General features: G+C 49.3%; 1 protein-coding gene across 4 annotated transcripts; it reads right to left on the bottom strand.

Moving 5' to 3' along the window:
* Positions 1-26709: 26709 nt before the first annotated feature.
* On the bottom strand, positions 26710-132057 carry SRL (sarcalumenin). 4 transcript variants are annotated; one of them, XM_054042062.1, is made up of 10 exons: positions 131944-132057; positions 131065-131175; positions 69048-71279; positions 65330-65428; positions 63651-63746; positions 55998-56033; positions 53413-53511; positions 34273-34389; positions 32704-32937; positions 26710-31218 (listed from the first exon to the last, which is right to left on the bottom strand). In XM_054042062.1, the coding sequence occupies exons 2-10, from the start codon at positions 131123-131125 to the stop codon at positions 30407-30409; spliced, it is 3786 nt and encodes a 1261-aa protein (XP_053898037.1). In that variant the 5' UTR covers positions 131126-131175; positions 131944-132057; the 3' UTR covers positions 26710-30406. The 4 variants fall into 4 exon arrangements, with proteins under 4 accessions (XP_053898037.1, XP_053898036.1, XP_053898038.1 ...); XM_054042061.1 differs by lacking the exon at positions 131944-132057 and having other exon boundaries at positions 131065-131203; XM_054042063.1 differs by lacking the exons at positions 53413-53511; positions 131944-132057 and having other exon boundaries at positions 131065-131203.
* Positions 132058-144179: the final 12122 nt, after the last annotated feature.

Raw genomic sequence — 144179 nt, 5'->3', positions numbered from 1 at the left:
TGACTCTTATATTCTTGAATGGGTGGGAAAATAGCTTCAGTGTGAAGTTCCTCTGCCAACTTCTGTGCACTCTTTAGAATGTTTTGAAATCTCTCTTCTGACCGGTAAGACTGTAGGTATGATTTTGCTTTGTCCAGTTGTTCCATTGCTCCAGATATATCAAGATCAACACCTTGAAATTTCTTGCTTACAACATTTATTTCAAACAGTATGTCATGCCACAACACTAAACCACACTGAAGTTTGAAGTTATGTATGTTTCTGGTGATTCCATTTCCCTCTGCCACTGTTCTCCCACGAACAGTTCTGTCATGTCATAATTGCCATTATGGAGGATAATGCTATCATCTATCTTCCCAATTTGGTGTTTGATAGGCTTTATCGCCTCCAGTCAACTTTCCCATTGTGTGGCACTCAGTGGTTTCAGTGTCAGAGAGGATGTTCCCAGATGTTGCTTCAAAACTTGCCATCGATGAGTTGATGCAGAGAAAAATACATAGATGCTTTGAATTACATTAAAAAAATTCAGCAGCCTCACTAGAAGCTGATGCTGCATCACTGACCACCAAGTTCAATGAATGAGAACTGCATGGGACAAAAAAGCTTGAGGTTTTAACTCTCAGATCAGTGTCTGCACTCCTCTGTTCTTTCCTCTCATGTTGGCACAATTATTGTAGCCCTGACCTCTCATGTCAGCTAGCGCAATTCCCGTATCTTCCAGCTTTTTAAAAAGCACGTTTGTCATACCAGCTCCTGTAGTATCGATGTCAATAAATTCTAGAAAATGCTCTGACAGTCACCATTGCAGGGACATTTTCACTAGGTTCTGTTGTTACAAAATGCACCATTAAAGACATTTGTTCCGTATGGCTGATGTCAGGTGAATAACAGAGTAATATCTTGCTGACTTCAGATCTGCCACAATCTTCTGTTTGACTTTTGTTGCCAGTAACTGTGTTTTTGAATAGTTTTTCAAAGGTAGTGGTGTGTGTACATTTCTTGGGTGGTGACTCTTATTTGATGCTGTACTCCAGGAGCATCTAACTCAGCCATCAGCTCCACAATTTTAAGGAACATATAGCTGATCTGATGTGGCACGCAGTGCTAGATTTTGGGTAGTAAGCATTCTCACAATGGCAATGAGCCTTTTCAGAACATTTTGCCAGTAAAGAGACTCTGATGCAATCTTCTCTTGATGCTGATCATCTATGGTGGCCTTTAACCTTAATCTCATCTCAAGCTCTACGGAATGCTCTCTGGTGATTTGCTGCCTTCTCATGATATGCCAGATTTCTAGCCAGATTTTTCCAGTCCTTCGTTCCTGTAGAACCCAATGTGACTGGAACATTAGATGGAAGAGTTTGCAACAAAAACAGTACACAGCATTCTCGGTTTTTGAGTACATAAGCCATGGCCTCTCCACTTTGTCACCATTGGGGATTTCACACCAGTAATGTGTGGGATGGAAACTTCTATTTTCATTGTCTTTGGGGAACATGAAGTTTTTCACCTGCTGTGGCCCATGCAGTACAAGGAAGTCCCTCAGGCTACTGCTCAAGTGGGTCCACAGTCCTGGATTATCTAGATTTAAAGGAACTAAACTCAGCAGCAGCTGTTTCTTGCGCCTCCACCACACTCTTCTCTGATCTACACTTTTCTTCAGGAATGTGCATGGTTACATCCATTTGAGATGGAGATATGGATACTGCAGTAGCTGCCAGGTCACCTGCACTCCTCACTGGGGCTGGAAGGCTCACCATGAACATTTGTGTCTGTATCTCAGGAGAGCTCCTTCCTGCTTAGATACAAAAGCTTCTTTTGCTTTCTTTCTTTTTCTGAATGCTGCCCCAGAGGGGCATTTTCTTCTTTCACTAGGACTGCTGTTCTGTGCCAGCTATAGTGGCTCTCAACACTCAATTGAAGGGGACAAATAAGCAGGCTGGTAGCAGGGCCTGAGTGAGGGAAGATATCAGCATCTTAAGGGCCTAACTGGCTCCTACTACTTCAGTTGACTCAAGTGGGTTCAGGGAAGCAGCAGGAAACAGGAAGGTCTCTGAGAAGCTGGTGTTAATCAATCCAGTCTCCTGGGGGTGCTAGAGAGGTACATAAGAGGCTCCTCTTCCTCTCTCCCTGCAGCTTTCTGTTATTCCCTCTCACCTTTTCTCCTGCCTGCCATGTCTCTTGTGCCCTCCTTCCTCCAGCACAGCACACCACCCTCTCTGTGCATCTAGAGACGAGAGAATACATATGCACTAACAGCAGACACAATTTTCAACACTCTGGGTCCTAGTGGCGCACCCCCACAGTCTGGAACCTGAGGCAGCTGCCTCAGTTCGCCTCATGGTAAGGCCAGCCCTTGCTGGGACACTCGGAGTACCTTTCCCAGACCTGAGGAAGAGCTCCAAGTAGCTCAAAAGCTTGTTTCTCTCACTAACAGAAATTGGTCCAATAGAAGATATTACCTTACCCAACTTCTCTCTCTAGTGAGTATAGCCAGTTGTGGCCTTTCATGAAAATACAGTACATATTCAACTCATTTTTAGATGTGTAATAAAAACTTTCCTTCCCCAAATTTAGCACTAACAGGCAGTCATCTAGACCTGGGCTCATCCAGTCTGGGCCACCCCTCAATGAGCTGGGATATCAAATGGTTTTTCAGTGTGGTAGCGGTCTGTAACAAAATGGCCAATGTTGGTACAGTGAGTCCTGCACATTTCTTGGCAGCGGGGGGCAGGGGGGCTAGGACACCACCCCTTGCCCCTGCTTTTGGAGCACAGAGGGCCCTGCAAGTGGCCCAGGAAGATGATAGAAGAGAGCTAGGTCTGAGCCACAGCCCCTTTCAACCAGGGCCAGCGCAACCCATTAGGTGACCTAGGCGGTCACCTAGGGCACTGCAATTTGGGGGTTGGCAACCGTGGCAGTATTTCACCGGCAGTACCTTCCACCGCCTCTGTGGGGGGCGGCATTTCGGGGCAGAACCTTCCACCGCCTAGGGCAGCAGAAAAGCTGGCAGCGCTCCTGCTCTCAACCCCTGCAGGTTTCCTACCCTCTTCCCCCTTGGGTAGGATTACCCTCTGTCCTTGACACTGGGAGAGGGTCTTCCTTCCTCCAGTTCTCTGGTCTTTCAATTCAATTCAATTTTCATCTCTCCTTCCACACTCTACCCTGTCTGCATGAAGCAGGGGGTTTTCATTAGGTTCCTGACAGGGCCTTAATTGGCTACAGGTGCTCCAATTCACCTGTAGTAACCATCCCTAGTCTACAGGGAACCATGCCTTAATTAGCCTAAGGTTTATATATTTCCCCTCTTGGACTACTCCTGGGCCTTACTGCATCACATATTCCCCAACTGCTGCAGGGCTGGCTTACCTGCCTTCTTGGGCAGGTGTGGAGTTGCTGTGAGCAGGATGCCAGCTTGGTGCTGCTAAGATGGATCCAGCTTCCCTCTGGGCCAGACCCCCCTCTTGCTGGCCGGTTGTACTCCTCCCCCACCACTTGCTGCTGTTGGTGCCCCTTGGGGGGCCCTGCTGGCCTGCTCCTCGGAGCGGGAGTGAGAGACCTCACCTCTGCTGCTGTAACTACCACCTGTGGAGTCCCTCCTGCCTGCTGGTTCTGCTGTTACAACTACCTGGAAGCCTGCTGCTGCCTCCAGGAGGAAGAGGCAGACTTTTGTTGTTGCTAGAAACAGGGCCGGCTCCCAGTACCAGATGAGAAAGCACGTGCCTGGGGTGGCACATTGTAAGGGGCGGCATTCCGGACAATCTTGGGGCGACACATTCCCGCCGCCCTGCCGTGGTTCTTTTTTTTTCTTTTTTCTGCACTTTGGCAACCCCCCTGGCCGGCTCCCCGCACTCCGCCAGTCCCAGCCAAGCCCTGCAGGGGCACGGACCCTGGCCGGGGGGACAGGAACTAGCGATCCCCGCTACTCACCGTGCTGCCGGGCTCCCCGGACGTGCCACTCCCCCGCCGCTCTGAGCCCAGCCCGGCCCAGCTGCCTTTAAAGGAGCGACTGACCCAGCACCTCCTGCAGCCCCCGGGGGCTCCGCCTGCCCGCCAGAGAGAGGCACCTCAAGGCCGGAGGGGGAGCCCCTCTCGCCCGGCTGCAAGTGGGCTGCAGTGCCTGGCTGCCCACGGGCGGAGCAGGCAGGCGCTGCCCTTCACCCCCCTGCGAGCTGCCTTGACCGCCCTCAACGCGCTCCCTGTGGCTGCCATTTTTTTTGTTGGTTTGTTTTGCTTCGGCAGTCTGGTGGCCCCCCCCATGTCTATCTGTCCCCCTCCCCCCTCCATCAGTGATGCCCCCTCCAACCTACCATCTGCCTCTGCTCCTGGACTCAGCTGCTTGCTGTGCCATCACCTGGGACTATTACAGCAGCCAGCATAAAGCTGAGTGTGTAAGCACATGTGGGTGCACATGCCTTCCCCTTGGACTGCCCCCTCCCCCTGCTGTTTTTTGGCTAGTTGATTTCCCCACTCTCTGTTTTACCCACCAGGCTTCCTGCAGCAGTTTTGTGCCCTCTCCCTTTACCCTTTTTGTCTGTCCCACCCTGGCTTCTGGGTGTTTGCTGGTCTTCCTACCCTGCCCCGACCCTTGTAGTTAGTCTCCCTAGCTTTACTGCCTTAGCCCTGGCCCATTTTTCCAGCCTGCCTTCCACTGATCCCTACCTTTTGTCCAGCCCCCTTGTTCCATGTGCCCATGTCCCCCTCCACCGTATGCTTGAGCTCTTTCCCCCTTTGTTAATCTCCCTTTATTCACTGCACCCCTTATGCTATTGTAGCCCTCCCCTTCCCAATGCAGCTGGAGGAGCTGGTTTTCCCAACCTGTCAGGTGTTGCACCCCCTGATTAAGGCATCCTGGTGCCCACTCCTCTCCTGCCTGCAGCCTAGCCTCTGTGGTAGGGGCTGTCACGTCTGCTGTGGCCCCGCCATTGGCCGTGCCTCCCCACCCCTTCCCTTCCACCAGCTCGGGAGAATCCCTCCCTCGACCTCCAGAGCGTACACCCAGGTGGCTGCAACCCCTCCACCTGCCACCTTGTCATCTCTCCTGGCCGCCGCTGCCTCCGGTTCCATCATGGTGACTGGGGCCCCTTTCCCACTCTATCCAGGAAGCCTGGAGTCCTCTGTCTCCTGGTGCCTGCCTCACCCCATGCGGAGACCTAGGTGCGGGTGTTGGTGAGAGGGGTGTGGCCCACGACCGTGGTGGTGGCCTCTCCCATGTACCAGAAGGTGGTCTTCTTCCTGGAATCACAGGCTGCTGCCCAGGAGGCAGTGGAGAAAGGCCTGGTGGTGGGGGGGGCATGTATGTCCCCCTCATGTCCCTGGAGGACCTGCGTGTATGGGTGGTTTTCACCTCCGTCCCACCTTTCCTTCACAATGCTGCCCTCCTGCCTTTCCTTCCCACCCTGGGGAAACCCCTGTTGGTGATAAGCCCTCTCCCATTAGGCACGGCTGGAGGGACTGCCCGCTGGCCTGGCAAGGAGGGACGCCTGGGACCTCTGAGACCTGGAAAGGTGCTGGCCCTGTTGCTGGTGACCCTGGTTGCCCGGCCCCTGCGGTCACAGGTCCTCCTCCCCAGTCTGCCATCGCCTCCGCTTGGGCCCTGGGGGCAGCCCCCTCACGTGCCTAGGTGAGCAAGCAGTCCCCGCAACCATAGTGTGTGGTTTGGCAAAGCCCATGGAGGAGAGAGCGGTGGAGTCTTTGCTGAGTGAGGGAGAAGGCCTGTCCCAGGGGTATTTTTCCCTTCCCCTCGCTGCCCCTCCACTGCCTCCCTGACCCTCGATACCATTGCCTTTGTGTTCATGTGTCCCTTGAGGACTCTGTGTTTCAAAAACAGATCGCTAGATCCTACGCTAAGGACACTCCAGTGAAGCAGTATAATGGTTTTAGGAGACAGAGACACTTCCCTAGAGAGAGAGATGGCTCTAGGATACCGGGATAAAGCGGGAAAGTGGGGGTTGAGCTGATGCCAGCGAGGAACAGCTTTACCGGGCTAAGTGGCCTTTTCCTGTCTAGCAATTTCTCTCCCTTATATTATTTGCAGTTCTTCCTTTCTAGGTTTTGGGCTCTATGGACAAGTATTGAACATGTTCTATACCTCTCGGCTGCCAGGTGAAATTGACACATATTGCTTTTATTAAGCCCCAAACACACAAGGACTAGGATATATAGTTTTTCAATGTAACCATTCTTTTGTTGGACACACACTGGGCATACAACAGTCTGCACTGAACTGACCACTGGGAAGAAGAGGAGGTTGGAAGGATTAGGAAGCAATTGTGCTTCCACTTATACCCCAGTCCATAGAACTAAAAATCCTTTGCATATTTGCCACTGTGAATCCTATGGTGCCTGCCAGTTTTTCAGGGATTCTGTCTCTGAAACACTCTCAACAGGCTCCAGAGGGATGCAGTCCAGCAGTGACCTATGCCTGGAGTTCAGGGAGATCTGGGACTGGGCACAAGGCTATTCCCTGGGGAGTACCTCAAGCCCTCCCCCCCCGCCTCAGGTCATCACCCCCTCCAGTTTTTGGTTTTAATCTTTTTATATTGCATGTTTATGAAGTAATAAGAAATTCCAAGACAGCACAGATGACTATGGCTGGAGAATACATGTGAGAAACATACCAGCAGTGCAGCATAAACAGGAAGGCCAGAGGCCATCTAACATCATAGCCTGAACCAGTTTATATTCTGTATCGCAATCAAGGATTTGTACTTATTGATTCTCTTCCTTTATTTTGATGTATCGTTCTTCTCAAACCCTGGGAACTTGCAATATGACTTAAAGTTTGCTCCATCTGGTTTTTTATTTGTTTTTCCAAATGACCCCTCAGGCTTCATACTATCACATGTCCCGTCTCTTACAGGACCAGGCTGGTCGTTCCTTTCTGTTTGTATAGAGAGAAAGCACCTAGGTGCAAAAAACAGGTGCAACCTCAGTGTGTTATTTTTCAGTGGGTAGATCTGTTGAATGCATAATAAAAACATTCATCCCTTGTGTGTAAACGCAAACAGAATCTTTATTCGAAGCAAGAAATCTTGGCAGGGCCCTGGCAGAGACTAGCAGCTTCCTGATTATAGCCTGAACACTCACCTCTGAAAACTCCCATGACCAACCTCTCCCCTCCTCCTACTTAAAAGGGAGAAAGCATCATTAATCGCACATAAACTGTCAGACACAGCCTCTAGTGAAACAACGGATGGACCTCCCGATAGCTCTATGCCAGTGATTTTCTCATACATGGCAACATAGAATAGCAATAATTAATCATCAGTAATGAATGAATAGCCTTTCCTCTGACAGAGTGGGGCTTCATGTTGCTTCTGCTCCATCCATCAGAGGATATATATTTATATTATATATTTATTTTATATGTATATATTGTATATGATTTATATATTTATATTATATTACAGGTTTCAAAGTGACTATCTGTTAAAAAAAAAAAAAAGCAGAACTTTTTTTCAGTGAGAAGAGTGTATTTTTTGTTAGCCTGACATAATTCAAAAACAGTTGGAGGGATTTTGCTTAAACTTCCAGCAAAAAAACATCACCTTTGGCTGAAACAAAAACATGAAGAATTTCAAACCCAAAGGAGAGTTTTTGCAGAAAGTTAGGAACTAGTGAAAACAGGGGATTATAATTTAAATTGTTTTGCAATCTTTGGCCCTACTCCTCCAAACACTTTCACACATACTGAATTGAATGGGATTATCCACACATGTAAAATTAAGTACAGGCCTAAGTGCTTACAGGAATGGTGCTTTCACCATAGCATTTGCTACCAAGAAAATGCTCTTGTGCCAAGCTCTCTATAAATGGAAAATTAATTCTGAGATTCTTTAAGTCCAGAACAAACCAAGAAATTAAGAAATAAAGATTCCTAAAACAATCTTAATCTACCCTCATGTGTGAATAGGATCTTTTGTTACGTGATCCCAGGCTTTGTGCAAGAGAACATACTTATTCAGCCGATATTAAAAACCACCTTAAAACTTGAAACTATTTTATTGGAAGACGCTTTCAGGGTTTCTTTCCATTCTGAAGTCTGGTGTCCAGCATGAGCCTTTAATACAAACAGACTGATTCAAGCTGAGAAATTTTGTTCGCTGGTAGAAAGCAACTGTTCCTGACCATTATGTCACAGGAAAACATTCTAACTGCCATGAAACAACACGCAGGGAGATTTTGAAACTGTAATAAATCAACTCTCATTTTAACAAACATTTATCAGCTTGTTTTTATGTATTAGCTACACTGCCATTAAGATGACTCATATCTTGGCATTTCATGTTTATATACAAAGTGAGGTTTGCTAGCAATTGGGGGAGGGAGGGAAAGCTCAGCTCTCTTTAGATTCTTCATTACTTTTGGGTGAAACTAGTGACTGTCTCCTGCAGCACAGGCTTACTGTACCGGCCTGCAAATCTGCAGCTATCTGTGGCCCATGTTTGCAGATCACGGATCGGATTCGGGTACAAATATTGTATCTGCACAGGGCTCTATATATTGGCTAGAATCCAGGCATAATGCAGGCAGAAACGATTGTGATATACCTAGGCTGACCTACTGCCCTCTTGTAATTCTGTGTGTTTGCACTCACACAGCTCTGCCCATGCCCCTCAATCCTGACCTGCAACCCCCGCCCCCCCACCGCTACTGGAGTTCTGAGACATACACCCCTCCCAACTCAGTGCACTTGTCAGAGGACCTGCATCATCACAAGGCCAGTGTTTTAAGCGCAGAAATCTTGGAACCAGAATCTTATTTGCTCTAATGTTAATTTTATTTTTTTTCCTCCCCTTCCCTTCTGTCTCTTCCTCCTAAGTCCTTTTTCTCCCTGTATTGCTTTTCCCACTGTCATGTGACAAGAGTAACTCTCTCTGATTTGTTACCATCTTCTAAAACTGAACCAGGAACTCTATTAAAATAAGGTAACTGGTATAATTCTAAGTCACTCTCTCTGCCAAGAACCTACCCTAGCCCCCATCCTGCTGGGCTGCCGGCTCTAATTTAAAGAGCGGTGTACACTTCCTCACACTTATCCTGCTGTTTTTCTATGTGACATACATATCCTGGGTGAATCACTCATGAGACCTTGTATCTTGTACAGGCTCTTCTTTCAGATAGTGCACTCATGAAAGCGTCTCTGCTAGATTCTGCATCACTATATCACATCACGTGTGACATCAGCCAGCAGAGTTGAAGGATACTGACCCCTGCCATGTCAAAGGGGTGTAAACTTTTGTAACCCTGATTTGTGTCATGTGACCGGGGCTATGCAAGAAGACCAATCACATACCAGCATTCCGATGTGTCGCATCGTTATCACAACAGGCAGAGTTTTGAAAGGACTTTGGAGTGCAGCTCATCAGAGTCTCTAATGAAGGTAATGGGAGTTGGAGTGTGGGAATGAAAATTATTTGTGGGACCTTTCATCTCCCTCCATTTGGCATTCATGTTCCTGTCCTTCCTTTGCCTCTCCTTTCCTCTCCTGTCTTTTATTGTCTCCTTGCCCTCTCTACCCTTTCCTCGCTCCCTGTTCTCCTTATCCTTCACACTGTTCTACTCTTCCCTATCAGAAGCAGCAAGGAGAGCCCAAATTAAAACCAGTCCATAGAGAAAGGACTGTCCAACCTAGGATCACCATCAATCCAGGATTTTGTAGCTAAGTCTTGATTTCCTTGGGGCAACCTTGTGTCTTACCACTTGCTGGAAATTCAAATGAATTAATCTTTGACATGTTGTGTTGCCTTATGATGGTGTTTTGACATACCATGATGATGTTGATGCAAGGCCATTATGTTATGTCATTGTGGGATGTTTTGGTGGGATGTGGTATTGTTACCATCTGGTATCCCCCCCTACAGTTCCTCATATCTCCTCGTCAATTGCCGGAAATGGGCCATTTTCATTACCACTACAAACAGTTCTTTTTCAATCTTGCTGATAAAAGCTCACCTTAACTGATTACTCTCCTTATAGTGTGTATGGTAACACCCATTGTTTCATGTTCTCTGTGTGTATATATATAGCCTCCTACTGTATTTTCCACTACATCCATCTGATGAAGTGGGCCGTAGCCCACGAAAGCTTATACTCAAATACATTTGTTAGTCTCTAAGGTGCCACAAGTACTCCTGTTCTTTATACTGGAAGGTGACAATGGTAATTCAACTTCCTCTTCTTTTCTTTATAGATTACACCAACATAGGGCAAACCTGGTCTCCTAGGCCTGGGTTTATAAACTGGATTATGTCTCCCTTGATGCACCACGGTCTCTGCACTGGTTGAACTGCTGCAGTGCATCCTGGGAGATGTAGTACAGCCAGGGAGCCTGACCCATAGAGGAGAATGGGGGCATGAGGCACCCAAATTACAACTCCCATAAAGCACTACAGCAGCTCAAGCGGATGCAGAGATTAAAGGTGAGCCAACCCAAAAGCAACTATATTGACATTTCGGAATCATAATGTTTCAGAATTTATATTAAAAAAATTTACATATCTTCCCAATTGGGGACAAAAATAAGCATCAAAATATCAGAATTTCCCATAGGATGTAAAGTCCAATTTTTGACCAGCTATGCAGGGACATCATATAGAAAACGGCAGGTGTGGTCTTTTTAACTCAACCATATTAGGATATTAGAACCTGGGTTTTCGTTCTGTCTTGTAAGAAGCAAATCCAGGCATACAGATGTGTGAAAAGGCAGAACACTGTTTTATTGGCAGAGCTGAAATAACAGCTTGTACAGTGTCTGATTCTACTAGCAGGTTACAACTGTACAGTGGTTTTAAAGATCATGCCAGTTTAGTCTCTAGAGGATAGAGGACAGTACAGTATATTAACTCAGCATCACCAAGCTCCTGCAAAATATCTTGTATCTTATCCTGTGTGGAGTACCCTAAATAGAACTGTAATTGGGTTGCTGCCTCCTGGGCACCCCCTCATGGTCTGGGATGGCTCTAAGGCTCCCTGCCTCAGTTTCCCTTTCTCAGGGCTTCTACAGCCTGGTTTGGCTGCTTCAGTGACTTGGTCCTCCAGCTAAGTCATTTAACAAAAGTCCACCCCTTCCAGGGTATACCAATCCCAACCAGACAAATTAAAACCCAAAGTCTTCATACCTGGCTCAAACTGGGCCCAGCCCTTCCATACAGAGGTTTGTCTGTTTCACGCAGTCTTCATAAAGTCTAGCCCTTCCCACATTCTTTTCAGTCTCTCCCCTACTGGGCTCCTTTGAAACACTCCCTGCTTTTTTGCTGAGCAGCGACTCCCAGCAAGCAAGAGAGAGAGAGAACACTTCTAGGATCTCTTATCTTTCCCTAAGAGACCTAGGACCTTGCTACTTCTCACCACCTAGAAAGATAAGCTAATTGTGTCCCAGGTGAGGCTGGGCCTGTCTCCCATAAAGAGGATAGCTACCCTGTGACAGTAACTACACCTCTACCTAGATATAACGCTGTCCCCGGGAGCCAAAAAATCTTACCGTGTTATAGGTGAAACTGCGTTATATCGAACTTGCTTTGATTCACCGAGTGCGCAGCCCCGCCCCCACAGAGCACTGCTTTACTGCGTTATATCAGAATTCGTGTTATATCGGGTCACGTTATATCAGGGTAGAAGCGTATATAAATCTGCAGTCAATAGGCTGCAGGCAGCTTCTTCAGTGCCTGAAAGTGAAATGAGCACAATGTGATGGTGTGACCTCTTCTTGGCCAAACTAAGGGTTTCTTCTCCAGCCCCTGCTTTCCACTGTGTGGGCAGTCCATTCTGTTCAGAGAAGCAGGTCTGAATCACCTTTGCTGTCTAAACAGTAACAAGCAAGTGCACCTAACCAGTGCTGAGACATCTCCAGCCACACCCACATGTGTTTGAGAGCAGGTGTGTTTGTAATAGGGAGGGCAATGGGTGTCAGTCAGCCTTCTCTTAACAAGCAGCCGAAAACCAATCCCAAGCCCTCAGCAGTCCCAAGATCCCAATGTGCTTTGCAGAGAAGCTGGCCAAGATCAAAGTCTTCCTGCAGCTTTCGCCAGGAGGATGGATGCTGACTCTGCTGAGATCAAGGTGGAGGTTGTGAAATTCTAGGTGTGCTGTAGCAGGTGTGTGTGCAGAGCTGCCTGCCGAGGCAGGAGAGGAGCTGGAGTAAGGGAGAGCATGCTCAGAGAGTTGTCAGCAGTCTGTGCCTTCAGGCCTCTGCTGCAAAAGGGCCCGCCTCAGCCACATGTGCACGGAATGTTCCAAATTGCTCATAATTAGAAGAGAATCTGAACAGCAGCTTGCTGCTAAATCCCGGGATCTATCTGTGTTAAACTTAACTTCCTGTCTATGGAGCCTTGTAAGCACATTTATGGCACATCATTGATCACATCCCCTTATGCACATTAATGGTCCTATTTCAATAGGTGAGATTACTCAGTGTGGATAACTGTTTGCAGGATTGGGGCCTAAACATGCAGATAAAACAGACAGGGCTGACTATGCAAAAATGTCTGCAACATGTCCTAATAGCTACAAAAGAAAATAAGTAAAACAAGGCGATTATTTCATCTAGTTTTCTCATGTGGCTTATCCTCAGGTTGGAATTTTCTCAAAGACATTTATCTAAACTATTAGCTGCCTAAATTCTGCAGATCATTCTTACTCCCAAGTGTGTTCCTGAGCTGTTTGAGGAAATAATATTTTGCTTGGACACATCAGTTACATGCATGGTTCTGTCCCAATCAGAAGAGTGTACCTCTTCGGAGTCAGGTTCACAATGTGCACACGTGATTATAATCTAAAAATTCACTTTCTGAGAATATTTGGCAATATTTGCCACTGCTGCTGAGAACATTCCTGCTACTAAACTGGTGGCCAATTCAGTCACTGGTCTATTCCTGGAAAGCAAACAGTCCAAGCAAAGGTGTTTAGAAACCTCTAATATTTGTGGGAATGTTTTAATTCATATGCCCACTAATAAATAACCAAATCTGAAGGACGCCCTAGGGTAAAACAAAGCCATAAAGGAGTTTGTGTGGTGTGGGTTTTCTGACAGCTCCTCTGATTCTAATCAATAGACAGTTGTAATTTTCATGTAACTTCAGCGAGCTCTGAAGAAGACAGCCAGAGTTCTTGCTGCTTTTGAACATTCTCCCTTACTCTATGGCACTGTATACACTAAGGAAACTAATATCTGAGATCACCCCGGTGCAGGCCCTACGGGATGGTGAAAGCGATGGTATAGACAGAGCTCAGGGGTAGAATCCCAGCTCCACAGAAGTCAATGACAAGGGCAAAACCCCACGGGGCCGGGATGTCACTTCAAGAATTTAACCCTGTCATTGGGGCTTAGTTGAAAAAATATTAAGGCCACCCATGTTGGAGCAGCCCCGAGAGATTAATTGTGGCCTAGAACTGCCAGAACCAGTGTGTTTGATTCCTGCAATTTCCTTCTGTCCTTGATGTCAAGGCAACGGCTTGTTGTGGGGGTGTGCATGGAGGTGGATTTTGCTGGGTGTTTCAAGGAATCATTTACAGGCATCCTTCCTCAGGCAGTCTCCCAGCAGCAATCCCTTTCTTCTCCTGCCCCAGGGGAGGCCAGCTGGCAAGACTACTCAGAAAGGTGATTCCCCTCCCCCCCCCTTGTGACAAGTCTATTGCCCAGCCGCCTGCTGCATTCGGGGTCTTCCTCTTCAGCTAGTTTGGGTGAACAAAAAAGAGTCACAGGTCTCAGTCACCCCTTCTGCCCCTGACCAAAGCACTCTGCCTGCAGTGCTGTGTCTTACTTGCCCTTTACTCTGCGGCCCTGCAGAGGCCAAAGAGAGCAGAAGGACATCCGAACCTACAGTCCTAAGCTTTCTGCCTTCCGTGCCCACCTCCACAGGAGACTGAGGAGGTACACACTGGTAGGTCCATTGGCTACATCCTCACTCTACTCCCACCCTTCTTGTAGGCTCCCCAAATTCTGCCTGCCACCATGTGCACTCATGCTGTGAGCAGTGCAGCTGTCCTGATCTGTCGAATATGAGACAATGGCTGTGAAAATCTATTGCCGCAGATTTAGAAAGTGATTCTGGATGAGAGGTGCTTCCTGTCCACAGCTGGGGAACAGGAAGCACCATCACTGAGGGCAAGTCTACACTACAAAATTAAGTTGACTTAAGTTACATCATCATACAAGCCACGTCCTTGCATCAGCGGTGCACGTCCTCACCAGGAGTGCTTGCACCGATTTAACAGCCGGTGTGGAGCATTGTGGGACAGTGTCTGAAAAGCAGCAATGGTCGAGGTGAGCAGTGCAGTGTCTACACTGACAGTGCGTTGACCTCACTACATCGACCTAAGTACTACGCCTCTCACGGAGGTGGAGTTATTAAGTAGTGAGTTACAGGGGTGGGAGCTACATTTTAGTGTAGATACTTCCAGAATTAGGTAAAGGTAAATTGCCTTATGTCGATCTAACTCTGTAGTGTAAACCGGGTCTGAGACAAAGAAGTCACATGGGTGGAACATGCACAAATGCACTTTGACTTCTAATAAAAATTGTGTGTGTGTCTGTGATCTGAAACCCAATAGCTGAGGGTATCATACGGTGAGTGTCAGCAACTCAGTGTGGAAGCCTGCATGGGTCTAACTCCCATACATTAGTCACGATGACCCTTGCAGTCTGTGGTCATTTTCACATTATTGGCTTTGCTCTTGGAGTGCAGGATCTACCGGTAACACTGCAGAATGCTGCTGTGCAGCAGAGACTTTTGGGACAGAGGTGTGCTTCCCCCATCAGAGAGAGGGTGGATTATCCCTGGCTGCATGGGGAGAGCTGGTATGATCCAGTAGTCAATGTGCATAGAGGGTACTATCCTGCAAGAAGTTGAACACTTACTTCTGTGTGGTGCTGAGCACCTCAACTCCCACTGACTGACTTCAGTGGGAAGTAAGGGCACTTAGCACGAGAGAGTTCACAGTTAAGAGCTGATGTAAAGAGCAGCCAGAGGAAGTCATTTGCAGTGCACAACATTGAGTCATCAGGAGCAGGGATTGAACCTCTAGATCCTAAAGCATGAGCCTCTACAGTCTTGAGCAGAAAGGCTGTAACAGGCTCATCCAGCACTGTGTCTTAGAGGGGGACAGAGCACTGAGTGGGTGCCATTTACATCAACATCTATTGGTCCTGAAAACCCCCAGGAATTCTGCTGCATGTTCTTGACTGCTCCTGCTGGCACCTCGTTTATTAACTAACAAGGTGCAGAGATGCACAGAGCAAGCGCTCTAATATTCAGCACATTGCAGGATTGAACCTAGCCTGCCTGATAAGTGTACAGTGCTAGGTATCATTGTTAAGTGTTTTTATTTATTATCTACTGGGTTATTGAATACGGCGCTAACAAATAATAAACCAAATGACATTACAATCAGAAACAGTGAGGCTATAATGTTTGCGTCCAGAGTATGTTATAAAAAAGCCTCCATGAGGGGAGCCCTGCCTGCCCCTGCCATTCCAGGTTTCAGGCCTCCTCTGCCTCCCACTTCCTCTCCTCTGCTAGCTCCACTCTGCTCAAGGCTTTCCATCCTTCCCTACCAGGTTTCCCTCTGCCCCCATCCACCTCCATATTTAAGGAGTGCCACTCCGTAACTGGGCAACACGATGCCTTCTCTCCCCTACTGCACCAACACATGCTCTGGCCCAGGCTGCGAACAAGTGACCAGCCAACAGTAGGAACCAACCTAACTCTAGGAACCAAACCCAGGTTTTCCTGCTTGGCAGCAAAGTGTGCTACAACTCGGTCTCATGTAGGTTGATTGGGAGGTAATCAAAGAGTCACAGCAAGGGCTGCAGCTCACGTGACACAATTCTGTCACTTTCCCTTTTCGACTCACATTTGGGGATTGTAGTGTTGGGATTATGTGAAAACAACACGCCTTGGAGAGTGTTATGTAAGGGATAACGCGCAACAGGGTGTGTGGTGGTTGTGAGATGTAACTACATGTCCCTGGTCTATAGTGATGGCACATGGCCAAAGCCTCCAGTGCCTGAAACCTGCTGTTATCCTGTGGCAATTGCTCTACCTCCTGTGAGTTATTCCAGAAAGGAAAATAGCTTTATTGTTTTAAACTAGAGTAAGGTAATATGGGCAACTGAAAACGATTTTAAAATACCCAATGGGCCAAATCAAGCCCTGGTGTAAGTGGGGTAACTCTGCAGTCCTCCCTGGAGATAAATTAAAAAATTAATTTTTTTTTAAGTTAATGGAGATATCCTATCTCCTAGAATGGACCTTGAAAGGTAATTGAGTCCAGCCCCCTCCCTTCACTAGCAGGACCAAGTACTGATTTTGCCCCAGATCCCTAAGTGGCCCCCTCAAGGAGGGAACTCACAACCTTGGGTTTAGCAGGCCAGTGCTCAAACCACTGAGCTATCCCCCCCAGGACTGGAGCTAGGCTTATATGTTTTGGATTTTTATTTTGTATACCCAGTTGTGTACAGAGCGTAAGTGAAAGGCCAATGGATTGCATTACATTGCAGCATCGGCTCCATGCATGAAATAAAGGCAGCAGGACCTGATTGGTCCAGAATGGAATGAAGAGCATGCGGGGTGTTAGCATGGTTAGTTCTCCCTGGGGGTACTTAGTTGGGGGGGTCTCATTCTGACCTCTCTGGAACTTCCCTATGTCCCTCCCACTTTCTCCATATCTCTCCCTCTTGCTTGCCCTGCAAAATAGTTCTAGGAAGTGCCGGAGACTCTAGGGTGTAGCCTGGAAAATGAATGGCAAATTTATGTTTCAGGCTCATTTCTTTGCTAATCTGCTTCTCTACATTTCCCCTGTTTCAACTGGCTCTGGGATTCTCCCTCGCTGCCTGTCCTGACTTGGGGCTTGCTGCTGTCAGTCATTGCTCATGTAAATGAACCCTTTCGGGGGGAGGGATAGCTCAGTGGCTTGAGCATTGGCCTGCTAAACCCAGGGTTGTGAGTTCAATCCTTGAGGGGGCCACTTAGGGATCTGGGGCAAAATCAGTACTTGGTCCTGCTAGTGAAGGCAGGGGGCTGGACTTGATGACCTTTCAAGGTCCCTTCCAGTTCTAGGAGATAGGATAATTTAACAAGCAGTCCTCATTAGCACAGTTCCACTGACTTCCCTAGGATCTATTGCTTGGGGAAGAGCTTGCAAGATCAGGTCTCTGTTGTTTAGTGTGGCTGTGCATTGACATTGGCTTCTGTGGCTGACCCCCCAAAAAGCTGTGATTTTGCTGTGAATGAAGTGACTCTAGTGTTCAGTTTATTGTAGGCACTTTTGCAATGGAAGACATGAATACGTTATTCACCTGCTAATGAAAGCACATGGTTTTTATACGGTATAACTTGAGGTGGAGCATGTATCTTTCATCAGGAAGCATTGACCTGATGTTTCCAGTGAGAAAAAAAATCAAGAATCCACTCCCACATTTTCCCTCCTCGTCCTGCTCCCTGCAGCACCTTCCTCTGCAGCCCTTAGCAGATTTGGAATTCTATCTACAGCTTCAAAACGAGCTGCTGGAGTATTTGTGCCCCTAGAAATTAGAGACATTGACAAGAACTGTAAGGCTACATACGTGACCTATTTTAACAGGTGTAATAAAAACAGCTTGACTTTAACTGGGTGAAACCCTAACTCCTAATTATCCCAGTTTCACAAGAGAATCTAACCTCATTGCATATTGGAATCAGGGCTCAGCAGAGCTGTTCAACACAAGGCCCATAGCACAGGACGTATTCCATAAAGGGGCATTTCCTGCAATCCACAGACTTCTCCCCACTTAGGACTGCAAACTCTTTGGGGCAAGGACCCTGGCTGCTATTATGCTTGAAAGTGCCTGCTGCAGTGAAGGTGCTGCTAGAAACAAAGTGCTGACCATCAGCCAGAACTGTCTGTTCCGTGCCCAGCAGGATTACTAGCATTTGTAACCCCTTTGCTCTGGGTGGAAGAAAGCTGAGACTTTCCAGTGTCGAACAACATAAGGATAAAACCTAATGTGGAATTATTCCTCTGCTCTAGTCCTCAGCCATATAATATTTCAGGGTGAGATCTCACTCCATTTCAAGGTTGTAACCAGTTAGAACCTGGCCAAGACGCAAGCATTATTAACCTCCAATGAAAAGTGCCAGGGCATCTTTACTGACCACAAGGGGTCAGTCCATCAGTGTCACGTCTCTTCTGAAATATGGCACTCTCAGCTGCACAGCACCATTGTCACCAGGTGGGGGCACTCGTTCAATAATGACTCAGAGGAACGGATGCCACCTATTGAATTATCAGCTTCATTGCTTGTACCACCCAGGTCTTCCTTGGCGTTTTCCCATCTAAGGAATGACCAGGTCTGCTGCTGCTGAGCTTGGGGTATGATGAGCTCTCAGCATAGATTGGGGGGGAGGCTGCCAGGACCGTTATCACACAAACAGAGCTGAGCAGTCAACACTTCTGCCCTGAACAGTTCACGGTTTTCTTGAATTTATTTCATATTTGAAATCATTCACCCAGTGAGGTCAGTACTAACTCTTGGCCTGTGAGTTGCTCACCAGAAGTTCTGGTGAAGGCCCAAACTGTAGCTTTCCCGCTAGGTGTGCTCAGTTATATCCCCAGAGGCCCAGCCCTGCCTTGGAGGTAGTGTGGAGCTGCACAAACCTTCCAGAGCTTTCAGATGCTCAGGACAATGGCACCCAGAGTGACCAGATATCCTGATTTTACAGAGACAGTCCCGATTTTTGGGTCTTTTTCTTATATAGGCTCCTATTACCCCCCACCCCCACCCCCGTCCCGATTTTTCACATTTGCTGTCTGGTCACCCTAATGGCACCTGTTGGCCTCTCCCTTAGAGTAGTGCTGCACTAAAATTGCCATCTTTCTAATGACTGGTAACCAGACCCCTGAGGCCCCGCCACCTGCCCTACCTCTTCTCCCTAAGGCCCTGCCCCCTGCTCCACCTCTTCCCCCAAGATCTCATCTCTGCTCCACCTCTTCCTGCTCAGATTAAAAAAAAACAGACATCAGGGCTTGTCAAATGGCATCTAAGCACATAAGCTGAAACCTGGACTGGCTGGATGAAAACCGGCCAGGTGGCACCCTAGTGGTGCTACATGTCCTCTCTCTGTGCAAAGCCAATGCACAGGGGAGGGGCTGTTGGCCTACCCTGCGCATGTCCCCTCTGGTGTGTCTTGCGCTCTCAGAGGCACTAATGGTCTTGTTTTTCAGAAGCACTCATCTTCATCAGGCTGTCTGAACACACTGTCGCTGCACTCGGGAGATGTCCGAGACCATGCCCAGCTGCTATGGGAGGCATGCACGGGCTAGAATGCTCACATCCACTGCCCTCTTAGGCACCAGTGCAGGGCCAGGTACAATCTGGTTCGAAGCCACTTGCACGAGATCACATAGCAGAGTGCATGGCATGGGGTAAACTGGCTGAATGGCCACTGAGGCCACCAGGTCTGATTAGGAGGTGGGAGAAACTGAGATTTAAAAAGAGGGGGGAGGGAAGGAGCAAATCTCTCAGCCCCACTGTGAGTAACCAAAGCGAAATCCCATTCTGCACACGGGCGAGCTGCTGTTGATTGATCTAACCAGCCCCCCAACTCTCTGCAGGGACTCTGAGTCATGACGGGCTGTCGTGCTTCCTGCCGAAGAATCTGCGGGCCTCTAGCGACGACTCAGCTTGAGTGAGATCACTGGGGTTACCAACCACCTGTGCTTTTCCCTGGAGTCTATTACCAGACCCTCAGTGGGGGGAGCTGAACCGTCTGTGGTAGGGCCCTGGCTCGTGCTGGAACCCCAGGGGGAGAGCGAGAGAGTCTTCATCTTTCTTTCTCCATAGTCAGTGTCTTGGGAAGATCTGTCCAATGGGATAGAGAAGGGGAATCATCTCTGTATCCTAACTAATGCACCAGACGGGCTTAAAGTAAATAGTGAAAACAGCGACTCACTGCCCTAGAGACTTGGGTACACCTGAGAGGGAAGTCGCTGGGCAGCTCCTGGAGGATTTTTCTTCCCAAGCATTTTTTCCTAATAGTAAGTACTGTACATAGAAGTGCTGCCCTCTGCTGGGCGAAGGCCTGAATTGTGTAACTCTGCAGAATGGATTCCCATTTTTAATTTTATTCTTATTTTTATTTCATTGTTTTATGGTAGTGCTTTGGAGCCCTTGTTATGGGCCCGGACCTCATTGCTCCAGGTGCAGTACAAACACAGGCCAGAAAGGCAGGCCTTGCCCCAAAGAGCTAACACACCCTCTGGGTAGAGGTAGAGGCTGCGGAAGGAAAGGAGCCCAGAGGCCATTTGATTAGAAATGAATCCAAGAAACCTTGCACTCCTTGTTTGCCATTAAGGAAGCCCCCAGCTTTATTTCCTATGGCCTGTCTTTAGCATCTGGACCGGCTTTGTGATCAACAGCCCCAACTGAGGCTGTGATTCTCAGGGAACTAGCTAATATTGGTCACTATTACCACATATTGTGGTTCTGCTGGGCTTCCAGGGAATTACTGAGGCGTGTGTGTTCATACAGCTACCTGTGCTAAGTGGGCAGCCGATGTAGCAGTGAGCGAGTCCCAGTCTGCCTGGGCTATCCTATCCTGCACCAGAAGGAGGGCTTTGGGCAGTCCGTACCACTCCGCTCTCCACGGGTAAGGGTGAGACTGCGCCCTAAGCAAGGTCTTGCCCAGTCCGTAATGGATAGGAGAAAACCCAGCTGGTGAAGGAAATGGTGCTAGCATCTCTGTAGGTGGTACTTTTCCTGCTGAGTCAGTACTGAAGTAATGAAGATGAGGTCTTTCAGAAGAGATGTAAAACTGAGGTACTGGTGGCTAGGGGCACTTTAGGTCTCAGGGCACTTTTAGCAGGAGTCAGAAGTTAACCCGCATGTCCTGGCCAAACTCCAGCATTGGTAATTACATTCTGCCTCCTTAAAATTTCCCCTGTAGCTTCTATTGGTTTCTGTATCCTTCATTTCCTGTCCTAAACGGTTCTGTACTGTTCCCATGCACTGTTAAAGAGTTGTTGCCTTCCATCCCAGAGCTGGCTGCATTTTGGTGGGAGGGGCATGTGAAGTGGTCTATTCCTGTCACAACGTGCTGGCATGCTGCCGGATAACTGAATTCTAATGTGCGTGCATTGTTCCTTGTGTTACTGAACTAATGATGCCGTTGTTCTAAGGATCCAGGCACAACTGCAGGGCTGACCTGCTTCCACCAGGCCAGCAAAAAGCCCAAGGAAAATTTGCATTACATTTATATAAGCAAATTTCATACAAAATTTACAGTGAACTCCACACCATGCAACCATCATTTCTCCCCAGATCCATTAATTATTCCTACACAAACACATCAGTTCCCTCACCTCTACCCTCCCTCAATTCTCCCCCTCTCCTCCCCTCCCCTTGCCTCCCCTCCATTTTCCACCTCCCCTGCTGGTTGTCTCTTTGGCGGAGAGGGAAGGAATTGGGGGCAGGGAGGCAGCATGATTGGCTAGCAGAGAAGGAGGTGGGGGTAATAATGTGAGCAACCTGCCTCGCTCCCTTTGGCAGCTGGCCAAACATCAAAGTCTCTGCAGGGATGGCTGGGAAGCTAGAGAAGGGGCCTGGAAGCTGGTGGCACCGGACAAAAGCTGCAGAAGTGTGGATGACTGGCTGCTTTCCTCAGACATCTACTGTATTGAATGACATAGACAGCACCTGGGCGTGTGTAGCGTTTCTGTCAAGAAAAATTGCTTCTGAGCTCGGAGAGAAAAGTTCCCCATGATGCTGGACTTAAGTGCTACCGTAGGGACCTACATCAAGGTTGCCCTTCGGGCTGAAAGGTGCTACGGGAACCTACATTCCCATTGTGACTTCTGACAGCACTGGTGGGGGTGGCCCTTGCAGAAGCCGTGTGCCGCGGCAGCAGTGAGCCAGCCTTGCCATCCACAGAATGGCTCTGCCATCCATGAACAGAATAGTGCAAATCCACTCACACATGGAAATGGAGACGATGAAGGAACAACGTCCAGAAAGCCCTGGGCTCTGGGCAGTTGTGGGGCATTTGTCTTTGAGATTCCCCACCCTCATCATGATAGGGATTCCTGCTCTAAGGGAGGGGAAAATCCCCAGGAGCCTTGACAATCTGCCCCGGGGGGGAGGGGGAATCCTTCCTGCTCCTAATCTGGTGACCAGTTTAATCCTGTGCATGTGACTAAAAGTCAAAGCCGTGATGCATCTAATCCTGCGTAAATCCAGAGATACTACTAGGCTCACAGCAATTGCTCACCGCCTTACGTCAGGTCTTTGGTTGCAACTCTGGGCCCCGTGTCCCTGCACCCTCTGGTCTCAGGGCTTTCAGTCACCTTTATCCCTTTCTCAGGGCCTCACGCCCTCTTCCCCCATGGCTGGTAAGGACCCCAGGCCCTCCCTCTCCACCAGGCTCCAGGCCAGGGACTCTACAGCCAGCAGCCACGGTCTGCTCTGTGAGACACCTTGCTGCTACCTGCCTGGACTGCTTCCTACCACAGCCTTTTTTTCAGGCCTTCCCCCCACAGTTTTTCTACGTTCACCCTTCCTTCAGGGCCAAGACATGACGCCCTCCCGGTGTTCCCCAACACAATCCCAAATCGAAAGTACAAACTGTCCCCCTCTGCTGTCCTCCTTAGACCTGAACTTCCATCCTCTGAGGTGGGCCTCGCTCGGTTCCTCAGTGGAGCCCCCTCCCCGCCAGGCTCTCTCTCACTGGAAGTCCAGATCCTGCCCTTTTATCAAGGCTCCTCACCACCTGAGCTTGCTCCAGCCCAGGAGCAGCTCCGTGTCTCTCCTGGCCTCCTCCCAGACTCATCTACCCAGGTGAGGATCCCAGGGCCAACTCTGGCTTCCTCCCTCACACTTCATCCTCTAGTACCAAGAGCAGAGTCCTTCCCTCTCCCTGCCACTTCCTTCTGCTCCAGACTCCTATAGAACCACCTCTCTCCTCCTCCACCAGGCCTGGGTGTAACCAGGGGGTTTAATTGGCCTCTGAGGCCTCCCTTAATCTTTCCCCACCTGTGTGACCATCGCAGCCCCTTTCTAGGATTACCGCCTGACATTTCTCACGAGGCAGACTGTAGTAACGAGACTCACGCTCCAGCCGAAGGGCCATTCACCTACACGTCAGCTGGACGTCAAAGGGGGCAGGGGCCAGTCTCACCCTGTCAGGCAGAACTGGTGCCTCTGATAGACGCACCCTGTGTCACATTTAGTCCTTGTGACAAAGGGGCTTGCTGGGTCACCACAGTGTGCCTGTGATTACCTTAGTGTGCTCTTTTGGGACCAGATGGATGGGGGACCAGCCCGTCTGTTTTGCAAAGGCAGATTTCTGTGTCTGCAGCAGCCCATACTCTGCCTGTGATGAGCACCTGAACCTGCTCAGTATCATGGTGATGGGTAGAGAACAACTGCAGTGTGGCCTGCTTTTTGTGTGCTAACCACAGCCTCAAGAATAGTCAGACCTCTTCCTGCCCCCCCCCCCCCCGACCCCCAAGAGAGCTCAGAGGCACCGGTGAGTCTTATTCGAGGCACAGATGTGTTCACAGACTAAGTGCCTCTGCTTTTCATGCAGGGCGTGATCCTCCTCTTACACAGTGGGTATGTCTGCGCTTGCAGATGGGGCGGGGGCGAGTCCCAGCTCATGAAGACATACTCACGCTAGTTCTCATGGAGCTAACGTGCTAAAAATGCTAGTGTAGCCACAGTGCACAGGCAGCAGTGGTATGGGCTAGCAGCTGCTTCGAGTACAAACCTATCTGAACCCTGTGATTTGAGGCATCAGGCAACAGTCAGTTAGCGGTCTATCCCTCTGGCGGGCAGAGCAGGGAGCAGACTTTTAGCCTAAGCCTCCTGGCTAAGGCAGCCCACAAACACACAGTCTGGGCCCACAGTCTCCTGGCTGGCACAAGCCACAAACAAAGCACAGACCTTTTGGCTTAGGGGTGATAGGCCGCCACCCCAGGGATGGGATTGGTGGCAGGGGGTAGGGTCCCAGCCCAGGGCCCTAACAGTGGCAGATGATTTCACCACTGGGTCAGTGGAGATCCCTCCAAAACATGCTGACTTGGGCTCTAGTAACAAAACCGGACTAAAGTCTGGTTTGCCTAGGGTTACCATACGTCCGGATTTTCCCGGACATGTCCGGCTTTTTGGTCCTCAAATCCCCGTCCAGGAGGAAATCCCAAAAAGCTGGACATGTCCGGGAAAATAGGGAGGGAGGGGTCGTGAGGCTTGGGTCCGGGCTGGGGCCGGCGGTGCTCGGCCGGTGCCGGGCTGGAGCCGCTCGGCCGGAGCCGGGGCCCGAGCTGAGCTGGGCCGGAGCCGCTGGGACCAGGGCCGGGGATGCCCGAGCCGCTAGGGCCAGCGGTGCTCGGCCAGAGTTGCTTGGCCAGAACCGGAACCGAAGCCAATGGTGCCCGGGCCGCTGGGGCCAGCGGTGCTCGGCCAGGGCCGGTGCCGGAGTTGGGGCGGGGGCGGGGCCCCATGAAGTATCCTCCTTTTTTTAAATTAAAATATGGTAACCCTAGGTTTGCCTGGGCTACTTCCTACCACAGTCCAGGTTGAGGGTTCCGTAGTCCAAGAGTCCTCCATCTTCTTGGGGTACACTGTGGATGGCAGTCCCAGCAGCTCCTCTCCTGGGTTGCTCTCCTCTGGGGGCAGGGCGCTGCAGAGTTCTGCAGCAGTGGAAACATCTGTCTCCTTCCCTGGCTCCCGCTCAACTGAGTTGCAGGGCCCTCCTTTTTTTACTTCCTGCCCTGCCCCATATTCCTGGCATGGGGGGCAGGGCTTGCCCAGCTCCACCCACCAGGAGAGTGTAATGGTCCCTCGAGCTCAGGCTCAGAGGGAGGCACTCTGCCTGACTACAGTACATACCCGGACAGCTAGCCTGTACCACCACTCACTACTGCCTATGCAACTGCAACTACACTGACTATTTTTAGCACCCTAGTTTGATGTGAGCTAGCGTGAGTATGTCTACACAAGCTGGGAATCACACCCCTTGCTCCTTGTAGATGTAGCCAGATGTAGTAGATTAGGAAGAATCCACGTAAAATTGGGATAAGCGAGAGGACAACTAGGCCCCCAGTTTGGCGGCTAAATCTTTAGAACAATGTAGGACCAGCCAGGCTGGATCAGACCCGAGGGTCATCCACACCAGGAGCCTCTCTCCTACCACGGCCAGCATCAGAAGGTGCAAGAGCCCCGCAGTAGCAGATGTGAAATAATCTGTGACCCACCCCAGCTGTGTCTCAACATGGTCTCTGCTAGTTAGCGATTGACGTAAACCCTGCAGTGTGAGGCTTAATACCCCTTCCAGCATTTGTCATAATTAATTACAATAACTGGATATTCATGGCCTGCATATAAATATCCAGTCCCCTTTACAATCTTGTTAAATTCTTGGTCTGAGTGACTTCCTGCGGCAGTGAGTACTACAGTGTAATCACATGTTGTGTGGGAAAAGTATTTCCTTTTCTGGAGTTTGAATTTCTCACCTTTTAATCTCCTGACTGTCCCCTTGCTCTTGCATTAGAGGACAGGGAGAACAGAAGTTCCTCATCTCCCTTGTCTAGCCCATTCATTATTTCACAGATTTTTATGATGATTTGTCCCTTTTCTAAGGTAACAATCCCAGCCTTTCCAATCTCTCTTCATGAGAGGTTTTCCAGGCCCCTGGTCATTCTCATCGCCCTGCTCTGAACCCCTCTAGTTCTGCCCTGTCATGTGAGAGATGGGGTGACCAGTGCTGCACGAAGCCACAGCACTGATTGAAGGCATTTTCCATCCCGTTCCTTATGCATCCTGATACTGTTAGCTGCTTTGATCGCAGCTGCACTCTGAGCAGAAGTTTCATTGAACTGCCTCCAGTGATGCCCATGGCCCTTCCTCTGCAGACTCTACAGCTCCCAGCAGTGTCCAGAGCAAACCTTAACGGGAAAAGTGTGGGTTGAATTTGTCCTTAAAGAATGCCTCTTATTCCTAACCGATAGGCCTGTATTGGAGTGGTACCAGGTGAGCCATGTCCTGCATGAGCCATTTTTTCTGTGAGGCCCCAAAAGGGAGAGGAGGCCTGGCAGTGGGTTCTTGGGTGAGGGAGAGTGAGAAGATGACGGGGGAGCTCTCCCCTGGTGAGCGTGGGGCACTGTGCAGGCTGGATTGTGTTTAGGTGATATGCCCTTTTTAGCACATCCTGAGACGGTTGCAGGAGAGGTGATGCAGTAGAAGCTGAGTTTGGAGGAGTGCCTCACCCCTAATGCCAAGATGCTCCACTATGCCATGTGTGGGGAACTATGAAGAGAGCTCTCCCCTTCTCTATGGCTCGCTGGGAGGGCGTGGGTCCCCAAACGTTCTTCTTTTGTAACGTGGGACATGGTATGGGAAAGGCTGAAAGCTGGGTATTGTGATGCTTCACTATTCCACCATCATTTCTCCATCCAGCTTGGGCGCTGCTCCATGCTTTCTGCTAGCAGCATGGACATCAACCAGAGCCACCTGTGTGCATCTGAGGGCAACGTTTCACTTCCCTTTGGAACTCAGGGGCGCAATCTGGGATTTTCTCCTTCCCTCCCCAGGTTTTGTATAAGCACTGCTCTCCTGCATGGGGCTCAATCCTGCTCCCTTTGAAGCCAATTACAAAACTCCCATTGACTTCAATAGAAGCAAGCCCATGGTTTCAGCATCTCTGTGGACAGGCAAACAAAGTAAATGTAGCCGTGGAATGTGTTTGAAAAATACTGATTTTATTAGACGGGTTGATGTACAGGACCAACAATTTTATCCAAATGCACATTATCATGAACACCTAATTGGGAATATATTACAGCATGTAATTCTTTATAATCTGTCTGTTCAGATTCCTGTTAAAAAAGAAGCACACAACAGTGGGTTTAGGGATGTTGGGTTTTTTAGCAAAATTAAAAGATCTTCAGGCTCCCTATTTTCATTCCTGATGCATTTCCTGTAACTCAGAGACACATCGCTTATGTCACGCTTTATATTTTGTTTCTAATCAAGTTCATTTTGTTTCATAAAACAGAGACAGTCAGATTGATGGTAGGAGCCTGCTGTGTCATCAGACTGTGTCAGATGAGATGGGCTTTGAACTACAGTCCTTCTTAGACTAACAATCATTTGCTGTGGCCATGCAAGTAATTTCAAGTGTCAAGGGGTTTGGGAAGAAAGGCCATCAGAAATGTGTCCGATTCCCAACAAGGGCTGTGGTAGCCAACCAGAGCTAAGAGTGGGCCCAGCTTGATGTGCAGTTAACAAACAAATGCACTTCTTAGGTCCACTGTTTCTTAAGGGTCACCTGATGTCAGGCCACAGGGGGGTTAAACTTGGAGCGCCAGGAGTGCTTTTAAGAAGAGAATCCTAGTGTAAATTTTCAGATGGGAAGATGGTTATGATCAATGCATGAGCCTCTATGCTGGGCTTTTGAGCCAGTACTATGCTTTTGTCAGTCACATGTTAAAAGGTGAACTCATCTGATTACAGGAGATTTTCTTGAGTATATGCAGAGAACTTCATTGTCAATGAATGCTTACCCAACAGGACGTCAACCAACAGGCCCAGTACTTGTAGACAACCGTGCTTTACAACCTCCATCCTCCTCAATGCTGCCAACGTTCTTCGGTCTATATTGTGTTGGTAACACCAGCCACACCACAATCATAAACTACACCAACACCCAAAAGGAGAGCAGTAGCTTTATGACCAGCAGGATGCTAGTGAGCTAGAGGGAACTAGGAAGGAAGGACCTGGGTATAGTGAAAAGAGGATGACAAGAAACGGAGGAAAGAAAAGGTAGGAGAAAGATTGAAGAAAAGGGGAAGAGAACATGAACAGGAGAAAGACAAAAAGAAGATGGCAGCACAGCGAAGAGAAATAAAAAGGCAAAGAACGAGCAGGAAGAATAAGGCACAGAGAATTAGAAAAGTTTAACAGACTTATTTGCTTATGGTGACAATAAAACATAATGTGATGGCAGAAGCAGTGGCAAAATTAGCACAGTTCTGACAGTGTTTCTTTTCCATTTGCTCCTAAGAAAACCATGCAAACTAGGCCAAGTGACAGGAGCAGCAGGTAAGCTTAATGGAGGACAATGAGAAGTGAGAAAGAGTGGGTGACCAAGACAAAGAAGGATGAGGAGAAGGAATGGGGCAATGTAAAAGAAAGAGAGGAGAAGAAGAACAGAAGTGAATGGAGGAAGCAGCTCCAAAGCAGTCTGAGACCTCACTCAGTATTGACTCACCAACATGTCACTTCTCTTTGTGCTATTTCAGATGCCAGTTTCTCTGACACCTCTTCTTGCCTTAATTAGCTGCCCCTGTTCCTTTCAGTGCTGTGCACAAAATCCCTCGGCATGTAACCTGCCTTCTTGCAGTACTCATCGATGTACTTGTTTCTTCTCCGGCACCCAGCCTTTGGGGACTCATTACCCATCAGATGTATCCTCCAGGGTGACACATTTGGATCAAGTCAAGCACCCATGAAAATGGCCACTAGAACTCACCTGGATTGCTTTAAAAGATCGTTTCTTTTAAACTCAAGGTTTCGGCACCAAGGAAGCTGAATCCCAGACCAATGCTAGATATGTTTGGTTCTCCTGTAGCCACAGCTCCATCTCTATTCACACGTGGATCAGAGATGTGCTGCCTTTCAGACCCCATGCCATGCTCCCAACAGGCTCTGGTCAACACCTTCCACTTTCTCATCTGCTCAAGTTTCTTCTTTAAAAAGCCAACATATGGCTTTCTTATTTCCTTTTGTCTTTCTATCTTTGCCTTGCTTTGCTTGGCATTTCATTGAATTCTTGACCCCGTGCAGATAAGGCCCACAGGTATGTTACAGTGAGTACTTCTACTCAGAAGGTTCTCTGAAGACCGGCCACAGCTCTGGTCCATTTGACAGGGAGAATAATGAAGAAAGGCTATTTAGCAGGTCTCGTACACCATTCAGGGCAACATCCACCTTCTTCTTCAGTTAGTGCTTAGCTCAACCACCAGCCATGCTGGGTCATTGCAACCAAACAATGCCTGCTTAGTGAAGAGGGCTCCCATACTTCCCCCGTGCTTTAGTTGCCATCTACAATGAACTATGTCCACTGAGAGGCTGGCACTGGTTCCAATGGCATCATTTCCTGCAACTCACAATTTTGGGTGTTGGTGTGTTGGGGCAGGTGAACAACATGGCAATGCCAACAAATAAATATGACTGCTTGGCTCAGCCCAAATAAGATAGGGCCCAGACACCTTCGACTTCCTAACCTACAGCTAAAAGATTGGAAGAGAAAACAGGCAACGGCTGTGAAATGGAGGGTGTTCCTGTCTTCCTCCAAACCGCACAACAACGCAGGGATTTGACTTGGAGAAAACATGCAACACTGGCATAAACAAGGTCAAAATGCAAATTGATTAACCCTCTGAGCCTACCAAGGTTTGTGCTTGACTTGCCAACAACTGCATGACGCTAACAGCAAATGCATACACTAAGCTCCCTGCCGCTTCTCAGGCACAGGGACAGACCGATGCGTTTAAAGGCTTTCTTCTGAACTTTCTTGAGTTACAGCCACTGTCTCTCAAATGTAACTTAAGTGCCATTGCTCTTTCAGCTCCAGTCCATTTCTCCTTATGAGCCAGACTTCCAAATCCCACCTGGGACATGCATTTGATGCTAACAATGCCATATGTTCCCAGAGATTGGACTGAATCCAGTCTAAACACAGACATGGGGTCTTTCTTTCCCTACCCCTGGGGATAGGAGAGGGCTAATACCTGGGTGAATGCTAAAGATTCTGAGTTACAGCTCAACTGTCATCCAAATGGAGTTCACAAAGAACTGAACCTGATGGCCTACGAGTCTTGGAAAGAAAAAAAAACAGATTATTATTTATTTATAGGCATTTCTGTGGTCCTCGTGCCTATATACAGCCACCAAAAGCTGACATTTACTCTGCTGGATCTCTCTCTCCCCAGGGGTGCTCCTCTCCGGTTCTCCAGGTCAAGGCGTCGCAGCCTTCCTCCAGGTTATCTTTCCAGAGTCTGCATTTCCTACTCCCTGTCTGCTTAGTGTATGCAAAGGTTGAACTTCTTGTTCCACACTCATGAACTTCAGTACCAGTGAAAAAGCAGCTAAAGCTTTAGTTCACCATTTGTTGCTTTTACTTACAGTTTAAACATTGCTTTCTATTTGAAATAACAAAGATAAAATGTCAGGAATTCACAGTTCTTTATTCTCTTTTCTATGCCCACCCCACTTCCCCTGCCATTAATGTCAATGACTCAAAGTCCTTGTTGGACAGTAGCTCTTGCCAGTGTGGCACTCAAAGGGTTAATAAACCATGGCTTCTTGGACAGATAAGACATAAGCTCATTCACCAATAGGAACACATGAATGGTTATGTTAGTACATAGCATGTTATGGTTTCCTATAGCGGTTCCTTGGGGTTTCACCACAGCCAGTTGTGTCACAGGAGAGAACACTGGGCTTCTTCCCCAAGCCAATACTCCCCAAGAGATCAGGAAGCTCATGAGTAATGGCCCTTTCGATCTTCTCCAGGTAACATCCTCCCATGTAGGAGCACTGCTGAGCTAGCAGCTTGAAGCTGCTGATGGGATTGATGCCGAAGAAGTCCTTATAAGCCTCGCGGTTGGGGAGATCAAACTTGCTGACATTGGTCTTTGCCAGGATGGACTTGAAGATGTAGAACTTGTCAGGGTCTTCCACAATGTCCTTGAATACCAGCTCCCCGTCACTGAAGAAGGTCATTTTGTCCTTGTAGGTTTGCAGATAGCGGTCGACCAGGAGAGCGTGGATGCGAACCCGGATGGCATGTTGGCGGATGAAGGCAATCTTATTCTCCAGCCTGTTTTCAATCACCTGGTTAAGGTCTTCCAGGAGCGAGATCTCTTCTTTAAGGAATAGATCCTTGTGGGTTTCAGGGTGATATTCTGGAGGCCAGAAGGAACTGACATAGACCCTGGGAGGTTCAGTGACATTGATCAGAGGAGCCAAGCTCCAGAACAAGGCGCCATAGACTCTCATAAGCTCCTGGGTGGCGAGACTGTCCGCTTTGTTCAAGATTATTCTTATCTGAGACTCCCGGCCCTTCAGCTGGCGAAACAGCATCTCCAGCTCCAGCCCCACATCCAGCTTTGTAGGGTCAAAGACGACAAAGATGAGGTCAGCTCTGTCGATGAACCACTGGCACACGTCATTGAATGGGTAACCTTTGGGAGAGGAGAGAGAAAAATCAAACAGAAATGTCCAGCTCCCCACATCTAACACAGGACTGATCCATTCAATCACCAGCATAGATACGACACAAGCCCACCATATCTCAGACCCCTTCAGACTTAGACTCATGCAGTGGGAAATCTCGTTTCTCAGCTACTAAAGCCATCGCAGAACATCTTGGCACCAATATCCACAATTGGTCTATATTCAGTTGGCACTAGTGCCTTAGCTGGCGTTCTCTGATAAAATCCTGGCCCCAGTAAAGTCAACGGGGATTTTGCCATTGGGCCAGGATTTCCCCCTGGATTGAAGGTAGATATTGGGAGAGCAGAGGTGGGGATGCTGTGTAATTAATGCACTGATGAGCATATAGGTAAATAACAGATTTTAGTAGACAATTCAAACATTTTATTAATATGATGGTACTGCCTTCTGCCTCTAGGCCCACTCTGACGTACACTCTGCTGCCTCCTAGTGGTTGGGGGTGTGTTTTGCTTCTTCTGGAATTAAATTCCTTCCAAGTCACTTCCAAATTTTCCTTTTCTCTGTAGCCTGCTGTTGATTATCTGTGCTCTGATTGTTTTCTAAGGCCATGTTTTGGTCACTCCAATGCTGTCTAATGTATCTAGTATATGGGTTGACAAACCCCAGCAGTGCTACCCCAGTTGTGAGATACGTTATCCTGGAAATGCTGGTGTTCCAGCATTCCATCGTGTCCTGGTCTAGCACAGAGACTTGGGCAGGGGCCTGCATCAAAGAACATGATAGAAACATGATAGAAAATGATGGGCAAAGTGCAGCCCATAGGCTAAATACAGCCCAAAGGCCACAAACACCCCCATCTTGCTTAAGTCTCTGAACATTGCCCCTCCATATGAAAGAAGAAGTGTGCTGTATCTGCTCTATTTTATGAATATTGTGTGTGTCCCTGAGGTCCCTGCCAGGTGGCCATTACAAACACAGGTGGGCAAAATTTTGGTGCTTCTGCAATATAAAAATAAACACCCTGCAACACCTCCTCACTGGCCCTTTGTTGTGTGTGACCTAATGAATACAGCGCTCAACTGGGCCTCAGGAGATCTTGGTTCTCTTCCTGGATCAGCCACTGTCGCTTTTTTTCCCATCTGTAAACAGGGCCGGCTCCAGCATTTCTGCCGCCCCAAGCGCAAAAAAAAAAAAAAAAAAGCCGCGATCAGCAGCGGCAGTTCAGCGGCAGGTCCTTTGCTCCTAGAGGGAGTGAGGGACCCGCTGCCCCCGAATTGCCGCAGGTGCTGCCCCTCTCCCTTGGCCGCCCCAAGTACCTGCTTGTTAAGCTGGTGCCTGGAGCCGGCCCTGTCTGTAAAACAGGGAAAATGCTACAGCGCTTTGAGATCTACTGATGAACAGCGTTGTAGAAGAGCAAGGGACTGTTATTATCTCACATTTATAATGCTCCTTCTTTTCTGGTCTCTCTTAAAATGAACAAAGCTGGTTACTACCTCGTTCCTGTTGCTTGCGGTTTTCAATGATGCCCGGTGTGTCTACAAAGGTGACCCGCTCTAAAAGCTTATGAGGCACCTCTATCCCGATCAGCTTCTCCAGGAAGTTCTGCCCAAACTTTTCGAGGGGTGAAAAGGAGCGTGCGCTGTCAGCAGCCATCACGATGCCCTCAATGGTCTTCAGCTTTGGGCCGTGCATGATGACCGTGAACTCAGAGGTGGTGGGTTCAGCCCCTGTCCAGTAACAAGAGAAGCAGAGCAGGTGAGCTGTAAAGTCTAAGCTGTCCTGCTGGAAATGAGTCAGACTCTGTGTCTGAGACTATCTGCAGAGGATACTGCTTACTCATGAATATACAGAGGGTGATCCAAAGCAACAGGTATGGTCAGAGAGCATCTTGCAATATCATGTACCTTATGCCTTGTAGAATGTCTTGAGGAAACGTAGGGCAAGTCTACATTACAAAATTAAGTCAACCTAAGTTAGTTCGATGTACAGCCACCATAGTAATTAAATTGCTTTGCATGTCCACACTACACTCCTTGTGTCAGCGGAGCGCATCTTCACCAGGACTGTCAGTGTGGGGCATTGTGGGACGGCATCTGAAAGGCAGCAAGTGTTGATGTAAGTGACGTAGTGTCTACAGTGACACTGCATCGACCTAACTACATCAACCTATGGGCTATGCCTCTCACGGAGGTGGAGTTATTAAGTTGGTGTAGTGGGCAGATTACACGGGTGGCAGCTACATTTTAGTGTAGACACTTACAGAGTTAGGTTGATATAGGCTGCCTTATGTCGACCTAACTCTGTAGTGTAGACCAGGTTGTAGCTATTCCATGGATGCACGAGTGCAGTTTTTCCTGCAGTGGTTAATCTACACTGAGATATCACGAATATGCAAAGCACTATAAAGGCCCAACTCCTGCTCTGCTTTCTAGTGCCTTGATTCTCCCTATGCCAGAGCTCAGTACAGTTTTTAATTCAGCAGTGCTACGCTCAGCTGTGTTCAGGGATAAAAGAGAGTGGGAGCTGAGAAGAGGAGATGGGAAATGTCACGCCTGTTGTTAAAGTAAATTAATTGGCTCCATGCATGGTGGGGAAGGATAGAAGAAAAGGGCAAGTTCCCCTTGTTAGAGGATTGTTACTCTGCTGGCCTGGAAGGTGACCTACAGTGCGATGCCCTATCGGGTTGGAAGATCTCAGTCCTGAGTCTCTGGACTGCAGGAAGTGGGAATGCTGCGGAGGCAGATGCACAGCTTGATCCTGGGGGGTGAAGAGGGGAAGAGGAATCTCATCTGTCTCTCTCTGCACCAACTCCTCTGACTCTTACAGGTGCAGGGTTGCAAGGATTCAAGCCCTCCCTAACCAGAGAGATGGCTGTCACCTAACAGCCTGGGGGGTTGCAATGAATAAAAAGAGAGGTTCAAAGAGCAGCTGGGGACAATGTTTACCAGCCAAGCTCTGGCTGGAATTGACTCGAGAAGTGAATGTACGAGTGACAATGCCTGCTTGTACCCTTTGCACAGCACATTAAGCAGAAACAATGGGCAAGCCGGAGCGCACGTTACCTGTGTACAGCTGGTAGGGCGTGTCGTCCAGCCCTAGGAGGTAGTTTATCATGGTGGATTTGCCAACGCTCCATGGTCCCAAGAACAGCACCATTGGCTTGGACGTAATCTCCCCGTCTGCAAAGAGGAAATAACAAAAGGAAGTGAACAAGCACTAGAATTTGAGCTCCCCGCCGTAACGAATGTCCCAGCTGAAGAGTGAGCAAGAGCCGCCCTGTCCCACACCATTAGCTAAATGTTCCGAGTTCAGGGAAATTTTCTAAAGTTCCTTCAGCCGTTTGCAAGAGCAGGGCATAGCGACTGACTTGTGCGGGGCCAGGGTCATGGATACGTGTGTGCACACATGCTACTTATGCTGCTAGGTTTGTGCTTAGCCTTCAGAACCCCTGGTACTGGGACTGAATATGTGGAACAAAACAGTCGGGTCTGTGACTGACCCAGGTGCCCAATGTTAGCTAAGTCTGTGCTGGTGCTAGACAGTCAGGAGACTCCCTCAGTCTGATCATTCGTCTGTGAGATGGAAGAAATGATATGAACTTGATTGCTGCCCTCCTGACTATATCCAGAGTGGAACGAGCCTCACCCTTTGGCTGCCTGATGATGTACAGCCTTACGGCTGGACCTCTGTCCACATGGTGCAGTGGGCGACTCCACCAAATGTGCACTGCTTGTGGCGCACAGTAGGGTTAAAGTCCTGATCCAACTTCCACTGAAGTCAATGGAAAGACGCCCATTGACTACAGTAGGAGCTGGGACAGACCTCACTCAAAAGTGGTTCTGTAGGAGCTTCACATCCGGATGACCACACATGTCCCAATGGTTACTGTGCTTTAGAATTCTATTAAGTGGAGATGGACAAATTTGGGGTAATTCCAGGATCTCCTAGTACCTCAAATTCAAAGCACCACCCAGCCGTAGGTATTTAACCAATTCCACCCCTCCTGGCCATCTTGGATTATTGCATAAAAGTCCCCTCAGGCTGATCCTACCCAAATTATGAAAAGTCTTGAAAGGAATGTTTTTCTACTCTGTTTTGAAGACGTATTTGCTTAGTGAATTTTGAGTTAGTTTTTGCAGGCATCTTTTTACAGGCAGCAATGCATTCCCAAACATGTGCATGCCCCCGCAAAAACCTGCCCTCGTGCATGCCAAGCAGGCCATTGTGACTGGAATTATTTCTTTTATGGAAGCAAATTGGCAATTTGTGTGGACATGGGCAAGTTTTTGCACATGGAACAGACGTGCATGCATTTTTGCAGGTGCCCCTTTTACAGCTTCTTTTAGAACACAAATCAATTGGAGATTTTGCCATGATCCCCATGATACGCATGGGCAAGCCGAGAGGTGCAAGGCCAGGCTCAGAGCTGGGCAGGCTGACACAATGGGGCTGGCAGCCGGGGAACATTACATGCCCCAGCTGGTAGGGGCCAGTAGGAAACTCATCAAGGGCCTGATCGTGCACCATTACAATCAATGGGAGTTTTGCTGTGGACTTTCATGGGATCAGGGCATAAGGGCCTGATCCTGCAGCCCCTTACTCAAGTGAGGAGTACTTCAAGTGAGGCTACTCATGTAACTAGCCCTACTGAAGTCAATGGCAAGGATTACTGAGGTGAGGTTCTGCAGGATCAAACCTGGAGCCATCTGCTGAGAACCATGGACAACTAACATCACCAAGGGGCCACAGGGAGTTGCTGTGTTCAGCACATCCCAGGATTCAGACCTGATCCATCTGGCACTTAGAAAGAGACAAGCAAAGGAGGACTGCAGAGTATGCTGCAGAGGACGCTGCGCAAAGAGCCCATGAAGAGACCCCTGGAGAGTGACAACCACAGGACAACCACAGTGAGCGAAAGAGATGTGTGGGAGACTTCTCCGCACCAGCGATCAGGCACACTGCCAGCGTAACCCACTCAGTGCAGTACTCTGTCACCCTCCAGTGGTGGTTGGGCCACAGACACACAAAGATTGATGAGCCTACCACAGTTTGGTCCCTCATTGCTGTGTCTCGACTGCCAGAAGCTGGGACTCAACAACAGGAGATGGATCACTTGATGATTGCCCTGTTCTGTTCATTCTCTCAGGCATCTGGCACCGCCACTGTCAGAAAACGGGAGACTGGGCTAGATGGACCATTGGCCTGACCCAGTCTGGCTGTTCTTATGTTAGCTCGGGCATGTTTTGAGAGCTACCCGTCCCAAGTTCAGTCGTGGCTCCTGATGAGCTGCTCGGGGGCGCAGTGTAACACTAACATTTAAAGAATTGTTTCCATGTTCTAAAACTGAAACCATTGCATAGGACGGGAAAGGGAGGGAATATGCTGAAAACAACCATGTATTTTATCGCATTTACTCTGCATAATAATTTATTATACCTATCGCTTTACACTGAGTAACTTAAATCCTATATTATACACTGTATAATAAATTATAGAAACAAAGTAAAACGTATAATTGATACAATCATTTAATACAGGCAGTACGTTCATATGGAAATAATATATTATTGTATCTACAAATAATGTATTATCCATATATAAAGCAAAACATATCGCCAGCAATATGGGTTATACTTTTGCACTAGGGTTACAAATAAGAATGAATTAATCCCTGCAATCTCTCTGGCTCCGATTTAGGGCAACACTTACACGTCTGCTTAAAATCAGTGGGGCTTAGAGCTGGGTAGGAAGTGATTTTCCCATTCTAGGAAGATATCTGAGATTTTTTAAAAAATGGTTTGGATCAACTGAAACATTTTGCTTCAATTTCAACTATTTTTTAATTTTAAAAGTTGGGGTTTTGTTTTTTTACTATAATGAGCTCAAATTTTGAAACTAACATTTGTTTCAAACTGGGAAACCAGAATTTTTGGTTTCAAAAATGTCAAAATGGGACATTTTGACAATTTCAAAACTTGTTTTTCAACATTTCTTCGAGTCGAGAATTTTGACCAAACTGACCCTTTCCTGTTTTGATTTTGATTAATCAACATTTTCAACAAGAAAACAGTTACCAAGAAATTCCTGACCAGCTCGAGTGGGATTTAAGCAGGTGCTTCAGTACTTTCCTGGGTAGGACCCTTGTGAGGTAGGGAAATATTCTTATAGATGGGGAAACTGAGGCACGGGGAAGATACGAGAATGGCACAAGGTTACGTAGAGACTCTGAAGCAGATTCAGGAAGGTAATCCAGATCAACCAGCTCCCAACCCATGGCCTTACCCCCACTATGAGCTGAGAATTCCTATGGCTTCAGTCTGTACAAGACAGCTGAATATTGTATAAAATGGTGCCAACGGGATAATATTTCAAACATACTTTGCATGGGGAAATGGTGTTTGACAGAAATGGGGGGGGGGGTCTGGGTGGGCTTTGTGTGTGCTGCCAAGAGCCACAGGGATTTCTGCCATGGTGGGAGAGGCAACTTTACATCACAGCCCCGTCAGGAATCACGTTTTCTCTTTGGCACCACCCCTGAATTGCCTCAGAGGTCCTTTCCCCTGATATTTCCTCTTTTGGCCCCATCCCCCTTTCCAGCTGCTCACCCCTTTCTGAACTCTAGAGGTGAAATCATGCCCCATTGAACTCAATGGGAGCTTTGCCCTTGACTTCAGTGGGGCCATGATTTCACTTAGGTGATTTCACCCCCTTTTGCACAACCTGTGAACTCAATATTGGTGCAATTTCAGGCCCTTAGCCATGGAGCTCTGATTCCTAGCATCCCATGTGCAGCATTCACCGAGGCCTGTGATGTTGAGTCTACGGTGTTCCTTGAAGTCAGTTGGAAGGGATGCTGGTGAGCAAAATGAGGAGCTTCTTTCTCTCCCTCCAGCCCTGATGCTGAGCTCTCTGCCTGCACAGTGGTCCCAGCTCAGGGAGTGAGAGGTCAGAAATGGCATATGGTCACCAATCACCAGGGGAAAGTTGTCAGTCCTCAGCATTGTCCCTGTGCTTCCCTCTCCCCCTCTCTGCCCTCAAACCCTCACCTCTCCCTGCATGGGAGCTCAGACAAGAGCTTTAATCTGGAGTGGAGCTTTTCTCTCCTGGGGTTGTCAAAGAGGAAAGAAAACAGCTCTGATGACAGTGAACATAAGAACAGCCATAATGAGTCAGACAGTATCATCGAAAAGCCATCGAGTCCAGTATCCTGTCTTCCGACAGTGGTCAATGCCAAGTGCCCCAGAGGAATGAACAGAACAGGTAATCACCCATTTATCCATCCCCTGTCTCCCATTCCCAGCTTCTGACAAACAGATGCTAGGGCAGTGGTCACCAACCCGTCAATCATGATTGACTGGTTGATCCTGGAGCCTCTGCCAGTCGATTGCGATCTCCGGGCCACTAAAAGTCCGGTGGTACAGCGGGGCTCAGGCAGGTTGCCTGCATACCCTGGCCCCACGCTGCTCCCGGAAACGGCTGGCTGCTGGCACGTCTCTGCAGCCCCAGGGGTGGGTGGGTGAGGTGTCTCCGCGTGCTGCCCCCGTCCCCAGCACCGTCCCCACAAATCAGCTGCGGGGGCAGTGTTTGTGGGCAGCACATGGAGACCAGCTGCCCCCCTTCTCCGCAAGGGCTGCAGAAACATGCCAGCAGATAGCCGCTTCCGGGAATGGCATGGGGCCAGGACAGGCAGGCAGCCTACCTGAGCCCTGCTGTGCCGCCGACAGGGAGCTGCCTGTGGTAAGCGCCTCCGGTCGGAGCCTGCGCCTTGCCCTCCCTCCCGCACGTCAACCCCCTACCCCAGTCCAGAGCCACCTCCTGCATCCAAACTTCCTCCCAGACCCTTCACCTCCACCTGCACCCCAATCCGCTGCACCAGCCTGGAGCCACCTCCTGCACCAAACTCCCTCCCAGAGCCCGCACACCTCACCCCCTCCTCCAGTACCGGGTTTACAATGGCACCAGTGGCACCATGGAGCCAGGCCCATGCTCAGAAGGGGCCACGGCCTGCTCTGCTTGCACTGCGCCCCAAGATTTTGCCAGCCCACTGGCTCCTCCCTCCCATCACTTGCTCCTCTCGGCCCCTGGGCCCCACCTGCCGTCTCCTCTCTGCCCCCTGGCCGGACCCCAGTGTACCTCCAGCTCCAGACAGTCTCTGCTTCCCACCACCTGTGGGGCCCCACCTGTCTCCCTGGAGTTGAGCTGCCTGGGACTGGTGCAGAAGCCTGGCCAGTCTTGGCCAGCTGGGGCGGGAGACAGTATGGGGGGCTAGGCTGGGTCCCTCCAGGCAAGTGGGTTTTGAGGGAGCCCGAGGGGGCAGGGTGTGGCCTGGCTGATCACGCCACTCCCAAGGGGCCCTGCTGGCTCAGCCCGGCAGACACAGTCTAGGGTTACCATACGTCCGGATTTTCCCGGACATGTCCGGATTTTGGGGGCTCAAATCCCCGTCCGGGGGGAAATCCCCAAAAGCCGGGCATGTCTGGGAAAATCAGGAGGCTCGGCCGGGGCCTCTTTGTCCGGGGCCGGGAGCCGGGCCGGGGTCGGGGCGCTGGGGGGTGCGGAGCCGGGCTGGGCCCGCGGTGCCGGGAGCCGGTCCGGGAGCCGGGGGCGCGGTGCCGGTCCGGGCCCGCGGAGCCGGGTCGGGGCGCCGGGCCGGGCCCGCGGGGCCGGGAGCCGGGCCGGGGTCGGGGCGCCGGGCCGGGCCCGCGGGGCCGGGAGCCGGGCCGGGGTCGGGGCGCCGGGCCGGGCCCGCGGGGCCGCGAGCCGGGCCGGGGTCGGGGAGCCGGGCCCGCGGGGCCGGGAGCCGGGCCGGGGTCGGGGAGCCGGGCCCGCGGGGCTGGGAGCCGGGGGGTGCACCGGACCCGCGGGGCTGGGAGCCGGGGGTTGCGCCGGGCCCGCGGGGCTGGGAGCCGGGGGGTGCGCCGGGCCGCCGGGGGCCGGCAGTGCTGGGCGGTCCGGGGGTGGTCGGTCGGGGCCGGCACCCCAGGGCCCGAGCCGACCCAGGCTGGAGCCGCCGGGGGGGCCAGCCTGGACCGCGCCTCCTCCCTCCCTCCCCCCTTACCTGCTTCAGGCTTCCCGCGAATTAAATGTTCGCGGGAAGCAGGGGAGGGGGCGGAGACTTTGGGAGGGGGCGGAGTTGGGGCGGGTGCGTGGGCGGGGCTGGGGGCGGGGCCAGGGCCGCGGGGAGTGTCCTCCATTTGGAGGCACAAAATATGGTAACCCTAACACAGTCACCTCCCAGCAGGGCCGGTGAGTGTGGCCAGGAGACAGGGCATGGGGGAATGGGTCTCTGGGAGGTCGGAGGGGGGGTGCTGGGCTGTGAGGGGGCAGGGAAGATCTGTGTGTTTTGGGGCACTAGGGAGTGGGGGTTCTGTGTGGGGTGCTGGGCAGTTGTTGTGGGTCTGTGGGCAGGGGATACTGGGCAGGGGTGGTGTTGTGCAGGACACTGTGCATTTGTGGGAGTTCTGGGGGGGCGATAGGCATAGCAGGTCTGTGCGGGGGGGCACTGGGCATCGGGATTCGGGGTGGTATTGCAGAGATGCTGACTTTCTGATTTCCCGGGGGTGCTTGACCCTGCTCTGCCCCATGCCCCACCCCCACTCCACCCTTTCCCCCAAGGGCCCATCCTCACGTCACCTCTTCCTGCCCCCGCTCCACCCCTGCCCTACCTCTTCCTGCCCCATTCCACACTCTCCTCCGAGTGCCCCCAGGCCTCCCTCTAGGGACTGACCTCCCTGTGCCATGCTCCATTGCCTCAATGGGGGCCCACAAATATGTTTGGCCCCAGACCCACAAAAGATTACTCTGGCCCTGCCTCCTGTACCCCAATCCCCTGCCAGAGCCCGCACCTGCACCCAAACTTCCTCCCAAAGCCCACACCCCCTCCTGCACCCCAACCCCCTGTCCCAGCTGGGAGCCCCCTCCTGCACCAAACTCTCTCCCAGAGCTTGCACCCCTCACTCCTGGACCCCAACCCCCTGCCCCAGGCTCAGCCAATGCACACCCCACAGTTGAGAATGTTACACTCATTTGTGACAATCCCTGAAGGATTTTGGATCTATAAACCACAAATGACACTAATAAAAAGTAAAACTCATGAACTGTCCAGTGGATTCTATGAGGTTAGGTGCAGTGTGACCATATGACCCCTACACCCAAACTCCCTCCCAGAGCTTGCATCCCTGACTCCTGCCCCTCAACCCCCTGCCCCAGGCTCAGCCCAGAGCCCCCTCCTACACTCCAAACCCTGCAGCCCCAGCCCAAAGCCTGCACCCTCTCCTGTACCCCAACTGCCTGCCCCAGCCCGGTGAAAGTGAGTGAGAGTGGAGGAGAGCAAGCGATGGAGAGAGGGGAGATGGAGTGAGTGGGGAGGGGCCTCAGGGAAGGGGCAAGGTAGATCTTGGATTGATCTTAAATTCAAAAAGCGATCTTGTGCATAAAAAGGTTGGAGACCACTGGGCTAGGGACACCATCCCTGCCCATCCTGGCTAATAGCCATTGATGGACCTATCCTCCATGAACTTACCTAGTTCTTTTTGAACCCTGTTATAGTCTTGGCCTTCACAACATCCTCTCGCAAGGAGTTCCACAGGTTGACTGTGCGTTGTGTGAAAAAATACTTCCTTTTGCTTGTTTTAAACTTGCTGCCTATTAATTTCATTTGGTGACTGCTAGTTCTTGTGTTATGAGAAGGAATAAATAAAACTTCCTTATTTACTTTCTCCACACCAGTCATGATTTTGTAGACCTATCATATCTCCCCTTAGTCATCTCTTTTCCAAGCTGAAAAGTCCCAGTTTTATTAATCTCTCCTCATATGGCAGCCATTCCCTACATCTAATCATTTTTGTTGCCCATTTCTGAATCTGTTCCAATTCCAATATTTCTTTTTTGAGATGGGGCAACCACATCTGCACACAGTATTCAAGATGTGGGTGTACCATGGATTTATATAGAGGCAATGTGATATTTTCTGTTTTTATTATCTATCCCTTTCTTAATGATTCCCAACATTCTGTTCACTTTTTTGACTGCTGCTGCACATTGAGTGGATGTTTTCAGAGAACTATCCCCAATGACGCCTAGATTTCTTTCTTGAGTGGGAACAGCTAATTTAGACTCCATCACTTTGTATGTATAGTTTGGATTATGTTTTCCCAATGTGCATTACTTTGCATTTATCAACATTGAATTTCATCTGCCATTTTGTTGTCCAGTCACCCAGTTTTGAGAGATCCTTTTATAGCTCTTCGGAGTCTGCCTGGGACTTAACTATCTTGAGCAATTTTGTATCATCTGCAAATTTTGCCACCTCACTGTTTGCCCCTTTTTCCAGATCATTTATGAATATATTGAATAGGACTGGGTCCAGTACAGACCCTTAAGGGACACCACTATTTACCTCTCTCCTTCTGAAAACTGACCATTTATTCCTATCATTTGTTTCTTATTTTTTAACCAGTTACCAATCCATGAGAGGACCTGCCCTCTTATCCCATGACAGCTTACTTTGCTTAAGAACCTTTGGTGAGGGGCCTTGTCAAAGGTTTTCCGAACACTATATCCACTGGATTCCCCTTGTCCACATGCTTGTTGACCCGCTCGAAGAATTCTAGTAGATTGGTGAGGCATGATTTCCCTTTACAAAAACCATGTTGACTCTTCCCCAACAAATCGTGTTCATCTAGACTTCTGACAATTTTGTTTCAACCAGTTTACCCGGTCCTGAAGTCAGGCTTACTGGCCTGTAATTGCTAGGATCACCTCTGGAACCCTTTTTAAAAATTGGCATCACATTAGCTATCCTCCAGTCATTTGGTGACTGGTGTGCGGACAATGCACACGTGACATTGAGGAACCTTTAAATAGCAGATCTGCGGCTCCAGCACCAAGGGAGGGATCTTGTCCTTAACCCATTGCCACTAGGTTACAGGGAAACAACATTTCTCACGTCAAGGTGCCCACCAGGACACCTGTGGGAGTGCTCTGCTGGCGCTCCAGACCTGCTACTGCCCACCTGCAATTAGCACAGCAGGTGCACCCTGGGCCATCCGTGGCACCACGGGATTGCAGCTGGACAGACATTTTAGGCTTGGTTTTCAGAAGTGCGAGTACCTGCAGCTCCATCTGAAGGCACGGGCGCCTCAGAACATCGGGCATTAAAACTCTCCTGCTTCCCAGTCTTACCTTTCTGCATTCCCTTCTCCATCTCCTAGCTCAGCACCTTCCCCCCCGCCTCTCTCTCACTGATCTCTTTCCCTTTCCCCTTCCTTAGGGGATGTCTACACTGCCTCCCGGGGTGTGATTTGCAGTTTGTATAGTATCAGAGGGGTAGCCGTGTTAGTCTGAATCTGTAAAAAGCAACAGAGGGTCCTGTGGCACTTTATATCGAAAACCCACCGACTGCTACACCTACCTTCATGCCTCCAGCTTCCACCCCGGACACACCACATGATCCATCATCTACAGCCAAGCGCTGAGGTACAACCGCATCTGCTCCAACCCCTCAGACAGAGACCAACACCTACAAGATCTTCACCAAGCATTCTCAAAACTACGATACCCACACAAGGAAATAAAGAAACAAATCAACAGAGCCAGACGTGTACCCAGAAGCCTCCTGCTACAAGACAGGCTCCAAAAAGAAACCAACAGAACTCCACTGGCCATCGCCTACAGTCCTCAGCTTAAACCTCTCCAACGCATCATCAGTGATCTACACCCCATCCTGGACAATGATCCCTCACTTTCAAAGACCTTGGGAGGCAGGCCAGTCCTTGCCCACAGACAACCCGCCAACCTTAAGCATATTCTCACCAGCAACCACGCACCACACCATAACAACTCTAACTCAGGAACCAACCCAAGCAACAAACCTCGATGCCAACTCTGCCCACATATCTACATAAGCAACACCATCACAGGACCTAACCAGCTCAGCTACAACATCACCGGCTCATTCACCTGCACGTCCACCAATGTTATATATGCCATCGTGTGCCAGCAATGCCCCTCTGCTATGTACATTGGCCAAACTGGACAGTCACTACGCAAGAGGATAAATGGACACAAGTCAGATATCAGGAATGGCAATATACAAAAACCTGTAGGAGAACACTTCAACCTCCCTGGCCACACAATAGCAGATGTAAAGGTAGCCATCTTACAGCAAAAAAACTTCAGGACCAGAATCCAAAGAGAAACTGCTGAGCTCCAGTTCATTTGCAAATTTGACACCATCAGATCAGGATTAAACAAAGACTGTGAATGGCTATCCAACTACGGAAGCAGTTTCTCTTCCCTTGGTGTTCACACCTCAACTGCTAGCAGAGCACCTCACCCTCCCTGATTGAACTAACCTCAGTATCTCCATACTGATTTATACCTGCCTCTGGAAATTTCCATTACTTGCATCTGAAGAAGTGAGGTTCTTACCCACGAAAGCTTATGCTCCAATACTTCTGTTAGTCTTAAAGTTGCCACAGGACCGTCTGTTGCTTTTTACAGTTCGTATAGACATTCCTGCACTCCAGCTAGCTCATTACAAAGAGCAGTGAGGACACTGCACTGCTGGTGTCAGCATTGGCTGTAGAACGTACCGGGGGGTCAGGTGGGCTTGTGAAACCCATGCTGAAGCCCGCACGGCTGCCTTGTCACTGCTAGGTTTAGTGCAGGTACGTCTGCACCAGCGGCCAGTCACACCCTGCCCGCAGTGGAGACATGAGGAAGTGAGAAAAACAGCCAGTGTCACTCAAATATTTGGTGTCCTCTACTTGAGTAGCTGTGAATTCCTAGAAGACACCAGCCACACGTGGGGATTTTTACTCTTCACTAAACACAGCTGGTTAAACAAATTTTAGCAAACAAAGAGAACATTTGCAGTTTACAAGCCCCTGGAGCTGGTTCTCTGCTGATCACCATGTAGAGTTCAGGGTAACTTGTTTGGGGTCTGGCATTTCCTCTCTCTATTGCCATGTTTTTGTGCTGTGGGCCTACCAAAGTTAGAGGTTTTCACAAGATGAACAGGTCACTAGAGCGTTGCTATTTTCTCTTCTCTTGCCAAGATTTAACATAGCTAAACCTAAAGAATACAACAGTGGGATTCAGAGCCTTTCCAGTTACAGGTCTGATGTCAGCGAGCAAGAGAAATGAACCCTATCCAGCCAGAAGCAGGAACAGCAGGGGAGCAGACAGACCAATGGGTGCTCATAAGCAAAAATTACCCCCTTTTCCCCAGCAGAGCAATAAGACTTTTCAATTCAACCAAAAACCCTTTTCAAAAGTGCAGCATCACCAATCAGGAGTCCCCTGGTGTTTCATTTAGTTCAGTGCTGTAAATGTGCGACACTCCAGCTAGTCTCTGTGCTGGCTTGTGCCATCGGAGCTTCAGCTGAAAGGCTTAGACATTGGAGCATTATGGTTCCCAGTGAATAACAATTTATGGGAAGGGGCAGGGCTGGCTGGCCACAGATGACCTATACTGCGTGCATGTGAGAGAAATCTTTTAGCCCTGGGTGACTCTGATTGGTGGACACTGAACTTTGGAGGCTGAGCCCTTGCCAACAAGAGGGATGTTGCATCTTATGAGAGAAAAGGTTCGTTCCAGACTGAAGCGGCATTCATGAGCAACTGCACAGCGCAGGCCCTGAGACCTGTTCACTGCCCTCACACCTCGCCAGAGGGCAGGGCGGACCCGAGGCTTAAAGGGACCAGCAGGTGCAGGGTGTGATGTATGTTGTTTTAGTAATTGTCGTGTTTGCATGGAGGAGGAGTGAAACGAGAGTGCTCATCTCCAGAACAGAAGGAAGAGGGTGACTGAAGTGAGAACTTTGCTGGAGAAGGGAGAATGGGATTTTCTATGGTCATACCTTCTCATATGCAAAGGGGCAGCATTTCTCCCCCACCCTGTGGAGAGACCATAAGTGCTGCAGAAGCGTCTCCCACATCAGCATTCTTTGCGATGTTCTAGGACGTGGGAAGGCGAGATCATACAAATGGAGGGTAACATGATTGTGTGATGGCAGCCAGATAGTCCTGCTCACTGCTTTCCTCACAGCCTCCCTAGCTTGGTGTCTTTCCTTACTTAAGAGATCCAGGTTAACAGTCAGGGTCTCAGGCCACGTCTCCCAGTCCAGCTGAGATATAAGTGTTTAAACACACAGGTGTTGGTGTCACTAGGCATCACCCTAGGTAACTCGAAGGGTTGAAAGACCCGAGAGTCGATAAAGCCCCCCCCGGTCTAGGCCAAAGTGAATCAAAGCCCCTGCATGTTAAACTTTACTAACCTCACAGGCCAGCAGCTGGGAAGCAGTAGTGATAAGGGAAACCTCTTAAAAACAAATACGTATGAGGCCCTGAAGGTTTGCTTTGCCCAAAAGTTTAACCTCTCTAACTGCTGGGTATGCTCTCAAATCCCGCACCACGCGGCAGGGTTACCTTGGAGGGTAGTCCCCCAAAATTGGTCAAATATCTGTTGGAAATGGTTCAGTAGGGGAAAAAATATCTCGGGTACCCCCTTGTCACAAAACTGCACCATAAAAGCTCCCTTTAGCCTGCTAGAAAATAACACCTGGAGGCCATTTAATAATGCTACCACCATTCCACAAGCACATCCTGTCCTCTAAACAGGCCTTCAATCAGTGGAAGGCCCAGGAACAGAAACCCACTCTATTTAATACCCTCTGGAGCTGGCTCCCTAGCCTAGGGGGCTTGGGAGGTGGTATTGTCCGCCTCCTGCTTACTGGTCTCATACTTTGTTTCCACACCCTAGCTCTCTTCTCATGCCTAAAATGTTTAATGGTTAAAGTATGTACCACTTCTAGAAGTCAAGACACCTCCTTTTTCCCTTTAATCAATAATCCTAAAACCATGGCCTTAAATCATATCTTGTCCACAAAATATAAGAAAATTCAGCCAAAAACTTGTTGAGTATTCTCAAAGGAGGGAGTTGTTGGTGTCACTAGGCATCACCCTAGGTAACTCGAAGGGTTGAAAGACCCGAGAGTCGATAAAGCCCCTCCGCTCTAGGCCAAAGTGAATCAAAGCTCCTGCATGTTAAACTTTTTACTAACCTCACAGGCCAGCAGCTAGAAAGCAGTAGTAATAAAAAAAAACCTACATGCTTCCAGCTAAAAAACAAAATTGCAAAAACAGTAAAAACAAGCTGCACAGCCAAGGTCGTGTAATGTAGCCAAAGGAAAAAAGGGGAAAAGGTGGGAATAAAGAAGAGGGGATAAAAAAGGACGGGGGAAAAAAAAGGCTTAGTTACAAACTATATAAAAAACAAAAGCTGCTTATGTTGGTGTGCTTAATTTAAAACGTGCCTGTCTCTTTGCACCACTTTAAAATCTCAAATAAACTTTGTTTGCTTCTCCACCCTGGTGTGTTCATTGGCGCGAAGCACACCAGGCAACGGACCCCGCTATTGCTGTCCTCGGGCACTCTGTGCCGGCAACACAGGCCAAGTTCTAGGATCCCACCACATGCTCATCTGAGGTCAGAATTTGGCCCTTGGATTAGAGCCTTGAAATGGGAATTTTAAAGAAGGGGGCACATAAGAAGATAAGAACGGCTGTAGTAGGCCAGATCAATGGTTTATCTAGCCCAGTATCTTGTCTTCTGACAGTGGCCAGTGACTGAAACTTCAGGTGGAGTGTAGAGAACAGGGCAATTTTGAGTGATTGTCCATAGTTGTCTACTCCCAGCTTCTGGCAGTTGGAGGTTTAGGGACACCCAAGCATGGGGTTGCATCCTGGACCATCTGGGCTAATAGCCATTGATGGATCTATCCATCAATAACTTAGTTAATTCTTTTTTGAACCCAATTATACTTTTGGCCTTCACAACATCCCCTGCCAATGAGTTCCACAGGTTGACGGTGTGTTGTGTAAACAAATACTTCCTTTTGTTTGTTTTAAACCTGCCGCCTATAAAGTTAATTGGGTGACCTATAGTTCTTGTATTATGTGAAGGGTAAATAACACTTCCCTATTCACTTTCTCCAGACCATTCATGATTTCATAGACCTCTGTCATAACCTGCCCCCACTCTTAGTCATCTCGTTTCAAAATTGAACAGTCCCAGTCTTTTTAATCTCTCCTCAGATGGAGAGATGTTCCATCCCCCTAATCATTTTTGTACCCCTTCTCTGTACTTTTTCCAATTCTCATATATTTTTTTGAGATAGGGTGACCAGAACTACACGCAATATTCAAGGTGTGGGCATGCCATGGGTTTATATAGAGGCGTTATGATATTTTCTGTTTTATTATCTGTCCCTTTCCTAATGCTTGCTAACATTCTTAGCCTTTTTTTTTTTTTTTTTTTTTTGACTGCTGCTGCACGTTGAGTGGACGTTTTCAGAGAACTATCTATGATGACTCCACACAAATGAAGTAGGTTCACTATCTGTCACTAGCAGCTCCCTTCCACAGACAGAAACAAACACCCACAATAACCCACACCAAAGGTAACTCAGCTCTGTAGGTAGTTCATCCCTGGAGCTTGGGTGAGACCCAAATTCATGTCCTGTAAGTGTCTCCTCACCCACACAGATCACGTGGCAAGAGTCTGGCCATCTCCAGGGTAACCTCTCCACCCTTAGCATCTCAGGATGGGTCTCCTGGGGATTTAAGGCATGTGGTTATGATCTGAAAAGTGGCAAGAAGATACTGTGCCTGCTGCTGTTTCTCTCAGCCCATGAGATGTATTCACTGAGCTTACTGGTAAAATACAATTTTATTCCTGCCAGCCCTGCAGTGCCAATAAAGCTGTGGGAGAGCAAAGTGTGTTCCATTCTGCTCTGTCCCATGCATCATCAGCAGAACCAAAAGCTCAGTCCCAAAAATTTCGGCTGAGAATTTAGCTTTGAACAGGCATTTGGTGCTGAACTACAGCCACAAGTCTCATACTTGGGTTTGTCCAAATAGTTGTTTAAGTTGCTGCTTGAAGCTAAATAGCTCAAAGGAGACTGCAGCTCCCACATGATGGTGCCTGCAGCATGGCTAGTTTGCAGCCTTCTCATCCTCAAGGCCTGTGCTGATCATGGCTCACAATGGACCAGCAGACAGGAGAGAAGTGGAGGGTTTGAAGAGGTTCCATTGTATTCTGGTGGCTTCCTACAGCACTGGCTGCTTCTTGTCCTCTTATTATATCAGATCCTGTCTCTGCTGATCTTTCCATCCCCTCCTGCTTGGGCATGAATTCAAAAACCTGTCAGGATGCTGGTTTGAGGGCTGGGGAGAAGGGCTATAGAGCTGGTAAAAAAAAAAAAAAAATCCCCCCGCACAGATGCCTTTTGGATGGAAATTCAAAATCCAAAAATTTTTGGCCAAAACTGACACAAAGAAAAAAAAAAGTTTGGAAATGCTGCAGCGCTTCATGGGAGTTGCAGTATGGGTGCCTCATGCTCCCATTCTCCTCTATAGGCTATGTTCCCTGGTCTGATTATATCCTCCATGATGCACCACACTCTTCCTGCTTGGTGAGGGGAGGTGGTGCATTGTGGGAGTATCTTGCTGTGGTGGATCAAGGGAGGTGTAGTCTGGGCATGGAGACTGGCCCATAAAGGAGAATGGGGACTTGACGTAACTGAACTACAAATCCCAGGAGCCACCACAGGAGCATTTCCAAATTGAAATATTTTGATTTTCAAGTGTTTGGTTTTTTCAATGAAAAATTTAAATTTTCCATGGAAAGCAGACACTTCTCATAAAAGAATCCATTGAGTCAAAATACATTTCCATCAAAAAGCAATTTCTGTGAGAAATTTTTGTGCAGTGCTAGTTTATATTGTGTAGGGAAGCATTTGTCTCATTTCTCACTTATGAAATCTCAGCCAAATCCTCTGCTGGTATAACTCTACAGCCCTCTTGACTTAAACTGAGCTTAGCCAATTTACACTAGTCATAGATCTGACCCCATATTTTTAAAACAACCATTTTGTCACTATTATCTGCCTCCTAAGCAAAGATTGCTATTACTTTGAACTCTCTACCTAGTCAATAATATAAGCAAGAAGCATTCACAGTAAGGTCTTTAACTGTTCACGAGTGTATCAGTCCCATTTATTTATTTATTTGAAACAAATTAATAAATCTCTTTTGAAAATAAGTTAAAACAATTGTTTCCAGGATAGATTATTGCTAAAATGTCTTCCTAGAAAAAGAGACATCTCCACCTTTAAAAATGATCAGCACTGGAATTCCTGTATAGTAACTTTACAAGGGGTTATGGTGACAATAGCAAGTTATTAAAACATATAATCTGAAGAGTGTTCTATTCTAATGTGTTCTGGTTTTGTGGGGCTAAGTGTTTGATTAGCCAATGGTATTGGTTCTTATTCATAGCAATAAATGCTCACATATAATACATGCAAATAGAGTGGGTTGGAAAATTTCAAACAAAACATTTTCCCATTGGAAAATATGATTTTGTGTCAATTTCCTAGGAGAAAATATGGATTTTGGTGTATTTTCCATAAAGAAAATAAAAATGAAATGTTTCATTTTGAATGGGGTTGACATTGCTCTCTGCATCTGCCTGAGCCACCATGATGTCTCATGGGCATTGTAGTTCCGGCTTCTCCACAACCCCATTCTCTCCTATGGGCCCTAAACTGCATCTAACAGTCTCTCTATGTGGCTGACCTGCCACAGTGCCTCATAGAAGCTGTAGCCCGGCCAGTTTTGTTCCATAAAAAGTTTTGATATTTTGATTTTTTATCTCAAGTTGGGATAAAAACAAATATTGAAATATTGGTATTTCCTGCAGGACAGAAGTTCTGGTTTTTGATCAGCTCTGCATACAACTGCTTCATCTAGTGATCTATTCACTTTCAATCTGATTTTGTATTAATATTATTTCTAATTATTTAGTATTTGACTGAATCTACATATTAGATACTCAATAGTTTTGAGACCAGAATATTGATGAGGATGGCGAAAGAATAAGCAGCTTGACTCTCAGATCCCACTTGCAGAGCTGGCAACTGGGAAAAAAAATCTGTACACTGAGTGCATTAGAGCTAGACATTAGAGAGGGACAATGAACACGGAAGGGTAGAGAATCTCTTTTCTAACCATAACTGCTTTCTGAGCTAGAAAATAAGGCCTGAGTTTCTAGCAGTCAGAAGTCTCATTAGGTGGAAGGTGAGAACAGGGTTGCCACCCAACCCAAATTTTCCAGGCTTGCTTCTGGCTTTGTGAGTCCTTCTTCTGGCTTGCAAAACCAGTTAACAAATAGCCTGAATGTCCAGGCATAATCATGACCCCACCTGACAAGGTCACCAAGTTGCCATGCAATGAAGACTGACTCTCTTTTGTCCATTAGGAGCCTTTCCCAAAGATGACAGCCCTAGCCATCCGAGTAACTTCATCCTTCCTACATAAATTCTCCCTGGGGTTTCAATAGGGTATAATTTACTTCTTCACTTCCTGTCCTAAACTACTGAGTAGTGTTACTGCGCATTAATACACTGACATGTTCCACTCCAGAAGTGGCCATTTAATAGCAGGGCCCAAAATGATCCCTGTAGCTCTAGAGTTCATAAAGCACTTTGGGATTTTGTCAGGATGACAAGGGCCATATTTACTTCCAGTTACAGTCTCTGATTGTGTCATGTGACAGTGGGGAGCATTCGCATTTCCTTGCTCCCAGCTTCAGGGTCTCTGCAGACACAGTTACCGCCCACGGCTCTCAAGGGGAGCCCTGCTCTTTGGCTCCAGAGTGTGTTCTGCTACACCAGTCTCTCTCTGCTATCTAGCTCTTCCCTCGCTCTGGGGAGCAGCGGGACTGGCACCTCGGGGCCAGGACAGAACACCCAGGGCAGCAGGACCCTCATTGGTTCTTCATTAAGCAGGCTATTTTGCTTCTCTTGGGTGTTTCAGGAGGCCCATCTCACAGATTATGACTCTATCCAGGAGGCCCCATGCACACAGTCCTTACATCTGTAGCCAGTGCAAGCTATGCATTCACCAGGTAATCTACCTGACCCTGCAGGTATACTGAGCGCTATCCTGGGCTTCTCTAGCTTCGGGTGGGGGCCTGTCTCCTTAAAAGCCTCTTTGCAAACTGCAGTCACCTCTGCCCGCTGTCTGAATCTGACCCTATTGCCAATGCTGAGATCAGCACTCCCCAGTTGTGGCTAACACTGCTTGGCTCTTGCTTGAGCCCTGGGGCTATCACAGACTTGCCCCCAACATCCTTCCTCCTTACATTTCCTGCATGGGCTTCCAGACCCAGCAGACCTCAGCGGCTCAGTGTTCTCCTATGCCGCATCTGTAGAGCCCTACCAAATTTACAGCCATGAAAAAAACGCATCATGGACCATGAAGTCTGGTCTCCTCCCATGAAATCAGGTCTTTTGTGGGCTATTACCCTATACTATACAGATTTCACAGGGAGGACCAGCATTTCTCAAATTGGAGGTCCTGACCAAAAGGGAGTTGCAGGGGGGCTACAAGGTTATTTTAGGGGGGGTTGCAGTATTGCCACCCTTACTTCTGTGCTGCCTTCAGAGCTGGGTGGCTGGAGAGTGGTGGCTGCTGACTGAGGGCCCAGCTCTGCAAGCAGCAGCGCAGAAGTAAGGGTGGCAATACCATACCATGCCATCTTTACTTCTGCGCTGCTGCTGGCGGGGGCTCTGCTTCAGAGCTGGGATCCCGGCCAGCAGCCCCGGCTCTCTGGCTGCCCAGCTCTGTTTGCATTGTGTTGCATGGTGGGACTTATACATACACCCATCAAAACGGGCAGCAAGCTGAAAAATATCTTATGCTGTCATGCTGTGGAGCACAGTTAGGCTGTAGTTTGGCAACAAGGTCTGAGCCTGCAACAGGGCCGTTGCCATGTGGCAGGATTCTAAGGATATATTAATGGGCATGCTCACCCAGAGAGGTGCCCTTGTTGCGGTGGGTTAACATGGGCGGTGCCATTTTGCTTCTAACGTCAAAGCTCTCCTCAGAGGTTGCTTATTTCCGGAGTTCACTCTAGCCGTTGGGCAGAGATGTTTGTGGTTAGGTCCATGGTGTGTATGGTACATGCCAGGCCTGCCCCACAGCCGTTTGGTCTCCATTAATTTGAGACAAAAATTGCTTTGTTCAGTATTTGAGTTCAAAAAGTGACTGTCTCCAAAACATACATCACAGCCCGAGGAGTGGGAGTAACAGCACAGCAAAGAACACAGACTGACTGTAATGGGGTGCACTCACCTCTTGCAAGTGACCCCTGTCTCAGTGCATGTGCCTGTTCTCTCTCTCTCTCGGTTTGTGGTGGGGCCTGATGACTCAGCCCTCTGGTTGAGTCACACACTGTCAGTATGTGAAATAAAAACAAAGCAAACACTTTAGGGTACAAATCCAACAAGAGCCTCTCTCAAGGCCCTATGTATCCTTTCTCTTAAGCTGGCCCTGCTCTGGTATAGAGCGGTGCCCTAGGGGCAATGTCTGCCCTCTCAGGGCCTTTCTGGCTACAGCTCTCCAGCTATCTATCTAAAGCTATATGCACTATATAGGCATACATACACGCATTTGTGTTATATATATATAATTTATACAGATGGTGTATCTATCTATCTATATAGACACACCATCTGTATAAATGTGTGTGTTTACAGATCTAGGGACTCTGTACTATATATAGAGGGGCTGTGTTTATAGATAAATACATGTAGCTATAGGTAACTCTATCTATCTGCATATGTATACAGCTATCTCCCCAGTCTCCAGAGGGTTAAATAAAATTCAGTTGGAAAGCCAGAGTGTGTCTGGCAGGTATGTTAGTGTAAGTGGGGGGTTGAGGTGCACAGCGCACTGGTGCTATGATGTCCTTGTGACTCTGGAAGGACGGCTGCTCTTCCAGCAGCAGCCCCCTGTGCTTTGGGTGTGTTGCGAGGGACAGGCTTAAAGGAACGGCGGCAATTTTTTAGCATTTTGCTGGCTGATCATGTGGCTGTGACCTTGCCAATGGCACCAACCCATCCACCACTGCTGCTACCTGTATGGCTCTCTCACCCGTATCTGTATGGCTGACCGGCTGGGAGAGACTCAGGAACCTTCAAGCACCAGGATTTCCTGCCAACCCAACTGGGAGCATGCTGTACTGGGTAGCCACGCCCTTTACCTTTCTCCGGGGCACCATCCTGGAGGGGCCCTATTTCAATTTAATTCCCATCACCCAAATATGGTCCTCATGGGAGCGACACAGGTACCCTGGCAACACCATTCTAAGTAGAATACATTAGGGCTAGAGCCGGTTCTGCCTCCTGAAGGGGCCGAGGGCACGCTATGTTCCTGGGAAGGTGATGCTGGGCACTGGAGGGGACAATATCCACCCGTCCCCATCAAAGGGGGTGGAATTGTAGCCTCCGTCACTCACACTGCTGCACCCTCAGATTTCATCCAAACGGGCAGCCTTGCAATGTTCACTCTGCAGGCCTGGGCAAGGTGGGGGACTACCGACATCTGTGACTGACCGGGACTGATTCTCTTGTCACACAGGCTATGCCTTTGCTGCAAAGCGGTGCTGTGATTGTAGCATAGGCACCGACTCCATGAGTGCTCCAGGCAGGGGTGGAGTCAGGGCGGGGCCGGGGGCAGAGGGGGGTCGAGCACCCACCGGCACGAGCAGAAGTCGGCGCCCATGTATGTAGTGTGGGTATGCTAGCGTTAACCTAGCACAGGTACCAACAGCAGTGATGACGTGGTGGCCCAGGCTAGTCATTGGGCTAGCGCCTGAGTACAAGCCAACTGTGGACCTTGGGTATGGAGTGGTAGTTGTTACCCATTCTAGTTATATTGACCCCAGCGCAGAAATGCCTACCCATGCTGCAATCGAGCCTTCACTTGCAGTGACGATGTACCCGGAGACTACAGTGTCCATTTTATGAAGATGTTTATTTGAGGATGCCATGAATGTGTGGCCTGCTGCACAAAGCCAGCCACTGCAAAATAATAAAGACAACTGTGTATATAACTAGCACTGGCTAGTGCACAGGGACACTGGGTGAAAGGCTGTGGCTAGTGAACAGTGGGACTCAGCGTATTTCTCTTGGTAGTGCACAGGGGCCCTCGGGGTATGGCTGTGGCTAGTGCAGGGGGGCACTGGGCGTGTAGCTGTGGCTAGTGCAGGGGGGCACTGGGCGTGTGGCTATGGCTAGTGCAGGGGGGCACTGGGAGTATGGCTGTGGCTAATGCACAGAGGGCCCTGGGAGTATGGCTGTGGCTAGTGCCCAGGGGGCCCTGGGCATGTGGATCTGGCTAGTGCCAGGGGCACTAGGTGTGTGGCTGTGGCTAGTGCAGGGGGGCACTGGGCATGTGGCTGTGGCTAGTGCACAGGAGCACTGGGCGTGTGGCTGTGGCTAGTGCACGGAGGGCACTGGGTGTGTGGCCGTGGCTAGTGCACAGGGGGCACTGGGTGTGTGGCTGTGGCTAGTGCACGGAGGGCACTAGGTGTGTGGCTGTGGCTAGTGCACGGAGGGCACTGGGCGTGTGGCTCTGGCTAGTGCACGGGGGGCACTGGGTGTGTGGCTGTGGCTAGTGCACAGGGGCACTGGGAGTATTGCTGTGACTAGTGCACAGGGGCACTGGGAGTATTGCTGTGACTAGTGCACAGGGGCACTGGGAGTATTGCTGTGACTAGTGCCCAGCAGGCACTGGGAGTACTGTTCTGGCTAGTTGCTGTCTGGAAAGAGGAAAAATGCTGGGATTTTCAGTGCCTTTGACCAATGACAGTTGAGAGGCAGTGAAGAGGTTATCTGGCTGCTAGTAGCATGCAAATGGCAGGCAGCAATACCAACCTGTGGCTGAGGAGCCCAGGGTACGTCCGTGGTAAGCTGTTAGCAGGGAGAGGGCAGGGGGAGAGAGAAAAGGCAACATGAGTAGAAGGAAGGAAAGGAGGTGATTGGTCTGGTAGGACCCACAGAGAGAGCGAGAGAGCTGATGGTCAGTTCAGCCTTCTCTGAGACAGAGAGCAGAACCAATGAGCAATGCAAACACTCCAGGAAGAATGACACAATGAATGACCTGCAGGAATAGAGGGCGCATGCACTAAGAGATTTATAATGACTGGTCTTAGATTAAAATCCCATTCGCTGGTCTCCAAGACTGTGGACCTGGATTGGACGCAAGGACCAGTCTTTTGGGAGTGGCCCAAGGACAGGTTTCCTCCTTCACTGACATCCTTCTGAGATACCTTCTGTGCCCCCAGGATACCGGAATTCGGCTCCAGCAGCAGGTCCAGTGAGGGCCAGCTGGGAGCCCCATTGAATAATAACAACTTCACACTAAGGAATTGCTTTCTCCTACAGAGCGAATGAGTTGGCTGAATTGTCTGTAACAAGCCATAACTAGGGTCTGTTCAGTTGAACTGCAGGAACAGTCATAAACGCAATGTCCCATACCCCTTCCATTGGGCTATGGTTACTTGTTTCCCCTCCTATAATGCCAGATTGTGGAAGATACTTTGGTTAGGAGCAAGGCAGTCCCTGATGCAGGCATGTTAGTCTGCATGTACACATACATGGTTTAGGGTTGCCAGCATGTACCGCAATTTGGTGTGACATCTCTTCAGACCCTGTCGTTGGACCAGGACATTCCCCAACCGGGCAGAAGTTCTTCTGAGGATGGAACCAGGAGAACAATCCCAGCATGCTAGAGAGAAAACTGGCACCCCTAACTTAGAGAGAGTGCACACGTATACCATGGACATATACACACCCACATGCATGGAGACATCGATTGGTCTGCAGCCTGCATGCCTCCATATGGGATGTGTAAACACAGTGTCTTTGTGTACACACCGGAGAGGTGTCCAGCATGGAGGTGGCACAGCTCATACTGAAACATGGGCACATTTTAAAGAGAGGGTTTCTATCTGCAAACACATTCCAGAGAAGTTGAACACACCGCAGATAAAGAGCCTCCAGACATTTTAGAAAGAGACTCCAGGCCGGCCAGTTGTAAATAAAATCTGCTATGTGCCAGGAGTTGCTGAGTGACCTAGGATCCTGGTGAGCTACAGCAGAGAGCGCTAATAATACTACAGTACCCAAATGACTCTAGCATTGATACTAGGCAAGCTGCAGCCATGTAACCGAGGGCAGAACTGGTCCCATGGATACAAAACCCCCGGAGGGCTGCTGTATAATGGAGAGGGAAAGAAGCGGATTGCTAGGAACAGAAAGAGAACTTACCATTGCATATTGGTTTGACCCTTGGAACATAACCCCTGTTTCTTGATACTCCTGTTCCACATTTTCCCTAACTTGTATGATCCATCACGAGTCCTGTCAGACTGGGGCCCTGCCTGGGCCTGCTATTGAGCTAACGACCACCAGGGGGGTCAGAGACAACTCCATATATCCTCCCCACCCCTTTCTAGAGAAGAGCCATTTTGGCATTCAGGACACACCGGGGACGCATTCAGACCTTCCCTGCTCAGCGAAGTCACCATCAGGTTATTAATGTGGCAGAGGGAAAGGGAACCAGCCGATGCAGCCTGTACTGTCCACAGCCGCGGCAGCAGCAGCTTCCCATGCAGAGAGACTCTGGCAGTGAAGCCAAAGGAAGTCGAAGGCAGTTGTGAGCACTCACTCAACACTGCAGTGTGCTCACCTGGGCTGCTGAGTTACGGGGGCTCCCTAGCACGTGGTGCAAACTCCTTGCTGGGCTACACAGTCATCACCACGCCTCTAACTACTTGACAGATTGCTCTATTTACTCTTCCACTGGGCTTCCAGTGGGCATGATGGGAGATGCCTTTGCTACAGGTATTCCGGGCAAACGTCGCCCATTCTGCTCAGTCCAAGAACGTGGAGGTGCACGGCGGAAGGAGCATTTGGCATCAGGTGTATTGGTTTAAGTGCTGGCATTGCTGAGTCAGGCATAGGAGAGAGCCGGCGGTCTGAGAAGTGGTGGCAGGTGGCAGCACTGGAGCCCGAGCAGTGACTGCAAAGCAGCTACAGAAATGGCACTTTACCATGTGCCGTAGAAAAGGCAATGGTGGAGATGCTATTTTCCAAACGGAACGGGGTGTGGCCCTGGACACATGACTCGGGAGACAGTGGTGCCAAATGGAACACTGAGATGACCCATCTTCAGTGCCGAGCCCTCCTGGGAATGAGGACTGTGTGCACAAGGCACCAGCTATCTGTTACGGCCCAGGCTATCAATGGAAGAGCGCGTGAAATCATGGCACCGAGAACCAAGAGTGAGGTGGATAAACTGTGATTTTGACTGAGCGTGTCTGAACTGCCTGGATATCTAAAAAGCATGGGCTACACTCCCAGAGCCCTGACCCAGCATGCCCTGGGGTCGGTGTAAAACCTGGGTTGGTGTCTCTGGTCGTTTCAGCTGTTCTATAGTCCAGACTAGGAACTTGGAGGGGCTGTCTCCAGGACATTACATCATCCACAAAGAAGTCCCTGAAGGGATGCCCTGATGCCAAGGTGAGCATTGAGGTTGGTTCCTGGGAAGCCATGTGGCTCCTATCCCCACCCTCCATGTCAGTGCCTGGGGGTGCCATTGCTCCATCGCGCTAGGACTATCACACACTCTGGCTAATAACCTCCAGAGGGGTCACTGCCATGGCATTGGCTTGGCTGGGGGGCAAAGGCCTCTGCAGAGACTGGTGAAAGGTGCAGGGTGAGCATTTCACCGTTCTCCTTGGCAATATCAATATCAATTCACGCACATGAGGCCAGAATGCTACCCAGTGGTGTAGTCTGGACAGCAACCCCACAGGATGGAAAATGGTAACGCTCACGGGGCCAGCCCCCAATCCACTCCAGCCAGGTCAGGCCCTGGTTCAGGTAACGCGCATTGCGGTCAGCCAGGTGGCGGGCTCGGCACTCCCCTCGGAAGAGAGAGGAGAAGAGGTAGGGATGGATTTCTGAGGCCCACCCGTGATGGGTCTGCCTGGGGAGGGATTAGCTGTGTGATTGGGAGGCAGGGGAGGGCGAAATCCCTGTTTGGCGAGTCTGAGGCCTAGTCTATGCCTAAAATGTAGGTTGATCTAGCTATGTGACTCAGGGCTGTGAATAAGTCCAGACCCTGGGTGATCCGCCCCCACCCCGCCACTGTAGATGCAGCTATGTTGACGGAAGAACTCTTCTGTCGACGTAACTGCTGCCTCTCAAGGGGCGTAAAAATCCCCTCTGTTGCTGCACCACGTGTCTACACTACAGTGCCCAGCAGCTTAGCTGTGTACAGGGCCGGCTTTAGGCCAATTCAACCAATTCCCCTGAATCGGGCCCCGCGCCTAAGAGGGCCCCGCGCCCAAGCCCCGGTACCAGCAAGAGCCGGTGTGCTGTACCCGGGTGGCCCGGCTTCCCCAGGGGGCTGGAGCCCAGGCCCTTTAAATTGCCACCAGAGCCCCACTGCTGGAGCCCTGAGGTAGGGCTGCGGGGCTCTGGGGGCTATTTAAAAAGTCCAGGGCTCCTGTTGCTTCTACCACCCCGGCCCTTTAAATAGCCGCTGGAGCCCCACCGCTTCCCCAGGGCTCCTGTGGCTATTTAAAGGGCCGGAGCAGTGGAAGCAGGGGAGCCCCGGGCCCTTGGCTGCTGCTGCTACCCCAGTGGGGGAGGGAGGGGGAGGAGGAGGAGGGGGCACTTACCGTACAGGGTGGGCTGTACTTACACCAGCCCCGCACCCCCTGACCTGCCCACACCAGCCCCTGTCTCCAGCCAGCCCCACACCCCCTGCCCTGCCTGCAGCCAGCCCCACACCCCCTGCCCGCAGCCAGCCCGTCTCTAGCCAGCCCTGCACCCCCTGCCCTCAGCCAGCCCTTGCCGCACCCCCTGCCTGCACCAGCCCTGCACCCCCTGCCCTGCCGCTGCCTGCAGCCAGCCCCACACCCCCTGCCCACAGCCAGCCCCTGCTGCACCCCCCGGCCCTGTCTCCAGCCAACCCCTGCCGCACCCCCCTGCAGACCTGCCTGAAGCCAGACAGCCCCAGACACCTCCCTGCCCACACCAGCCCTGCACCCCCTGCCCTGCCTGTAGCCAGCCCCGCACCTCCTGCCCTGTCTCCAGCCAACCCCTGCCGCACCCCCCTGCCTGAAGCCAGCAAGTCCCGCACTCCTCTGTCTCCAGCCCTGCCAACCCATGCCGCACCCCCCTGTGGCCCTGCCTGAAGCCAGCCAGCCCACCCCACACACCCCTGTCTCCAGCCAGCCTCGCACCCCTTGCCCTGCCTGCAGCCAGACCCTACGTCCAGCCAGCCCCATGTCCAGTGGTGCCCTGCAGTTCCCAGGGCAGTAACCCTGCACACCTGCTTCAATGAAGGGGGTAGGGAGCAGCTGGGACCCACATATGTGCACACCCTAGGGTGACCAGACAGCAAGTGTGAAAAATCGGGACAGCAGGTGGGGGTAATAGGATCCTATATAGAAAAAGACTCCAAAATCTGGACTGTCCCTATAAAATTGGGACATCTGGTCACCCTAGCACACCCCCAGAGAGTGGGGGGGACCCACACATGTGAAACGGAGCTCATTTCTAGTTCAGGTCCATCTTTTTAAGAAAGAACTTTAGGTAGGGTTAACATACATCCGTATTTTCCCGGACATGTCAGGCTTTTTGGTTCTTAAATCGCCGTCCGGGAAAATTCCTCCTGGGAAAATACGCGCATATGGTAACCCTATTGGTACAAAAAATACATACTGTGGCACATCCCTTAAATCAGAACTTTTTATAGGGAACTGGTTGCTAAGAAATGAAAGGCTTTTTTTTTTAAGTCATCCCTGCTGGGCCCCGCCGAAAATGTTCGAATTGGGCCCCACACTTTCTAAAGCCGGCCCTGGCTGTGTAGACATTCCCTGAACAACACCCTCCACCCAACTTTGCTGTTCTGTGGCTCTTTTGGAATTTGTGTTAAATTTTCTGGCTTGGAAATGAAAGCCTGATAGTGTCAATAACAAAGAGACTTGTCTGTGCATAATTGAGCATGTGCCTCTACCTGCTAAACTGGAATTCCACTCCCTGCTTCCCTGGGCCTCAGCTCCAGGCAATCCCAAAGTGAGGATCACATCGCTGTCACAAGCATCCTGCAATGCTGCGTGCCTTTCTACACCTTGTAAAGGACTGGCGTGCACAAGACTGCAGCACCCACACATGGGCGTGCGCACACTCACATGCATGCACACAGAGGCGAGGTGAAAAGTCAGAGAACAAAGACTGGGAATTATTAAAGTTCAGGCGATCTCAAAGCAAACCATCTGCAATGCCCAAATATTAATCAGAGCCGAGCGCAAGCACCAGCTTATGCAGCACTTGCAAAAGGAAGCAGCTTTGGAGGAGCTGAAATGGTGTCATGATTGGAGCCACCATGCTTCAGGGGTAGGAGTGGAGGAGGAATGGGGCATGGATGCAGGGAGTTCCTAGTATGTGGTTATGATGGGTAGAAGTGTGACTTTCTCCTACAGCCCACGGAGCACTGAGTATGCACTGAAGTGTTTTGTGGTTGGTCTTTTTTGCACTGGTGGTTTTGAAATATCAAAGATCCAACTGAGACTACCTCAAAGAGCATAAAAAAGAGATGCTGCCAAGCGGCTCTGCGTGTGTGTGTGCACACGTGTGTGTGTGTAAGTGTGAGGTTAAATATGGGAAGCTGAATGCTTGCCATGGGTTTCAGCGTGGGTCATAATCCCCTACAAGCCAGCCAGCCCACCCAAATAAATAGGATGGGAATCAGAGCCTACGTGAGCCACGGACGATCCTGACCAGGAGACGTGGCCCTGTTTGGAGGCAGGAGCTCTGGAAGGACCTGCTGGATGATGACCCTTTTCATCGCTTCGCAAAATAGAGTTATACAAAAATAATGTTGCAGATACAAGGTGCTGAGCTTGGTGTAGAGTCCTACCAGGCCCGTAAAGCTGTAGCTTCTGAGGGAACCGGCAGGTCTGACTGGATCTCTACAGGCAAAATATGGCTCATGGGCTATTTAAATTGCTGGGCTATAGTAGCTCAGCTGAGAACAGCTGCAATGGCAGATATGTGTGGGATGCAGAGTAATGCTGAACCAAGTGAGGGGAGGGTAGCACCAGGAGGAGGGGCAGATGTACCATAGTAACGGGGGAACCTGCAATGTGGTGAATGGAAATTGCATCTTGAGTGGGATTGAGGGCGTGCATGAGTGGAACTGTGGGGAGCAGAGATGGGAAGGCAGGGAGGGTGTAAGCCACAGATCAGCTCCTTGCAATAAGGATAAACTCCAGGACTCTGCTATGGAGTAATCCCCCCATCCCTGGAGGCTAATCATCTTTTTTGTAGCATGAGTAAAAAGCCCGGAGGGCAGGTGTAGCATGGGCAGCAGCAGGGCAAGCATCGCCAGCCCACCCCAACTGATGTGCCTCACCCCAATCTAGTACGGCCGGCTCTAGAGCAGAGAGGAGCATTTCGTCTCCACGGTTCCGTCCAGGCCCCAGTTCAGCAAGGTACTCGTGCCTAACTTTGAGCATGTGAGTTTTCCCATTGAATTGGGACCTCAGGCCTTGGCTGCTCTGCTGAGGCTGCCAACAGGGTTTTGTGATGTTGACACTAATGCATTAGAAATGGGGCCATGCGGCTGCTGTGTCACACAGATTGCAAGGGCCTCGCGTAGTCTACAAGCTCCTTAGAGCAGCGGCTGTTCTTACCTCCTTTGGAGTGGACCAAGCACACCATTAGGGCTTAGCAATTACTAGCGGGCTCTGGCACAGCCATCGGGGACCAACCTTTGATCACGACTGGCCTAGGCCGAATTTCCATTGCTAATGACCTGGAGCTAAAAAGCTCCATGTTCCATCACGCCCCCTGAGTCATCCACTCCCCTGGAAAGAGAAGTTAGGCCAAAATCTTGCACCCAGAAGAAGAGCTGCAGGAGAAGCAGCTCATCCATCCGTGTCTGGTACTTAACAGGACGGAGTGTTACAGAATTATTATTCCTTAGAGGGTTCAGACACCCTAAGCCTAAGCCTCCTTGTGAGCCAGCTGTCCTGTGCCTTCTTGAGGGCTGGTTCTCTGGGCCTTGTGCAGTGATTCACACCCATGCGGCGTGGGCAGAAAGCACTCCTGTCAGGGTGAGTGGAGGGTTCTAATCTGGCAGCGTTTCACATGCACATGGCACAGGGGCCCCTGACTGCGCACGGTGCTGGCAGTGGAGGGCCGGGCCCTTGAGGCTCATCAGCTCAGTGCACTGACGCACTCCCCCAGGGAAAAGGAGGAATTGTTCTCGCTGATTGAGGTGATGTTATGCAGGGACCTAAAAAGCCAACGTGCATACACAGAATTCCCACACACTGAAACCCGCTGCCCTGGGCTGCATGGGACCCAGGTAACAACACTCTCTGGATCTCTTTGTCTGCTGCAAAGGAAGATTCAAGGTCTTCCACGGATCCAGTGTCTGTACTCTGAACCTACGCACAGCAGAACTCTAACTGTGCCCGATGCATCCCTACTGCCCCTCAGCTTTACCTGTGATCTCATGCTGCCTGAGCTCGTTGTATCTGTAGGACTGCTCCAGGGGTTTGATGGAGGAGTGGTAGATCTTCCTCAACCGCTGCAGTGTTGCTACAGGTTCAAGGGGTGATAAAATAGAAACAAATCAAACTCAAAGCTACTCCCAGATGCCTCTGGTGTCCTGACCATCTTCTTTACCTCCCTGGATCTCTTTCATGTACACACACAGAGGCAGTGCAGATAAACAAGCAAACAAATCTCCATTTGGCTGTTGGAATGGGAGGCCTCTCATTGTGGGTAGAGATTTCTGGTTGGGACAGGTATTAAGAATGGGCATGAAATCTCATGATAGCAGGGGACTGAGTCAATGACCAGGGAGGTGCCCTACAGTCCTATGTTCCCATCTTTAGAAAATAAGGTACCACAGAATAAAACCCTTTGAGATGCTCTGGATTAAGCACTGTAGTTAGAGAAGGGATGGCAGATTCCAGGCCTGTCCCATGAGCTGTGCCGGTGGCATTAACCTCTGTTCACTGGGAGGTAGCTGCTGCCTGGCTGTAGCCGTTGTTCAGTTTTGATTTGCTTCTGTGGAATCACTCATAAAAGACACAGAAGAAGCAATCCTGTGGTTCTGGCGTGATTCCACTCCCACCTCTGACCCCTCTTAAGCCTTAAAACTTTCTCTCGTTTTCCATCAGTGATGAGAGAACGTCAATAGCTTTAAATGGCTGATTCAAATAAGTACCCAAAATTTCAGGGGTGAAATCCTGGCCCCATTAATCTCTTTGGCAAAAGTCTCATTGGTATCATTATGGCCAGGATTTCACTCCAGATGCTTTCCCCAGCCTTCTCCAAACCTGCAAATGTATAGGTACGTTGGGTAAGAAATCACAAGATTCATTACTATTTAATATTTGATACACAAATTCCTAAAGGGCCCTTCATTGTAGTGCCTGGGTGCCAGTGAGAACAGGCTTTCTATGACATGCCCAGTACATCTTCATTTCTGAAGGCCAGAAGAGTGTCAGGAACAGCTCTTCCCACAGTATTTTGGTGCTTCTTCATCTAGTCCCAGCGGACACAGGGGAGAGCAGCAGCAAATGATAAGTTTCAAAAATGAAAAATAAAACTTTAAAAGTTGCTCAAAACTCTTTTGCTCCTCAATAAATGTTCAGGGCTGGGCTGGATTGGGTTGGCTTTGAGGGGAGCTTATGTCTGTTCTTATTTTTGTGGCTCTCCAGACTTATCTGAACTTCCTTCTTATGCACACCATGTGTACATCTTAGCACTATCGGAACTATGGCAATCCAGGGGAAAGGTAAGCATTTAAGAGGCAAGAAACTCAAGGAGAATGTGAAAAGTTACCAGCTTTGTAAGAAACAAGATTTAAGACAAAAAAAAAAAAAAAGACATTGACACTAGTGCTTTTTGTTTAACTGCATGATTCTGTCTTTCAGAGGTGGGAGTATGGGCTCTTCTCCTCTTGTTATGCATGTGTAACAAGCCTGCACTTAGAGGCTACTCAATAAAGGCCATCTCCCACGGCCTGGCCCCAGAAGCCACAGAATCTCCCCAAATCCCAGTCTTTATGTCTGCAATAGATTGGGGCCCCCACTGCACCCAACCACCTACTTGCTTCCTGAGTGTATATCCTACCCCGCCCCCTTTTTGCACGCCCGTTGCCACACTCCTACCTGAGTAGTCATCTGCAGGTTTAGCCTCACTCAGTTTAAGGGTGCTCTCTATATGGGAACGGTCCCTCTTGGCAGTCTCCCCAACATCTTCTGTCTCTTCTGGAGAAAAAGGAAAACAGCCCGTTAGGCATGTCTGAAAACAAGACTAGGAAGAGCACGCAAACCACAGCACGACATGGTGAGTGACTTCCTGGCCACAGAGGGGGCTGAGAAGCATCTGTAACCCCCTTGCCAGGGAAGAATCTTTGAATGGCTAAGTCATTAAGAGCTCACTGCTCTGTTTTTATTGCAGACACTCCTTTCCCCCTCCCTCCCCCCTCTCTTGCAAAACTTTGCTGAGGCTCCCAACAGAGGTGTCTGTTGGTGCCAATTATGATTACGGCTTTGCAATGTGGTGATCTTTCTATTTGGTTCTGGAGAGAGACCAGCAACTGACCCACTTAGTCCTGTTGGCATGTTCCTCATGATTTAGAAAGTTACAGATTAATAGATTCCAAGGTCAGAAAGGACCATTCTGATCATCTCGTCTGTATCACACCTGCCCATAGAACTTTCCCAGAATAACTCCCTCTGAACTACCGCACATCTTTAAAAACCATCCATTCTTGATATAAAAATGGCCAGTGATGGAGACTCCACCATGCCCCTGGGCAAACTAAGAAATAAGAGCTTGACATCAATACTATGAATGCAAAATATTCATCTGAAAGGGATGCTTGATAATAAAGAAAACCATTAAGCAATATGTTCAACTTGCACATGCCAGCTTGCTGGATAGCAGTCCCTGCCCTGGCACTGATATGGGCAGAAAGATTTCAATATGTCTTCACCTGCAGCTGGTCAGACCCGAACTACAACTCTTTCATAGCAATAGTGCTAATGCCTTGCTTTAGTCTGGCTACCCCCTCCGTCTCTCCACCCAGGCATCTATCTGCAGAAGAGTTAAACGTCCACTCTTTACAAACCAAAAGTGAAAATGAAATGTGCTGATATTGACGACGGAGGGCGCTGGATGAGGCAACGTGGCCCTGCCGGACAGCCCTGGCCTGCCACTTGCCACACACGGGTTCAACTCCCAGCTGTGCCACAGAATCCGTGGGTGACCTCGGACAAGTCACTTCACATCATTGGGCCTCAGTTTCTCCATCTCTCAAATGGGGAGAATAATCTTTCCCTTCCCCTATCGTTTGTCTGTTTTGGCCATTTAGACTATCAGCTCATTGGGAAAGGGTCTGGCCCTTCCTATGTGTTTGTACAGCACCTGGCATAATGGGGGCACTGCTTTTGGTTGAAGCCTCTAGCTGCTACTGTAATAATAATAACACTACATCAGCCTAGGGGAGAGGGCTGTAGCACAAGACAAACTGCTTGGAACAGAATAGGGCTATCTATCTAGATCTCCACTTAATGTCAATATGAATATTAGTGCTCAAAGTGTATGCAGCAGGGTGTATCACACAGGGGTGTGTGTCTGGCCTTGTAGGTATGGTGACCTCTATAGATGCATTAGCTCCTATTAATGTCAATGGCAAAGCTCCCTCTGAAAGCAGCAAGTGCAGGATTGGGCCCTAGGCTCAAGAATGGTTTGCAAACAGCTCTGTGACCAAACGTCTTCCCAGCCCATCCTGTTGGGTTGGGAATAGAGCCACCACTCACCACATGGGCGGCTCTCGTTCTCACGCTCCTCACTAGCCTGAGAATCTGAACTGAAGCGCACACACATCATGCAAAGAAAGGTCTTTTGGATTTGCCAAAAAAAGCCACAGAGACTCAGCTCTGGTTACATCTGGGCACCAGCAGCCGCTCAGTAGGTCCGTATGTGACAGCGCAGCACTAAGCAAGGGGAGGGGAGTGGGGGGTGGGGTTTCTCCTTGTCATGTAAGCTAATCAGTGACAAAGTCTGAAAAATTTATGAGACAGATTTCATGAGTAGGTCCAAAGAAAATATGGGACGGATAATTATTCATTGTTCACCCACAAACTCACCTGTGACTGACTGGAGCGTGCGGTCTGTGCAATTTGGAAATTTACCAGCTTTCTGCCGGCTTCCTGGGAAAATCTAGGGCCCCGATCCTGCACTATGTAGCGTGAGAGTGGGAGGCAGTGACCACACCAAACGCCACTGAAGTCAATGGGGTTCTGCCTGGGTTTGCATTCTGCCCATGAGCTGCACATTGCAGGAGCAGGACCTAGGCCTCCTTTTTTCATGATCTGGCATTAATCTGAATGCCCAGTTCATCCACCCACCTTTCCCCTCCCAGTGCTCTGGGGAAAACAATCCCAGCACTGCTCAGAGAGTTCTGAAACAATAATGCAATCTGGGGACTGTGTTAAAATTTATCTAGGACTTCCCTTGGAATTCACATCTTTGGAAGGGATTATCACTAAGGGGGAGCATGAGTGACTCCCAAGTGAAGTATCAGGGGGTAGCCGTGTTAGTCTGTATCCACAAAAACAACAAGGAGTCCAGTGGCACCTTAAAGACTAGCAGATCCGAAGAAGTGGTTTTTTACCCACGAAAGCTTATGCCCAAATAAATCTGTTAGTCTTTAAGGTGCCACCGGACTCCTTGTTGTTTTCCCAAGCGAAGGCTCAGGGTTCTAACCTGCTATTCCCAGGATAGCTCATTCCCCTTAGTTTGCAAACTGGTGTACGCTGGACACTTCACCCAGTCTAGATCCAATTCTCCTGTGTTGTCTGTGCTGACTCTTAAATTGCCAGGTTGTGTGAAAGGTGTGGTGTATTTCAAAGTGTTTATATTCCTTGGACCTGGCTCTCTGCTGTCTCAGGGCCTGTGTAATCATCTACGCCAGTGTAAAGCACTGGTGCATTAGGACCAGATTGCAGCAGAACGGTGTCCTGGTCCATTTGCTGCATGGAGCATGCCATTTTGTTCTGTGAGATCACACTGGCAGGGGCATTCTGGTAGATGTCCATTCAGGACTACCCCACTGGTACAAAATGGTGTCAATCACTATCACAGCAGAATGTTAGCACTCACTTTGCACTGGTATCAATGACTGCACAAAGCACGGAGCTGTGAAGAACCAGGTTCCTTTGCCTTTAGAAGTATTAGGACATGAATTCAATGCTGGTGAAAGGGCCATGTTGGCTCCTGGACATGGATGTCTGTTTTTATCCGCAGAACAGATCCAGGCCAACCTTTGCCCAGTTCACCCCCTGCCAATGTGCCCCATCCTGGAGGGACCACCTGTAGTGCTGAGAGCGGAGTACAGTTGCCATGGCCCATGGAGTCCTTGGCATCTCTATTGAGGCTCCCAACAGGTGCTAACTGGGGTGGAGCTGGACAACCCGTTCCTGGGAAATGGGGAGGGAACATAACACTTCATTTCATGCAGGCCATGGCAGAGCTGTCAGATGGCAATGGATAGTCACTGTTGACCTTGTACTAATTCAGCCTAATGCCCAAGGGGTGAAAGCCTTCATCTCCCATTACCAAGTACCAACCGCAGCCCAGGACCACCCCATATCACCAATGCCACCCCTCCTGGCTTTGGCAGGACAGGGATCTCCGGTCTGAGCAGTTGGTTAGGGTCACACACTGAAAGCACAAGCGTTAGAACAAGGGCCGTGCACTGGGTGCATTTTAATGTCTGCCAAGCTCAGCGGCGCTCTGGGTTTGATAGTGGTTCACTAACCAATGCCCTTTGCTGTTAGGCTATTACTACTGGCACGCCTAGTAACAAAAAAGTCAGACCTATTTGCCTGGGGTCAGGCACAGCACCAGCAGGAGGACGGTTGTTGCCAGGTGGGCTGTCTGTTTCTGCCACTAACTGCGCATCCACAGAAAGGCTTCCTGCTACGGCTGGGTTACTATTGTGAGAATGATCTTTGTCCTGCTCCATGTCTCTGCGGGGTGCATTCTCCTGGCCTGCAGAATCAGACTCAGCTTCCACTTCACTGATCTCTTCCTCTTTGACATGGCCATGGTCTTCCATGTCACTAGCAGCCTCTCGGACATCTGGGGCAATGACTTCTTCAGCCTCTTCCTCTGACTGTGCCAGGCCAGCCCCCTCTTCCTCTGCCTCTGCCGGATCACCACCCTCTTCCTCTGCCAGGCCAGCCCCCTCTTCCTCTGCCTCTGCCGGATCACCACCCTCTTCCTCTGCCAGGCCAGCCCCCTCTTCCTCTGCCGGATCACTACCCTCTTCCTCTGCCAGGCCAGCCCCCTCTTCCTCTGCCTCTGCCGGATCACCACCCTCTTCCTCTGCCAGGCCAGCCCCCTCTTCCTCTGCCGGATCACCACCCTCTTCCTCTGCCAGGCCAGCCCCCTCTTCCTCTGCCTCTGCCGGATCACCACCCTCTTCCTCTGCCAGGCCAGCCCCCTCTTCCTCTGCCGGATCACCACCCTCTTCCTCTGCCAGGCCAGCCCCCTCTTCCTCTGCCGGATCACCACCCTCTTCCTCTGCCAGGCCAGCCCCCTCTTCCTCTGCCGGATCACCACCCTCTTCCTCTGCCAGGCCAGCCCCCTCTTCCTCTGCCAGATCACCACCATCTGCCTCTGCCGGGCCAGCCCCCTCTGCCTCATCACCACCCTCTGCCTCTGCCAGATCACCACCCTCTGCCTCTGCCAGATCACCACCCTTTTCCTCTGCCAGGCCAGCCCCCTCTTCCTCTGCCGGATCACCATCCTCTTCCTCTGCCAGGCCAGTCCTCTCTTTCTCTTTCTCTGCCGAGTCATCACCCTCTTCCTCTGCTGAGTCATCACCCTCTTCCTCAGACTCTTCCTGGTCATCATCCTCTTCCTCTGAACTTTCTTCAGACTTTTCTGCTTCCAAGTTAGGGTTTTTTCCCACTCCCTCAGCCGAGGCAGTGCCTGGTTCCTCTTGGTCCCTTTCCGCTGGCTGGCCATCAGTGGCGGTCTCCCCCTCAGGACTGTCACCAGTTCTGTTGCCTGAATCAGGTTCCTTCTCTTTTACAGCTAGTCTATTGCCCCCGAGAGGGTCCCCAGAGACATGACTGGTCTCTGAGCTAGAGACTTCTTTGTCTTGCTTGTTTGCATGATTCCTACCTTGCACATGAGATTCGGCACCTTGGCTGGCATGTGGAATACGGCTCTTGTCTTCTTTAGAGCCTTCTTCCGGCTGTGTCCCCTCTTCCTCAAGAGTTCCTAGCTCTGCTAGAGCAGGTTCAGCGCTATGTGCATCTCCCTGAGGGGGCGATTCCCCGCTGGCCGGTGAGGGCGGCGTGCTCCTCTGGGAGGCCTCGCTGACTTCGCTTTCCTTTTCAGCAGCATCTTTGCCATCATCAGGCCCTGAGTGGTGTTCTGCTGCTGCTACCTCCTCTCTAGCCAGAGCCTTTGTACCATGCTGGGAAACCTGCCTCTCCCCTGCAGGCAGGCAGGTGCTCTCTTCAAAACTCCCTGCTGTGGCGGGAGGAGAGTTTTTCCTGTCCTCTTCACTCCCAGCCTCTTCCAGCCTGATCTCCACCCCTGCCACATGGAGCTCCCCCTCCTCCTTGCTCTCCTTTGCAGCTTCGCTCCTGCTGCCTCCAGGCTGTTCTTTGGCCAGCAGCTCTTCCGTGTCTTCCCCTGGGAGAGGAGTCCCTTCTGCTGGCTCTGGCTCTCTCACCACAATCTCACCTCCATCAGCATTGCTGCCTGTGGCAGTGTGACATTCTGAAACCGACGAAGAAGCATTAGCAACGTTCACGTCATTGTCCTCCTCTTGGCTCTCATTGTTCGAGCCATCAACAGGGATATTTATATCAGCACCTGTCTTGGAACCACAGTCATGTGGCATTCCGCTCCTTTCCTGGGCTGCTGCCTCATTGCTGTCTGCAGGCTGGAGGAGAACAGTCTTCTCAGGAGGTACAGAGTCTGGGCAAAGTACCCCTTCGTTCCCCTCTAGGCTCCGGTCTCCAGCTGATAAGTGATTCTCAACAAAGTTGGCAACATCTTCAGTGCCCCCCGAGGCAGAAACTTGCAATTCTAAATGATTAGAACATTAGCAGTCAGTTTTATCTGAGGCTGATTCTGTTCTTCTCCTCAAAAGAGCCTACATGTACCTACACAATATGTGTGTGTGCTTACACTCACACCTGCTTATGTGTGTGTGATGTGGAGTAAAATTCAGTTGCTTACTAATACGATGCTGCATATGGAGTCCCAGCATGTTACAAAATCTCTATTTTGAGGCTATTATAAATGAATTTTAATGCTATCCCTGTTGATTCATGGGCAGCAAAAACCATCTTTGGTGCCATCTTGCTTTTAATGCCTATCAATAAATCGTATGCAAACAGGTGTTTGTTGGAGAGAATATCTTATATTACATGGACAGTATTTAGGAGATTACTGTCAAGTAGCTCTTAGCCCCAGTAAGTCATACCAGCAATTGTTCCCTCTGGGTCTTGCCTTTTGCTATAACCCTTCTGCCCCCTGTGGTTCACCCCAGCAGAAGCAGTGTTTGGAACAGATGTGAACAGTATAAAATTCTCAAGGAAAGTGACCTTTTATAAATATATTGGCTGGGGTGGGGGTGGGGGTGGGGGAGAAGCTTAGCCCAGAACATTTATATTTGAAAAGCCACTTGCGTGTGGCAAATCATAAAGGGTCATTTCCATGTTCAGTTTCTTGCATAGCAATTGGAGTTTAGCTGGTGTGTGTCTGCTGGGTCAATAATAGAGGTGAGGGTGAGAGTTGAAGGAAGGGGGATGCAGAATGTACTGGCCACAAGAAGAGCGGACCCGTGTGAATAGATTTGAAGGTGCAGCCTGACCCAGGGTCCATGCTAGAGTGCTATTTATTGTGAGTGGCCTTTTATTAGGAAAACATTTGCCGCTCTTTGAAACTGACTGGAATGCAATGAATTCATTCTGCATTCCGGGAGATGTCACCTGCGTTTTCCATGGGCCCCCCTCTGTAATTCAACATTAGTCAACAGATACTTAAAATAAAGCATTACTGGCTATAGCGTCTCTGTCACAAACAGTTGCTACTAGTCTGAATAATCCCCTGAAAAGTCTAATGTCCACATACCAGGGACGCATTTCAAAAGGGAATAATTCCTTTGTACTCCAGCTGGCAAGCAGATGCCAACCAGAAAGTACCATCCTCACTCAAGCCAAAGGGAGGAAAAATGGGTAGCACTGTCAGGCTCTCTCAGATAGCAACCAGAGCTTGACATGGGCCATTCCTTTAGTCTTCTCCCATGACCCTTTGATGGTCTTCCCACTGTCCATGTTCCTAAATGCTGTATTGGAGAAAGTGTGGGAAGTGCCCCACTGCCCTCCAGCCCAGCAGTGTCCAGTCTCACCCGGCACAGTGCTTCGCACCACTATGAACAGCAGTGCTTGGCATGCTCGCACTTTGTATCCAAGGATCTCAAAGCACTGCCCTGCCCAGCCAGTCAGGCCATACACAGACCTCATCCTGCAGACCCTAGGGGAGCACAGTCTCTGTTCATACTACTACCGGAGAGAGAAGCATGGTCAAACCTACGACCTGAACACTCCTGGCCTTTGTGATCATTCGGACCCAGATCCTGCACTGTGAGACTTGACCCTGTCAGATCAGTTTCTTTCCCCAGGCCTCCCTGTTCAGGGGCCATGCTGCAGCTTTCCCTGAGCAGTAGGGATGGTTGCTGGTGAGTGATTCCCTGTACACCAAACCCTTGTAACTGGCTCTCGGAGCAGCCAGGTGCTAGATTAGGAAAGCAAAGCACCAGAAAAAACAACCTGCTTTTAAAAGATTCCAATCACTGCGTTTGGTTTGGCCTGTAGTGTAAATAACAGCAAGGGAGAGCCAGTCCTGCAACACTCCAGCACACGGACTCGAGCAGCAGTGAGCTGGTCGTATCAACGGGCCAGAACAGCCGCAGAGGGTCTGTCCACACTGCAGCGGGGAGGTGCAGTTTCCAGCTCAGGTGGACGTACACACACTAGCTTGGGTCACTGCAATATGATAAAAATAGCAGTGTAACCATGGTAGCATGGGCAGTAGCTCAGGCTAGCTGCCCACGTACAATCCCATCTGCGTCCCTAAGTCCTCAGGTAGCTAGCCTGTGCTGCCCTGGGTGTGCTGCTATTTTTAGTGTGCTAGCTCAACCAAAGCTAGCCCGTGTATGTCTACCCAAACTGGGAATTACACCTCCTGCTGCAGTACAGACATATCCAAAGATGTCAGACAGCGTGTGAGTCTGCAGGGTCTCTGCAGGAGGGGTGTGGTGGGCTAGTGCCTCTACTGTGGCTTGCTTTGGCCACCTTCAGTGGCTCACCAAAGTCAGTCCGTGGGGAGAGCCATGGTATCCACCCTCTCACTCCTGATTGGGGTTTCAATTCAGAAGTGGGAAGGCTATGAAGTGGGATGTGGCTGAGGGGGATCCAGTGCAGAATGCACGCAGACAGGGCCAGCTCCAGGCACCAGCCCTACAAGCATGTGCTTGGGGTGGCACCTGGAGGGGGGCGGCACTCACCCAGGGAGAGCGGGGCCGCGGCCAGGCTCACCACCCTCCCCCCGGCACTCCGGCCAGTCGGGGAGAGCAGGGCCCCGGCCGGGCTCGCCGCCCTCCCTGCGGCGCTCCGGCCGGCCGGGGAGAGTGGGGCTGCGGCCGGGCTCGGCGCCCTCCCCTGCCACGCTCCTCGGCGGGGGGCGGCGGGAGGCTTTTTTGCCTGGGGCGGCAAAAAAGCCAGAGCCGGCCCTGCACGCAGAGCAATGGAGATGGGAAGTGGGGAGTGGCACAGGAGAGCTGGGAAGTTGGCGAGAAGAGATGGGACAGGGCCCTGCAGATGGAACAGGTGGAGAAGAGCAGAGCTGTGAGAGGGACGGCGGTGGGAGAGAAGGACCAAGAGAAACAGGCCAGAGGGAGTCAGAGCAGTGGGTCAGAGAGTCCAAGGCCAAAAGGGGCCATTTTGACCATCTAGTCTGACTTCTTGTAGAACACAGACTATAGGACTTCCCCAAAATAATTCCCCAGAGCAGCTCTTTTAGACAAACATGCAGCCTTGATTTAAAAATGGCCAGTGATGGAGAATCCACCACGACCCTTGGTCAGTTGTTCCAATGATTAATGTTGCTCACTGTTAAACATTTGCATCTTATTTCCAGGCTGAATTTTTCTACTTTCAACTTCCAGCCATTGGGTCGTGTTAGACCTTTCTCTGCTAGATTGAAGAGCCCATCAAATATTCCCCATGTAGGTACTTACTGTAATCAAGTCACCACTTAGCCTTCTCTTTGTTAAGCTAAATAGATTGAGCTCCTTAAGTCTGTCACTGTACGGAAGGTGTTCTAATCCTTTAATCATTCTTGTGGCTCTTCTCGGACCCCTCTCCAATTTATCAACATCCCTCTTGAGTTGAGAACACCAGAACTAAACACAGTAGTCCAGCAGCAGTCACACCAGTGCCAAATACAGAGGCAAAATAATCTCTCTGCTCTTACTCGATATTCCCCTGTTAATGCACCCAGGATCACATTAGCCCTTTTGGCCAGAGTCGCACTAGGAGCTCATGTTCAGCTTGTGACGGGTTGAATCACAGAAACCCCCTTGGGAGCTGCCACCTAATGTACCAAGACTACCTCTGCTTCTGTTTTCCCTACCAGCTCAGGAGTCCAGCACCCTGTCTTACTTAGTCAGACACTCCCGTCTGCTCCAACAAAGACCCAGGGTCTGAATTACTTGTCCCAAAGCTGCAGGTTTACCTGAAAACAGCTCACAGAAGTGTGCTTGTCTTTAGCACTCAGATGCCCGACTCCCAATGGGGTCTAAACCCAAATAAATCCATTTTACCCTGTATAACGCTTATGCAGGGCAAACTCATAAATTGTTCGCCCTCTATAACACTGATAGAGAGAGATGCACAATTGTTTGCTCCCCCGGGTATTAATACATACTCTGAGTAAATTAATAAGAAAAAAGTGATTTTATTAAATACAGAAAGTAGGATTTAAGTGGTTTCAAGTAGTAACCGAAAGAACAAAGTAAGTCACCAAGCAAAATAAAATAAAATGCGCAAATCTATGTCCAATCAAACTGAATACAGATAATCTCACCCTCTGAGATGCTTCAGTAAGTTTTTTCTCAGACTGGACACCTTCCAGGCCTGGGCACAATTCTTTCCCCTGGTACAGCTCTTGTTCCAGCTCAGGTAGTAGCTAGGGGATTCTTCATGATGGCTCTTCTCTCTCCTCTTTGTTCTGTTCCATCCCTTTATATATCTTTTGCATAAGGCGGGAACCCTTTGTCCCTCTGGGTTTCCACCCCCCCTCACTGAAAAAGCACCAGGTTAAGGATGGATTCCAGTTCAGGTGACATGATCACATGTCACTGCAAGACTTCATTACCCACTTGCCAGCAAACACATATACAGGAAGACTCACAGGTAAACACAGCCATCTGCAGACAATGGTCCTGGTTAATGGGAGTCATCAAGATTCCAAACCACCATTAATGGCCCACACTTGCATAATTACAATAAGCCCTCAGAGTTATATTTCATATTTCTAGTTTTAGATATGAGAGTGGTACATTTATACAAATAGGATGATCACACTCAGTAGATTATAAGCTTTGTAATGATACCTTACAAGAGACCTTTTGCATGAAGCATATTCCAGTTACATTATATTCACTTATTATCATATTTTTATAAAACCATATAGACTACACAACGTCACACAGCTGATTATACACTGTCACCCCCAAATCTTTTTCAGTCACTGCTTCCCAGGAGTTCCCCATCCTGTAAGTACGGCCTACATTCCCCCCCCCCCCCCGAGATGTATATATTTACATTTAGCCATATTAAAATGCACATTATTTGCATGACCTCAGGTTACAAAACAATCCAGCTCGCTTGTATCAATGACCTGTCTTCTTCAGTATTTACCATCATTCCCCCAATTTTTGTGTCTGCACTCTGCATCAGTGGTGATTTTATGTTTTTTTCCAGGTCATTAATAAAAATGTTAATTAGCATAGGGGCCAAGAACCGATCCCACTAGAAACAGACCAGTTTGATAATGATTCCCCGTTTACAGTTACATTTTGAGAAATATCAGTTAGCCAGTTTTTAATCCATTTAATGGGTACCATGCTAATTTTATATCTTTCTAGTTTTTTTTTAATCAAAATGTCATACACTATTAAGTCAAATGCCTTACAGAAGTCTAAGTACCTTAGAGTAACACTATTATCTTTTGTGACCCTGAGAACCCCACAGTGCACACCATACCATAACTCACATCAGGCCTTTTACACTCATCGCCCCAACACCGTGTTGTCATAATCTGTATCTAACAGGTGTCATCTAAAGAATCATATGCAAACTGGTAACATGTTGGTCATTAATACTATAGTGTGATGTATGTAAGGAGTCAGGGCAGTGGGCAGAGGTGGGAGGGAGTCGAGGCAGTGGATGGGAGGCAGGGTATCAGGGCAGGGAGTTGGGGCAGTGGGTGGGTGGGAGGAGGGAGGGAGGGTGTTTGGCTGCAGGGCAGAGATGGGAGGGAGTTGGGGTCGGGGGAGGAGGCAGGAGGGCAGTGGGCAGAGGTGGGAGGGAGGTGGGGCGGGAGGCATGAGGGCGTCAGGGCTGCACAGCAGTGGCAGGAGGGACTCAGGGCCATGGGTCAGAGGTAGGTGGGGAGGAGGAGGAGGGCTAGGGGAGGAGATGCAGCAGGGGAGCAAGGCTGAGCAGCCTAGTGGTGAGAGCCAGGAGGACGGAGGGAAGGCTCAGGCTCGTGGGGGAACCCAGCTGGATGCCATGTGGGTGGGTGAGCCACGAGGGAGCTGAGCCTGGTCACTGGGGTATGCTGCAGTGGCTGCCAGGCTGTGCAGGGAGGAGCGCGTAGAGCTGCCAGCCAGCGAGCGTGGAGGGGGGATGAGGCGAGGGAGGGGTTGGCGCTGGTCCCCGGTGGTTCAGGGGTTCAGTGTTGCTGGGAGTCTTATTGCTCTTTGATCTCAGAGCTCGCCTGGGGACACTGGGGCTTGAGCAAAGGGGTCAGTCGCACAAACTGAGCATGAAGTTCATAGCGCCACCGACCCAGGAGCTGGGGCCTGCCCTCCAAGAGCCCCTTCCCCTTTCACAGCAATTCCCAGACATTCCTGACTGAAGCTCAAAGCCTCCCTCTAATGGGGACACAGCAGAGACAAGCCATTGCCCTGCATTCACACAGCCAGTCAGTGGGACCTGGGAACGGCAACCTGCCGCCCTGACTCCAAATCTCCTGCTCTCCACCCCCTGGCTCCCAGCTATGGAGCTGGTCCTGGCCCAACACCCAGGCCTGCCATTCAGGATTGCTCCTGCAGCATAGTCCAGTCCCCTCTAAAATGCCCTTTTCTTGGGGAGGGTGTTTCATGGTCTAACAGATCTCACCCTCCGGGGATTTCTTCTGCGAGCCACCCTGACTGCTCAGTTCCACCTCATTGCTTCTAGTTATACTTGTTTGCACCACCCAAAACATCCCCACCCATCCCTCCTCAGCCTTCACACCCTCCGATCATGGCACACAGTCACTGCATCCCCAGGGAGCCTCTGTCCTGACACTACAGAGCAGACTAGAAGGCTGAAAGGTAAGTTTGCCCCAGTCTGTCCCCCAGCCCTGCCTCCCCTGAGCAAAGCCTCAACCAAGCGGCTGCATGTCAGGGCAGAACGTCCCATGGGAGCCATGCTGCTCGCCTTGAGACAAGTGAGCACAGAGACCCAGGGGAGAAGACTGACATGGCAGCCTGAGTGAATTGCAAGAGAACTAATCTGCAGAGTTGACCTGTGTCTCAATGTGGATTCTCACCCACTGGCCAGCGTGTCGCTAGCAGCCAGCCCTCCCAGCACATCAGCTCTGAGTACAGCCCACAGGGCACCTAAGAGAGCGCAACTCGCCCACGCAGGGGCTAGAAACGCTTGTAGGAGAGAAGTAACTACCAGGGTAAAGCAGCCTCCACCCTCCTGCAGCTCATGCTTCTTCCGCACCAGCTGAGCCACCCTGACCCTCCCATCCACATCAGGGAGTGATGTAAGCAGGCCTAAGGGAGCCTAATGTAAAGTGACTCATAACCTCTAAAGGCAGGTGCTGCATGGACTGAGCGTCTGGTGGGAGCTGAACGTGCTGCTTCTGACCCACACAGCCCTAAATGGCCTGGAGCCAGCCTACCTGAGAGAGGCCCCAGCGCACAATACTGCTGCTGTTGAGATCAGTGCAGCTTCTCGGAGTTCCTGGCAGCATGCTCTCCAGGACACCAGAACTTGGGAATTCATCCCCCCTTTTGGTCCAAAATAGCCGGGATCTAGCAACCTCAGCTTCAGGGCATGCTGTGAAGCTTGTCTCTTCTGCCAGACATTTGAGGAGTGCTACAGTGTGCGGGGAGGGGGAATTGGGCTGAAGGGCACATAGTGTGTTTTCGAGATGGGCTGGGCGCCGTGGGACCTGCTGCTGCTTCTCTTTTGTGTTTAATGCTTTGTCATGGCACCTGGAGCCTGCGCTTGTTGATTTTAACACTAAATAAGCATGCAACATAAAGACCCGTAAGCCAGTAACATGCTACAGCTGCTTGAAATGTTGGGTGGCATTGGACCAGCTCATCCCAAAAGGTAGAGCCTAAAAAATTACTTGATCAGATCAAATCAGCCTCCATGCTTTGGACTCTTCTGCTGCTGTTTCAGACGTGTACATGATTTCCCATGACCTTTGGGGTGTTATGTAAGGTTCCTGCAGTCCACCCCATCTCCTTCTCCCTTTCCCCCCCTCCATGTTCTTTAAATACATCGAGTGTAAATTGTGCTGATCTGCAGATGGCCAACTGACGATCACTTGGAAGCCAAAGGGGCCAAGGTTATGGGTTTAGCGCCCTCCTAAGGCTAAAAATATGTCCAGCAACTGGATGGTGGAAACTGAAGAAGTGGCTCCTTCAAACTCAAAAAAGAAAAGGAACTACCCGGGAAGATATTACCCAACCGACTACTGTGTGTCTCCCTACCAAAGGCCACAATTTCAATTATAAAATGTAACCAATGTGGGACATCAGATGTGGGAAGAGTCCACCTCCTCCAGGTGGATGAGGTGTGGGGAGGAAGGGACAGAGAGGGGAACAAGTAAAAGCATTTATCAAACATGTCCTATAAGTGCATTGTAAAATGACACTCGGTACTGCCCAGGACTTGGAGCCCTGTGCTGTAGGTACCAGGCCGAGACAACTGAGTTCAGTTACAGCAGTGGAAAGTTATGTAAGACAATATACCTTGCTCAGGGCGCCTTGGGGACTGGATTACAGCAGAAAGGAACGGGTGCCAGAGCACCATTATAGTTTCCACCCACGTCATCGGGCTATTCCCCAGGACCACAGCAGAGCCTTGGGCATTCCTCATCTCAGCATAGCTTTGGGCTCCAGGTCAGGGCTTCTCTTACACAGTTACCTTCCTCTTCGAGTGTGGAGGAGGGTCAGGGCCCTGTTCATTAGTATCTGTCTAATCTCTCAGCATTTATACTTCACTCATCAGCATGATAGCTGAGCCCCTTGCCACATCACAGCCACACAGAAGTTAGATGGGGGTCATCTGATTTTTCCACAACCACCACAAAAACCATCAGGCATGACAGTCGCTATGGCAGACATTCCGCAGGGCACACTGGGAAATCAGAGTGGGAATTAGCTCAGAGGCTAGGCAGTAGGGGGTCAGCTCTTTGTCCTCACTCCCAGGGATGGAGGGGGGGGTCTCTTTCCACAGGTCTGTCTCACCGGAGGGGGCTGGCCCAGCGTGGTGTCTCAGTGACAATGGCTGAGTGGCCTGTCATCTGCGTCTAATTTCTAGAGCAGGTTGGGAATTTTCTACCTACCTATTTTTCCAGTGGGAAATGGGGTCTCTGCAAAATGGAAAATGTCCTGAGGAAAACGACAATTTTGCTGAAATTTTTCAATATTTTGTCAGAAAAATCATAATGTTTCAGATAGTGTCCAGTAATCTCTGTGTCTGCCTGATCTGCTGCGGTGCCTCATGGGAGTTGTAGTTCAGGTGCCTCAGACTCCTAATTTTCCCTATGGACTCCACCTCCACTGACACACTGCTGTCATTACTCCATGCCTCAGTTTCCCCATCCATAAAGTGGGGAGAATGATACTTGTCTATGGTAGTTTGCAGAGGACTTTACCTCCTACAGCAACAGTGCAGTGTGGAGATTATTTCTCCTTCTCTGGTGGTGGAAGAACACCATTCTCACAACAGATCATGCCAAACAGAGGATCTAGCCCTTGCAGCACACAGGCCCTAAAACCAGAGCAAGTAACCCTGCCATCTACGTATTTATTTCTAATGCCAATAGCTTTAAGGCTAGAGAGGGAGTTTTCCTTCAGATCCCATCTGCAGCTTGAAAGCACTGAGGAAGGAGGGGGCACAATGGGACAGACTGGAACAGGTGGCTTGGCTGGAGAGGCCCCCCCACGAACAGAAATAGAAGCACGGAGCATAGGGCAGGGGATACACAGCAGAGAAGAGACAAAGGCTTTTGTGCCCTGCTTTGCTCGGCAGCAAACCGGGTGCCCTCGCTGCGACCAGAGAGATATTCCTGTCAGCGGCAGCTGATTTAGGGATCAGCATTCCTGCAGTGCGTTGTCACCGGCACAAAATACCAGGGTGAGGAAGAAACTGTTATTTAATGTTGATAAAGGCATTAACAGAGGCAGTACTGCGGTGGCTGGGCCAAACCACGCTGCTTGCTTCCTATGCCTAAGAAAAGGAAAGCTCTAGCAGGCTGCAAGCAGGGGTAGGCTGCAGGGAACCTGCCTTTGCTCCCACAAAACTTCATCAACTGGGTTTAGTTTGGCAAACCCAAATCCAGGGTTGGGTCAGCGGTGAGGCCCATTGCATTTGACCTCCCAGAGCTAGGGCATTGGAGAGTTGGCACCAGTTTACATCTGTTTTTAGCTAGGGGCTATTATATTTCCCAATACTCATAAAGCAGCTGCAATTTGTTGTGGATTAAGGGAAGCAAACAAGAAAGAACAAAAGTCAAGTCTCGACGAGGGAGAGCAGCGACCTTAGAAATTTAAAGGTCCAGGACACAGAAAATTAAATGGATGGAAAGGAGGCTTAAAATGACTAATCTACATCTGCCTTAAGGTGACTTTCCACTGCCAACCCTCGCCTATGCTAAGAACACTGCAATGAAAAACAGTGTCTCAATTTGAGGTTTGCTCAAGTCCTGCTGTAGGGATACAGGCCAATCAGTGATGCCCCCTAAACACAAGAGGAAGCCTAGGACTAATTCAGAGAGCAGCACAGAAGTCATGGAGCAGAGATTAGCAAGACAAGAAGACAATATGAAAGAGACTGAGACAATGATGGTGGAATTGGCTTGGTTTACAAAAACACCTGCAGGCCAGATTGCTGTGCTGGTTACACAGAAATGCAGAGGCAGGGGAGAAGGCAAAAGACTGAGTTTCAGGAGTGCCCACTGGAATGGAGATTCCCCAGTCAGTCGCTATGGTAGAGAAGAAACTGCTCCAGCATTAGAGCCTACAGGCCAGATTCTGATCTGTTATATGCAGGACCGGCTCCAGGATTTTGGCCATCCCAAGCAGCCAAAAAAAAAAGCCGCGATCACAATCTGCGGCGGCAATTCGGCGGGAGGTCCTTCGCTCCGAGCCGGAGTGAGGTACCATCCGCCGAATTGCCGCCGAATAGCTGAACGTGACGCCCCTCTCCAGAGTGGCCACCCCAAGCACCTGCTTGCCAGGCTGATGCCTGGAGCTGGCCCTGGTTACATGACTGTAAATATGCAAAATTGAGCCATTCTGGATTTACACTGATATAAACTGGCCATTCAAACAGAGAAGACCTTGCCACAAAGAACATGCCTCAAGTACTCCCACCTGCTGGGCGGGTCTGTGAGAATGCCGTCGTAGTACGGCCAGGCCAGTGAGATGGGAAAGCGGTACTTTATGCAGATCTATAACCTATCGTGTCACATGTAGTCACCCCAGGATCCTCAGGTCGCCATCTCTGCTCCTGGCAGCCCAACAAAGAAGAATAAATCGCAGGCCTGTTTAATCTGCTTTCATTGACCAAAATATATCTCAGTCTGTGTCCCAGGGAGCTTGTGGGATACGTATCAAGATACCTCTTAAACAGGTTAGATCTCTGGGCTGCTCTAGTGGCACATAACATGGGTGCAGCAAGGACATTTTTACCGCCGTTTGCTTGATTTGTTAGAGCCAAGTTTAACACAAGCTGTCTGGAGCTGTTCAAAGCAAAATGAAAGTAATGCTGATGGGAAGGGAGCATGCACTCTGGATGCCAGCAATTCCCCTTTTTCTGTTATTTTAGTTGCACCTGCTGGAAACAGACATCAAAGAAGGCAGACTGGCCTGAGGATCCTTTTGCAAATGTGCCAGGACCTGAACTGGTGCTTTGCAACTAACCTTGCTTGATCTTGTCTTCCCCTGTTTGTAACGTGGCATTGAGCCCTCTGGCACTGTATGAACAATTGATAAGAGCTTGTGCTTGTTGCTTCTGTGCTGAGAAATGTTGTTGACAAAAATAATACCAATTTGGCTTTTGATGATAATTTAGGGTGGGGTTTTCTTGTTTCAATCCCCCTTGCTGCCTCCTGAGCTTGTGTTAGAATAATAACTGCCTCATTTTCTTTCATATTAACCATTCTCTGGGTAATGCAAAATCCCTCCCACCCACCCACACACTACCCGAGGATGGCGAAACATAAAAACCGCACTTATCATTAATCCTGACTTTCACAGCAACCTTGCCAAGCAGTTAGAAGCGCACGCTCGTCATTAAATATAAGGAGCAGGTTTTAAAATGGACGATTTTAGAAAGAAATAACTTCTCCTAAGGGAGTTTAGTTTTGTAAATTATTAATATAATGGGGTGAATCTACCCCAAAATGGCTGGCTATGTTTTCTGTCTCTTATTTATAAGGGACTGTGTGTCCCTGTCTGTGTGTTGTATATGTGGACAGTGCCTAATATATCGTGGGAGCTACTATATTACAAACATACTCATGAAGAAATAATAGAATAGAGATTGTGAATGATTCATAACACTGCAATCACAGGTCAATCTAGAGGAAATGACTGCCCCCTGACCTTTGATTCCTAAGTACACCTCTACCCCGATATAACGCGACCCGATATAACACGAATTTGGATATAATGTGGTAAAGCAGTGCTCCGGGGGGCGGAGGGGGCTGCGGACTCCGATGGATCAAAGCAAGTTCGATATAACACGATTTCACCTATAACGCAGTAAGATTTTTTGGCTCCCGAGGACAGTGTTATATCAAGGTAGAGGTGTATCTCAGATGTGCTCAAGGCTCATGCAGTTTCACCCATGAGACTACATATGTGATATTGGTTTACTGAATGTTTAAACTGCTGGATATGTGCAAGCTATTGCTTCTCTCTCATACACTAGTGCCGTGAGACATTCAGCAGTCTTTATTTGCAAGGGTCCATGCACATTTTGAGTCTAGTTTCACTCAACTCAGATTCACATCCCCTAGTTTCACTTGGGTTCAAAGAAACCCAAGAATTCAGGGTGAAAACCAAGCAGCACTGGAGACTGGCCTCGTTTGATGGTGAAACGATTGGATGTTACATAGCTTTGCAAAATCATAGATCAACTGAAGCTCACTGGAAACTTGTCCCTCGATTGCTTGGACAATTGGCTCTGGGCTCATTGAGAAGATCACAAACTCCACTGAACTTTCCAGCAACCATGTTTCAAAACTGGACTAGAGAAAAGTCTTGAGAACAGGTGCCCGGGTAGAGAAGTTTCTGGATGATTGGCCCAGATCCTTTCTGGCAATAATAATAATTTCTAATGCTTCATTGAATGGGATCCAAGCCTGCCCTCTTGGTACAGGGAAGCTGTTTCAGCTGACTCGTAGAGCTCAGTGACTAAGATTTACAAGGACTCAAGGAACACAAGGCCAAATCCCAGTTTGTCAGCAACAATGTATTAATTATTACTAGTATTTAGAACTGGTCAAAATGTTTTAATCAAAAAGGTTTTTGTTATGAAAAATATCTGACATGCATTTGAAATTTTTCTGCAAAAATATTCATTTTTCATCAAAACAAAATGTATCAAAACTAAATATTTTCTGTTTTCACTTTTTACAGTTTTTCTCTCCCCTCCTCCCCTTCTATTTTTGAAGAAGGGGGAAGGGAAGAACCACAGAATGAAGTCAAATTTTTTCTTTGCGCTTTGACAAAAAAATAAACAAACAACAACAAAACCTCAAGATGTTTAAGAATTTTTTTTTAAATTAACATGTTTCATTTTTTCCCTAGATTTTTCATGGAAAAGTTTCAGTTCATTTTTTCAACATTCTAATTTATTTTTATTATTATTAGATGAAGAATCAGGTACAGCTCATTACTCCGAACTGGGCTCCCTTCCTAGGCCGCTTACTGTGTGCCTACCTGAGACTGAGTGATCAGGGGAAGGCAATTTATATCCTACAGGTGGTTCCCAGCCTGCCTAGTTCTTAAGGGGACAGCACTTCATCAGAGAGCTCCTATTTGTTTATTATGTTGTATGGGAATGTCTCTTCCTCTCACCTTTGGGTACTTTTAATCCTAGATCTTATAACTACATTCTAGTATAATGCTACACGGTCATTGGATGTTCAGGTAGGAATCAAATATCCACAGCAGGAGCTGAGGAAGGTGGGCAATGGTCATGCCTATAGAATAAGCCCATGCCCAGATGGGCACCACCTCAGCCTCTCTCTTTGGAAGAGAGAGGTCCTGGCCCAATGCACTCTGACTCCAGGCAGGAGGAAGGTCCCTGAACTATTCTTCTGGCACCTGTTGCAACCACCCTTCCATTGCACCTGGCTTCCCACGCTCCTGCTGATCATCAGAGCAACCTGGAGAGCTGACTTAAATCCCACAAGTCACCAGGTTTTTGATGCACCAGTCTATCCACACTCTGGTCTTGAGGCAGTCAGCAGCTCGGAGAGGTGGAGATGCTGAATAAGCATCTCATGCTAGTGTAACCCACTGGTCAGTGTGAGCTAAAAGTCCCCCTCAGTGACCAACCCACCAAGATTATGGATGCAGCACAGCTCTTAGCTACAGAACCTGGTCCTTTAGCTCCAGCTGTAGAGATCCATGCTTTCAGGTCTCCTGGGCCCCAGATCAAGCCCTGCTGTCAGCCAAGATGGCAGCCATCACACCAGGTCTCTACTTCCTTCTCTCCCCATCCTTCAAAGGCCCCATCCCCAGCCTGCCACCTCAAGATCCACCCCAGTCCTGGGGCTGCTCCTCCTCTGAGACTTAGAGCCCTGCTGGAACAATGTGTTTTAAATGCACCAGGAGACCCTGGGTGAGAGGGTTGGGGGCAGAGGAATTGTTGGGTGCCTGTGAGCAAAGGCTCCCCCTGGGGCTGAAGAGCTGGTCAATTTCATTCACAGGGCTCACAAGACAAGGAGGTTGGGGGAAAAAAATCCGCAGATGCAGCCGGGAGCTCCTGGCCCAGAATACACAGCACCCTTATGTTACACAGATGGGGTGAAGGGGTCACTTGAGTAAAAGGAAGGTGACTGCCCAATGGTAGGTGGCTGAAAGGCAAAGAGATTTAGCAAAATCCAGCTTGGCTAATAGCCTGGTTCAGTCATACCATGGGTTGGTTTTGGTTTGGCATCTGCAAGGAGTTTATTACCAGGTCTCCTCCCTTCAGGGTTAGCTGGAGACACTTGCCTCTATTCTAACCGAGCTCCCTATAGTTCGCTTTTGGTTCTGCTTGGGCTCTAAGCTGGAGGCCCAAACATGGCTTGCTGTGCTATGCATGCCAGCGAGGCTATTTTACTGGCTGCAGATTACAATAATCCAGGCTGCTGCCAGCCATCAATCTGGCTGTTGGAAAAAGTCAGTAAAGGAGGATTAGTCTTATGTTCCTGACCTTTCTGGAATATTGTAACTGTTCCCAGCAGGTCCTCTGGGGAGCAGGTGTCATGAGCTGGCACGTGAAGATGGGTGGTGGGGAGAGCACAGAAGGTGGAGTGGAGATGCGCCAGTCACACCTCAGTCAGCTGTGTGCTATGGAGCATCTCGGCATTGTTATGCCACTCAGAACACCACGACTTTCCTTGGGCAGCAGCACCCCTCCAGGGCCCCCCCAACACTGTCCAGGGACAATAGGGAAATACTAGTTGAGGCAGAAGCAAATGCAAGGTTTGAAGGATCTGTGGGGTGGGGAACAAGGGAAGGCTATTCTAGGACAGCCAACACGGCGAGCTAGTGAGCAGGGACTGAGCAGAGGCCAGGGTTGGGATAGCAGAATGGAGCAGGAGGCCTGGGGAGTGGGCTGGAGCAAGCCCACAGGAGGTTGGAAAGAGGAGGGAGGTTTTGAACTGAAAGGAATGGGGAGCTAGTGAAGTTGTGAGCAGGGGGGGCTCTGTTTCCCGGAGCAGTGCATGTGAAGAACTAGTGCATGTGCAGATGGTGAGACGTATGCACGATGCGGGTGGGCAGGGCTGCACCACGGAACAGGCGAGCTGTTTGCAGGTGCAGGGTGATATGCTGGCCCCACTGAAGTCAACCGCAGTTCTGCCATTCACTTCAGGGGAGCCAGGATCACACCCTTAGGCCTTCGCCAGGGAGGGGGGATGCTGTTTCTCACTGTTAGTCCCACGAGTGACTCCTCCAGCAGCTGGTTCTCCACAGAATGACACCTCAGCCACAGTAACATCATTGCAGGAAGCCTGGCCTCTGAGTAGTTTGAGGATACCCCATGTGCATAGCTCCCTTCTAAGGGTGCCCCTCAAGTCGAAGCCAGAGTGTGGGGGACAGGGAAGGTGCACAGCACAGATCTCACCTTCACGCAGAACAAAGCCACAGCTCGGCTGGCACAGAGAGCAAGGAAAGAATCCCCTGGTGACCTTTCTAATGCTGGCAAGAATATCTGCAGCAATTACAGCTGGACATTGTGTTTCGGTGCCTGTAACCCTCCTCTGCACTTGAGCATGTGACAGGTGATATAAACCACCCAGGCTATCTCTGCGAGGTGAACTGAACTCACTGCAGCTGCATGTCTGGAATGGGAGGACGTGCAGTCTGCAGTGAACAATCCAGGACATTTGTACTGGATAAAGTGCTTCAATCCACTTTAGCTGCCATTATTTGCAGGATTGTATTTGCCTTGCAATAGGGAGAGGCCAGCACTCAGAAAGATGCATGGAGACATTTGTCTAGTTTCTCTCCTGGCTTCTGCAAGCACCACTCTAGCCAGGGCCGGCTCCAGGCACCAGCTGTCCAAGCATGTGCTTGGGGCGGCACCTGGAGGGGGGCGGCGCTCACCCGGGGAGAGCAGGGCCGCAGCTGGGCTCGCCGCCCTCCCCCGGCGCTCTAGCCGGCCGGGGAGAGCGGAGCCGCGGCGGGCTCGCCGCCCTCCCCCCAGCGCTCCGGTTGCCCAGGAAGAGCAGGGCCGCGACCGGGCTCGGCGCCCTCCCCTGCCACACTCCCCGCCGGGGGATGGCGGGAGGCTTTTTTGCCTGGGGCCCTGGCCCGGCCCCGGCTCTAGCCTGCTGAAAAGCTAGTTGGTAATGTCTTACAGCTGCTCCTCTCATTGAAAATGGGCTGATATTCCTTGGCCTCGGCCAGCAATAGCCCAGTAGAGATGATTATCAGTTGGAAGCATAGTGGCCACTCTCAGAGGAGGAATAATGATGGTGGTAGGCCAGGGGCCTCAAACTCAATTTACCTTAGGGTCAGTGCCAGTCCTCAAATCCTCCCAGCAGGCCAATAATGTCACTCATGCTGCCCAGAACCCTCCCCCCAAAACTCCACCCTCCACCTGCCTAAGGCTCTCGGAGGGAGTTTGGGTGGGGGAGGAGGTCTGGGGTAGGGGATTGGGGTGCAGGCTCTGGGATGGAGTTTGGGTGCTGGGTGCAGGCTCTGGGCTGGGACAGGGGGTGAGGGTGCAGGAGGAGGGGTGGGGTTGCAGGCTCTGGGAGGGCGTTGGGGAGTGTGGCACTTACCTGGGGCTCCAAGGCGGGGCGGGCTGGGGGGCCTCCATGTACTGCTTCCCCCAGGCACCGCCCCCGCAGCTTTCCATTGGCCGCAGGGGTAGCATGCAGAAGCACAGCCCCACCCCAGGGCCGCAGGGAGGGGCTGATGGCCACATGGAGCGAGCAGGCAGACACCACTCAGCCCGCTGAGCTGCCGGGCCCGGGGCCATTGCAAATCATGCCAAGGGAGAGACCTGGCCCCAAAACTGCTGGAGTCCCACAGGCCACATTGTTGAAGCTTCACGGGCCGCAGATGGCCCACGGGCTGGGAGTTTGAGACCCCTAGGCAAAGGGCTGGCTCTCAGGCACAGAAGAGGGTGACAGGAGATCAGGGATCTCTTTCCAGTTCTGCCATTGCCTTCCTGTGACTCCTCTGGCAACTTTCACCATGCATTAGTTTCTCCTCTGTACAATCATTATGATGCACAAAAATGAGGAAGTGAGATAGACAGAAATTAAAAGGTATAACGCAAAAGTGAAATCCCTGCAAGCTGCTTGGAAACGTTTTACAGACACCATAATAGAGGCTCAATTTAAATGTATACCCCAAATTAAAAAAAATAGTAAGAGGATCAAAAAAGTGCCACCAGGGCCAAACAAAGTAAAAAAAAGCAGCTAGAGATAAAAAGGCATCCTTTAAAAAGTGGAAGCTAAATCCTATTGAGGAAAATAGAAAGGAGCGTAAACTCTGGCAACTCAAGTGTAAAAATATAATTAGGCAGGCCAAAAAAGAATTTGAAGAACAGCTAGACAAAGTCACAAAATAATAGCAAAATTGGTTTTAAATACATCAGAAGCAAGAAGCCTGCTAACCAACCAGTGGGGCCACTGGACGATCAAGATGCTAAAGGAGCACTCAAGGATGATAAGGCCATTGTGGAGAAACTAAATGAATTATTTGCATCAGTCGTCACAGCTGAGGATATGAGGGAGATTCCCACACCTGAGCCATTCTTTTTAATCTGAGGAACTGTCCCAGATTGAGGTGTCAATAGAGGAGGTTTTGGAACAAATTGATAAATTAAACAGTAATAAGTCACCAGGACAGATGGCATTCACCCAAGAGCTCTGAAGGGACTCAAATGTGAAATTGCAGAACTATTAACTGTGGTGCGTAACCTATCACTTAAATCAGCTTCTGTACCAAATGACTGGAGGATAGCTAATGTGATGCCAATTTTTAAAAAAGGCTCCAGAGGCGATCCTGGCAATTACAGGCTGGCAAGCCTAACTTCAGTACTGGGCAAATTGGTTGAACCTATACAGGGCTGGCCTTACCATGAGGCGAACTGAGGCGGCTGCCTCAGGTGCCAGACTGGGGGGTGGGGAGCGGGACGCCACTAGGACCCAGAGTGTAGAAAATTGTTTCTGCTGCTGGTGCATACGTATTCATAGATTCATAGATTCTAGGACTGGAAGGGACCTCGAGAGGTCATCGAGTCCAGTCCCCTGCCCACATGGCAGGACCAAATACCATCTAGAGCATCCCTGATAGACATTTATCTAACCTACTCTTAAATATCTCAAGAGATGGAGATTCCACAACCTCCCTAGGCAATTTATTCCAGTGTTTAACCACCCTGACAGTTAGGAACTTTTTCCTAATGTCCAACCTAGACCTCCCTTGCTGCAGTTTAAACCCATTGCTTCTGGTTCTATCCTGAGAGGCTAAGGTGAACAAGTTCTCTCCCTCCTCCTTATGACACCCTTTTAGATACCTGAAAACTGCTATCATGTCCCCTCTCAGTCTTCTCTTTTCCAAACTAAACAAACCCAATTCTTTCAGCCTTCCTTCATAGGTCATGTTCTCAAGACCTTTAATCATTCTTGTTGCTCTTCTCTGGACCCTTTCCAATTTCTCCACATCTTTTTTAAAATGCGGTGCCCAGAACTGGACACAATACTCCAGCTGAGGCCTAACCAGAGCAGAGTAGAGCGGAAGAATGACTTCTCGTGTCTTGCTCACAACACACCTGTTAATACATCCCAGAATCATGTTTGCTTTTTTTGCAACAGCATCACACTGTTGACTCATTTAGCTTGTGGTCCACTATAACCCCTAGATCCCTTTCTGCCGTACTCCTTCCTAGACAGTCTCTTCCCATTCTGTATGTGTGAAACTGATTTTTCCTTCCTAAGTGGAGCACTTTGCATTTGTCTTTGTTAAACTTCATCCTGCTTACCTCAGCCCATTTCTCCAATTTGTCCAGATCATTTTGAATTATGACCCTGTCCTCCAAAGCAGTTGCAATCCCTCCCAGTTTGGTATCATCCGCACACTTAATAAGCGTACTTTCTATGCCAATATCTAAGTCGTTGATGAAGATATAAAACAGCGCCGGTCCCAAAACAGACCCCTGCGGTACACTCGTTATGCCTTTCCAGCAGGATTGGGAACCATTAATAACAACTCTCTGAGTACGGTTATCCAGCCAGTTATGCACCCACCTTATAGTAGCCCCATCTAAATTGTATTTGCCTAGTTTATCGATAAGAATATCATGCGAGACTGTATCAAATGCCTTACTAAAGTCTAGGTATACCACATCCACAGCTTCACCCTTATCCACAAGGCTCGTTATCCTATCAAAGAAAGCTATCAGATTGGTTTGACACGATTTGTTCTTCACAAATCCATGCTGGCTGTTCCCTATCACCTTACCACCTTCCAAGTGTTTGCAGATGATTTCCTTAATTACTTGCTCCATTATCTTCCCTGGCACAGAAGTTAAACTAACTGGTCTGTAGTTTCCTGGGTTGTTTTTATTTCCCTTTTTATAGATGGGCACTATATTTGCCCTTTTCCAGTCTTCTGGAATCTCTCCTGTCTCCCATGATTTTCCAAAGATAATAGCTAGAGGCTCAGATACCTCCTCTATTAGCTCCTTGAGTATTCTAGGATGCATTTCATCAGGCCCTGGTGACTTGCAGGCATCTAACTTTTCTAAGTGTTTTTTAACTTGTTATTTTTTTATTTTATCCGCTAAACCTACTCCCTTCCCATTAGCATTCACTGTGTTAGGCATTCCTTCAGACTTCTCGGTGAAGACTGAAACAAAGAAGTCATTAAGCATCTCCGCCATTTCCAAGTTTCCTGTTACTGTTTCTCCCTCTTCACTAAGCAGTGGGCCTACCCTGTCTTTGGTCTTCCTCTTGCTTCTAATGTATTGATAAAAAGTCTTCTTGTTTCCCTTTATTCTCGTAGCTAGTTTGAGCTCATTTTGTGCCTTTGCCTTTCTAATCTTGCCCCTGCATTCCTGTGTTGTTTGCCTATATTCATCCTTTGTAATCTGTCCCAGTTTCCATTTTTTATATGACTCCTTTTTATTTTTTAGATCATGCAAGATCTCATGGTTAAGCCAAGGTGGTCTTTTGCACATTTTCTATCTTTCCTAACCAGCGGAATAGCTTGCTTTTGGGCTCTTAATAGTGTCCCTTTGAAAAACTGCCAACTCTCCTCAGTTGTTTTTCCCCTCCGTCTTGATTCCCATGGGACCTTACCTATCAGCTCTCTGAGCTTACCAAAATCTGCCTTCCTGAAATCCATTGTCTCTATTTTGCTGTTCTCCCTTCTACCCTTCCTTAGAATTGCAAACTCTATGATTTCATGATCACTTTCATCCAGGCTGCCTTCTACTTTCAAATTCTCAACGAGTTCCTCCCTATTTGTTAAAATCAAGTCTAGAACAGCTTCCCCCCCTAGTAGCTCTGAAATAAAAAGTTGTCTCCAATGCAGTCCAAGAATTTGTTGGATAGTCTGTGCCCCGCTGTGTTATTTTCTCAACATATATCCGGATAGTTGAAGTCCCCCATCACCACCAAATCTTGGGCTTTGGATGATTTTGTTAGTTGCTTAAAAAAAGCCTCATCCACCTCTTCCACCTGGTTAGGTGGCCTGTAGTAGACTCCTAGCATGACATCTCCCTTGTTTTTTACCCCTTTTAGCCTAACCCAGAGACTCTCAACACTTCCGTCTCCTATGTCCATCTCTACCTCAGTCCAAGTGTGTACATTTTTAATATATAAGGCAACACCTCCTGCCATTTTCCCCTGTCTATCCTTCTTGAGCAAGCTGTACCCATCCACATCAACATTCCAATCATGTGTATTATCCCACCAAGTTTCAGTGATGCCAACAATGTCATAGTTGTATTTATTTATTAGCACTTCCAGTTCTTCCTGCTTATTGCCCATACTTCTCGCATTTGTATATAGGCATCTAAGATACTGGTTTGATCTTTCCTCCCAGTTTTGTCCTGACCCTCCTTTCTCTCTGACAATATAGCCCACACTCCCTCTCGTTTCCGACCCATCTCCCCGGTCTCCATGTTCCCCACTTACCTGTGGACTTTGCTCACCTGTCCCCGTCAAACCTAGTTTAAAGCCCTCCTCACTAGGTTAGCCAGTCTGTGTCCATTCTCTCTGCTCTAGATGCACAGAGATGGTGGAGCGCTGCGCTGGAGGAAGGAGGGCACAAGAGACATAATAGGCAGGCAGGAGAAAAGGTGAGAGGGAATAACAGAAAGCAGCAGGCGCTGCAGGGAGAGAGAGGAGGAGGAGCCTCTTATGTACCTCTCTAGCACCCCCAGGAGCCTGGACTGATTAACCTCAGCTTCTCAGAGAGCTTCCGGTTTCCTGCTGCTTCCATGAACCCACTTGAGGAGAACAGGCAGTCAACTGAAGCAGTAGGAGCCATTTAGGCCCTTAAGATGCTGATATCTTCCCTCACTCAGGCCCTGCTACCAGCCTGCTTATTTGTCCCCTTCAATTGAGTGTTGAGAGCCACTATAGCTGGCACAGAACAGCAGTCATGAGTGAAAGAAGAAAACGCCCCTCTGGGGCAGCATTCAGAAAAAGAAAGCAAACAAAGGAAGCTTTTCTATCTAAGCAGGAAGGAGCTCTCCTGAGATACATAGATACAAATGTTCACTGTGAGCCTTCCGGCCCCAGTGAGGATGTGAGTGGTGAGGAGATGCCTGATCTTCCTGTTAGTCAGAGTGCAGGTGACCTGGCAGCTACTGCAGCATCCATATCTCCATCTCAAATGGATGTAACCATGCACATTCCTGAAGAAAAGTGTAGATCAGAGAAGAGTGTGGTGGAGGTGCAAGAAACAGCTGCTGCTGAGTTTAGTTCCTTAAGTCTAGGTGATCCAGGACTGTGGACTCACTTGAGCAATAGCCTGAGGGATTTCCTTGTACTGCATGAGCCACAGCAAGCGAAAAACTTCATGTTCCCCAAAGACAATGAAAATAGAAGTTTCCTTCCAATACATTACTGGTGTGAAATCCCCAATGGTGACAAAATGGAGAGGCCATGGCTTATGTACTCAAAAACCCAGAATGCTGCGTACTGTTTTTGTTGCAAACTCTTCTGTCTAATGTTCCAGCCACATTGGATTCTACAGGAACAAAGGACTGGAAAAATCTGGCGAAAAATCTGGCATGCCATGAGACGGCAGCAAATCACCAGAGAGCATTCCATAGGTGGAAAGAGCTTGAAATGAGACTAAGGTTAAAGGCCACCATAGATGACTAGCATCAAGAGAAGATTGCATCAGAGTCTCTTTACTGGCAAAATGTTCTGAAAAGGCTCATTGCCATTGTGAGAATGCTTGCTACCCAAAACCTAGCACTGCATGGCACTTCAGATCAGCTGTATGTGCCAAACAATGGAAATTTCCTTAAAACTGTGGAGCTGATGGCTGAGTTTGATGCTGTACTCCACGAGCATCTAAGAAGAGTCGCCACCCAAGAAATGTTCACACACTACTACCCTGGAAAAACAATTCAAAATGAGATCACACAGTTACTGGCAACAAAAGTCAAACAGAAGATTGTGGCAGATCTGAAGTCAGCAAGATATTACTCTGTTATTCTGGACTGCACACCTGACATCAACCACACGGAACAAGTTACTTTAATGGTGCATTTTGTAACAGAACCTAGTGAAAAATGTCCCTGCAATGGTGACTGTCAGAGCATTTTCTAGACTTCATTGACATTGATGATACTACAGGAGCAGGTATGACAAATGTGCTTCTTAAAAAGCTGGAAGATACGGGAATTGCGATAGCTGACATGAGAGGTCAGGGCTATGATAATGGTGCCAACATGAGAGGAAAGAACAGAGGAGTGCAGACACGGATCTGAGAGTTAAACCCTCGAGCTTTTTTTGTTCCGTGCAGTTCTCATTCATTGAACTTGGTGGTCAGTGATGCAGCATCAGCTTCTAGTGAGACTGCTGAATTTTTTAATGTAATTCAAGGAATCTATGTATTTTTCTCTTCATCAACTTATCGATGGCAAATTTTGAAGCAACATCTGGGAACATCCTCTCTGACACTGAAACCACTGAGTGCCATACAATGGGAAAGTCGAGTAGAGGCGATAAAGCCCATCAAACACCAAATTGGAAAGATAGATGATGCCATAGTTGCCATCAGGGCCGGCCTTAGCAAGAGCGGGGCCCGATTCCCAGGAATCGGGCCACGCTCCGGCCGGGGTCGCGGGGTTTGGGTCTGGGCTGGAGCCGCTGGGGCCGGGAGTGCTTGGCCGGCACCCCTCGGCCAGGGCTGGGCCGGAGTCGCTCAGCCAGGGACGGTGATGGTGCCCCGGGGCCCGAGCCAGAGCAGCCGGGGCCATGGCCGGAGTCGCTCGGGTCGGGAGTGCTCAGCCAGGGCCAGAGCTGCTCGGGCCGGAGCCAGAGCCGGGGGTGCTCGGCCGGAGCCGGGCCAGTGACCCGGGGCCAGAGTTGGGGCGGAGCCAGAGCCGCTCGGGCTGGGGCCGGGGGTGCTCGGCCAGGGCCGGGCCGGAGCCGCCGGGCCGGGCCAGGCTAGGCCAGCGTGCTCGGGCGGAACTGGGGCCAGTGCCCCGGGGCCCGATCCGGGCTGGAGCCAGAGCCGCTGGGGCCGGGGACAGTGGTGCTCGGCCAGGGCCAGACTGGGCCGTGCTGCGCCTCCCTGGAGCCCTCCTCGCCCCCCCCCACCCCAACTTACCTGCTGCTGCCCACCTGCCCCTGCCTCTTTTCAGGCTTCCCGCGAACATCTGATTCGCAGGAAGCAGGGGAGGGGGAGGAGCAGGGGGGCGGAGCGTTCAGGGGAGGGGAGGATGGGGAAGTGAGCTGGGGGCGGGGGCGGGGTGGACTGCTGCGGGGCCCTCTTAGGCGCGGGGCCGATTCAGCCGAATCGGCTGAATCGGCCTAAAGCTGGCCCTGGTTGCCATTGTAGAGGCTAATGCTATGACAGGAACTGTGGCAGAGGGAAATGGAATCACCAGAAACATACATAACTTCAAATTTCTGTGTGGCTTAGTGTTGTGGCATGACATACTGTTTGAAATAAATTTGTAAGCAAGAGACTCCAAGGTATTGACCTTGAAATATCTAGAGCAATGGAACAACTGGACAAAGCAAAGTCATACATACAGTCTTACTGGTCAGATGAGGGATTTCAAAATGTTCTGAAGAGTGCACAGAAGTTGGCAGAGGAACTTCACACTGAAGCTATTTTCCCACCCATTCAAGAATACAAGTGTCACTGAAGAAGAAGACATTTTGGTTACGAGGCATGGGATAATCCCATAAAAGACCCCAGAGAACAATTCAAAGTTGAATTCTTTAACCAGGTGCTAGATTGTGCAATACAGTCAGCTGAAGAACGTTTCATGCAGCTCAAGGAACACAGCAGTATATTGGGATGTTGTATGATATTCCAAAACTCCTCAGTATACCCGAAGACCTACACCAGCAATGCAGGGCACTAGAGACAGTGTTGACATATGATGACATGTGCGATATTGATGTGAGTGATTTAGGTGATGAACTGAAAGCCCTTTCAAGATACATTTCATCAGGATCAACTCCAAAGGCTGTTCTGGAATATATGTGTACAAATAAGATGACCACTCTCTTTCCAAATGCTTTTGTGGCTCTGTGCATATTACTAACACTTCCTGTAACAGTTGCCATTGGAGAACGCAGCTTCTCCAAGCTGAAGTTAATAAAAACACATCTACGCTCCACAATGACACAGGAGAGGCTGGTCGGCCTTGCAACCGTCTCAATAGAGCATGAGCTGGCCCAGACTGTGGACCTTCAGGAAGCAGTTCAAATCTTTGCAACCAAGAGGCACGGAAAGCACCACTTTGAATAATCAAACAGATAAAAATGCCAATGTTTACTATGCAGACAAGAAAAGTTACATTTGCTGTTCAGGTGTTTGAAAGTTAAGTGTTAAAATTTTTGAACAAGGCATTTTAAGTTGTTAGTTCTCCTTTATTGGGGTAGGTAGAAGAGCAGTACCATGAGAGGAGTAGAACAGGAAGAAGGCAGAATTGAGACCTTTCAAAGTTTTGGCCCAAGCGAGGAGGCATGGGGGCATCATTTGAGCTCCCCACCTCAGGTGCCAAAATGTTGTGGGCCGGCCCTGAACCTATAGTAAAGAACAGAATTATCAGACACATAGATGAACATGATTTGTTGCCCACCCTCCCCTGGAGCAGCCCCTCAGGAAATTCTGTTTCCACCCTCACCAGTGTTCACTGACTGTTTTCATTCCTCTCTCCCATCTGATCCACAGGCTTTTTATACCTACAAGGATAGCTAACCACCCTGACCCAACACCCCATTTGGAGCAAGTTACCTGCACCCACACGCTGCAAGGGAAAGTGAGAAAACCCCAGGTCACTACCAACCTAGCCTGTGGGAAAATTCCTTCCCAACTCCACATATGTGATCAGTTAGTGATACCAGTCAGCTCTGTGTTTTTGGGGAACTAGGGCGCAGTGTCTGGCCTGTCTCACTTATGAGGGACACACACCCACACACCCCATTGATCTCTGCTTGAACCAAGACAGATCAGAGAAAAGGCTTGCAGAGAGCAGTGAAGGGCATTGGGAGACACACCTAGACCCGTCCTGACAAGGGTGACAAGATTAAGACATCTCCATTTGCATACAGAATGGAGAGCAGAGATAACTCCCCTAGCCTCATCTGCATGAAAGATGGGACAGGGATTAGCATACAGAATGAAGAACAAAGAACCGCACTGAACTCTGGGACCAGAAAAGCAGGGAAGCACTGCATCATGGGAATCTCTGCTCCAGATGTTAATGAACCTAGGCCTGCCCACACCCAGCTCAGCAGTTATCAGACCAACTCTAGTAATGAATCCTTGATTGATATCCAAAACACTGAAGCAGCCTAGTTGCATTGTGAGCTCCCTGGAAGAAACCACCACCCATAGCCAAGAGTGATCAGCTCCTATTGTCTAGCCTAAAGAAAACCCTTGAGTCATCAGTTTACCCATAAACAAATCTAGTGTTCTCTCTTGAACCATTGTTGTTTCTCTACAAAAACCCCTACCTATGTTCAAGTAAATGTTCTACTGCATACACCCAAACCACTGCATCAGTTCTGCTGGGACTCCATCTTCTCCTGATTGATCATGCTGGGGGCTCTGCCTGTCTCCAGCACTCAGCACCCTGAGCTATCACCACCACCTGGGAACCCCGACCAGTTCAAGCCTCATGGAGTGGGTGAGATCCCCCTCTTTCTCTCTCTCTGTTTTCCTTTCTACCTTAGGTATTAACCTTTAATAATGTATGTTATGTTGGTTTAGCCCTCCTTGTGTAGTTATCACTATTATTCAATAAATAACTTTTATGGTTAAGCTGGTCACTTCTCTCTCTCTTGCTGAACTTTACTCTTTTGTGTTTTTGCTTCCCCATTTACTCTGCAGCAACGCTTCTTTTACCTAAGCTAAAGATCCCTGCAGCACCCAAAATACTGTGGGGTTTGCTCATCAAATAGGTTACTACCAGTTGAATTGTGATGTGAGAGTGGGGATAGGGACATGCTGAATCTGGGTCACATAAGGGTGGCAGCTTGAAAGTGCTGCTTGACCCGGTCCACTCAGACTTGCTCTGTTAGTGTGTGTGTGTGTGTGTGTGTGTGTGTGTGTGTGTGTGTGTGTGTGTGTGTGTGTGTGTGTGTGTGTTTTCATCCGGCTCTGGGGCTGGAGGAACCAAGCCCTAGAGAACCTAGGTCCTGCAGGATAGTTCCATTGGGAGGGGACTTGCATAAGGGAGAAGTAGAGCTCCATATGATAACACATGTGACACAAGCAGTACATTGATAGAATTACAGAACGCCTCCCCTCCCCCAGAAGAGTAACCCGAATAAATGAGCATACCCCGAAGTAACGGGCAGATTTGGTAACATTAGACCTTGAACATATGAGCAAGAACCAGCTAGCCACGTACCTGAGAGAGAGAGAGAATGCTCAGTGTCACCACAGAGCCCTGCCCCCACCCATCCAGTGTCCCATCTCCAGCCGAAGGCATCCCTGATGCTTCAGAGGAAGGAGATTAAAAAAGACCCTCCCAGAAGACATTGAAGGTGGATGGTGGGAATCCCTTCCTGACCCCTGCCAGTGGCCTGCTGAAACGCTGGAGCATGAGCTTCAGGAATATAGAACATAAGCTGGAAGTGAGTGCTAGGGCTGCTGAGTCCTGCTCCCCCCGCCTCCCCCAATCAAAACAACCCCATCATACAACTGCATGCATCAGTTTGTCCAGATCTTTCTCAAAGCTAAGTTATTGCCCCCACAACTCCTGTTGGGAGGCTGCTCCAGAACCTTGCCCCTCTGGTGGTTAGAAACCCTCTAATTTCCAGCCTGAATTTGTTCATGGCTAGTTTATATCCATTTGTTCTTGTGCCAACACTGTCCTTTAGCTTAAATAGGAATTCACCCTGATATTTACCTCCTAGTGTATTTATAGAGAGCACTCATATCCCCTCTCAGCCTTCTGTTTGCTAGACTAAACAAGCCAAGTTCTTCTAGTCTCCTCTCATAAGATAGGCCCTCCATTCCCCTGATCAGCCTAGTAGCTCCCTCTGCACTGGTTCCAGTTTAAGTTAATCTTTCTTGCACATGGGTGACCAGAATTGCACACAGCATTCCAAAAGAGGTCTTACCAGTGTCTTGTACAATGGCATTACTACATCTCTATCTCTACTGGAAATGCCTTGCCTGATACATCCTAGGATTGCGTTTGCCTTTTTCCCAGTCAAATCACATCGGTGGCTCGGAGTCATCTTGTGATCGACACACACATCCAAGTCTCTTTCCTCCTCTATTGCTTTCAACTGAGGACCCCTCCAGCTTGCAGCAGAAATTCTTGTTACTAGATTCTAAGTGCCTGACCTTGACTTTGTACTACTGAATGTCATCTCATTTCTGTCACTCCCGTCGGCACAGCCATCCACATCTTCCTGTGTCGTGTTCCGATCCTCCTCTGTATCGATGAGACCTTCCAGCTTTGTATCACCAGCAAATTTCATGAGCACAGTCCCACTGTTTGTAGGAAGGTCATTACTAACAATATTGAATAAGATGGGTCCCAAGTCTTTGAGGAACTCCACTAGTTACTTCCCTCCAGTCTGATAATTCACCTTTCAGCACAACCCATTGCCTTCTCCCCTTTAGCCAATTCTTTATCCACCTTACCATAGGCGCTGACTTTCTAATGTACCAGGGGGTGCTGGACCCCTGCTCTGCCCCAGGCCCTGCTCCCACTCCACCCCTTTCCCCAAGGCCCCAGCCCACCTCTTCCCAACCCTGCCTTTCCCACTCTTACCCCGGCCCTTCCAACCCCATTCTGCCCCCTCCCCTGAGTGCGTCCCACCCTCTCTCCTCCCCTGCCCCCCAGCACCTCCTGCACATCATGGAACAGCTGAATGCAGCAGGCGGGAAGAGGGAGGCGCTGATCAGTGGGGCCACCGGCCGGTGGGAGGTGCTGGGGGAAGAGGGAGGAGCTGATTTGGGGGGCTGCTGGTGACCATTTTTTTCCCCATGGGTGCTCCAGCCCCGGAGCACCCTCAGCGTCAGCGCCTATGCACCGTACAATGCTTGTACTGATCACCATCTTCTCTAATGTAACTAATACTTGCCCATGTGGCACTGTATTAAATGCTTTGCTAAAGTCCAAGTAAGATCTACTGCACCTCCCTTATCTAAAAAAAGAGCAGTTATTTTCCCAAAGAAGGAAATCAGGTTAATCTGGCATGATGTCTTTGGGAAACCCATGCTGCATTGCATCCCCTTTACCTCTATTCATTTAATTATTCTTTCCTTCCTTTTGTTCTAAAACCTTACATACTACTGAGGTCAGACTAGCAGGTCTGTAATTCCCCGGGTCACTTTCCCCCACCCTCTTTCTTAAATATAAATACATCATTAGCTATTCTCCACTCATATGGTACTACCCCCGAATGGAGTGCTCATTAAGTAGCAAAGATTTTTAATAAATCAATCTCATGTGCCAATTCTTTCAATATTCTGGGGTGGAAGTTATCCAGTCCCCCTGATTTGAGCACATTAAGAGCTTTAAGTTTTAATTCCACCGCAGATTTGGTAATTTCCATTTCTAGACAATCATTCCCATCAGCTACACTGCCTTCATGTACATTTTCTATATTATCATCGTAACTGAAAACCAAGGCAAACTATTCATTTAGTTTTGGGGCCATACCTAGATTAACTTTAATCTCCTTCCCATCCACTGCACAGCCCAACCTCATCCTTCCTTACTCTTTTTATTATATCACTTAAAATAAATAATAAGAGGTTTTTTATTTCCTTGGCAAGAGCTAATTCAGCTTGACTTAACAAATCTCACTTTATTTGTACATTATATAACCACCACAATGTAGGGGGTTTTTTTTGTTTTGCTGATCACCCCCTTTTCCAACTCTCTGTAGGCTTTCTGCTTACTCCTATTAACCTTTTTGAGGTGGTTATTCATCCTGCTGGGTCTGGAACCTTTCCCTACAAGTTTCCCCCCGCCCCCATTACTTGGGGTGCAAATTTCAGATTGTACAGTTGATTTGAAGAAATTCCAAGCCTCCACCACATTTAAGTCCTTGAGCTTTTCAGTCCAGCTGATTTTTGTAACTAATTCCCTTAATTTCCCAAAGTCTTCCCTTTTGAAATAAAAATCATAGTTGATGACCTGGTTTTATTTATCCTTCTATTTAATTTAATCTGAATCAATTCATGTAAGCAAGTATTGTAAGCAAGATGAGAAGTAATTCTTCCACTCTACTCCGCACTGATTAGGCCTCAACTGGAGTATTATGTCCAGTTCTGGGTGACACATTTCAGGAAAGATGTGGACACATTGGAGAAAGTTCAGAAAAGAGCAACAAAAATGATTAAAGGTCTAGAAAACAGGGCCTATGAAGGAAGATTGAAAAAATTGGGTTTGTTTAGTCTGGAGAAGAGAAGACTGAGAGGGGACATGATAATAGGTTTCAAGTACACAATAGATTGTTACAAGGAAGAGGGGAAAAAATTGTTCTTCTTAACCTCTAAGGATAAGACAAGAAGCAATGGTCTTAAATCGCAGCAAGGGCGGTTTAGGTTGGACATTAGAAAAAACTTCCTAACTGTCAGAGTGGTTAAGCACTGGAATAAATTGCCTAAGGAGGTTTTGGAATCTCCATCATTGGTGATTGTTAAGAGCAGGTTGGACAGGGATTGTCTATAATACTTAGTCCTGCCTTGAGTGTTGGGGACTGGACTAGATGACCTCTCGAGGTCCCTTCCAGTTCTATGATCACTCGATCCAAGGTAATTTCCTACGACCAGTTCTTCTGTGATGTCCTCACTAGTTAGTAAAACCAAGTCTAAAATTGCATCACCTCTTGTTGGTTCAGTGATGATTTGATGAAGAAAACTGTCATTTATCACTGTGAGAAATAACTGGGCCCTACCAGTACTGGTAGCATTTATTCTCCAATCTATAGTCAGGAAGTTAAAGTCTCCCATTATGACACAGTTCCCAAAAGTGTTTCTCTCTAACAATATTAAAGAGATTACTGCCCATAACAGGGCTGCTAAAATCATCCTAACAGAACCCCTTTTACAACCCTTCCCCAAAGTGATTTTGACCCACCTATGCTTCAATACCTGTATTCCAGCCATGAGTGCTATTCCACCACAGTTCTGTACTCCCTATAATGGCTGGTTTAACTTCCCACACCAGTAGCTCCATTTCATCGCCCAGACTCCTTGCATTAGTGTACAAGCATTTCTTTTTTTTTCCCCCTTGGCCCTTATCCAGTTTTCTAGCTTGTGGTGTTCCATTATCCCTTACTGTAGTTTCCTTTAGGTGCTTTCCTGCTCCTGGTTATTGAAGCCAAGCAATACAGCTGCCTTTGGGTGCAAACAAATGAGTTTCCCACGAGTCTCTTTCCCCTGGGGTTCCTTCCTGCAAGACAATCTCTCATTATTATTACTGAACTTGTGAGGCTGCCCTGCTGTCCCAAGGACATTGTGAGGCAGTTCACAAGTTCCTCGGAGCTAGATTCATTACAGCACTTGCTGCTCATGACAACACCCTTGTGGTTAATCACTGTATTGCCTTTGCGGCTTCTGGCTAACGCGAAGGTCTGGGGAGTAGAGGTTGTGGTTCTATTCCTGGCTCTGCACCAGACTCACTGTATGACTAAGGGCAATACAGCCACCTTTTTAAAGGTGGCTACTGATTTGGGGTATCATGCTTTTTAGGTATTCAACTCAGTCCCTTGGGGTTGAGGTGCTAAGCCCCCAAATCCCAGTGACTCCAGTAGGAGTCTCAGGCCCTCTGCAAATTAGACCCAGCAAGACTCAGTTTGGGAATCCAAACACCACGGTACCCAATCACAGCGGCCATTTTTGAGATGGGGGTCTTCACTTCGCCCTGCCTCAGCTCCCATTTGCACACAGGGCTGAGTCTTCCCTAGGGGCTGTGAGGCTCCGTTCATTCACCTTGATACTATAGGAGGACAGCCAGGAGCAAAAGGGCTGGAGAAGTGCAAAGTGCCAGTACTGAGCAGCGTCGCTATGGAAACAAGCTGGTACATCACAATCCGTGCCAAAGGGAACAGCACGAAGCAGACTCAGGGAGAAGGACTGCACAGCACAACTCCTGTGGGGAAACAGTCTGTTCTGCCTCAAGACACTGGGATAGGCCTGCGGCTCCCCCTCCACTGCATGGGACCCCCAGTGACACTCATACAGTCCCCACCCTTGACACACATGCAACGCCGCTCCCCCACCCATGTAATCAGTGACATGCATGCAGTGTAGATCCTCTCCCCACCCCCAGTGACATGTAAGCAGTCTCCCAGGCCATCAGTGACATGCACACAGTGCTGCCCCCTCGCCCCGACACACACACACACCACTTCCTCCCGTCTCTCAGGGGCACTGACGTGGTTGGGTTTACTTTGAGAGGGGGCGGCGAGGGTACTCCCTAGAGGATTCCCGTCCCTTTGTTTATTTCCCCTCCATCTCAGCAACCTTCCTTTGGCAAAGAGAACCAAACCCTGCCCTTCTCTCTGCTGCCTGCCTCCGTCACCTCTCCTCTTGGCAGTGCCCACTGGGTGCTGCAGGCAGAGAGATTCCCGGGTACAGTTTCAACAAACTAAAACAGTTTTGACTGGACAAAGGTCAACAATCTTGCCTGAGCCAGGCAGAGCGTGGAGGGAACCACAGTACAAATCTCCAGCCTCACCCCTGCCAGCCCCTGAACCTCCGGGCCCCTTAACGCTGCCAGTTCATTTGCTGACTCATTTTAGCAGAGGCTTAAGACAACCCGCCACCCTAGTCAAAACTGCAGCATGTGCCTCTCCCTGGCCCACCTACAAACACGCCCAGCACCCTGGAGTGCACCAGACCGCAACGCCACCCACTCCAACTCCCTTGTGGCAGATACGCGGAGTGGAAAGAAAGCCAGTTTGAATCAGGATACATAAAACACAGTACTCCTAACAGGAGACTGAATTGGTAAGAAGTGGTCAAATGGATATTTTCATTCACTGGGTCTGCTGGAACAGATGTTGCTGAATCACTCATTTTAATGGCCTCAATCCATCCCATTTAAGACCCCAATATTACATTGATAATCATCTATGTTTTCTTGCACTGCTTAGCTTACTTTTAACTAACTTATAAACCTTTACAAAATATATACTCCACACACAGCAAAATGGGCACAGCCACTAACAGATACATAGTTGGAATCTGTCTAGCTCGCTTGTGGGTTAACGTTGATAAAACAGGTATTAGAATTCTAAGTGTTCAGACTCCATTGAATGCTTCGGAGTTGCTGCATGAACTGATCTCACTTATAACATCTGCATTCCAAATTGTACTGTAAGAACTGAACGGGTGCATTGCGAGCCTCTGACTGTACGAATCACCATACAGGAGAGGGACATTAATTAGTGTGACGAGCTGCTCCTCTACAGACATTGTTCTGCCCCTGCCCCGAAAAAGGGGACCTGCCGGTACCAGATGGGTGAGGGTTGGATCTTACAACTGGAAACTCGCTACATCAGGATTGAGAAACTGTCAGCAAAAGGACTAAAGATCCTTACTGTTGTTCTGCTCTTCTCCCAGTGAGGATGAGTCATGAAAGTGGCTCCTCCCATCAGTGGAGTTTGCAACTCAGAGCACAGGAGTGGGATAAAAACCTCAAACCAAAGGAACTAAGGATCTCTATGCTGTTCAGGAGAGGGTGAGATGGGACAAGGTGTTCTAGGCATAAGCAAGAGATCCCCAGCTGGTTAGCCCTAAAGGTCAAATAGAGCTTGCTGAGTATAGAAGCCTATGTTACCTTTTGAAACCTAATACTGTAACTTATTTATGTGACTATTTGCTTTAACCTTGTAAATCTCTCTCTAATTTCTTTTTCCTATTTAATACATTTTCATACAGTTTATTATAGGACTGGCTACAAGTGATGTCCTTGGTGTGAGACCTAAGGTGCAACTGACCTGGGGTGAGTGACTGGTTCTTTGGAACTAGGAGCAACCTGAATATTGCTTTGATTCTTGGTGTAAGGGGCCATCTACAAAAGAGATACGCTCACCTGGGTGGCAAGACAGACCAGAGTACCCAAGGGAACTGTCTGACTCTGTTTAAGGCTGTTAATGTGCGTGAGGAGTTTGCACTTGGTGCAGTTTGTTGGTGAAATCTAAGTTTAGAAGGCACAACCTGTTTGGGGTTTGTGCCTTGGTTTTCAGTAGTCTGCCCTGAGGCTAGTACTCACGCTTTTGCATCACTATTGGGAGCATCACAAGACCTGCCTATTCTACTGCCAAACAGCTGTACATATTGAAAAGGATTCAATTAAACTTTACTCTGAACATAGATAACTGATCCAGTGTGGGGAATGATGTCACTGGTAGGTTAATCTTTTTTACCATTTAAAATAAAATCACTCCATTAGAAAAACTTGAAATATAAACCTGACATAAATTGTTCTGGAAACTTTGTTAACTTGTTTTATCCCGCCAAGCCTGGAGGAGTTGCAAGCACTTTGGAGGACAGGATTAGAAGTCAACACTACCATGATAAATTAGAGCATTAGTCTGAAATCAATAACATGAAATTCAATAAAGACAAGTGCAAAGTACTTCACTTAGGAAGGAAAAATCAAATGCACAACTACAAAATGGGGAATCACTGACTAGGCAGTAGTACTGCTGAAAAGGATCTGGGAGCTATAAGGGATCATAAATTGGATAGGAGTCAACAATGTGATGCTGTTGTAAAAAAGACTAAAATCATTCTGGGACATATTAACAGGAATGTTGTATGTAAGACATGGGAGGTAATTGTACGCCTGTACTTGGCACTGGTGAGGCCTCAGCTGGAGTATAGTGTCCAATTCTGGGTGCCAAGATGTGGATTAATTGAAGCGAGTCCAGAGGAAAGCAACAAAAAGAATAAAAGGTTTAGAAAACCTGACCCAGGGCCATCCGTAGGCTGCATAGGGCACCCAAAAATGTGGGCAGGGCCGGCTCCAGGCACCAGCCCACCAAGCTTGTGCTTGGGGTGGCACCTGGAGGGGGGCAGCGCGGTGCTCCAGCTCTGGCCGCCGGGGAGAGCGGAGCCCCGGCCAGGGCTCGCCCCCCACCCCCGCCCCGGGGTGCCGGCCGCCCTCCCCTGCTGCGCTGGGGGGAGGGGAGGGGCGGCCGGAGGCTTTTTTGCCTGGGGCGGCAAAAAAGCCAGAGCCGGCTCTGAATGTGGGGCACCCCTGGGTCTTAGTGTCCACCCTTCCTCCTCTTCCTATCCCTGTTCTGACCCTTCCTGCAGGCTTCCGCAGCTAGCTGCTGCAGCCTGGTGAGTCTTCCTCCAGATGGGATCCAGTAACTTAAAAGTGAAAAAGCCTCCAGCCTGCCAGACCTTTTAGCACAACATTGAAACTGTTAAAGAGCCATTCAAGGGATAATGAAGCCAATTAACAGGCATTTGCCAACCCCCAGGTATATACTGTCAGTTTCTGAATTTACTGACAAAAACAGTTGTGTAATAGGGACGGGTGCGACATTGCTTCACTGTGGTCCCGTACTCGCAACGCCACGCGTCGCCTGGGGAAGTGCATCGGCTGCCGCTGGGAGTGGTGCGAGGAGCGCCAGGAGCTGGGAATCCGGGTGCCGCAGATTGGGTCTGATGACAACACTGTCGTTACCCCGACGGCCAGGGGCTTGCTGGAGAGGACTCTGAAGGCCACCATCTGCTTGCTGTACGTGGAAACCCTGAAGCGTAAACCAGACCAGGGTAAAGCCTTTGAGTTGACCAGCAAGTGGGACGCCAGCAGCCACTTCCTCGACAGGGGCAGCTTCACCCGTTTCACCGACTGGTGGTTCATCCACCGTGCCCAGCTCAACTGCGTCCCGCTCAATGGAGCCGTCCACCACGGGAACCGAGACAAGCGTTGCAGGAAGTGCGGCTACCCCAACAAGACCCTGCCCCACGTCCTGTGCAGCTGCAAATCCCACTCCAGAGCCTGGCAGCTGCGCCACAACGCCATCCAGAACCGCCTGGTGAAAGCCATCACGCCACAACTGGGGGAGATCTCCGTGAACTGCACCATCGCCGGTACTGACAGCCAGCTACGACCTGACGTGGTCGTCACCGACGAGGCCCAGAAAAAGATCATCCTCGTCGACATCACGGTCTCCTTTGAGTACAGGACCCCGGTGTTTCGCGAAGCCCGAGCTCGTAAGCTGGAAAAGTACGCCCCCTGGCTGACATCCTGAGAGCGAAGGGCTATGAGGTGCAGATGGACGCCTTGATTGTCGGAGCCCTGGGTGCCTGGGACCCCTGCAACGAGCGTGGGCTGTGGACCTGCAGGATCGGTCGACGCTACGCACATCTCATGTGGCGCCTCATGGTCTCAGACGCCATCCGATGGTCCACGGACATCTACATCGAGCACATCACCGGCCACCGACAGTACCAGGAGGCATAAGCCAGAGTGACATCGTTCTCCCACTACGAGAAAGGGACCAAGTGACCTTCTCCGTTGGATCATATGAACTGGAACCATAAACTCCCTGAACATTAAATCTCACCAAATGAGGGTCAATCCATCCTCATCATCATATCCACTCATTATAATCCACACCCGAACATAGCCACTTTATGAACTTCATACCCTCATATCTTAATGTTTGTACTTTGACCCATCAACCTTTTACCCCCAATTGGGGATATTGCAGATTATGTATTCCTCATGCCACTTTATTTTAAACCAAACTTTGCACCCTCGATAATCTGTATGTTATTCCCTGATAACCAGAAACTTCTATGCTCAAACTCTGTTCACTATTTTTTTTTAACATCATCTTAATAAAATTTATTCAGAACATGTTAGTCTACAGGACCTTAGTTTAAAATTTGCTTTAAAAATATTTCATTAGTGTGTTGCTGAAGATTATAAGAATCACATCTCTAAAAAATCCTTGCATAGATTTTTAGATGCACAATCTGTGTTCATCTTTAGCCTTAAATGCTTGGATTTTCAGACATAGTTTTTTAAATAAATCCTTCAAAAGACCACCCTTATCTAAAATACACATTTTAATTTAAATTACTATAGTACAAAAAAAAAAAAATCCCTTACTTCCAAAATCTTCCTGTCCATCCCTTTCTCCCTTCACCCTCCCTGTTGAAGAGAGACTTAAAGGGACAACACCCTTTTCCTTCCAGCTAGCTGGACAAATGAATTTCCTTTTCTTTACTTCTATTTGATGAACTAGTTGTAAGAGAACCCTCCAGCTAAATCAGTAGCTTAGTAAGATATAAAATCCTTAGTTATGCCTAAAATCTTTGGAAACATTTTTTAAAATTGGTGAAATTTCATAAACATGTCTATTGTTATGGAGATCACACAAAGTAAATTAGTGTTCCCTTTTTCTAAAAGCAATTAAAATTGTTATGAACACTAAACCTCTATGACTGATTATTTTAAAATAATGTCTTTATTTCAGTGAGTTAAATATGTAGTAATCTGGAATGATTACTTTATGAAGGTTTAAGAGTACATTTAAAATATAAAATCAGCTTAGAAATACTGATTAAGAAAATGTAAAACAGAGAAGAGCTACATCATGCATTCCATAATATTTAATGTTGTATTTAGCAGGACAGCTGATTTGCCCTTACTACAAAGTTTTTGCAAATAAATCTCTGACAAACTGCAGGGTATATCAAAAAACCTGTGACTGACGTTTTTTATTCCCAAGTTTAGTGCTTTTAATTAGATACCTTCTGCATGTCCAGTTTTCACCATCTGGCATGCAGTGGAAAACATGCTCCATTTTCTTAAAGCCTTGTCTACACTGCCACTTTACAGTGCTGCAACTTTCTCACTCAGGGGTGTGAAAAAACACCCCCCTGAGCACTGCAAGTTTCAGCACTATAAAGTGGCAGTGTAGACAGTGCTCCCAGCGCTGGTAGCCGTGATTGTGGCAGCGCTTTAACGTTGTTAGTGAAGACATGCCCTTAGAAAGAAATTGCAGAAGAGTGGTTTTTTCAACTGTCATTTGCTTAATTTGGGTTCAGGGATTTGGCTGGAAGGGGGTGAGCACTGTCTAGAGCACTGACCACGTGGGACTGCTTTGCAGACAAATAGGAGGCCCCTGATCTGAAAAGCTTATCGACTGACCCACAGCCCTACTGGTACATCGGACATCCACTACTGATTTCAGTGGGAGTTTGGGATGTGCCAAAGAAGCATGTTCAGGCCACTGATCCAGAGTATTGAAGACAAAACCACAATATCTTGCCAAATTTGCACCGCTCTGGTGGTGGCCAACAGAAATTATTAGTTTCTCCATAATACCACAATGTAAATTCTGACATTGCCTGTGTAGTGTGACGGGGCTCCACTCACCACACTGGCAACTCCTGTTGGTCATCTTGGGGATTAGCTCCGCAGGTGGGTACACTCATTCCCACTCGCCCACCATCACTTATGCTCCCGGACCACATCACTCCAAAGAACGTGGCATTCTCTTCATGACACAGCCCTCTGGCCATGCCATAATCTGCACTCCCCCCTTCCAGAAGCCAGTGCTGCAGTCCAATTGTCCAGCCACTTCCTCAGTGGCAACTGCAGCCAATTGTTCAGCCACTTCCCCAGTGCCCCAGCACCTTCTTTGCCCTTCCCTCAGCCTGCAAATCCCAGCAGCCAGCCAGAAGCTCTTCTCTATCTAAGCTCTGGCCTTGGCTACACTTGGGGATTCACAGCGCTGCCGCGGCAGCACTGTGAAGCACGAGTGTAGTCGCGCCGCCAGCGCTGTGAGAGAGGTCTCGCAGCGCTGCAAGTAGTCCACCTCTCCGAGGGGAATAGCTTGCAGAGCTGCGAGAGCATGAAGCACTGCAGGTGCTGATTACACTGGTGCTTTACAGCACTGCACTCGCTGCGCTCAGGGGGGTGTTTTTTCACCCCCCTGAGCACAGCAAGTTGCAGCGCTGTACAGCACCAGTGTAGCCAAGGCCTCTGTCCAGGATGCTAGCTTCCTTCTGCCTGCCAGGCACTCAGTCCTCCCTCCTTGAGCTCCAGGGTATAACTGATCCTGTTCTGCCCTGCAGCTCCTCTTATATTGGCCTGCTGGGCCCTGATTGGCTATTCCTTGCAGCACCTCTCCTATTGGCTGCTTCCTGCACAGCCTCCCTTAGGGCCCTATTAACCCCTTGCATGCCAGTGTGGGGCGAATGCCCCATCACAGTCAGTCACTAATCTACCTCATCCAGTTCCTGTCAGGATGATGCAATTATTAATAGAGACAGGGGAACCATAGCAAGCAATGCATTAATTAACGATAACAACAATCCATACTAGCTTTGCTGTATGCTCCCTATCCACATAGTATCGCAGCAGCTACCCGCACATTGCATTGAAATAACACCTTTTATCCATGATTCTCAGTGTGATGGACAAGGGCAGGGAGGTATTACTGTCACTGTTTTACAGCTAGAGAAACTGAGGCAAAGATGGGTTAAGGCTGAAATAGTCAAAAGTATCCACACAGCAGGGCTGCCTTGTTTTTTGGAAACAGCTCAGGCCTGCTTTCAAAAGGGGCTGAGCACAGGCAGCTCCCGCGGATGTCAGTTAACGTCATGAGTGTTCAGCCCTTCCGAGAGTCCGACAAGAGGTGATCCAGGCCAAATTGAGGCCCCCCTCTGAAATTAGTGGCCATTTGGGACATATTTGCCTAAACGGCTTGCTCAAGGTCACACAGTGAGTCAAGTGGGAGAACAGAACTCGATTGATCCAACTACTGAACCAGTCACTAGGCCATAATGCACCTCACTTACTCAAATACCTTCAAGAGTGCCTTGGTTTTTACTTTTACTATACGATATCTTCCCAGAACCACTTCTCCCGCTCCCATCAGCCTGACCTTCCCAGAGGCCCTGCCTCCTCCCATCTCCGCCAGCCTGACCCTCCCAGAGCCCCAGCCTCCCCCCGGACTGCAGTGATGCTGATGCACTAGGGAGGGGTTGTAACACAGCATCACCCTAAAGCGTTCAGGTCAGATCCCCATTAACATTTCCAGCACCTCTGAAGCTGGGATGGAGCCACTGCTGCTCATTCATGCCCCAGTGCACCTGCAATTCTCATAATGGCAGCAGCTGCTCTAAGAGAACCACAGCTCTCTAGTGGAGTCCCTACACCAGCCCTGGGAGAGCTGCTCCACCTAACTTAACCCTCCACTCCCTACTGGCAAGGGGAGACTTGCCCACCCCAACAATCAAACAACCCCTTCTCCAACCAACCACCCAGCCCACCTCCAGACAGGATGCCCCTCCACACAGACAAGCACTCCACAGCCAGAGGCTGCAGGATGGCCCGAAGAAGTGGGCTGTAGTCCACGAAAGCTTATGCTCTAATAAATTTGTTAGTCTCTAAGGTGCCACAAGTACTCCTGTTCTTCACATTGCGAAGAGGCGCTTCCATGAGACACTGGGAAAGGAGACCCACGGTGGATTGGGAGGGATGAGGGTAAAGGATTGATGGGTCGGAGGGAAGAATAGGGAACCGATCGGGGGGAGGCAGAGTGTATCACTATCAGTGTCATTGATACAATTATAGCTGCACGGTGAGTAACTGCAACTTCCCCAGTGCAGCACCTGATGGGGAACACCCACCCCCTCCGCCCAAATGCCCTGCTGGGGGCTTTGCTTAATGCTTCCTCTGCACAGCATGCCAGAGCTATGTACAAACATGGGCAGACCAATCAGGTACTGATAGCTTGTGCTTGTTGGTGGTAGCCGGAGCCACAGTGCTGGGTCCCCCCACCTGACTTTCATGCTGCTGAAAGGTGCCAGAGTGAGAGACCTTGCCTGCCAACGTCTGCTGACTATCACCAAGACTGGCACATTGGCCGATTACCACCAAGACTACTCCCCCATGGCACACCACAGTGCTGAGTGGGAAGGGCAAGCTGCAGCCAGGAGAGGGGGGCCTCCAGTGGCTTCTTTGGCCTTTCTGCTGAGACTGCCAGGGAAGTGGCCAGTTAAGGTAGTGTTCTGCAATGTGGTCCCCTAGCCACAAGGAACAGAATGGAGGCAATCAACTCAGTTCACATGGGCCCCCAAAGTGAGGTGTAGATGGCCCGATGCAGTCAACACTATCTGGGCTGGATCTGAACCAGTGACACAAGCACAAAAAATGCTGTAGCACAACAGCCCTTGAGATACCCAGCCCTAGGTCACAGCTGTTTCACACCATAAAAGCCTTCTTGGTGTATCTTGCAATGAGAAGCGATGAAGAAAAGTGCAGCGGGAAGGAGGCACTTCCCAAGCCACTGGCAATGCCTCCTCTGCCCTGCTAAAGAGTGACACTGAGATACACGCTTAGGAAGCCTGACCCCATTCAAGCTAGTGGGAGTTTTGCTGTTGATGTCAATAGGGCCAGGCTTTCACCCACAGCCTGCAGTTCACTGCTCAGTGAAGTTATTTTCTTCCTCCCTTAGACAGTGTCATGCTCCTGTATCAGATATGGACTGTCTACAGAGCATACTTCTGAGCAAGATACACACCAGATGTGTTCATTATAAGAGCCTTTAAATGCTCTGCCAGGTATGGCTCAAGTTAGCTTAAAATAAAAAAGTTATGTCATACACCTAGTGGCTCAACAGTAGACTATAGTTTAGCATCCATTACATCTCCCCATTTAAGTTCTACATTCCTACCATCTATAAAATATACACTATCACAGAAATCTTTGAAGTTCAGTACATATCAGTGTTAATTGTCTCTGAATCATACTGGTTTTCTAATTACACAACCAAAACACATAACTTGGTCATCTGGCAGTCCATTAGTTGCAACATCTGGCTGTGGTCAGTCTAGAATATTATTATTCTCCTCATTGTTCTGCATCCACCATCTGTAAAGTTTGCTCTGTTGGTTGTTCTTCCTGAGGAACAAACTGTAGATGTCAACTGTTGAACTCTCCACTGTCAGTCTCAATCACATATGATCTGGGCACTGAATTTTTTCTTTATGACAGCTGGAGTTGTCCATCCTTTTTCTCCCTCCAAGTTGACATGAACTTGGTCACCAGGTTCTAGACGTGGCAGTTTTCTAACTGAGTGACATCTGTTGTAAAAAAAGTATTCATAAGCTTTTAGCCTTTTTATCCGATTTGGCTACTCTTTGTTTCTGGCCACTTTGGAGATGGAACACTATGGTTCCAACTCTGGAAAAGAATCTGAGTTGTCTTCCCATCAGGAGTTGTGCTGAACTATATTCAGTAGCTGCTATTGGTATTCTGTAACTCAGAAGAGCAAGGAATGAATCTTCTTGCTGTAGGATTTTCTTGGTTGTCTGTATAGGTCTCTTAGCCTCTCCATTTGCTTATGGGTAATGTGGGCTGCTAATAATGTGATCAAAAATCACATTTCATTCAGAATGACAAATTCTACTGCAGTAAATAGTGGTCTGTAGTCCATCACTAGTTATTCTGGAATATTAAAGTGAGCAAAAGTGCACTTCAGTTTTTTGATAACACTGCAACGTCTTTCAAATACATGATTGCTATACACCTGGAAAAATAATCCACTACAAACAGGTACACCTCTACCTTGATATAACGCTGTCCTCAGGAGCCAAAAAAATCTTACCACGTTATAGGTGAAACCACGTTATATTGAACTTGCTTTGATCTACCGGAGTGTGCAGCCCCGCCCTCCCGGAGCACTGCTTTACCGCGTTATATCCAAATTCGTGTTATATCGGGTGGTGTTATATCGAGGTAGTGGTGTAATGATGTCCTCAGAATGCACACTGTATGATTCAACATTGTCTCTTTAAGTTGATTTGTAGTGGAGCTCCTTTCAAAAGTCCAAAAACATCAAATCCTCCATTAAGTTCTTCCACCTTTCTCACTAGACCCATCGTGGCTGCCACACTGCAAATGAGAAAGCTATTGGTCTGTGGTCCTTTGATCACATGCACTCTGAATGCACAGCTTTTGTCTTTGTAAGTTGTTTCTGTGGTGAACGGGCCCATATAGTTCTGGATACCTCCAGGGCTAGTCAATGCTGTTTCAGGCAACTTCAGCTCTGCGAGGGGTTTACAGTGATTGTAAGTCCCATCTGAGATGACTGTGACATTATCTCCTGAGTCTATTTTAAAGTCAGTCTTGCTATGAATGTTCCATTTCACTCTCCAGTCAGGTTCTGTGTTGTCACAAATGATAGATCCCTGAAACAATGGTTCTTGATTGTCTGTGATATAAGTCAACTCCCTGACTGCTTTGGTGCAGCAATCAGCTGCAAAATGTCCATATTTTGTGCATTTATTACACTTTTTTCCTCTGGCTGGTCATGCATTATCTTTTGGGATGTGACTTTTTCCACACCATGTGCATGTAGGCTGGAATTTGTCCCTCTTAGCCTCAGGGGTCTTATGATAATGATTTTTAACAGACGTGCTAAGTCTATTTACTGCTTCTAAGCTACTGTCTTGGTTTTCAAGGTGCTCTTAGTTTTGCTGTCTCACCAGTTCAGACTGCTTTGCAATCTGAATAGCCATGTGTAGACTTAAATCTGTTTTTAATTGTAGCTGCTGTGAAAGGTATTTATCGGTCTCTGATATTTTCATGTTCCAAGATCCCAGTTTTCAGCCCATGGATGCAGAGCTCTTATAAAACATTCAATATTTCCCCTTGGTTCTTGAATTCCTGATGGAAACAGGCTCTTTCATAAGCCACATTTCTCTGAGGTATAAAGTTATACATCAAGAAAGAACCCTTTCATAATCATCTTTCTGACTGTCTTCAGCAAAGTCAAAGGATTTAAAGATGTGCTCTGCTTGCTTCCCCACAGCATAAAATTAAAGAAGATACCTGTATATCGCCAGTTTCTTGGTGGACCTTATTGTGCTCTTTGAAATCTTGCAAAATACTGCTTCCAGTCTGTCCATTGTGAAGGTTTGTCAAAGCTAAAGTTCTCTAGGGCATTGAAGAGCAACAAGTTGATGAGATCTTGCAACCTTTATCTCTTTTTCCTTCTGTCTGCAACCTTTGTTGTTATTTTCCTGCTGTTTCTGTTCTTCTTTGGCACTAGTTTACTTCTGACATCATGTCATGCTCCTGTATCAGATATAGACTGGCTACAGAGCTACTTCTGAGCAAGATACACACCAGATGTGTTCCTCATAAAATTCTTTAATGCATTGCCAGGTATTGCTGTTAGCTTAAATAAAGGTATTTTATACACAGGGGCTGAACAGTGTAATAGAGTTTAGCATTCCGTTACAGACACCAATATGAGAAAAAACCCATGCTCTAAACACTATTCCTTGGGGGCAGAATAAAAGCTGAGCTCCCTCACCCATGGAGCAGGAATATCTCATACAAGGAGGTTACACTTCAGAAATTGAGTTCTACTAGATTGGTGTTTATTCTTGTAATTTAATATAATTTTAGCTTAGCTACCCAAATGTCATACATGTGTTTGCCTGAATATTACCACACTGGAGTCGGGGCATTGGAGCCTCTTGAAAGCAAGGTCAGCCTGGAGGTCAAATAGAAGACTTTGTGACAAAACTACAGGAAATTATCTTTCCAGCAGTAGACGGCCAGATCTGCTGCTCTTAATAGCTCAGAGGAGTTCAACTCCAATCATTCATTCAGAGCACTTATTTACAAGACACTACTAAAGCAGAGCCAGTCAGAAAATGGGATTCCCCCTACCCCCACAGAATATTTCATTGAAAATGGAAACAATTTATTTTTGTTGAACCACTCAGCACAGAAATTGAGTTTTCATTGAAAACCCAAAACTCTTTGAGCCAAAAACTGAAAAAAAATTGGGGTTTTCAGACAAGGGAAAAAAATCAAAAAGTTTCAAGGGATGCAGACACTTTCTAAGAAAGTTTTCATTCAGTCTACAACCCAATTTTCCATCAAAAAAAGTTTTGATGGAAAAATTTCAACCAGTCCTAGTGCTAAGGTACCTCCCAAAGACTTATTCGGCACTTTATAAAATTCACATAGAAAAATGCAATTGGCCACCAATGAAATGCATCCATCTCTGCAGTGAAAAACTGGGAACTACGTTCCAGCCTAATAGGATATTACAAACATCATAGACTCTGCACCTTAGTGAAAGTTCTTCTTGTGGTTAAATATATGGCTGGAGTGGATGATAGCGATGCATCAGCTGGATTGTCATATGGAAGATCTGGCTCCCAATCCAGCTAAGATACAATGTTATGTGAATTGGACCTGGAGGTACCAGACAACACAAAACGACCATCCAATTTGGCACTTGCAAACTGTGTTTGGTTGAAAAAGGGGGCTGCAAGTCAGAGGTGAGATGCCTTGGCAGAACTGTGGGAGCTCGTGACTGATATAGGAGGGGGAGCTGCTGATCAGGCCTGAAATACACTGGCTGAAAATGGAGTCGGACAGTGGTACAATGAAGCACAGGGCAGACTGGATATGGGCTGGAGTTGTGGGAGGTTCCATTTCAATGAATATGCTCTCGTGGTGACTAAAGCAGGCGGTTACAAACACAGATCTGTTCTGGAAGGAAAGATCAGGTGGAATGTGTTGAGCTGGTGGGAATTTTACCTCATGCTGCGCGGAGAAGGGGGAAATAGAACAAAACAAAAATTCCTATGGCCATGTCTTCACTAGACACCCTGCAGCTGTACTACTGTACGCTTCAGTGTAGACACTCACTACAGCGAGGCGAGGGATTTTCCTGTCGCTAGAATTAATCCACAAGAGCTAGGAGCTAGATTGATGAAAAAATTCTAGTGCTGTCTACTCCAAGGGTTACGTCAGTTTAACAATGTCACTCAAGGGTGTGGATTTTTCACACCCCTGAGCGACGTAGCTGCGTCGATCCAGCTTTTTAGTGTAGACCTGGCCTCAGGCGCATTTGCCTCTCCGTTCTCAGCACTGCTTTGGGGAGGGGTGACAGCTTCCTTCCCTTGTGCCTCTAAGATGAATGTAGGAAAGCACATGAAAAATCAGAGTCCATTCTTATTAAACTCTGCCCTCCATGAGCCATGACAGCAGGGCAGTCAGTGAACTACAGGGATGCAGCAAGCCTCGGGAAAGGTACCATCTGCATTCTGCTGCTGCTGCAATGCTCCTTTCTAGCTAATCCATCTTTATAGCTCAACAACATCTGCAAAGATCCTATCACCACAGTATCCTGGTGCTGTACCATCAGGTTCTGAGCCCTCTCTGCCCACTCCCCAACGGAGGTGAGCCATGATGCACAAGGCTGAAGGCAGACAGAGCAAAGCTTCCAGGGCTGGAGGGGTCCAAGCTAAGGTCTCATCAGATGCACTGGGAATTAGCAGATTCCAACTTAAATAAACCATCCGCTCCTCTGATCTGTCAGTGGCAGTGACACTCTGCATAGTGATCAGAATGACAAACTCCCTCTCCAGAGCCAGAGCTCTACAAAAGGCCTGTGCTCCACACCCAGTGCTCCCCAAACTGTGGGACTTCCCCACTAGGGGAGCACAGAGGAATGTTTGGGGGTGGGGAGCTTGGCAGGGCCTGGGCCAGTCCCCACAGAGGGGTGGGGAGGGAGCGCCACCCAGCTCTGCTCCACCCCCAGCTCAGCTCCGCCCTCAACTCAGCTCCGCCTTCAGCCTTGGCTGTGCAGTAATTGAGGAAGCCACAGATTCCATTACTGGTAAGGGACAGGTGTGACAGGAGAAATTTGGGCACCACTGTCCTGGACTAACTGCCAGAGCAGTGAAAGCTCAGGGATTTGGAGTCACAGACATACCAAGAATTCATGGAAAGCGTTCACTAACAGTGTCTGCATGAGATTGGACTGGGAGGGAGCTCCCTTGGGCTGGGGTCCTGGAGCCTGTGCTGGGGTCAGATGGGGAGCAGCTCCCTCGGGCTGGGCAATCGTCTGCACTAGTACCCATTGGGAGAAGGCTCTGACAGTCTGCAAACATGGCTTGAATTTGAGGAGGTGCATATGCAGTCTCAGGCTTTCCTGAACTCTCTGCTGTCCAGGCTCCAGTTCGGAGGCGGATCAGATGCTCAGGAGCATTCCTTCCCATCGGAATTTGCGATGCTTTCTCCAGTTAATACGAGTGTCAAGCTTAAGCCCTTTTGACTGATGGTGCCAAGTGACACAGCTGGGAGCTGCCCTCCAGCCAGCTGAGCCCCAATGTCCCATTCATCGCATCAAGGGGGGCTGCAGCTGGCCCTGACACACCCACAGGCGCCAGCAGCAAGTAAGGGGTTAAAATAAGGGGTGTAGAAGCAGAGAGCCCTTGTGCGTGTCCCCTTGCTGTCATCTCCTGCCCTGCCTCGGGGAGGGGCCTGTCCAGGTGGCCAGCGGACTGGAAGCTGTGAATAATTTAATGCTGGGCCCATCTCCCCAAAATAGCTCTCCATGCAGGCGTGAGGTTTGGGCAGTGACAGCTCCATTTCGTGGCCTTGCTCAAGGCCAATTACACCCCCCTCCCCCATGCAGAGCATGGATCCCAGCTGGCAGCCCCAGTATCCAAATGGAGCCAGAAAACTCGGTGGCTAGGGCAAGTTCAGCACTTCAGACCCACCCGCCCACCCTGCTGCTGATGCAGTCACTGGGGCTCTCCTCAAGCAGGGGCTTTCCCTGACTGGCTAGCAAACCCGTTCCCCTCCACTGGGTCAGTGGGGTGTCCTACATGCCCAGAGCTGAGCTTGGGGGCAAAGCCCAATTGGCTCCCTGCACAAGGGGCCGTGCCACGGCTGGGGTAGTGAGCACAGATGGCCCAGCTCCCCGCTGCCCTCGCCGCAGGGCGTAGCTGGCGGAAGCACAGGGGACAGTTCAGCGATGAGGTGCAGGCAGAGCATTCCATGCAGGTGCAGAGAGGAGCTGGGGCAGACTGTGGGGGAGGGAGCCGGGGTCTGGTTGGGGGCAGGAGGAGGACAGGAAAGTCTGAAGCAGCCAGGGGAGAGGCAGGGCTGGATCAGCCTCCACCATTCTGCCCTGGCTTCCCATTTGCCTCCCTCCGCCTGCTCCCCCCTGCAATCCCTTGCCCCCAGCCAGCTACTGCTGCCGCCTCCTGCACCCGGGCTGGGCACCAGCAGGGGGAGCTGTGAAAGCGGAGGCTGGCAGCCTCCCTGCACTCACTACAAGGGATTCCCTGCTCCATCCCTGCAGCCCAGCTAGAGCTGGGGGTGTCCTTGCTCCCAGAAGCCCTGGAGATGAGCCACCCTACAGGAGCCCATGTGCCACATTTGCCCTGCAGAGTGCAGGAAGGCAGCCCCACTGCAGGCACCGCACTCTAGGAAGGGCTCCTCCTCCCGTCCAGGCCCCAAAGCCAGACTGCAGTCGGCCCACTCAGTATGGCCATTAACATTCCCCCTCCTCCCCAACGCCCCAGCTAGAGTGCCCACAGCTTGCTGTGCAGGAGCAAGCTGCCGCCCCCCAGCCCAGAGGCAGCTGCACTGGGGCGGAGGATTTTCCTATGCGGAATATTTTCAGCATGGCAGCAGGCAGACGCGAACTGCTGCCTCTTGAATCTTGGTTTCCTATTTCTCTGGTGGAAAGACAAGTGCAAAGTACTTCACTTAGGAAGGAAAAATCAAAGGCACAGCTGCAAAATGGGGAATCACTAGCTAGGTTGTAGCACTGCTGAAAAGGATCTCAGGGTTATAGTGGATCATAAGTTGAAAATGAATCAGCAGTGTGATGCAGATGCAAAAGGCTAATAGCAGTCTGGGGTGTATTAATAGTGTTGTATGTAAGACAATACAAGGGAGGTAATTGTCCTGCTGTACTCAGCATTGGCGAGGCCTCAGCTGGAGTCCTGTGTCCTGTTCTGGGCACCACACTTTAGGAAAGATGTGGACAGATTGGAGACAGTCCAGAGGAGAGCAACAAAAATTATCAAAGGTTTTGAAAACCTGACCTATGAGGAAATGTTATAAAAAAACTGAGCATGTTTATTCTTGAGACAAAAAAAAAAAGACTGAGCGGGATGTGACAGGGCAGCACTCACCTCTTGAGCACCTCCTAGTGGCTGGGTGTGGTGCTGCAGTCTTTTTCCTGCTCCCGGCACTTCCTATAGCAGTAGTTCTCAAACTTTTATACTGATGACCCCTTTCACATAGCAAGCCTTTGAGTGCAACCCCCCTTATAAATTAAAAACACTTTTTTAATATATTTAACACCATTATAAATGGTGGATGCAAAGCGGAGTTTGGGGAGGAGGCTGACAGCTTGCAACCTGGGGGGAGGGATAGCTCAGTGGTTTGAGCATTGGCCTGCTAAACCCAGGGTTGTGAGTTCAATCCTTAAGGGGGACACTTAGTGATCTGGGGCAAAAAAATCAGTACTTGGTCCTGCTAGTGAAGGCAGGGGGCTGGACTCGATGACCTTTCAAGGTCCCTTCCAGTTCTAGGAGATAGGATATCTCCATTAATTTAAACCCCCCCATGTAATAACCTCATGACCCCCTGAGGCATCTCAACCCCCAGTTTGAGAACCCTGGTCCTATAGGTTGCTGACGTCACCAATGGCTCAGCCCTCTGGCCAAATCACACAATCAAAAATGGAGCCCTTCCAAGGTAGCAGAAGTCCAGGAAATCCGTTGGCCCTCACTTGGTCTTCAGCCCCATCTTGGCCCCTTTAAATCCAGCCCTTTGCTCGGGCTTCTAAACAAGCCTTGTCCCTTTCTCAGGGCTTAGACCACTTTGTCAGTGGGCATGGGGAACTCAGCACACCAGCCACACTGGGTGCCAACCCAGTGACCCTACACACAGCAGCCATGCGCCGCTCACTGCAATCCTCTGCTGCTACCGCCCTGAGCCTCTTCCCACCCGGTCCCTTTATCTTCCCCTTACCTTAGGGTTACAGTTCTCCAGTCCCCTTTCTCCCAGTTTAAGTAAACACAACACGTCCAGCTCCTGCAGGCAGCCAGCCAGGAGCCCCCTTCCTCACCCCTCTGGTCCCAGCCAGGGACTGCTCTGCACAGACCCTGCAGTTCCTTTTATCTGAGCCTGCTGGGCTCTGATTGGCTGCTTCCCCAAGGCCTGTCTAGTCTAGGCAAGCCTGGAGGACCTACCTCCACTGTTCCTTACTGAGCCGGGAGTGTGGTAGGGCTGCAGGGCCTCCAACAGGGGGCCTCGAAAAGCCAGGTGCACTCTGTCACCTGGGTCCAGATAACTGTCCACAAATATGTTAAGGGCTGTTATAAAAAAGGCAGTGATCAATTGTTCTCCATGTCCTCTAAAGGTAGGACAAGATGTAATGGGCTTAATCTGCAGCAAAAGAGGTTTAGGTTAGATGTTATGAAAAACTTTCTATCCATAAGGGTAGTTAAGCTCTGGAACAGGCTTCCAAGGGAGGTTGCAGAATCCCCATCACAGGAGGTTTCTGAGACCAGGTTGGACAAACACCTGTCAGGGATGGTCCAGGTTTACTTGGCCCTGCCTCAGCCCAAGGGACTCGACTTGATGACTTCTTGAGGTCCCTTCCAGCCCTACCTTGCTATCATTCTGTGAACTATTGGCTAGCACATCATTACCATCAGCTCCCCACATGGATCCTGCACTAAGGCAAGGCTTCCCACCTATCTAACAAATACCCCCCTAGTCCAGTAGATCGCTAATTTATGGCACGCGCCCTTTCTGAAGCACTCCGTTCTCAGTCAGCAGGCCTGCAGGCTTTAGTCCTTCACATGCAATGGCTCTCAGCAGTGTGTCCGGGGCTACTGGCGAACCACTGTGTTCACACCTGCCCCCCCCCACTCCCATGTTGCACCAAGCAACGGTTCTGAGAAAAGCCTGTTCTCAGTCTCAACTTAGCACATGGCTGGGAGGTGCAAAGAATCACAGCAGAGAGGAGGGAGGTCAGGAGACGTCCTCCCTGCAATCCACTTCTCCTCATCTTTCAATGGTGTATCTACCACAGAAAAAGATTTCACTTCTGAAGGAAGGGGAGCATGGTCAGTGAAAGCTGTTTGGAAGCTTGCCCATCACTAGCGCCTGTCTAGGATATGGGATGGAAGGTCAGTTCAGCACCGCCCACCACCTCCTACTGGGTGCCTTTTCTGACAGAAGTAACTTGGAGCAAACCGGTTTTGAAAAGCCAAAGCTTGGGGCCCTGTTCTCATTTTCTTTGCCTGTGTCACAAAGCCAGCCGCATTGACACTTGTACATTACACTTCTGCCCCCGGGTATGAACTACTGTCCTAACGTTGGGTTTCAGCTGGTGAGGAACTTTGCAACTCTCTCCTCCTGCCTTGGTTACACAGCTGTCAGCATTTTCCATTGGAGGTTTGGAAGAGGCTGGCTGCACTGTGTGAATTAATTAATTACTTTGTGCGCTCATGGCACTAAAAACAGTCACAATTTCAGAGTGACTTTCCAGCAAGCCAATCCATACCTTAAACAAGCAGAATGCCAATGATGAAACACAGTCGATCCTGTCTGTGCCATAGGCTGGGAAGGGAGTGCATAGGTGTGACCAGGATAGCAGCAAGCCCTGCTTTTTAGCACCGGCGTTATGTTTGCCCTACTTTGCCCTCATCCTGTCACCTCTCAGTGCAAAAACACATAAGCTACAATCCCACACAGGGATCCTTCAGATGCTCCAAAGTTTGTTATTTCTCTCTTCAGGCCTGTCCTCATCAGCCTTTGAAGCATCTGAAGCGTCCAAATTCAGCCATTTTTGAATCATCTAAGCATAAAAAAGCGTCTGGACAATGAAATTGGGGGGGTGGGGGTGGGAAATGTGCTGTCACGCTTACCTGCCTCAAAACGGCCGAGCAAACGGCCACCAAAAAGTCACCTTTCTGCTAATAACGAGCCAGTGACATTTTAGCCCAAAGGGTTGTTTTTCTACAGCACCAGAAACTATGAGAACTTAGCTCCAATGTAGAAATGGCACTTCTGCCATTGGGTGCCCGTATGACAGTCCACCCAACATTACCAAACACGTCTGTTTGAAACACCCCCACTCTCCTGTTCAGCAGGTAGGTATGGACCGGGGGAAGAGATGGGGCGAGCAAGCTATGCCTTTGTGAAGCTGCTGGAAGCCCACCAAGACACCTACTTTGGGCTCTGAACGGCTGGTCAATAGGGGACCTGGCCCCTTTTCTGAAGGCCCCACACCCAGCTCCTGCCAAGACAGACTCTTCTTCCCATCAGCAACTCACTTCCCCAGTGGACATTCCACTAGGTTCCACAATAGTCATCGCCATAGAGGTCAAAGCAAGAAGAGACCACCAGATCCTCTAGTCTGACCTGCTGCATGGAGGTGGCTGGGTGGAGTTGAAACACTTAATGATCTTGACTGCAATTTCAGCTGGAGTGTCCATTAAGGCCTTGCTGTGCTCCCGCCGTGCCAGCTCCCCACTAGCATGCCATGGCTGAGTCATGCCACCTCTTCCATGCACTGACAGCCTAGAAAAGCCATGGTTCTCCGTTCAGCTGCTGGCGTGGTGCAGCAGAGACAGCAGGCAACACCCCACCCATCTGATCAGTTCTGACAGAGAGGAACAGCCCCATCAGTGAGTGGGTATGTAGGTCCTTGACTTCTCTGCCGCTGGAATAACTAAGGAGAGGCCCCTGGTGAGACGGAGACCTGTACGTTAGGAGCTGGACTCACAATGACCCTGTTTGCATTCTGGCCTGGCCTCTCCTTCAACCACCCACAGCTCTTTGGGCCATATCATTCCTGTGTCTACAGCACAAGTGTTATGCTTATAGGTACCTGTCTCATCTTTAGAGTTGTCAATTTGCCCTCTTCTGACATTTCAACAGGGGCGTGTTGCAACCTCCTGGCAATCTTGCGTCTGTTTTCAGTTCCTCTCTAGAACATTTGGTTCAGTGATGGCCTTCACACTTATCTCTTAACACACATTCCTTATTCACACACAACACAGAATTGATATACACAGAACATTTGAACAGAAACATCAAATTGCAACGCAAGAGAAAAACAACCATTGCATTCTTTTACTTATTTTAAAATGCTAAACCTACAACTAAGTGGTGACCCTAAAAGGTCTGTCACTGCCTTGAATTCAGCACAGACACAGATTCTGGCTGATGCATCTCTACCAATGGCCCATTAGGCCATTCCTTTCTGCTTTCTGAAAGGGTGGCTGGCAGAATATGGTCAAATCATACACCAACACATTTAATACATGCTATATTATTATTCTTTATCCTTCATTTTAAATTATACAAAATACAAACATAAAACCCTACTACTACACAAGTACAGACCACATTAGGCACAAAACCCCCAGAAAAGCTGAGAGAGGTGGCCTCACACCCAAGGAGATCTCAAGAACTGAGCCCAGTAGCACCTGTGATCACAGCCACAGACAGGCCCGGCCCATGTATGGATTTGCATACTGTAGTGTTACTGTGTGATGTAATCTCATACCTGTTGGTCTATCCCAAGGAGATAAAATTGCAACAGCTGCTGCACAGTGATATCAGATCTGAACACGTGATTCTTAGGGATTATTAGCTGATGAATTTCATGTGTAGGGGGAGTAGGAGAGAGCGGGGTTCTTTCCTGTTTGGGAACTGTGAACGAGCGCCTTACAATTTTCCAGTATCCATTTCCTCTGGAATCCCCCGCACCCCACCTCGGGTGAATAATTCTTGCTTCGTTGGATGCGAGCAGCTCTTTTGCCAGTACTCCAGCATTCAACATTTGAGTTCATTTTGATTGCACACATAGGTCACATGGTATTATTTCCTTACCCTGATTGGATGAGGCGCATAACCCTTGGAATCAGGTGTCTGGCACAAATACTCCCATTTACACCTTTGAAAGTTGATCTCTGGGAATATTCTCTAAAAGTCACTGTTGCCCTGAGTTTTCCTGCCTGTGAGCCCGTTCATTGAAAGAGAGCACAACAGGGGTGCACAGCAGCTCCAATATGAAAGTATTTTCTCAGCTATAATATGGAGTGTTTCATCACAAGGTTTGGATACCAGTGGAACTGTGGCTTTCAACTCTTTTTCACTTGCGGACGCCTAAAAAATTTCTAATGGAGGTGTGGAACCTTTGGCAATCTTAAACATAGTCCGCGGAGCCCCAGGGGTCTGTGGACCACAGGTTGAAAACCACTGCAGTACAGTAACCCACTCAAAAATGATGTGGCTCTGTCCCCCTCTAGTGGCAAGACCATATAGAGAAGTCTATGAGTATGCTCCTGCCTCTGAACTAATGTACCTGGTACTTCAGCTCAAGTAAAAGACGCTCAGGTTTTAGATCCAGTTAATTCATTGCAGATTCTCACTAGGTTTTCCAACAAAGCTCTACAGGTACCCAGTTCAGACTGCAACATGCATCAACCAATACACCTCTATCCCGATATAACGTGACCTGATATAACACGAATTCAGTGTTCTGGGCGGGGGGGGGGGAGTGCTGCACACTCCGGTGGAGCAAAGAAAGTTCGATATAACGCGGTTTCACCTATAACACGGTAAGATTTTTTGGCTCCCAAGAACAGCGTTATATCGGGGTAGAGGTGTATTTTACATGGTGTAAAATGTGACTTATGTTCTATAAATGTCTCCAGTCTTATGAATCAACAATCCATCTGTTCACTGAAGAATCAGACAACTGATTCTAATTTTAAAACACTAATAGTCTACTGCTGCCCACACCCAGGCAATCTCGTTGGCATTAATGGGGCTGCAGGGGAGTATCTGAGAGAAGAATTGGCTCTCAGCATTCTTAGTTTGACATCTGTCACAACGACATGGCATGTAATTGCAGTTTAATCAGAGACTCACAGAAGAAAAGACCATTTTGGTCATACGTGAATTGTACAGAATTCTCTCTCTTGCTTGCTAACACCTTCTTCAGCCTGCTCTTAAACACTACCAGTGAAAGTGTCTCAACCCTTTTCCTTTGAGAGCAAAGCTGATGATAAAATAAAATAATATTAATTAATAATAAATAAAAAATTGAAAAACAAAGTTGACATTTTGACATTCTTTCCATTTTGCAGGGTTCAAACATGACCCATTTTTCCTGATTTTTTTTTTTGCAAAATCTTTTAAATTGATAGTTTCATCAAAAAGGTTCTCAAAATGGAGACTGAAATGTTTCTGTTACTGACAAGTCGGTTTTTGGAAAAATAAAAACTAGCAATAAAAAATTCAGTGAAAATTCAGTGAAAAATAGCACTTTTTTTTTTTGCAAATCAGTGGAGATTTTTGAAAAAACCAACCAACCACACATGCAAACATTTCTGGGGGGGAAAAACCAGCATTTTTCACAAACTCCCCTGTACCTCTTTGTATAAAAAGATTGTTACTCTCTTTATTTGTTGTCTGGGCCTTGCTATTAAATACCCTATTCCTGATTTGTACCCTAGTTGTACTCTCCCTTAGATTCAAGTCATAGCTTCTTATGCTGCCATTGGTCAAGTCTGAACAATTCTCTTCTTTCATTTATACTGTTACCTCAATGGTGTTTATTTTTAATCATAAATTATGTTGTTCCTTAAATGCTTCATTACATGGTAAAAATCACAGGGAATAATCTTCCCTGGAAGCCAAAATACATAAAAAATATACAGTCGGCGATGTGATAACAAGGAGAATATATTTCTACTATAAACCATCAAATATAGATCTAAAACCTGGAGAATTAGACAAAATTCCCATAAACTAAAATTAGAAAAAGAAAGAAAACTAGAAAAACGTGATGTGAAAGACACCCCATTAATACAGGCTGAAAAGTGACTCGCGGAATGCCTCTCTGATGGCGAAAGCACCATGAAGACACCTATGTAACCTCTCTGTTACTAGGCCCATCATCAACTCCTAACTGGACATGACCTGAACATAGGTTCATAGATTCAAAGGCCAGAAGAGACCATTTTGATCATCTAGTGTGACCTCCTTTAGAACATGGAACAGGGAACATCCCCAAAATAATTCCTAGAGCAGATCTTTTAGAAAAACATCCAGTCTTGATTTTAAAATTGTCACTGATAGAGAATCCACCCTCCTCGCTTGGTAACTTGTTCCAATAGTTTGTGGTGGATTCTGCTCTTACTTCCACCCGTGTAAATAAGGAGTAGCTGCACTGCACTCAGCAGGTCATACCACCGCCAGTGAGGCCAAAGGCAGAGCCAGAGAGCTTTTGCAATAAGTTATGTAAATGGCCCCACAGCATAATTCTCAGGTGTGCTGCAATATCTAGGTATTTTTATAGGCTGCAACCCTGTGTCCCCTGAGCCTTCTTCTTTCCAGACTATATATTTTTAGCTGCCTTGCTCATTCCTCCTCATACATCTGATCTTCCATTCCTGCAGGACACCAGCTTCTGGGTGGAGGTCATGTGAGAACACACCGTCTCCTGGGATGTCACGGTTTTCTCTTGCTGCCAGCAGGGGATGCATGTTTCTTTAAATCTATAGCAGGAACCTGACGGGGCTGGAGAGGGTTTGAGGCAGCAGCTCTGCAGAGGGGGTTCAGGAATGACATTGTTTCCTGTAGTCCATTAAAGTTCCTTGTTCGCGCAAGAAGAAAGTGGCTCTCTCTTGTGATTCGTTACCATTGTCACATGACACAAAGCAAAACGAGGAAGTGCACAAAAGAGCAGCACAGAAATAGGCAGGGAAGAGGGGAAACCTATGCTGTAGCTCCACAAAGGCACTGGCTGGAGCAGGCCCTATTTTATCCTAGCCCATCCATGCCCCCCAGCAAGAGATGCTGCCCAGGTCTAGTCCCTGGCATCACAATGGCTAAGTCCTGTATATGCTACATGTACCTGGGAACCCTAAAAACAATGCATAGCCATGGAAAACCAGCAACAATGCCACCTGGGGTCCCTGATAAAAACTCTTATCACTGCAGAACAAGGGACAATTTCCAGCTGTGATAGTGAGACGCACATATAAGGGATGATACAATCTATAGTGACAGGACTGCAAAAGGCATTGATATGATTATGGGCATTGACTGGTATGGGAAGGGTTTGCAGAGAGCACACAAGACGTCTTATGCAGCGTCTCTGTGACTTCCCCAGGGTATTCCTGCCACACACACAGCTAGAGCGATGTGACGGGCAACCAGCAAGGAACTCAGAGTTGGACAGGTGCATGCTGCACAGCAGGGGGTGTATATGTGTATGTGCATGGGAGGGCGGGGGAGTCATTTATTTAAAAGGGGAAAACTGAATTGCTTTTTAAAAATGGGTAAGGCAGATTATTTGAGGCCCCACGTGTGCAGAAGAAAGTAACTCCTCCCTTGCATAGCTGCTACAGTCACTAACACAAAGCAAGAAGTGCCGCTCCTGTTTGAGGGGTTGGTGGGCTCAGCAGTAGCTGCCGGAAAAACCAGCTGTCTTTCTAGATACTTGTGTGACTCCAGTGAGGGGAGCATCTGAGTGTCTCCTAAGTACATAAAAATAGAAATGCTAATCTCTCCACTTCCCTCCCAGCCCATCGGAGAAACCCTTCCCTGCAACTGTCGCTGTTAGGAGGAAGGGGAGGAGCAAAACACGCATCCCTGACCTCAAGTCTTGGTAGGTGCCACTGCTTTCCCATCCCTCTGTAAAGGCTACGGCCCAGGTGGCATGAGGGCAAACCTCCCCCTGACTGACATTCGATGTAGACTTTAATTCACGATTGTGACATCATAATGATGAAACTAATAGGATTCCAGTATGCAAATGACTCAAATGGGACTGACCGTGTGTGTTGCGCGGCACATTACCTGGCGATGGGAAATGGGCAAGGCATGAGGAGGCAGGTAGCTGGTGCAGTGGCAGTGGCTGGCCAAGGACGGGAGCTAGGGACAGAGCTGAGCAGACTTGGCAGGGTAGAGGGAGGGCGTGGGAAGAGACAGGTGAATTTATGCAGGCCGCAGCAGGGGATGGGTTCCAGGTGTCCCCATGTTGGAGTGTGAGGGAGGGCTGCCACCCAGCAGTCTGAGTGGAGGAAGTGGCACATGCAGGGTGGTACCTGCACATGCAGTGTGTGGCAGAGTGAGGTACACAGGAGAGCTGGGCTCTGGGACAGCTCTGAGGTTATGGACCAGAGAAGCAGATGGGAGGTCAGAGCTGAGAAAGGATCCAGGATGTGTCTGACAGTTCCCAGACAGCTCCCTGCCAGCCCCCTTGGGGTGCCACTTGTGCCCTCCCCATCCATGGATTGTGAGGCAGTGGAACGCTGTGCTCTGCGCGTCCCACCATGACATGGTCCCAGTTTCTCTCTGGGCACCCATGCTGAGAATCTGGGGGACTCCTGCCATTCTGGCTCGGGCTCTGATAGGCCCTGCCAGCGATGGTGTCACATGGCCTGGGCATGCCCAAGCAGGCGCTGATGGCACCAAATCCTGCCCAGATGGTCCATATAGACGCAGCCTCCGGAAGGACCTTGACTGTCCGAATGCTCCTCTCCACTCCAGAGTGCAATGCAGCCAGGTTGATGTGATTCAGGACACCAGAAGCCCGTGCAGGGCTCCACCCCTCCTGAGCGTCAATGGGCACAGGGGAGGGGCTGATGGATGCCCCAGCACATGGCTCCACGGGCCATTCTTCTTGCCCCAGCCCTCAGGCTGCAGTAGCAGCTATCGAACCATTCCACAGCCAAGGAGGGCTGAATCCTCTCCTGGCCCTCCCGGTGCCAAGCCGTTCCACATTCATGCTTAGCTTGGGGAATAACCTTCGGAGCCCAGGACACACTGGAGGGAGAGCTGGGATCTGTCAGCCACTCTCCCCTCTTGTTCTTGTGAATGATAAAGGATGTCCTTAAAAGGATAAAACTCCTGCTGCCAGTCCCCTGTGTGACAATGCTAGAAGGCAGCAGCTGGGCATGGCCATGGTGGGAGAGGCTGGGGAAGCGGAGGGGGAGGAGGGGCGGGAGGGCTGTGGGGAGCTCGGCATCCAGTTACAAGGCTGTTTCCATACTTAGCCACCTTGCAGCCGCCTGGGATATGCAGCCCCAGCCCATGTAGCAAAGAGAGACCAAATTAACTCAAGGGCAAGCAAGGGTAATGCTGATTTGCTTGCCCCATTCCTCCGACAGCAACCCAAAGGAGAGAAGCCTGCAGGAAGCAGCCACACACAGCCCAGGAATCCTTGGAGCTGGGCCCCATGGTGGCATGGGGTCACTGCCCTGCATCCATGGGGGAGAAAGTGAGGGGGCGAGGGGAGGTCCTGGGAATGTGACTCAAAATACCGAACTGCACCTACATTTTGCCTGGCATATCTGCAACATCAGGGCAAGGAAACGGAGAGGAACCCCTGCACACACACCACCACAGCACAGCACCCCACGGTAAAATGCAGCCCAGCCTCCCCCAGTGCAGCACAGAAAAAAAATCAGGCATTGGATAGTTGCCGTGTTCCTGCACAGCCTCCCACAGCTGGGACATTCACGGAGTCCCCGACTCCGGAGTGACTCCAGCGCACGGGCAGGCCCAACATAATGCCCAGCCGCAGCGCAGAAATAACCCACCCGCTGCATCAAAGTCTGCCCTTCACATGCAACATGGACACAGCAAAAGAACACCTCCCCACATGCCTGCCTGCTGCAGGACAGCCTCACTGCATCATGGCAGCTGCCCCCAAAAGGCACGGGGGGCTGCCCGGGTCAATTCAAGCCAAGATACCCCCCGGGGGCCTCCGAGCTCGACAGCTCCCTACAGGGGTCTACTCATGCCACACCCAGTGCTTTCTAGGCACCCCCTTTAGACCTGTGTGGCTTGCACACCCCAGCTGCGGGCTGGGGGTACAGTCACTGCCCTGGAGCAGGGGACAGGCCAGACAATCCCCCTGTTGTGCCCACACAGAACAGGGGAGCTGGCAGAGAGGGGCACAGCTGAGGCAAGGGAAGGGCCCCAGAACCTCAGCACACACAATGCACAACCCCTGACAGTGTCCGGGGGTCCCAGCCTCCTAGGCAGTGGGGAGCAGAGCTGGGCCTTACCTGCAGCCCCGAGGAGCAGGAGAGACGCCACGCAGCAACACAGCAGCCTCAGTCCCTGCATGGTGGCTGCCAGGAGCTCTCTGCTGCTCGGCACCTCTATTTATACAGCAGCTGGGAGAAGGGGACAGGCCACAGTCACTAGGGGAACTGGGCGGCAGCACAGCCCTGCACAGATAGAGTCTGCCCGATAAGCCCCCTCCCTAGTGTGGGTCTCGGGCCCTGCCCCCCATCCCCGCCTCGAGTGTGCTGGAGGATTTTCACAGGGTTACACTCAGCTCTAACTGTCACAAACACCATGAAACAAGGGCTCCTGGTGGTGACAGCACAACTGCAGAGAGAGTGCAGAGAGAGGGTTATGCCGGGGGGGGGGGGGGGGGCGCCTGGAGGACACTAGTCTGTTCCATACAGCTCCTTATACCGTGCCCATCACTGTAATATCTGAGCCCCTTCAGCAGTGCATTAAACAGGGGAGCGGGGCATCCCCAGGGTGAGAGCACAGCTGGGGGTGGGGGGGCTGGGAGGCATCCCTGGGGCAAGAGCATGGCCGGGGTGTGTATGGGGCGTTCCAGGGGCGAGAGCACGGCCGGGGTGTGTGTGGGGCATTCCCGGGGGTGACAGCACGGCCAGGGATGTAGTGCATTAGTGATCATTCCTCCCCCTCTGGTTCAGTGGGAGGCCACTTCACCTCACTACGGCACTGGGGCACCAACCAGTCTCAGGGAATTAGTGCCAGAACTCCAGGCCCCTTTGGCAGGGAAGGGCGGAGTCCCACATCAGGTGAACACAGGCCATTTGGCCTACATTGGGGAGACTGCCATCACAGGGGTGGAGTTGGCAGCAGGGGGACCAAAGTCTGGTTTCCTTGGGACTGCTTCTTACCACCGTCTGGCCAAGGGGTTCCATAGCCCAAGGGTCCTCTGTCTCATCGGGGTATTGGGCCGCCAGCAATCCTAGTCGCTCCGCTCCACTCTCAGCTTCCTCTGGGGTCAGGGTGCTCCATGGCTCGATGCAGAGCCCAGGGCCTGCAGCAGGTTTGGGATATCCATCTCCTTCCCTGGCTCAGGCTCAACTGGGCTAGAGGCCCCACCTCTTATACTTCCCGTACCGCCCCTTAGCTTCCAGCGTGTGGGGCAGGGCTGGCCTGGCTCTACCCACCAGGGAGCTCAGTGATCCCTACCCCTCTGGCTCAGTGGGAGGCCCCTCTGCCCCACTACAGGGGGCTATAGGGCAGGGGGCAGTGTGTTACTGGGGTCAGTGCACAGCAGAGGGGCTCATAGGTTGGGGGTGGGGTGTGTTTCTGGGGTGGTAGCACAGCAGGGGTTGGTTATAGGGCAGGGGTGGGGTATTACTGGGGTCAGCACACAGCACAGGGGGTTATAGGTTGCGTGGGCGGGATGTTACTGGGGTAAGAGCACAACAGTGGAGCTATAGGGTGCGGTTGATGATATCACAGTATGTGGGGTGAAGGAACAGCTGAAGCTGCTGACATTGCCAGAAGAGGGGGAGGTTTGTCAAGGGGACAGTGTGTGGGGATCTCGGGGAGGGAGCTCTGGGAATGGTGACAGGGGGCCCATGAACAGGTGGCTCGAGTGTCAGCCAGGAGGTCTGGCTGGTGTTGCATGGAGAGCAGGATGATTGAGGAAGGACTGTAGAGCCATAAGGAGGGAGGCTGAAGAGAGCTCAGCTTGGTGTCCCCAACTTCAGGAGCTCCCCACATCAGCAGATCGTGGTGGGCTTGGGAGGGGAGAGATTTCTCAGTGTCTCCCAAAGGCATCCCAGCAGCAGGAGGTGACATCAGACAGACAGGTCACTGCACAATACGTAGGCATATCTGTAAATAATTACAAAGCTCAAGGCAGACTGACAGAAGGGGAAGATGTTTCGGTGCATACAACAATTTCTTTAATGCTTCCAGTTCCATGTTAGATCAGATTTGTTTTTAGAGTAAGTAAGAAATAAAATACATTTTCATTAACTCTAAGACTAAGCCTGATATGTGCCACTAAGTTATTTAGACACTGGAACATTCCCGGGGGTACAATCTGGGCTGATGGACGGTATGTCCCCTGAATTCTCCAAATTAGGGTGCCTTTTACACTGCTTTGCTGTGAGAGCAACAACTCCTGGTCTGCTCAGACACAGCCTCTAGCATGTAAATGACTCCCAGCTTTATGTGTGAGTGCTTAGCCAGCCACCCATGAATTGCATTGCAGGACCACACCAGCAAACTCCCAATCCCAGACTTGTCCCCAGAAATGTGTGGCTTGTTCTGCGAAGCTCTCTCCTGGACAATACAAACTCATAGAAAGTCTGACATTTTATTAATAGAAGATGATGTGCACAAACCCTGCTATCTCAAATGGGAGTTCCCAAACACACTGGTTTAGATAAAACAATAAAAACCAGAATACTAACTATAGAAAGATAGATTTTAAATAATTACAAGTAATGAGGCATAAAAGTCAGAATTGGTTACAAAGAAATAAAAGTTAAAACGCAAACTAATACCTAACTTAACAAGCTAAGTGAACTTAAAGCAAAAGGGTCTCTCTCACCACATATTCTTCTGCAGACTGGCTGGATCTTTCAGCCAGGATCTCTTCCCAGTCTAATGATGCTTCCTTTGCCTTTCAAGAGTTGTCAGTGCCATGAGTAGAGATGAAGAGAGAGATGATTTGTGTCCTCTGTTTTTTTTTTTGGTTCCATTTCAGAATGGAAAAAAAATCAAAATTGTGGAATTTCCCATCAACTGAAAAATCCCGGTCCTGCCTAGCTCTAGTCAATACATTTGTAAAGGGTGATATTCTACAACTGATTGATTTGTGACATTGAAAATAAACTAGCACAAAGAATCTCCAGCCAGATTCTGGAGCACAAGGACCACAGCTAGTGTGTACAAAATGATTAGCACCCACCCAATCTGAATGTCAAAGATACTTTCAAAAGCACATAGGAGGTGCTGGAAGAGGCATGTGAAGTAAACATGGCTCAAGTACTGCCCAGGTTTGAAAGGAAGGGCTTGTCAACATTACAGAGCCTTTGCTGGTATGGCGATAAAGGCAAAGCCCCCTAGTGGAGATGCAGGGTATGCCCACGAAAGAAGTTCCACCAGCATAGCTACACTGTCTCCCCAAATGACAATAAATATGCTGATAAAAGTACTAGGTGGATGATCAACTGAAAATGCCCAGGCACCTCCAAGCATAAAAACATATTGGCTCAACGGAGATAAAATTGTTTCAAATGATGGGCTTCTGTACAAAGGACATGGCAGCTAATGGATGAGCCCATGGTTTGGGCAATAACCGTGTCCTCAGGAGATCTGGGTTCAAATCCCCACTCTGTGTGCCCCTGGGCAAGTTCCTTAGCCTCTCTGGTCCTGAGTTTCCCATCTATAAAATGGGGATAAAAGCACTGCCCTGCATTAGTGGGGTATGTAAGGATAAATGTATGTAAAGACAGTGAGGTGCTCAGATGGGGGCCAGATAAGAACCTTACACAGTATAATTACTCACAGAATGAACTGAGGTAGCCGTATTGGTCCCAGGGTATGAGAGACACAGTGTGGGAGGTCATATCTTTTATTGGACCAACCTTCTACTGGTGAAAGAGAAGATTTAGCGCTCCACAGAGCTCTTCTTCAGGTCTTCTTCCTGGGCAAATGCAAGAAACAAAACAAAGCATCATCCCCAGAGGACTCGCCATCTATAACCTTCTGACCACTACATGCAACTCCAAGGCAGACCTGAAGAAGGACTCTGCAGAGCTCAGAAGCTTGTCTCTTTCACCAGCAAAAGATATTATCTCACCCACATTGTCTCTGTCACAGAATCAGCAATGCTAAGCTTAACCTAGAGCCCATCTGACTATTCAGAAGTGTAAGAACAGCCCTGCAATGTTCTCCTCTGGTCAGGCTTGAGAGTTGCCATTGAAGATAAGGTATTTGAGTGTGAACTCTATCACCTATACAGGAAGCAGACTGCAAAGCAGCACTAGGAATCTCACGAAGTTCCTGAGCGTGCTTGGGTCTAGACTGACACTGGTCTATTTGAATTAAACAGGAGTGATCACCTCTTTCTAGTGCACTATGCTCACATTTTTTTGGAAATTAAGCTATTGAGTAGCAACATAACGGCACTTTGCAGATCACTGTCTGATCTGCTGGATGGGTTAATACAGTATTCACACGTGGCTCATTTCAGCAATGCCTTTTATACTTCAGGGCAAGCAAGCATACCCTGACGATGTACTGCCGTGGGTCAGCAAGCGGGTCAGTGCAAACGGCAAAGAGCTTGGTTTTAAGAATGTGATCCGTGCACAGCACTGTTACAGTATTGCCAGCTCTTGTGATTTAATCGCAAGGACTCTGGAGCCTGTCTCACAATGAGGCAAGAAGCTCCATCCCTTCCCGAAATTCAGCCCTGCTGGAGGCCTGCAGAGTCTCTGCCCTCTGCTCGCTGCTCTCACAGGATTGGGGGCTGGGACAGGGAGAGCAAAGAGCCCAGCAGTCCACCATGGCGCCACACCTTTCTCCCTCCTCCCCGCCTGTGAGAAACATGGACAGAACAGTGCCTGTGTAGCTTCTCCTCCCCCCCCTTCAGCACCCAGCTGGGAAGTGGCAGAGGGGGTGACGCGCCCCTGGAGCTGGCCCCCCAGGCTGGCAGAGAGAGATGAGAGTGGACCCAGCTGCATCCCGCCTGGCCTGGCAGAATGGAGTGAAGAACCCCAGGAGGAGGAGAGGTGAGGCGGGGGGAGGGGGGGGGTGGGCTGAACTGGAGGGCAGGGTTGATGGAGGGGCTGAACTGATGGTTGGATCTTAGGGGTGCTGCTGAGCTTGGGGAAGGGAGACACCCCAGAGGCTGCTGGAGGGAAGAATGATTAAAATAAAAATGAATTACTTTTTAGCTGTTTGGATAATTAATTATGAGATTAAAATACCAAGCTACATGTATGATGACTACTGGATGATGTAGATATTTATGTAGTTATCAAAATTATACAGAGAAAAATGAATGATTTAAAATCATTTTTGAACTGCTTTGAAAGGGACTGAACTGATTATTTTAAAAAGGAATATTTAGGGGTTATATAATATAATTAGTGCACTGACACACAGAAAGCTCTGAAAGGCAGTGGATGGAGCAAAGAGACTTGCACATCAGGACCTTTGCATGGCACATAAATCTTTACTGAAAAATATTGGAAAACTTGATACACAGAGACAGAGCTTTATGCTTCTCAGCAGTTCATTTACATCCGCTTTATAGACCTTGTACAGTATATTTTAAAATATGGTGGAAAAACCTAATCACACATTTAGACTTTATCACACTGGTGAGCTCACCACTGAGTACTTGTGTTATCTCTGTATATAAGAATGTAACCTACATACTCCCCAATCTGCCACCAGCACCAATTCCTACCCTCCACTCCTTATCTCCATCTTTGAAGGGATATTTTTGAGGGTCCATCCATCCCAAAATTATCACACACACACACACACACACGCACGTAGAGGGGAGTTAAAAAGCCAAAAAGGCAGACTCAAACACATAGGCTGATGATGCTTTTTAAATCTCATGATTTGTGTGGATCAGACATATGATTTTTTAGGAGCTGACATGATTTTTGGTCTCCTGAGGGTGGCAATATGGCTGTTGGAAGATTGCGACACACCTCACAGGGCTTGCTGGGCTCACAGCACTAGCCACCTAGTGCTAATAACTGACACACTTCTTCAGCCAGAGCTAATGAATCCTGCACTGCTACAGGCTGGGGACCGACTGGCTAAGCAGCAGTTCTGCAGAAAAGGACCTGGGGATTACAGTGGACGAGAAGCTGGATATGAGTCAGCAGTCTGCACTTGTTGCCAGAAGGCTAACGACATATTGTAGGAACGCATTAGTAGGAACGTTGCCAGCAGATCAAGGGAAGTGATTATTCCCCTCTATTCGACACTAGTGAGGCCACATCTGGAGTATTGCGTTTTGGGGCCCCCTCTACAGAAAGGATGTGGACAAATTAGAGCGAGTCCAATGGAGGGCAACAAAAATGATCAGGGGGCTGGGGCACATGACTTATGAGGCGAGGCTGAGGGAACTGGGCTTATTTAGTCCGCAGAAGAGATGAGTGAGGAGGAACTTGATAGCTGGTTTCAACTACCTGAAGGGGAGTTCCAAAGAGGATGGAACTCGGCTGTTCTCACTGGAGGAAGATGACAGAACAAGGAGCAATGGTCTCAAGTTGCAGTGGGAGAGGTCTAGGTTGGATATTAGGAAAAACTATTTCACTAGGATGGTGGTGAAGCACTGGAATGGGTTACCTAGGGAGGTGGTGGAATCTCCAGCCTTAGTGTTTTTTAAGGCCCAGCTTGACAAAGTCCTGGCTGGGATGATTTAGTTGGTGTTGGTCCTGCTTTGAGCAGGGGGTTGGACTAGATGACCTCCTGAAGTCTCTTCCAACCCTAATCTTCTGTGATTCTATGAGTTGTATGCAGGAAACCAGACCAGAAAAAGCAGTGTAAGTGACCCTATTGCTACAGGGAGTCACTGCCAGTGCTATGCACACCAGTCCCCTACATGGTTGATTGGGTACAGGGAATGCCCTAAGCTAAGAGGAAAGTGCTGTCCGAATTAGGCTCTCCGGGAATGATGACCTGTGGGTCCTGTCCCAACCACTAGGGGCAGCCCGAGAGAGGTAACCACCCCCACGGGCTCCTGCAGTCACTGCCCTGTATCACCCTGCTGCTGAGCCTGCCAGTTCCCTGCCTGGCTTCAGTCCCAACTCCCAGGCTGCTGAAGGCCCAACGTACTGCCCTGTCAGAGTGCCGCAGGCCTAGCTGGCTTAGATTCCCATGCAGTATCAGGCTGCTGGCTGGCAATGTGCATTGCCTTCAGGTACCTACCGCGTGCATCGCTGTGGGGTGGGGAATGAGTGGGGAATGACACTATCTCCACTTCCCCCCAACTCACTCAGCACACCAGGGCTGAGGAATGTCACACACAAACACAGAGCGAGATTGGCTGCCCTTTAGTCCCCACCACCCACTTTCCAAGTGGCAGTCATGGCGGAGTTTGGCATGGGCACATTCAAAAGCCCTTCTTTCCCCTCCCACTACCCCTGCAATGCAGCGTCTCTGGCACACAGTAAGCATGGATCCAGACCTGTGGGTCAGGTTCTGCCCTAAAGCTGGAAATGAAGGCTGGAGAGCTGGGCTTGCAATGCATATGTGACTTCACCTGTTCATACCCACATAGAGCTTAAGAATGCTTTGCAAACCAGGCTCCAAATGGTCTCTTCAAGCTACCACCAGCCCCTGTTTGGATATAGGGCTCAGCAAGCACATGTGTTTCTCGCCAATGGACAGCACTGTGGATCTATGCACAAGACATTTTCAAACTGTGGTGTCCATTTACAGACACAACTTTGTACACATGGAGATTTGTGCACAATTCAAGCAGTATCAGCCACGCACAGGGATGACAGGATCTACTGTGTGATTCTGCAGGGGGCTGGGAGATAGGCACAGACCCCCCTGCTGGCATGCATTATTATTAGGACTGTCAATTAATCGCTGTTAACTCATGCGATTAACTCAAAAAATTAATTGTAATTAAAAAAAATTAATCGCAATTAATCACACTGTTAAACAATAGAATACCAATGTCATCTGAAAGTGAGAACGGGCGTTCACATGGCACTGTAGTAGTGGGCTCTGCAAGATATTTACGTGCCAGATGCGCTAAAGATTCAGATGTCCCTTCATGCTTCAACCATCATTTCAGAGGACATGCTGATGACAGGTTCTGCTCGATAACGCTCCAAAGCAGAGTGGACTGATGCATGTTCATTTTCATCATCTGAGTCAGATGCCACCAGCAGAAGGCTGATTTTCTTTTTTGGTGGTTCGGATTCTGTAGTTTCCGTATCTGAGTGTTGCTTTAAGTCTTCTGAAAGCATGCTCTACACCTCATCCCTTCAGATTTTGGATGACACTTCAGATTCTTAAAGCTTGGGTCGAGTGCTGTAGCTATCTTTAGAAGTGTCACATTGGTACCTTCTTTGTGTTTTGTCAAATCTGCTGCAAGAGTGTTCTTAAAAACAAACATGTGCTGGGTCATCATCTGAGACTGCTATAACATGAAATATATGGCAGAATGCAGGTAAAACAGAACAGGAGAGATACAATTCTCCCCAAGAAGTTCAGTCACAAATGGAATTAATGCATTATTTTTTTAATGAGCATCATCAGCATGGAAGCATGTCCCCTGGAATGGTGGCCGAAGAATGAAGGGGCATACGAATGTTTAGCATATCTGACACAAATACCTTGCAACACCAGCTACAAAAGTGCCATACAAATGCCTATTCTCACTTTCAGGTGACATTGTAAAATTTTACATTGTTTTATTTTTGAATGCAGTTTTTGTGTACATAATTCTACATGTGTAAGTTCAACTTTCATGATAAAGAGGTTGCACTACAGTACTTATATTAGGTGAATTGAAAAATACTATTTCTTTTGTTTTTTTTTTCAGTGCAAATACTTGTAATCAAAACTAAATATAAAGTCAGCACTGTTCAATTACAATACAATACAAAGTGTAATCAAGATATTTGAAAAATGTAGAAAAAACATCCAAAAATTTTTAAATAAATGGTATTCTATTATTGTTTAACAGTGTGATTAATCGCATGATTAATCACAATTAATTTTTTTAATTGCTTGACAGCCCTAATTATTATTGTTACTTGTATTGTGGTAGCGCCTAGATGTCCCAGTCCTGGCCCAGGACCCCACTGTGCTAGGTGCTGTACAAATACAGAACAAAGAGACAGGCCCTGCCCCAGAGAGCTAACAAGCAAGACGCATGCACAAGTGACAGTGCTTGCAATGCAAAGCCTGGCTGAGGCCCTCTGAGGCGTAGAGCAGGACACAAATGTAGGCATTGGACACTAATGATGGAGGCCAGCTAAGAATGGAGATAGATAGAAGTGTTGAGAGCAGGAGCGGCAGAAGGTCCCTAAAAGTGGGGGGGGGCCACTGATGTCCAAACCATATCCCCGCCCCCTGCCCTACCCCTTCAGCCAGGGCCGGCTCCAGGGTTTTGGCCGCCCCAAGCAGCCAAACAAAAACAAAAAGCCTCGATTGCGATCTGTGGCAGCAATTCAGCGGGAGGTCCTTCACTCCAAGCAGGAGTGAGGGACTGTCTGAATTGCCGCCGAACAGCTGGACGTGCCACCCCTCTCCAAAGTGGCCGCCCCAAGCACTTGCTTGGTAAGCTGGTGCCTGGAGCCGGCCCTGCCTTCAGCTGACGCCCCATCCCCACACCACCCCTTTTCCCCAAGTCCCCACCTCACACTGCCCCTTCTGCCGAGGCCCCACCCCCATGCTGCCTCTTCCCCCAAGACCCTGCCCCCCACTTGCTCCTCTCCTTCCCCTCCCCCACCCCCGGTCACACTCCCTTACGGCTGGCAAACAGTGGGGGGGTGGGGCACAGCCCTCTGGTCTTCCCTATTCTGGAGCCCCTGGTTGAGAGCAGTGAGAGATAGCTTGAGCTCAGCAGCTCCACGGAGCCATCTGCAAGCAGCAAATAAGGAGGAAAGTAAGATGACATGGCCTCTGTCTCTCTGGAGAGACACTGCTGTCTTAGTATCTTGATCTTCCCAGTTATTCTCTATTTCCACCTAGCATGTTCGTTTGAGTTATGTATTCTGCTGAGCAAGCACAGACGCTGAAGCACTGAAAACTAACAATGCAGGCTTTGGGGCAGCGTGTTTGCTAGACTGTATCTGTTCACAGCCCTCGGTGTAGGAGGCCATGTGGGCCAGTCACCAGAGCAGGCAACCAGAAGCCAAACCTCCCACATGCTGTTTCTGACACAGCCACTCGCTCCTTAGTTTGCGAAATGGGTATCTTGAAGCCATGTGGGGGTGCCTCATCATTTGTCCGGAAAGCACCGGGAGACCCTTGAGTGCCGATGAGCGCTGTGGAAAGGCAACGTGCGATCCCATCACAAAAGCAGACTCACTGGCGGCAGCAAAGAGAGCGACCCTCGTTCCACCTGGGCTATCTCCCTGCAGCTGCAGCTGGTGAGAGAGCGAGGAGGTAAACACAGCCCCACCCTGTCCTTACCTCTGCTGCCCCTCTCCCCCCACCCCCCCGCCCAAGCAGTGTGAACAGTGGAGCTATAGCTACACCCCCCCAAATCCCGATGCTAATGGGGCAGATTTCCCATCATACACCTGGGCATACCCCAGGCCTGCTCCCAAGGCATCAGATTGACCATAGCTTTGACCTGCCGGGCTGCCCCAGCCTCGTGGTTGCTGGATGGCAGACAATGGGCATTAATGATACTGCGGGGGAGCCAGGGGATGGGGCAGAGCAAACTGCTTTCCCCACTTTGCCAGCTGTGGCCACCAGGAGGCAGGCCCAGGACACGAAGGGAAGAGATTTCTCCTCTGCAGCTCTCAGCCCCTACAGCAAAGAGGCCAAATGGATAGGCGTGTGCCAGGGCTCAGGCCTCAACAGCCAGGAGGCATCCGTCCCTCCCCCCAGATCCCCCATCGACCCTCCCCAGGGGCCTACTGAGGCAAGCACTAAACTAGCAGTGTGTGGGCTATGTGTGATCAGCTGGTGGGCCGGGTAGGGGCGCAGAGGAAGCGTCTGGAACACTCCACTGGCTGGAAACAGCGCTTATGCTGAGCGGCTCCCCCTTGCACCGTCGACACATTACCTTCTGAGAAATGGATCGGCCAGTCTTCGCAAGGGAGAGACGTGGCTGCTGGACGGATCCTACAGGAAACATGGGTAGAGTAGAGGGCAGGTTTACTCATCTTCCAGCGACCCCAGCCAGGCCAATTCCCTCGCCCCCTCCTCCCCAACACACACACAGGGCCGGCTCCAGGCACCAGCATTCCAAGTAGGTGCTTGGGGTGGCAATCTGCAAGGGGGGGCATTCCGTGTGTTTTTACCGCCCCAAGCAGCGCGCCAAATTGCCGACGCGGACGGCGGGGGCAGTCCATGTGCCGTTAGGGCAGCATGCGTGTTTCCACGGCGGCGGCAATTCGGCAGCAGCTTCTATGTTCAGCTGCCCGTGGCGGCAATTCGGCAGCTTCTGTCTTCTGGCTGAAGACAGAAGCTGCCGCCGAATTGCCGCTGCCCCAGAAACGCGCGTGTCCCCCTAACGGCACATGGACTGCCCCCGCCGTCCACGGCGGCAATTCAGTGCGCTGCTTGGGGCAGCAAAAACAGTAGAGCCGGTCCTGCACACACACTGTAAATGGGTCCCTTACAGAGCAGGGGAGGGTAATGGGGCTGCAGGGCTAATGCAATGGCTGTCACCCAGCCCCTGGCTCTGTACAGACTGCCCCCCACATGGGCGTGCCCCCTTGAAGAAGCTGCATGTCTCACTCCTGGCATAGCTGTCCTGTGAGATTTGTAGGGTCAGAAGGGTGATTCATGGAGACCATGAGTCACCAGTGTCCGTCCCCTTCCCCCCCCCCCCCCAGGCCTGGCCCACATCCAGACTGGCAGCCATTCAACGCAAGGGGGGATTGGGACCCAAGGGGTTAAACTCAGCACCTTTGTGCACAGACACCCTTTGATTTCAGTTCAGCTTGACTGAAACCCACAGGAGTGGCTTTCCACCATGGCCAGAGCCCCCACAGGGCAGTTTGTGTCACTTTAATGAGATCAGCTTTTAAACAGATTTAAGCTAATGAGTTCACTGGCAACCAATTAACAAGTTAAATCCTCTAGTGTTGACAAAGCCTAGGTGAGGAGTCCTTGCCTGAAGCCAGTCCTACATCCTTGCACTGGGCTCTCAGAATCCATTGCTTTCTGGCCTGTGCCTCCCCACCTGGCTCTTCTCAGTTCACCCTCTGCTACCCCTCTGTCCTGTCACCACACGGCCACCCTGCTCTGCCAGTGATCCCAGATGTTGCTGTGTGCTCCTGTGCTTGGCGCTATCTCCCATGGTGCTGCATCCACGCTGGGGCTGGGCTCCCCGTACAATGTACCCCACACAAACTCAGAGAGAGTTAAGGTGGGCCTGAGAGGCCAAATATGCTACCCAGCTACCCCTGGAGAGCAGGTCAAGCTTAGAGATGAAGCTCAGCTGGGTGCTGACCATACATGGAGGAAGTGGAGAGCAGAAGGGGGCTGCAAGGAGGAGAAGGGACTTTGGAGTCCCTATCTGGGGCTAGAGAGACCAGGAGGAAGCCCAGGGTAGAGTGACCAGATGTCCCATTTTTAAAGGGACAGTCCCATTTTTGGGGACTTTCTTATATAGGCACCTGTTACCCCCTACCCCCTGTCCCATTTTTTCTACAGTTGCTATCTGGTCACCCTAGCCCAGGGGAGAGTTGGCCCTGGGAACCTCCCCTGAATAGAGGGGCCGGGGAGACAGGGAGCAGCCACCGGAGCAGAGCAGACTGGAGTGGAGAGCCCTGACAGAAGAGCAGAAACTGGACTGCCAGGAAGAGCACCCTGGGAGGCATCCAGTCAGGAACAGAGCAGGAGGAAGTGAGAGGGACAGAAGATCGAGCCCCAAGAGGGTTGTTTGTTTGTAGTTTATGGCTTGGGAGTTTGGTGGGGGATTGCAGGGGAGGGCCTGGAGAGTCCCAACCCTGGGGGAAGAGTGAACCTAGAGCGGTGGCAGGGGAGAGGCAGAATAGGAAGAAATCCAGGGAGGCAGCAGCAGCAAGGCATTGTATGGAGCAGGCCTTGGCTGCTTGTTATAGAACCCAGTGTACTGAGAGGGCCTGCGTTCCCTACCTCCACTGGAGAAGGGGGTGTGAAGCCCCCCTGACATTTGGGGATAAGAGAGATCAGTTCGGGGAGGTAATCTCTTTTATTGACCAACTGCTGTTGGGGAGAGAGACAAGCTCTTGAGCTACACAGAGCTCTGTTTCAGGGCTGGGAAAGGCTCTCAGTGTCAGAGCTAAATATAAGGTGGAACCTGTTCTTTAGCATAAGTAGTTAACACACTCTTCAAGGGACCATTCAAGGTGAAGTGGCCTGTTAACACCGTTGCAGTCATGGGGGGAAAGGGGGGGGGGGAGAAGGGGATAAGGACATTCAAAGCTATGAGCCAAGATCACACAAGGACCAC

The sequence above is a fragment of the Malaclemys terrapin genome, chromosome 10 (genome assembly GCF_027887155.1).
Source record: "Malaclemys terrapin pileata isolate rMalTer1 chromosome 10, rMalTer1.hap1, whole genome shotgun sequence".
NCBI classification, from domain to species: domain Eukaryota; kingdom Metazoa; phylum Chordata; order Testudines; family Emydidae; genus Malaclemys; species Malaclemys terrapin.
This window is presented reverse-complemented; position numbering and strand designations above follow the sequence as displayed.

Excerpts from the sequence above, each read along its gene's own strand:
- SRL (XM_054042062.1), bottom strand. The coding sequence starts at position 131,125 with ATGCAGGGACTGAGGCTGCTGTGTTGCTGCGTGGCGTCTCTCCTGCTC. Across the intron at positions 56,034-63,650 it reads CAGGCAGCATGAGATCACAG|CTTACCACGGACGTACCCTG; the intron begins GTAAAGCTGAGG and ends CCCTGCTAACAG. Across the intron at positions 53,512-55,997 it reads CCTGGGCTCCTCAGCCACAG|TGTGTGACTCAACCAGAGGG; the intron begins GTTGGTATTGCT and ends ACATACTGACAG.